This window comes from Delphinapterus leucas, chromosome 8 (genome assembly GCF_059928025.1).
Source record: "Delphinapterus leucas isolate spDelLeu-1000000601 "Yukka" chromosome 8, BTC_Dleu_Yukka2, whole genome shotgun sequence".
NCBI lineage: Eukaryota > Metazoa > Chordata > Mammalia > Artiodactyla > Monodontidae > Delphinapterus > Delphinapterus leucas.
The window spans coordinates 35,751,115-35,895,293 of NC_143136.1; the positions used below are offsets into that span (position 1 = coordinate 35,751,115).

Sequence of the window (144,179 nt, forward strand, 5' to 3'; positions counted from 1 at the left end):
CCCAAAGCTGCATTATCCAACTAAGATATTGATACCTTACTTAAAGTTAGAATCAAAGTCCCACCTTCCTTTAAGGAACTATAAGAAATAGTTCTAGTATGTCTCACATCTCTGTTTATCTGTTTACCTCTATTTGGGCCAACTTTCTCCCAAATGTCCATCCTCATAGTGCTCTAATTACTACCTCCAGGGCCCTCAGGTTGTAAAACTCAGAGTACTCTTCACATTGCATTGTATGCAAATAGTACACAGTGTATGAGGTGAATGATGTCCTGCTTACCCCTTCCTTAACTCCTAAATCCTTTCGCTGTGATCTCCAAAAATGCCCCCAGAATGTCTTACTCTGTGATCAACAAACTGCCCTACAGCCTCATCTGAATGGTTCCTTAAATTAACTGAAAGCTGCCTCAGCTCTGATGTCCTTGCCACTCTTGCAGTCCTCCCTTGTGGAAGCTGTTTTCTCTTACACCCAAAGTACCTCAGGGATAGGAGGTAGAATAGATGGCTTTGCATCCCATAACTTCTTTCAAACCATTTCACTCCCTTCTTCTCTTTCTTCAGAACTCATTCCCCTTCTATCTCTATCATCACCAATATTTAACGTTCTTCCCATCTCATCTATTTGTGTGTGTGTGTGTGTGGTACGCGGGCCTCTCACTGTTGTGGCCTCTCCCGTTGCGGAGCACAGGCTCCGGACGCGCAGGCTCAGCGGCCATGGCTCACGGGCCCAGCCGCTCCGCGGCATGTGGGATCTTCCCGGACTGGGGCACGAACCCGTGTCCCCTGCATCGGCAGGCGGACTCTCAACCACTGCGCCACCAGGGAAGCCCCCCCATCTCATCTGTTGAAGACTTTAGCTTTTGGTTCACAGATTTTCTCTTCCCCTCATTCTCCTATGTCATCTTTAGAACTTTTTCATGTGGGTAACTCTGCATGTAATTCTACATCCACTTTCTCAGACCCTTGATCTTCTCACCTCCAACCCCTTTTCCTCCATTCCATCATAGCCACACTCCCATACCCATTTCCTGAGTTTGTCAGAACCAAAGTTTCAAAGTCCTCTGAAATCTTGGCTGCAGATATCTGACTTTTTGACAATTATCCTTTTATTCTTTCAGTTCTTTTTCTGTAGAACATCCACAGGCACAATTTGTTGATTTAATTGAGACACCCAGTTCTCTGACATCCATTTTCATCATCAATCAACCCCCTTTCCCCTCTACCTTCCTTTTTGTCTAAGTCTATGGGTGATTATTATGATGACTCCTTTGGTAATAACCTGTTTTTGCCTTTTTGTTCATTCTGCCTGGAGAGGTAGAGAAACTTGTCTGATTGGAAATTGGGGAAGAATATATTGGGCATGCTCAGCTCAACAACTCCCTTTTTCCCCTTCTTGTTATTTTTCTTAGTAAGCCTGCCTATGAAGAGTACACATCCCCCTGTATTCTGCCTTGTACAAAGATGGGAAGAGGTCTGCCCTGGCCTGGTGCTGCACTGTGCTGGGTGAACAGGCTAACCCTGAGGTTCAGTGTTAGGAAACTCACTTCTATGCCCCTTTTGCCCATGGTATTCCAGCCATACTGGTCTTTGATTTCCTAGATTAACCCAACTCTTCGCACCTTCAGGACTTTTGCCATTTTCTGCTGATTCATTCTTTCTTCTGCCCTTTTTCCTTTTTTGGGGGCTAGTTTTTAATTTTTTCAGATCTCAATTTACGCATCTCCAAACAAGTCTTCCCTGACTTTTCTATTAGGGTAGATTGTTATCCTCCCATTATTCTTATCCCAGCCTCTTGTGGAGTTTGAGTTGAACGTATTGATCTGGAACTCAAAATAGAAACAAGTTAGGATCCTAATTAGGATTTAAACATGCAGAAGCATATAAGATGGCCCAAGGAAACAGTGTTGAATAAGTAGGGAGCCAAGATCAGAACTCTGAAGAACCTATAAGAATTGTTCACAGGAAGAGAATTCAGTGATGGAACTTGAGGATGAATGATCAGATAGATAGGAGTACCTTAAGACATGGGAGGAAGGGGGTATCCTTCAGGAGGGTTTAGTTTACAGTGTAGAAAGTTGCTGAGCGATAAATTAAGACCAGTGCTGAAAACTGTCAAAAGGAATCAAAGCTGGGGCCTGGGCCTTTGTTACCTTTGCGAGAGAAATTTTAGTGTAAGTAGTGGGGATCAAAGCCAGGTTACAGTAGGTTGAAGAGTGAATTAGAGCTGTAGAATAGTTTAGAATAAGTTTTTTCTAAACTTGCCTATGAAAGAGAGGTGGGACTTCCCTGGTGGCACAGTGGTTAAGAATCCGCCTGCCAGTGTAGGGGACACGGGTTCAAGCCCTGGTCTGGGAAGATCCCACATGCTGTGGAGCAACTAAGCCCGTGCGCCACATTACTGAGCCTGTGCTCTAGAGCCCACGAGCCACAACTACTGAAGTCCATACGCCTAGAGCCCGTGCTCCTCAACAAGAGAAGCCACCGCCATGAGAAGCCCGCGCACTGCAACAAAGAGTAGACCCCGCTCGCCTCAACTAGAGAAAGCCTGCACACAGCAATGAAGACCCAATGCAGCCAAAAATAAATAAATAGAAAGAGAGGTGAAGCAGTGGCTAGAGGGGAACTTAGGACCAAAGACATTTTTTTAAAGACTGGAAACATTTCATTAACTTACAGGTGGAACTAAAGTGTCAAATAGAAATTGATGGTACAGGTAAGAGAGTCCAGTTGCTAGAGAAGGCAGGAGGCAGAAGAGTAATTAGCCTTGAAAAGGGGTGGCTAACTCTCCCTGCATATGAACACTTCTTCCTCTGACACTGGAGGGAAGAATCCGTATGGACAGACATACATAAATTGGAGACAGATGGACAGGAAATTGAGAGTTTTCTGTGAAGAATCAACAGGGCCATCAGTTGAGAATGTGAGAGTAGAGGCCTTGAGGAGAATGGTAGAAATGTATTATAGCTACTCAGGTTGGTAGATGGGGTGAGAGAAGGAGTTTTTACCAAAGGATAGTAAGATTGGCAGATAGTATTTAAGTCCCAACTAAGACCAGTGTGAACATTTGTCCACAAACTCAGATCTGCAGAAAATACCACACTATTTTTTAAGCCAATTTAAATTTAAGCCTCAAGTTAATAAAGCTAGAGAGTAATTCATTCTCAATAACTATTGGGGTGCCCTAACCTCCTCCCAGAATTGTACAAAACCCACTACTGCAGAGGCCCCTCCAGACAAGTGGATTTAAGTTATTAGCTCATTCTGTTTACTAGTGAAATAATCACTACTCCTCAGCCCATGACCAGTCCTTTATATTCAGTAACTCTGCTGCCTGCTTAGGGAATAGGAATTTTTTGCTACTTAGTAGCTTCTGTGTCTCCAGTTCAGTCTCCCTGCATGCCCTCTGATGTCTTATCTTGTACCCAGTGCTGATACTCTGGGATCTGGCAACCTCTGACCTTTCTTAATAAAGGATGTAATATAATAGTTATAAAACTGTGACTGGAGAGGCAGATAAAAAGGAAAATTGAGGTAAAGTGTTACAAGCCAGATTGGGGTAGTGGTAGAGTATAAAATTAAATTAACTCATCATTTACTAAGAGATTAGCTGCAACCTGGGTGGGAAGTTCAGAATCCTATTTTCCAAAATGAGGTGATTAAATTTTGAAAATGTTTACAGTAAAAGTTTGGAAAATGTGAATTTTGAAAGATGCCTAGAACATATGGTTTTTTTGGAAACTAAATTCTGGAGTATCAGCATGAGTACAGATAGGACTGTTAGCAAGCAGAATTCAGTTGTGATGGATTAAAGATGGCAGCAAATTCTTTGACACTCCTCTTATTGAGAGATGGGGTCTTAATCCTCACTTCTTGAATCTAGACTGGACTTAGTGACTTGTTTGATCAATGGAATACAGTGGAAGTGACATTCTGGAACTTCTGAGGCTAAGTCATAAAAAGCCTAGAGGCTTCTGTCTGGGTCTCTTGGAACACTCCCTTTTGGAGCCCTGAGCAGCCGTTTAAGAAGTTTGATTACTCTGCAGGAGAGTATATGTGGAGAGGGGCCCACCTAAGCCCAGGATTCTATACCTCCACGTTGAGACACAGATGAGTGGGTTACACTGTCTTTGACCCTCTAGCCCAGGACAGCTATCAGCTGAATAATACCAAATGGCTGCCTAGTCAAAGCCGTATGGAGCAGAAGAATCTCCTAGGCAATCCTTGAACTTATGACTTATAAAACTCATCAGATATAGTAAAATTATAAGTTGATTTAAGCCACTAAATTTGGGGGGAATTTTTATGCCGCAATAAATAACTTGAACGTCAATAGGGCGAGCAGAAGCCCAAATAAGGACTTCATGAATTAACTTAAAACTTTGGTAGAATGATCCTGGAAGTGATTCTGATCTTGACTGTGGTCTCAAATTTCTAACTGTGGGTTCATATAGAGTATGGAATCTCTGATCTAGCCTGCCTGTGTTTGTAAATATACACTATATAGTTAGGTAAGTCAATTGTAATGATAAAGTAAATCAAACTCATAGTAATAATAAGTTAGGAGTCAACTTTGTAATTATTGCTGTTGTATTTTAAGTATTTGAAAAAGTAAAGAGAATTTAAAATATTAGCTTGTGATTTAAATCAGAAAAGTTAAGAAAATTTGATGTTACACCTAAGGTTTTAATTTGAAATGTATAAAAGAACAAGAATAGTGCTTGAATGTTTGAGAGCCCTTATTTAACACATGTATGAGTTTAATTCATTAGATTTTTTATAGTAAATTATTTTATTTATTTTTATTAAAGTATAATTGATTTACAATATTGTATTAGTTTCAGGTATACAGCAAATTGATTCAGATATATATATATATATTCTTTTACAGATTCTTTTCCCATATAGGTTATCACAAAATATTGAGTATAGTTCCCTATGCTATACAGTAAGTCCTTGTTAATTCATTAGATTTTTAACAGTTATAAATCTTAGATTTTGCTTATTGAATTGTTAGTCTGCCTGGTCAGCTGGGTAAAGTGGCTCAGATAATCAGGTATCTTAAATATGTCAGTATAGTTTAAAAGACTTAATTTTTTTGTAAATGAGGAGTTAACTTTTTAAGGAATTTTAATCTGTTGAACTTATGAATTAATTGAACATTCATCAAAGAGTGAATGAAAGTCATTTATAAAGGATTTTTATATCCCAGAGCATTGATAATGATGAAAAAGTCTGACCATAACAAGTGTTGGGGAAGATGAAGACCACTTTGCTTGAGGGAATACAAAGTGATGGAATCCTTTGGAACACAGTTTGCCAGACCTCACAACTCAGTGATTCTATTCCTAGGTATTTATCTTTGGAAGATTCTTACATGTATACACTAAGAGATATGTTTTGAGAATGTTCATAGCAGCCTTATTCATAATAGCAAAACAAAACAAAACAAAAACTGAAAACAACCCAATGTCCATTGACAGAAAATGGATATGTAAATTGTTGTTTATTCAAATTATGGGATATTATACAGCAGTGAAAAATGAGTGGGAGTAACTTAGGTAAATCTCAGAAATATAGTGTTGAGTAAAAAAGCAAATCATGAAGTATGTGCTATCATCTAAGTTCAAAAACATGTAAAACTAAACAATATGATTTTGGAGTATATATACTCATTTGTAGATAAAACTACTATGGAAAGTGAAGGGATTATAAACATAAAAATAAAATAGGTAGTTGTTTCTGGACGAGGTGGTAGGGAAAGAGGATGTGATCAGGAAGAGGTTCAAAGGACTTCAAAGGTGATGTTATTTTTCTTAAGCTGGGTGTTGGCTACATGGATGTTTATTATTCTTTGAACCATGTATATCATTTTATATGTATCATTTTATGTGTGTATACATTCTTTTATAAGTATGACATTTTATAATTTTAAAAGTCCACAATAAAATAAAGTGAATTTATTAGATTTCTAAGTTGTGTTTCAAGGCTTAAGAAAAACTAGTGTTATACTTACAATAAATTGGATGCTATTAAAAGCACAACAATTGTTAAGTGCTGTACTCCTTTTCAACCATAAAAGTCCTTTAGAACATTTCAAAACTCAACTGTCACAGTTGATAACCTCTCTTTCTGGCTGCCCTTTCTCCCCTCTCCAGTGGGGTTCCTGACATAATATCTTTGATGAATCTTGGCTTTTACAAAAGATGGAAAGAGTTTGAGTATATGCAACTTTTGCTTTTAAACTAAACCAGCTACAAAAGTCCCCTGACAAAGGGAATCTAAAGCATAGCTGTCTGCTTGAAATGGAGGGAAAGAAAAATAGAGAGAAATATGTAGAGGACAAGCACAAACTAACAACTCGAATTACCTTGCTCTAGATGTTTTATTACGCTTTTATAATTTTTTTTCCACATTCAATTTTTTCAGAATTTTTTTTACCACTTATGTGATCCCTTCCTATCAGTTTGCTATAAGTAATGTTCATTTAAAAACTCCATATCCTAGTTTAACAGCATTAATAGCCAGAAGATTTCCTTCCCTTGCAAATACGTTTTAAAGTTTGTTTTAAATTGGTCTATTCCTGAAAGTCAGTCTTTCATCCTGGCATCCGAGTCAATGAAAAATCCTTAAATCATCCCTAGTGACTTCATAATCAAATTTCCTTCAATGAAATCCTTGTGTGGGTATTTGCTGGCTTAAAAGAAAAATCTCTCAACTACAAATTGGCCTTTAGGTTTTGGGTTCTGTGCTCTTCCCTTCAGAAATTCTGCTTAGTTCTTTTCCTTCAGCAGAATTCTCTTTTCTCATGGATCTTAAGGGAACAATTAGGCAAGGTACAAATTCCAGAACCACTCTGCCTTCCTCTTCTTGCATTTGACCTTCAGTTTTCCTCTCCTGTGTATTCATTCCTTTTCTCCCTGTACCTTTTGCCACTTTTCCTTTTAACTCATTCCATTTTCTGAGAGTGTAACTATTCATTCCCCAATTCCCAAAATAAACATACGAGACTTAGTATTTAGTTGCTGATCTGCCCCTTATTTCTGTTGCTTGTCTCCAGTCCCTCTTCAGTTTATTTGTTCATCTCCTGCCTCATTCCAAACATAATTTTATGCCTTTTACCAAACACGTTTTCTCTTGATTTTATTCCTTTTTAAATTTAATTCTCCTTTTTCTTGGTCACTATTTACAAAAGTTTCACCTGGGACAAAACCATTAGATTTGATCTCTAAATTCTCATTTAGTATTTTATAAGGAAGTAGTTATTATCCACATTTTACAGATGGCTAAAGGAAGGAGAAAAAGGAAAATATCTTGCCTTAAACCATATTTTAAAACTGTTAGAGGGTCTTCCCTGGTGGCTCACTGGTTAAGAATCCACCTGCCAATGCATGGGACACGGGTTCGGGCTCTGGTCCAGAAAGATCCCACATGTCGCGGAGCAACGAAGTCCGTGCACCACAACTACTGGGCCTGTGCTCTAGAGCCTGCGAGCCACAACTACTGAAGCCCACGTGCCTAGAGCCCGTGCTCTGCAACAAGAGAAGTCACCACAATGAGAAGCCTGCGCACCGCAACCAAGAGTAGCCCCCGCTCTCTGCGACTAGAGAAAAGCCCCCACAGCAACGAAGACCCAACACAGCCAAAAATTTAAAAAATAAATTTAAAAAAATCTGTTAGAAAGGCAAACTGGATCAGAGAACAGCTCTCCCCACATCTACCACCACCTGGTGCCCTTATTGCCTGAACTTTTTTTTTTTCAAAAGAGGATCCAAGGACCCTCTGCATCTTTGGTGATTTTCTGCTCCAAACTGAGGATTCACAGATTCATGAGAATGGGGCCCAGGAATCTCCATTTGACAATTCCCAAGTTCCTTCTTAGGCAAGGTAAAGTTAAACAACAAAAACAAAAACAAAAAACACTACTCTAGCTCTGCTCCCTAAGATAGTGAGGGAACTAAACCTTTTTGTGTACGTACTGTGTGCCTGGTATTGTGCTATAATTTTACATACTATTAGTTGATTTACTCCTATAAAAACCCTTTAAGATAGGTTTTCTTATATCCACTTTATAGCAGAGAAACTGAGATTTGAGTTTGGAAACTTCCCAAGGCTACTTAGCTGGTAACTGGAAGAGGCAGTCTAGAAGAGTCCACATCTGACTTCATTACCCTGGATTTTAGGAACTATGACATGACACATGTTTTAAATTTAGCATAAATAGCTATTAGATATAATAAATGTTACTATATATATGGGATTATATTAATCTCACAGTATACTGCAAACTATAAAATACACAAATTGATTAAACTCTTTCAAATGTGTCTTTTTTATTGAGACATAATTGACATATAACATTACTTTCAGGTATTCAACGTAATGATTTGATATTTGTATATATTGCAAAATGGTCACCACAATAAGATTAGTTAATGTCCATCACCACACAGTTACAAATGTTTTTTCTTGTGATGAAAACTTATAAGATCTACTCTTTTAGCAGCTTTCAAATATACATTACAGTATTCTTAACTGTAGTCACCATGCTATATATTACATCCCCAGGACTTATTTATTTTATAACTGGAAGTTTGTATCTTTTGACCACTTTCACCCATTTCATCTGCAACCCCCCACCTCTGGCAACCACCAATCTGTTCTCTGTATCTATGAGTTTGACTTTTTGTTTTACATTCCACATATAAGTGAAATATTTGTCTTTCTCTGTCTGACTTATTTCACTTAGCATAATGCCCTCAAGGTTCATCCATGTTGCTGCAAATGGCAGACTTTCTTTTTTATGGTTGAATAATATTCATATATATATATATAGAATAGAATATTACATATATCACATTTTTTATGCATTTATCTATCGATGAGCACTTAGGTTGCTTCCATATATCTTGGCTGTTGTAAATAATGCTGCAATGAATATGAGATGCATATATCTTTTTGAGATAGTATTTTCATTTGCTTCAGATAAATACCCAGAAGTGAAATTACTGGATCATATGATAGTTCTAATTTTAGTTTTTTGAGACACCTCTATACTGTTTTCCATAATGGTTGCACTAATTTACATTCCCACCAACAGGGCACAAGGGTTCCCTTTTCTCCTCATCCTTGCCAACACTTGCTATTTCTTGTCTTTTTGATAATAGTCACTTAAACAAGTATATGGTGATATCTCATTGTGGTTTTCATTTACATTTCCCTGATGATTAGTGATGTTAAGCACCTTTTCATGTTCCAGTTGGCCATCTGTAAATCTTCTTTGGAAAAATATCTATTCAGATACACTTTTTAAATGGGTTTGTTTATTTGCTATTAAGTTGTGTGAGTTCTTGATATATTTTGGATATTGACCCCTTATCAGATATATGGTTTGTAAATATTTTCTCCTACTCAGTAGGTTGCCTTTTCATTTTGTTGATGGTTTCCTTTGCTGTGCAGAAGCTTTTTAGTTTGATGTACTCCCACTTATTTATTTTTGCTTTTGCTGCCTTTGTTTTTGGTGTCAAATTCAAAAAAAATATCATCAAGATTGATGTCAACGAACCTACTGCCTATGTTTTCTTCTAGGAGCTTTATGGTTCAGGTCTTATGTTTGAGTCTTTAATCCGCTTTGAGTTGGTTTTGTGTATGGTGTAAGATAGTGGTCCAGTTTCATTATTTTACATGTGACTGTCCAGTTTTCCCAACACTGTTTATTGAAGAGACCATTATTTCCCCTTTTATATATTCTTGGCTCCTTCATCATAAATTAATTGACCATATATGCATGGGTTTATTTGTGGGCTTGTTATTCTATTCCATTGATCAAGGTGTCCGTTTTTATGACAATACCATACTGTTTTGATTACTATAGCTTTGCAATATAGTTTGAAATCAGGACACATGATGCCTCCAGCTTTGTTCTTCTTTCTCGAGAGTGCTTTGGTGTGAGAGTCATTATTTTACCTTCTCCTGAAAATTATCTATTAACATAGAAAATGTATAATCAAACATAATGATGAAAGAATTGAAAATTATGAATATGTTAACCACATTATAGAATCATGATCACATACTAGTCATAAAAATTACAATGAAATGTTCTGGGTGGAGCATGCCCCCTTTTGGTTTCCTGCTACCTGGACTCTAAAGGCAATAACTGGAGGTAGAGCAATCACCTTGAATCATTTGGAAAGTGAATATTGAGGATGGTAAGAAGAGCCTAAGTCTGAATGTGCATCCATAATACCAGCCCTGAAACTGCTTTCTGGATTTTATATGAGACAGAATTTTCTCTTATTTAAACCTGGTAATTTTGGGTTTCTGTCTCTCACAGTTGAACCTAATCCTAAATGGTAATTACTTGTGTTATAAAATTCTATCATAAAAAATGTTAATGATTTTATCATGATAAATAATAATGATTGTGAAAGTTAATAAAGCTGTATTTGGTATCATTTCAAAAGCCTAAGCCAACAATAAGAATGTAGTATTTTTTTTTTTTTTTTTTTTGTGGCACGCGGGCCTCTCACTGTTGTGGCCTCTTCCGTTGCGGAGCACAGGCTCCGGACGCGCAGGCTCAGCGGCCATGGCTCACGGGCCCAGCCGCTCCACGGCATGTGGGATCTTCCCAGACCAGGTCACGAACCCGTGTCCCCTGCATCAGCAGGCGGACTCTCAACCACTGCGCCACCAGGGAGGCCCAGAATGTAGTATTTTAAGGGTAGTTAATACATGTTGCCATTTTTATAGGTTCTCAGTTACAATTATTAAAAGTGTTTTGTAATTAGCAATCCAGCATAAGAATTGTTTGTAGCACACTTCAATTTAAAATAAATTCAAGATGAAAATGACATAAATCTATTGTTAAAATAATTATTTCTGATTCCCTGGTAACCTTTTAGAGACAGCTTTGCTATGTCAAAAATAAAACTTGAGTTTTATAGGATGAGTTATACATTGGGACAGCAGAGGGACTCTCTCTTTTTCCAAAGTTTCCAACCAGATTTCTGGCTCTATTGCACCAAGCCAAATGTTCTATATCCGTATAAAATACTCTAGCAGATTTAGGATTGGAATGCAAAAATTACGTTGTAATACTGGATAAAATGGGCTAATGAGAGGAAATATGAACTCTTGGAGAAAAGTTCAGGTGTCAACTAAATTAGTCAAGGAATTACAGTTTATAATTATAATTGATACTTAGAAAAATGTCTTCTGAAGAATGAAGGTCAAAGTCATGCATTCACTATTCTAGAAATTGACCCATTATATCTAATTCTGTTATAGTAGAATTTTACCCCATGGTTTAAATTTTGTTTTTTTCCCTTCTCAGAGGGACAGCATCACATGTGTAGGAAATGTTGTTGTTTTTAATTTATTTCCACTGTATCTTTAGGGGATGGGGAGATAAAGTGGGGTTGATTTGGGAACCCATAGAGAACATGAAGACTCTGAGTTTGATTTAAAAAGGGAAAATTTAATGTTTTATAACTAAGATAACAAATTTCAAGGAATTCTTCTCTTTCTTGCTATTGTTTCTGAATGTAAGATGCATTGAACAACCAAAGCAGGAAATTGAGAATAGTGGACTTAATACAGGACTAAATGTCTGTATTTTGAGTAGATACTACTAATATAATATTTTCCTAAATGTTCAGGTTTTTTAAAAAATATATATGTAACTTTAATTTCGTGAACTTAAGAAGTTGGATTTCCCTCTTTTTTATTTAATATAAATTCAATTGGGAAACTACAGGCACTCCCTGAAGCTATTAGAGCTACTGCAAACCACCACACAACGATTCCATTCTGAGATCTCCCCTAGAGGACAAATTTAAGGAAAGCTCAATTCTAAGTTTCCTCGCATATAATACTAGGAGACCAAACTGACCCTGTTGGGATTTGATCCTTTAACTCCATGATTTCTCACTTGAAATTCGGACCATTTAATTGTGCTTTAAGTACTTTAATAAGGCATTCTTACACTGCATTTCTAATCAGAGAAACATAAAACAAGATCTGTCCTTAAGCTGTTTTACTTTGCCGTATAATGGTCTCCATTTCCTTTCACGAGGCATTATCTTGATAAATTGCTGTTTTTAAAGATCATTTTGCCTGGAAATTGTGCAATAGATCAGGCACTGAAGATTCTTGTTGGGGTTGAGATTTTGGCCATGTTTTGTAATCTCCCTTCCTGCTGTATTAACATTCCACAATATTCCTGATTTGGCTCTTTGTTTCTAATTTGTATACTGGCTATTAGCAAATTAGACTGGGTGGATTTTCCCAACGATTAAGCATAATCTTTAACTAAACTAAGGACTAAAAAGCGTACAAGAATATTATTATACTCAAAAAAAAAAAAATCCACAGAGTACTCAAACTCTGTTTAAAAAAAGAAAGAAATAGAACGGTCCTGTAAGTCAGGTCACATTCCTTGAATTCAAATGTTAATAATTATTCCCAATGAAAATTACTATGGTAATTGGTTTATAGAGGTGTGTTAGAATTTGCATCACTTACCTACATTTATCCCTAGAAATCTAGCAGTAGTTTAAAGAAAACTTACACAGTAATTTGTCTGTACTTATTACACTTGGAGGAACACTTAAAAAACACTGCACATAAACAAAATACAAAGCAGGCTCATCACTATGGAGTACAAGTTCTTAGAGTGACAATAATTAGTATAAAAGGAGCAGTGTTGGCTCTACTGAGGTCTACCATTTCCTCAAAAGCAAAGGAGCAATTTGGAGGAAAGCTATCAAAATTAGTCCCCATTATCAGTGAGTTGATTGTTAAATAATGCCCTGAACTAACTTTGAAATAGCACATGGGTATGTATTTCTTGAAGTCAAGAAAACACCTGTCTGTTAATTTTTCTGTAGTATTAGATTTATACCTCTAACAGAGGATTAAAAGTCTACTTTGTAATTATCAAGCACAAATCTCAAATTCGTATTTAAAAATAAAGTTAATGTCATGCCCAAAGTCATGGAGAAATTTAGAAGTGGTGTTTAAAATAGAAATTTAGACTACTGACTTGAAATCCCATGCTCTGACCACCAGACCACATGCCTGCCCAAGGATACTTACATTTTTTACTGAGTTATTCTTCTTTGTAATTAGATGCAGTGATTAGAGTGTCTTTTGCATTACTCTGCATTTTTCTTTTAAGTCAGGGTTGTAAGCCACACAGGGCACTGTCCCTTATAAAATTAAACAAGGGATTTTCAATCTTGCAATACAATCTCTTGATATTTGTTTATAGGTTTCACACATCAAAAAAACAATGAAATCTGTAATTTTTCAAATTACAATCCTCTCATTCTCTAAGTTATGTGCCTATGAGAATCTGCAAATCTTTTGAAGAGAATGTAATCTTTATGCTTACAAAATGTAGGCTTTCATATTTGGGTACAATTACAAATCAAGGCTTTTTACCCCATAATAATCAGTTTCTCAAAGTTGTGGGTTTTCCTCATTTGAAAATAAATTAATGGGAATTTAAGAATATAATCCATCCAGTTATTAAATCTTTTCATTCTTTAAAATTAGAAACCATTTCTATTCTCAATCTCCAAAGAAGCAACATCAGAAAGTACCTTATACTATAGCATATTACAATTTAATTTTTTTGATTGAGGAAATAAAAATAAACAGCTAAAACCAGCTTAATTTAAATTAAAAAAGGGAGAAAACTTTTATGTGACTGTTTATTATTTTATTTTTTTTCATGACAGACATATTGTGTGCTTAAATATTGAGTTTTTCTCTATCAAGTACCTGTCAAGAGAGAAAGTCAATTTTGGAACAGCCAAAACTCAAAATACTGCAGATGGCTTTCTAAAGGGATTCAAATTAGATAGTATTCAATGTTGCAAAAAGCAATGATAACTTTTATAGCTTTAAACACCAGTTTTAAATTAGAGATTGATATATAAGGGAACTAATTTTGCATAATCACTCATTTTAAAATAATACATTATAGTTACTAAATTATACACTACTTTTATGTAGAGACATACATATTTTCTGAATGCTGTCATGTAATTATTTAGAAATTTTATTCTCAAAACCATGAGTTTTGGACACAGGTTACTTTTTTTCTATTAATACTTTATTTTGAGAGGAAAATATGGCCATTCACATTTTTTTCCAGACCTTCCTGGAGCAATCTGCAGGGCAACGAGTGGGAATTGGGGGGGTGGTGACATTTGACACATGTAAAACTTTTTAACCATTATGTAAGAAGCGTGGATCCTTTGTGAGGGTGTAAAGAGTTTCTCAGAGGGAAAATAAAGTGGAACCAGGAGATCAATGCCCAAAGAGGTAGCTTTCTGACTAGTGTTTGCCTCTTTGTCAAAACTCTAGAAAATAATTTCAGAGAGCAGGTTCTTTGTCTAATTTGCTCAACACTGTACCTCTGGTGTCTAGAACAACAAATATTTGTTGAATGAACAAAGGAGTATACGAATGGATGAATAAGTAGTGATTCCTTTGCACACCTTTTAAATCAAGTTGCCAAATTAACGTTAATAGTCATGGGTAAACTGAAGATAATCCCACTGATCAGTGAGGTGAGTGGTATAGGAAGTAGACATACTGAAGATATTTGAGAGAACAGAACCATGACTGGGAGCAGGGAGTCTTGAGGGAAAATGGCCACTTGGGTAAACTGACTTTTCCAAAGCAGATGTAAGTCATGGGAAGACCAGTGATCTATTGATATCAAAAACCTCCTCTTAAAATTATGGATGAGGGAATTCCCTGACAGTCTAGTGGTTAAGACTCCACGCTTCCATTACAGGGGGCACAGGTTTCATCCCTGGTCAGGGAGCTAAGATCCTGCAAGCCTCACGGCACAGCTGATTAAGTAAAAAATTATGGATGAAATATGATAGCTGGGCTTTCCTTTAAAATCATACTTTGAGGGGTAGGGTGGAGGGAACAGGAAAAATAGATGTGGTATAGATGAAATAAAATTGGCTACATGTTGATAATTGTTGAAGCTAGGTGCATGGGATCCATTATACCCTTCTCTACTTTAGTGTTTGAATTTTTCTATAAAAATAAACAACCACACATCCTTCCACTTAAGAGTTTGACATAATAAACATTTATACTGCCTGATAGGTAGATATAGTCTCATCTTAGAAACGCTTCTTATAACATGTAGATTAAGAAAAATTTTTAAAAGATTTGACTTCATGACAAAAAATTACTTTTAGCACTAGATGCAACAATTATGATGGAAATTGTTACCATATCACTAATATCAGGTTTTTAATAATCTTGGGGAAAAGCTAAGGAGCTATGCATAGACTTATTTTACACAAAGCCCAAGTCATCCTCAGCACATCTTTGCACTTACTTGGACAAGGGCTGAGGAAGTCAAGGAGATTATTGGAAAGGTAACCAAATAACCAAGGTAACCTTGATAACCCACCTGCTGTTGGCCATCTGCAGAAAAGACTTCGGTGGGGCCTATCATCAGGTGCTGGACTCAGACTTAGGCCACTGAGGCTGCTGTAACAAAATACCATAGAGTGGGTAGCTTATAAAGAACAGAAATGTATTTCTCACAGTTCTGGAAGCTGGAAGTCTGACATCAGAGTGCCTTTTGGGTTCTAGTGAAGGTTCCTCTTCCAGGTTGCAGACTGAAGATTTCTCTCTGTATCCTTTTATAAAGGCACGAATCCTATGCGTGAGGCCTCCACCCTCATGACCTGATCACATCTGAAAGGCCCCACCTCCTAATACCATTAGCTTGGGCATTATGTTTTCAACATATGAATTTTGAGGGGACACAAACATTCAGACCATAGCAAACCCTTTAGTGATTTTCCATTTATCTTAAAATCTAATTCCTTAACAAGTGACACATGTATATCCCTGCCTCTTCAGGGGGGTTTTTCAGGTCTTTTCAGGTCAGTGATTTGTGACTTCATAAATAAGCAGTCTAATATATATTAAGTAATTAAGTTGAATGAGTTTGAATTCTCAATTTATCTTTAGGCACCATCGTAAGTGATGTGATGCATTCAGATAAGAGACGATGAGAGGAAAATGAGGTGATTTTTTTCCTACTCAAAGGATATTTTCACTAAGATTGATTTGAAAATGTTTGGCATAAAAGTTAAAAAAAAACCCAGCTATATGTTACAGAGTCCTTGGGGCAGGAATTATCTCTCCACAAGTACCTTTTCATTTTCTCATAGCACTTAATAAATAATTCTGTTACACAGTAGGCCCCAACACCTTTCTTTGCAACTGTTACCAACGCTATCACCATCCAGTGTGATATGAAAAGAAATGACTCCAATCTTTAATAGTATTAATCTGAAATTTTAAAAGCCAGTCTTGTTATTGAATTACGAAAATATACAATGGCATCAGTACTAAAACTGAAAAATCATTACTGTAACAGAACAAGGTTGAAATTAAGTGAGCTGTTCCCTTCAAACTGTACCTTAACTCTAGTATTCATTTTCCAGCTGATCCCTCAAATCTACTTACAAGAAGATAGGTTTATAATTCAAATATTATAGGAAGAGGAAATCTAATTTTGACCTTGAGTCAAATTGATGCCAAAGGGAGTTTATGGTTTTCTTTACTTTATAAGCTGTAATTGCAAATACAGTTTTCTTCATCTGAAAAACTATTCCACCCTGAAATTTTCAAACAAAAATAGTTTGCAGAAACGTTGGCAAAAGACATCTTCAAAGGAAACTAACTAGTTTGAATTAGAGAAAGAGGAGAGGGATGGTGGATATTTTTAAAGGGATTATGTTTTCAATATTTTGGGCACTCTAATTCCTGTTGCTTTTTTAAAAAACATTTCTCATTTAAAATTATAAGTAGATTAGTAATTTAAATGTGCTTAATTTTTAAATAAGATAAAAATAACATGAATGTGTATAAGATAACTGTAAGAGAAAAACATGAAAATCTTTTCTTTAAATATTAAATAGAAACAACGTTGTCATCAGTAAATGCCATAAAATACTAAAATATATGGGTCCGTATTATGGCATTAATAAAGATATAGAAATGGTATGAAATTCATTTACCAAAAATATTTTGACTGATTATTTTAATTAGAATATTTGATAATATGTCATGTACAATGCCAATAAATAATGTTGGTTGCCTCAACACTACTTATTATCATGTATCTATAGGTTAAATTTAAAACTATGCCTAAGTTTGAGATTAACTGACTCATCACCTTTGCTACAACTGTTGCCTAACATTCAACATAAGACAGGTCAGAATTCTGGTTTTATGAAGTTAGTATATATTTCAGTAGGTGAGGCTTTAGTGTAAAGTAAGAGATTAGCATTAAGTAGAAATGTTATCCCTTCCTTATCTTATTGCAGCAGGTTCCAAATCCTTAACTGATCTTCTCATTTCTTGTAAATATATAACTCTTTTCTCTGTGTGTGTGTATATATTTTTTAAAAATTCTCACACTCAAGTACTTTTTATTCCGGTGAATATTGAACATGGACTTTCATTACCAAAGCCATGTTTGAACAAGGTATCACAAAGGAGCCCACCCAATTTGTCTCAAGTGTTCTTAGTTTACCTTTGAATTACCTACAATGATAGTTTCAGTATGAAAACAGGAGATACCTGAATCTTTGAGAGTACCTAAATATTGGAATAAGGTAGTACATGTATCCGCTAAATGGTCATCCTCATGTTAAAGAGAAAGTTCAGAGGTTCTTATTTGTTTCTAGGAAGAAATAATTATATACCATAAAAACAAAGGAGCTGGAAAACCTATCCAGAAGCATCACATCTCCAGGAATGGCTTCTGTGTCAGATCAGGCTGAAATAGGTTTAGAAAGATAAAGCCATTTCCCAAAATGATAGCTCCCCACCACCCCCGAAAAGTTCTGCCAGATTAACCAAACCGAAATAAACTAAACCAAAACAAAAACAGTCAAAAAATAACGATAAAAGTGGATTTCATAATCATTAAAATTATAATGGCCATTGTTAATATCCAGAAAACAATATACCATGTGGTGAGATCCAAACTTATTTTGTTTGTGGAAAACTTAGCATCTCAAGGAATATATATTCTGCAGGCCCTCTTCAGGAAAAGATTGTTTAAAGATATATGATTTATAGAAAGGTTCAGAAAATTGAAACCTAGATTTTTGAATAGTTAGAAGTAGGCGCTATCCTCTGAAATTTGAAGAAAATATTTATAAGTAAAATGAACTCTTTCTGCAGAGATGTGTTATATATGGAAAATAAATGGTATTAAGTTTAAAAACAACATCTTCTACCTTTGATAACTAGGAAGAGAAGTTAGAGATGGTCTTATTAGATCCCTAAACTATGCAGGGCAACACTATTCAAATCATCCCTTGGTACCACTCCCAAAAAGAGAATATGGAGGTGGGGCTATGCTCCTACCCAATAGTTCAATTCATAGAATCTTAACCTATTAAGCTGGAAATGACATTATAGAATACCTCGTCCAGCTCCCTCATTTTACAGATATGGAAACTGAGGTGCAGAGAGCCTGAGTCATTTTTCCAATGTTACACACTTGGTGACAGGCTGGAATAAAAATACGGCTTCTTGGGGCTTCCCTGGTGGCGCAGTGGTTGAGAATCCGCCTGCCGATGCAGGGGACACGGGTTCGTGCCCCTGTCCGGGAAGATCCCACATGCCGTGGAGCGGCTGGGCCTGTGAGCCATGGCCGCTGAGCCTGCGCGTCCGGAGCCTGTGCTCCGCAACGGGAGAGGCCACAACAGTGAGAGGCCCGCGTACCACAAAAAAAAAAAAAAAAAAAAAAAAAACGGCTTCTTGATCTATGGTATGCAGTTTGTTCCACTACGCAATATTGACTAATCTCGGTATCTACTCAAAGCCAGAAATGTGTTATTCATAGCATTAACTGCCTTCTTACAGAGATAATGTGGGTTAAAGAGAGCTAAATGCCATTGCAATTATTGTCATTGTGGTTGTTAGATTTCACTTCCTGATCCACCTGCTGGGGCTCTATTTTAAGCCACACAGGCAGGCAAAGTAGTCCACTGTCCTGTACCATAAATAGTTACTTTGGGGTCAAAACAATTATGTGAAGTTTCCTGCAGGAAGATTTCTTCTCTTTTTAACACCCTTGCCTTCTCCCATTTCCCAAAGTAGTAGTAACTTATCTTAGGAAGAAAGGAGCTTGGATATCCAATTGCCCTGGACTGAACCCCACTGTCAATTCTTCCATTTGAAGAGATGAACAAAGGATATGATCAAGGAACAAAATCTTTTAGTGTATGGCTATGCTAAGTTTATCTCATGGAGAAGAGAAGGAGATTGTATATTGGGATGGGAAAAACAAATAAGAATTATAACCAATTAAACATTTTGTCTATAAAATTAGATTTTAATTACATCTGCTAGTAGAAGTGCCTTTTCCATATCAGTAATCCCATGTAGGTTCCCAGCACTGCCCTGAGAATTTGATGATCCTGACAGTTTATGCTTGAATATTTTCTTTCAAATCAGAAAGGAAAAATTCAGATGTTTGAAAAAGAGGAAGAAACTTCAAGTCTATTGTGTTTTGCATCATCATCTTTCAATTTTACTCTCCTTTTAGATTTAGAATAGAGGCATATAAATACATATTTAGGCCAAATAGCTTAGTATTATCTCAACAATTTTCAGAGGCTGAAGCTAGATATCATCATAGAATAAACTTCTTTGATATAAGTAGAAATGTGAAATGTAATTGCAATTACCCTTTTACAATAAAAAAATCTCGGTAAACAAATTTAAAAGTTTGATATCATGGTACAGAAACAAATATCTGTATTATTATCAATCTATTTCCCTATTTCTCAATTTAAAAACTTAAAAGTTCTTTTTCTTCTATATAAGATCATCAGCTTTCACAATCTTCCTTAATTTTGCAACACTTTGCTCTTCCAATACTTCCAGCACACAAGGAGCTTTTAATTCCAAGTTATAGCTGTGCATTCAAAGTGAATATTCAAATATTAACCAGTGCATTAGAATATCCTTCATTGTTGGCATTATGCCCTCCTTTGCTGACTGTACAGATGCAGATATGATGATGACGACGTAGGTATGTAGCTATTTGACTTTCCAAAAGCCAAAGGGGAGGCTGTAGTTGAAGCCAAATAGAAATTTTGGCCAAATACCAAAGTCAAAGTCAAACTTACACTAAGTCTCTAATTCAGAGTTTGGTAGAACATTTCAATAAGCAAAGAATGTCCTAATTTTTTAATAGTTTCTCTATTCTCTTTTTGTCCTTTTTTGGAGAAATAGCTAGACATTTTAAACTGAAATCAGTGAATTCCTCTAAAATCCACAAGATGGTGCTATAAAGTGGCATTTAGAAAAATTTTAAAAACCATATGCCTTCTAGGTGCAATTTTTAGGCAGGACCAAATAAGTAGCATTTAATAGCATACAGTATAGATAAATGCTATTTTTAAAAAAGCAATGTAAACCAGATTTGTTGATATAAGGAAGGCATACCTTTACTCCTAATGTTGCTTTCTAATAATTTATCCCATAAATTATACTTCTGTTAACTCTGTTATTGATCTCAAGTTTTAAGAATATATTGTGAGAAGACTGAGAATTGAACTTGGATCTCACTAAGTGTTAATATGAAAACTACCGGACTGAAACAGAGACCAGAGTTCTAATCTCTGCCCTCCACCTGAATTGCTGCCTCCAGCCATCATTCCGTCTATTCCTGCTGTTCCTAACCAAGGGCAGTTTTACCCCTGGGGACATTTGGCAATGGCTGGAGGCATTTTTGATGGTCACAATTTGGGCGGGGGGAGGTTGCTGCTACTGGCATCTAGTGGTGAGAGGCCAGATATGCTGCTAAATATCCTACAGTGCACATGACAGCCTCCACAACAAAGAATTATCCTCCGGTAAATATCAATAGTGCTAAGATCAAAAAACTTGACCTATCTGTTCACTCCTTTGTTGGTTTGTCTGTTCATTCATTAATTAGTTCATGCATTTATTCACTTATGTGTATACTTATCTACCCATCAGTCCATTAGTTCATCTCTTCTACAAATTTTTATAAAGTGTCTATGATTCAAGACTGGACTAAACTCTAGGGATTAAAAAGACAAGAACTACTTTATTCCTGTTCAGTCTAACAGTGAAAAGAGACACTTATGAAATAACAATAATATGTGATCAGTGTTTCAGTGGTAAGATGTTCTGAGAACACAGAAGAGTATGATGAATTTTGGAGAAGAGGACAGAATTCAGGAAGGGGTCATAGAGGTGGAGATTGTTTATTAGGTGGGTGGAGGGTGGTCATAGAATAAAATTTTGAGCAAAGCATAAGCAAAGCCAGAGACATATAGTAGTTTAAATTGTGTTGGGTGAGCAGTATACTGTTGCAGTATGAGATTAGACTGAGGAGGAGGGTTAGGAAAAGGAAAGGAGAAAAAGCAGATGGGGCCCCACTGAGAAGGGCCTTGGATTCCACCTTCCAGGCATTGATTTTTTAAAACAGAAGAGTGATATTAGACATGTGGCAATCACTTAAACTTTTTAGTTTCACACCCTTAGAGTGTTTGATGAGATATATTTCAGGTTTCCTTTTAGCTTTAAAACTATGTTTTATAATTATAAAGCCAATCCATTAGAAATATTAAATACTGTATATTCTTTAATTTATATTATAACCATCAATAAAAATCACAGTATCTATGAAGAAAATATCTTTTTTCATACACAAAATTTGTATTATCACAGATATTTACTTTCATTATAATGAACAAAATATAATATATTCCTATTAATATATTTGGTGTTTATTTTAAGGCTGGACATACTTGAGAAGATCAAGCTATCTTACAGAATATACAGTCTTCTGATTGGTTTATTCCTATATCAGTAACTACTTTAGGTTGACCCAGGATAAATTTTTAAAATATCTTTTCCACACACAACCTTCTCTATTATTTGTGCTTTTATCAATAAGTTTTAGATAATCTAATTAGATTGGAGTAGTTTAACATAGTTTTATAATTTGAATAATTACTTCAAAAATGTATTGCGGTCTTTTAAAAATTTTATTTATTTATTTATTTTTTGTGTGGTACGCGGGCCTCTCACTGTTGTGGCCTCTCCCGTTGCGGAGCACCGGCTCCGGACGCGCAGGCTCAGAGGCCATGGCTCACGGGGCCCAGCCACTCCGCGGCATGTGGGATCTTCCCGGACCGGGGCACGAACCCGCGTCCCCTGCATCGGCAGGCGGACTCTCAACCACTGCACCACCAGGGAAGCCCCCTAAATTTATTTTTTTCATTGAAGTATAGTTGATTTACAATGTTTTGTTAGTTTCAGGTGTACAGCAAAGTGATTCAGTTTTTTTATACATGTTTAAAATATATACAAAAGAATATATATGTATATTCTTTTTCAGATTCTTTTCCCATATAGGTTATTACAAACTATTGAGTATAGTTCCCTGTGCTATACAGTAGGTCCTTGTTGTTTATCTATTTTATATGTAGTAGTGTGTATATGTTCCTCCCAAATTCCTAATTTATCCCTCCCCCCACCTTTTCCCTTTGGTAGCCATAAGTTTGTTTTCTATGTCTGTGAGTCTGTTTCTGTTCTATAAATAAGTTCATTTGTACCATTTTTTTTAGATTCCACATATAATGATATCATATGATATTTGTCTTTCTCTGTCTGACTTACTTCAATTAGTATGATAATCTCTAGGTCCATCCATGTTGCCGTAAAAAACGTTGGGGTCTTTTATGTCTTACACTGATAAATGAAGAAAACTCAAAGATTAAGAATTGTTTGAATTTTACTTGAGTAAATTAGTAGCAATCAAGTGGATATTTGATTTACAAAATGTATTTTCATTACATATTTTTCATTTAATATTTTAACACTTGTAATATAAATTCAGCTTTAAAATATGGGTAGCTGAGACTGCTGCTACAGACCAGTTCTGTTGTCATTCAGAATTTAAGCCCATTGATCAAATGGCATAACATGAAATAAAAGAAAAAAAATTGGATGGGGGGGTGCAACAAAGAAAAATGGGCCCCATATCTAAATAAAATACAAAAATCTCCTATGAGGAACACTGCCATCCTTTTGCCCCAAATACAGAAATGAAAACACTGATGTCAAAAGTGACAGAGGCACTGAGAAGGGCAGGGCTGTATTACAGTCTTCTGAACTGGTTAATGATACAGTAACCAAGCCGCTTTTATCCTTGCCTGTTGTCTGACTATAATTGTCTACTCTATTTGATTGCATCTTCTTGAATCCTTTTTTTCTCCTTCCCCCAAATCTTTATCCTTCTGGTTTCTGTACCACATTTCCACAAGTATTAATTAAAACCCTTGATGGATCATTTCAGATTTGAATACCCATTCGTATTTATTTTCCTCCACAGAAATTACTATTAAAACCAATCCAATAATTTAAAAAGCAGGGTGGGACTTCCCTGGTGGTGCAGTGGTTAAGAATCCGCCTGCCAATGCAGGGGACACAGGTTCGAGCCCTGGTCCGGGAAGATCCCACATGCCGTGGAGCAATTAAGCCCGTGCACCACAACTACTGAGCCTGCGCTCTAGAGCCCGGGAGCCACAACTACTGAGCCCACGTGCCTAGAGCCCGTGCTCCGCAACAAGAGAAGCCACCGCAGTGAGAAGCCCGCGCACCGCAACGAAGAGTAGCGGCCGCTCGCCTCAACTAGAGAAAGCCTGCGCACAGCAATGAAGACCCAACGCAGTCTAAAATAAATAAAATACATAAATTAAAAAAAGGCAGTGTGGATTTTCCACAGTGCTTGTGTTTTGAGAGTGTCATGGACTCGATTCAAGATAGAAGGTTAATCTTCAAAAGATGAGAGCTTTGTATAATGTTACAAAAAGTGTTTCAAGCCCCACAAAAGTAGTTGAAATAGTCAGTGGTTCTCAAAGGCACCTTAGCATTCAGAGAGGAGCCTTGGAAGAAGCAGTAATGGGGGCAAAGTGTAGGACTGCAGCGACACCCACAGTGCCCACCCCTAACCCCACTTCATCATAAACTCTGCTTCCACCTCTACTGCCTATTTGTTCCAGATCCAATATTGTTTGAACAAACATTACAAGGAGGTGCCAGATGATTTCTAAGGTCCCTTCTGACCTGAGGTTCTATGAATTTTTATTTTCAAATCTTTTTCAAAAACATAGAACTTCAAGTAAAAGCTGTCAGTAATAACTGAGAGGCACAAGGTAGGATAAAGAAAACATTAAAAACAACAGAACCAAAAAATTTAACTTTTCTACTTCTTCCTATGAAATTAGACATTTTCTATTTAAATGTGGTGAAAAGACACAATTTTTAAAAGTTAAATCCCTTCAAACACTGAGATATACAGTAAAAGACAAACAGATCAGCAGGAAAACCTTAATTCGAACCTTCAGTTTGAATGTCCTACAGAGACAGACCTTGGAGATCTGCCCAAGAGCAGGAGAACTGGTTCTCTCCAGAAGGGGTCCTTTTCAAAGCAAGGGATGACACGTGGGAATTAGGGCATGCAGCCATCACAGGATGCTTCTGTTCAGGGTCTCTGATTCCTGTGCATACGGGAGATTACCCTCTTGGTGTCAGTAAGAGTTGATATTCACTTAGATATACATACATAGGACATTAAACAACAGTAGCACAGAAGTGCCTACAAATGCACAGAGTGTGACTGGACACTACTGGACTGTCACAAGATGTGTCATTTTTCTTAATAAAAGTTGGCAGTCATCACCCCTGGTTGGATTTTTTTTTTTTTTTTTTTGCTGCATTGGGTCTTCGTTGTTGTGCACGGGCTTTTCTCTAGCTGCGGCGAGCGGGGGCTACTCTTCGTTGCGGTGCGCGGGCTTCTCTTGTTGCGGAGCACGGGCTCTAGGCACGCAGGCTTCAGTAGTTGTGGCACGTGGGCTCAGTAGTTGTGGCTCGCAGGCTCTAGAGCGCAGGCTCAGTAGTTGTGGCTCACGGGCTTAGTTGCTCCGTGGCATGTGGGATCTTCCTGGCCCAGGGCTCAAACCCGTGTCCCCTGCATAGTAGGCAGATTCTTAACCACTGCGCCACCAGGGAAGCCCTGGTTGGAATTCTTAAGTAAATATTTATTGATTAAGCCTCATAATGCAAAAAAAATTCATGTTACTTACGGGACAGCGTTTCTAAACATTCTCAGCATTTTTCTGGAAATAATAAATACATTTTGTGAATTATAATAGTTTTAGAAATAATCTTAATGTAGTCCCATAAATTAAGACACATTTTCAGCAAAAACTCAGTCTATTTTAGGGATTGCCCTTCATCTGCAATATAACTAATAGGTATAAAAAAAACAAAAAACAGCTTTGGAGAGAGGCTCTGGGAGATACTTCATTCCATTCAACACCTAGCCTCCATAATAAAGGAATGCACAATGGAATGACCACAGGGAAGGCGGTAAAGGAAAGGAATGAATTAAGGGGTGAATGGATCATAGACTTACTTTTTTGCCCAGTTACATGAGATATTCCGGCTGTGAAGGAATAGAATGCATAACCAGTGATTCCAATTTTAAGCTAAGAACTATGCTTACATTGTACTCTACTGGTTTTTCATGATAAAGAAAAATAAAGAGATCAGCTAACTAGAGAGGAAGAATCCAGCCCATACTGTGTAAAGGGAAAGACATTTCCCAAATATTAAGAAGAAAACTTGTTAATTCTGGGAATTTTGCTGTTTTTTCCCCCTTCATTAAGACAAAAGTGGCTAGAGATCCATTTCCCATAATTAAAGATGTAAGGGCAATGGTGTTATTTCTGTTAGTTGCTGTAACTTCTTTGGATATCAAACTCCTTTTCTTCATTTAAAATAAATGAGTAGCATAGCTTCCTCCACTCCAAACTAAATAAGGCAGCAGTGAAACCCATTTTCTATTTTAGAAAATGACTAATAGAACACATATTTCATAATGTCACATGATTCAAATAATTTATTACTCAGAAGCAATTAAAACCACTTCTGCACTTAACACTTAACTTGTCCTAGAATGACAACTAAAGTCACTCTTTTTTAATTCTTCATTTATCAGACCACATTTATATGGAAGAAGAAACAAAATCTTCTCAGGTTCCATGAGGAGGGAAGAAGGCAGAATGAAATCTGACATAGTGTAAAAATATGGTGAAAGTGTAATCTTAGAAAAATTGCAGAAGGAATTAGACTTCTGTCTTTTTTTTTCTTTTTTTTTTTTTTGGCTGTGCTGCCCAGCTTGGGGTCTTAACCCCGCCCCCCCCCGCCCCCAACAGGAATAGAACCCGTGCCCCCTGCAGTGGAAGCTTGGTGTCCTAACCACTGGACCACCATGGAATTCCCTACACTTCTGTCTTTCTAAGGGAAATTCTCTACTCATATTTCCCTGAATACAGATAAATGCTAGAATATGAAAAAAGAAAAAAGATTCATTGTATTAATTAAAATGTTCTTTAAAACAGTATTTCAAAATTCCACAGCACAGTAGGAAGCTTTCTAATTACCGTATTCTGAAATGCATCAGGTAAGTAGGTAGTGAAATGGATTAAGTTAGTAAAGTTGATTCTTTTGCTTGTTCTAATAAGGGCTTGCCTTCTTTTGTGATAAGTTGGCCGGGTCTCCTATATATGAAACTCTTGAACAAACTGTAAATTATATGTATCCGCTGGCCTGGAAATTTCTACCCTTGATATTTTTGTTTTTGTTGCCCATTTGGGGGGCCAGAAGAGAGGATGCAGGCGAGGCAGAGTGGTGCAGTTTCCGCTCAACCCTACAAATCAGAAACAGGCTGGCATGAAGGGGAACACAACCCCCAGGGCAGGGATCAGGGTGAGGTGAGTGTGAGTCAGCAAGTGCAGGGTAGGATCCTGCTTCACTTAAAATTTTGATATTTTGTTTAGCACTGATTTCTTATTTTGTCTTAATTTTGACTTCTTACAATATTGCATTACCGAATTTTTTGGCAACCACTTATATTTTGTGCCCAAGCTGAATGCCTCCCTCGCTCACCCTAGTCCTGGCTTCTTCGAGCAGTACTGGGCTCTGCATTCAAGTACAGCCACACTATGGAGCCACACTAGAGCACAGTCTCTCCCTTTTACCCGCCTCGACTCTGATGGGCCAGTGAAGGCTTTTACAAGAGCTACGTTCTCCCTGCTTGCAAAACTGAAAATGAAGAGTACAGGAAAGTGTCCTCTTTGTCTCATAGGGAAGCTATGGGAGTGTTAGGAAGCAGTCGTCATTGATGGAACTGACACTGGGACTTTTAGCTGTTCTCTCTTCTCGTACTTATTTGTTTCTGGACAGGATCCATGATGAGTAAAATAACTAATGCCCTGAATGTGGATTTATTAGCAGGAGAAATGAGGAGTCAGAATAACACATTCACCCAAAAAGTATGAAAAAATCCCTCCAAAGCATGCTAAGTTAAAAAAAAATGAGAGGCTTGATATACATACATTGTAAATGTGACATCATCTCTTTTAAAGCATGAAATGGGCAAGATTACATGTGATAGAGCTAAACTAACACCAAGGGTACTTTTCCATTCTTGAAGAGATCAAAATAATACTTCCAGTCTCATTGCTAAACTTCTCATCAGCCTTGCTGGTATCTGTCTCCTTGTCTTTTAAAAAAAGATATGCTTACAGTCTTCAGGCAGGGGCACATGCTGCCCCCCTTCCAAAAGAACCCTGGGGACCTGTTTCCTCTCCATTTGTGTTTGACATGAGTAGAGTGGAGAAAGGGACTAAAGTTTACTGAGTAACTCCTCTGTGTTGATGCTTTCGGAAGCATTATCTTACTTGATGCCCTGGCAGCCCTGGAAGAGAGAGTGGTTCTCACAAAGAGGATTAGGAGATGCAGGGAGGAAGATTTAGTCCTGGCAGGTGCTCCAGCTAGAACCATGAAGCCCCTAGGTGTCATACTGTTTTCTCTGGAGGGATATGATAAGACTAGGTGTAATATTACTACTCTGTCTTTCGTTTTAGCAAGTCATCTCATCATAGGATTGTTGGAAGGGTGAAATACAGGGGCTTCAGTTCTATTGTCTTCCATGGAAAGAAACTTTGAATACTGCAGAACTTTTTGGAAATTGAAAGTTAAAGCTATAGGCAATAAAATTTCTTGAAAGAAGAGAAAGTTGGGGATGTTGATCTGGTTAAACAGCTCTCAAAATTATCTGCTGACATTAGATGGGTATTGGTTTTTAGGCATTAACATGAGTATAAATCTATTTTATGCATTTCTATGCAAAGTCAATAGAAAAAAACCCTAAATATATATTTAATTCCTTAGGGTCCCAAAGCATTTTGAGGATTTAAACTGATAAACCAACCTCAAAGGGACTGATTCTTGCAACTAAAACACAGACACCTCTGGGGTGAAATGTGGCAACAGTTTGACAGGCATAGCAGTAGCTTAGGCCAGAAAGGATTTATCCAATTAAAATTATGGGATGAATTCTGGCTGGCAGAATGTAATTACCAGCCTTGGAATGGATCCAGGATCCTGAGGTTAACACCCCTCCTCTTGCCAACAACCCTCCTACCTGCCAACACTCCGAGATGGAGAAGGCTGGATCTGACACAATCGCACATAATACTGTTGTGACATCTAAGTACAATGATGATGATGTGAGAAGCATCATGAACCTGATTTTTTTTAACACTCATTATGTTACTTATTTTTATGCCACATTAGGCTAGAAACCAAATGTCCACATAAATGTTAATTTCCTCAAATCTGTGTTTAAAAAGTATAATTAGAAAATAAAAAATAGATTTAAAAATTAATTTATTCTGCCAAAGTAGTTATTTAGTGATTATTTCACTTCAGGAACGAAATTGGATCAAAATGGTGACATTTAATCCTTGTTACATTAAAAAAAAAAAAAGCAGGTCCTGATTTTTTGGAAGAGAAATGTATTCTCAAGGTTCACTGGCCTAAAAAAAAGGGAAATGCTTAATGCCTGGTTCCTACTAGCTGTAACTTAGAGTAAATGGGTATATGCTTTTGTCTTGGGGTGGGTCCAGATCATATTCGAAATCGCTCGCGGGCAGTATTTCTCAGAAGGGAATTTATTAAAGATGCGTTTGTGCGTAAACCGGAGAAAAGAGCCCCCTGCTGGTGTAGGATCAGTGGGTAATGACCTCATCATTAGATTCTAATGCCCTTTTAAAAAGTCACTCATTTACGAGAGAGTTGTGGAGAGTTACAGGTTAAAGCAGGTGGGGCGGGAAAGCACTTCTAGAGAGAACGTTAAGCCCTCCGGGCCGCCGGCACGCGGTCGGGGCCTGTGGGGTCGGGTGGGGTCAGGGAAATAGCTGCAGAGCCGAGCCGGCGGGCGGCGGGGCTGGAGCGCGCCCGGGCGCCCGGGAGGCGGGGCCAGCGACGGAAGCTGTGCGCCGGTCACGCGCGGCGACTCCGGTTTGGCGCCGTCCTACCCCGCCGCCCTCCGCGCCAGCAGGTGGGTCCCCCAAACCAAGGAGCAGCCAGCGTGGTCGCAGGTTCGAGGCGGGCCTGGGGCAGCGCCGCCGCCGGCCGCCCTTCGCTCCGGGGCCCGCCGCCCGCGGACGCTGATACCTCTGCTAGAGTCTTCCGGGGCCCTCAGCGAGTCCCTCGGGTTACCCTTCGGCCCACGCGGCTCTGGGCCACCCCACACCAGAACCTGGGCGGGACCGCGCAGGGGGTCCCAGCGACGGTGTCTGCCCCAGACCTCGCACTACAGCCTCCTCGGCGAGCCTCTGCCGCCCTAAAAGTGCCGGCGGTGGTGCGTGCGCAGGACACAGGTGATGTGGCAGAGCCGTCGCGAACTGCTCAGCTCCTCAGGGGCCCAGCCGGTTCCTCCGGGGGAGGCAGGTTTTAGGTCTCTCGCCGGAAGTAATCCCAAAGGTGATCGAAGTGGTGGGAGGCCTAGGATCACACTCCCTCAAACCATAAAGTGTTTGGGGTCTTGCTCGGGGTCACATTCTTAGAGGCGGAGGGAGAGAAAGACTTCCCTTTTTTACTAACAAGCCTGACTGCTTGCCAAAAGCTTGATATTGCCCCTAGTTTCAGCTTTTGCAGTGAAGGTGGATTTTTCTAACACCATCTTTGTGTGATTTAGCTGTCCACAGGGAATAAAAATGTGGAATGAGAGGATGAAACTAATCTTTTCTTTTGCACTGTTAGGGGTTGCCATAAACACCATTTGTTAAAAAGCATAATTATGTTGGGAAAGTGCCTGATGAGACAATTAAGCTACATAAACACACTGAAAACAAATGAAAGCCAGAAGACGCCCACACCCCTTGTGTAAAGCAATTTTTTGTTTACATAAAAACGAGAGATGTCTGAGCTGCTTTATTACAACAGTGTTATTAATGTCTACAAAATCCTAATGACCGTATTTTTTATGAATTTTCAATCATGAGATGATGGTCACGATATGAAAACCTGAACTAACCATGAAGCCCTGTATCCCCTCTTAGGTTAAAGTGATCAGGCCAACGAACAATCCTAGTGAACAGAAGCCAGTGGATTTATGCATGGAGAGCACTGTTAATGGCACCACAGCATGTTAGCTTAAACTTACGAGCTTAACGTGTGTCTCAGAGTTGGACATCATTCCCTGCAGTATCCCCACACGGAGAACATTATGTGGCACAAAATGACCCTCATCAAACATTTGCTGATCGAGTTCATGAGGGCCACATTCACTTTTAGCTATATTTAAAAGAGGCCGAAATATGATGACCTGATCTTAAAAAGGGGAATTATTTTCTTTTTGTTTTGAGATATTGAAATTTCTTTAGTTCATAGTATCATTCGGGGTATAGAAAGATAACTAGTTGAAAATGCCATTCTAGAGTACTAAGGAGAATCAAAGCAACCACCAAAGCTTGTGTGGAATCATTCCATTTTCAACAAAATCAGTCACATTTTTGGCTGATTATTGAGTAACATATCAGAGTAGTCCATGTCAGCTTTCAGTTCAAGGTACAGAGTCCTGTGAAACAAGATTTTAAGCTGTTATAGGGACTATGGAGATCAAAGTACAAGAGAAATTTAGTCATATAGTTGTCATTTAAAGCCCCCAAATGAGCCCCTTTTGTTAGTTCATATACTGCCCATGGCATGGCCTGTAGAGATACCCTTTCTCTCTGTCAGAATAGTTTTTGTAAGAATCAGCATATTAAGTAATCTGCCTCATTTCTCTTTTCTGCATTTCCCCAGTAATCTCATTTAATGAAAGTATCATGCCTCTTTGAAAATAGGATTAAACTGTGGAAGACAATTCTTAAAAGGAGTAACATACTTTAATGAAGAAGTTTCACAGGACAGAATTCAGACTGAGTAACTTGATGGATATTTTCTAGTGTTGTTGCTATCTTCATATGTTCATATGTGCATGACCACATATACATGGTTTCCTGGTTGAGTCAATCTGAGGATTTTATCCTTTAGGTGTTACTGAGGAATGAAATAGTGAAGTATTCATATTATGACTGCCTGGTTTCCAAAAAGCTATGATTTTTTTAAAAAGTTTAATGAACATGAAAATATGAATGAACTGTAGAAACCAAAATGAAGGCTTATTTTTCTCCTATTCTAGAAGAAAATTACCATGTCTTCTTCCAGACTGGGGCTCCGTTTGGCTGTCTGTTTATTAAACATTTCAGAAGCCAGAAGAAAATACATTGTTGAGAATGTAGCGAAAGCGGCTCTTCTTAAAAAAAATGGTAGGAACAACAGGCAATTGAAGTGAATATGTAGTGTTTTGATAATACAGTAATTTTTGTACTCTGCTAACAATGTCTATAGAACGCTCTTCTTCTTTCTTCCTGAATTTCCCCCCTTGTTCTTGGGCTGTTATAGCTTCTGCAGGACTCCAGGATACTGAGATAGACGACTTACTCAGATGTGCACATATGCTCTTCTCCAAACGCCTGCATACAATCCCCAGCATATTTCTTCACATTGGAGAGAGTGTCTGAAATGCACATTATTCAGGATATTGGCAGGCTCCTGAGGAGGATATATTTACATAAAGGTTTAATGTTTCCCTTATGGGCCATTTATATGATCATTAATAGAATGAGCATAATTGTATATTATGCTTTTTATTCAGCAGGTTAAATAAAAAATAAACTTACCAAATACCAAGTCCTCTTCAAAAGCACTCCTGCCATCAAAGCCCATGCTGTCATTGCAGCATTAATATTTCTACTGCATTTTCTACGCATAAAGACTCTTAAGCAGTTGCATTTAAGTGATGTGTGTATGATTACTCTGCGATTCAATTCAGAAGACTGAAACTCAAGCCTCCTTACTCCCTGGGCCAGTATTTACTATAAGACATACTACTCTCTTTTTTTTTAACCCTTGTTAAAATGTTCATGTGATGACATACAGTTCTAGACATTTGTTTTTACTTTCACACATACACAGAATATAGTGTATTTACAGACTTACAATCACTTAACTTTGTTATTTGAAATCAACAGCTTTTTGGCAACAGGTGAACGCTAGGGTCACGGCCCTAAAGCATTTGAGACAGTTGATTTTAATTTCTGATTGTCATTTTTTCTTTGGTTATTGCTTTTCATGAGAGAGAAGTGTTTTCCCCCAGCCCGTTGCTAACGCTGAGCACATCTAAGTTACTGTCTTGCAACTTTGAGGGAGCTGGAAATGTCTGTGAAAATTCCTGATAATTTCTAATAAGAAAGCTCCTCTGGAGTCAGTGTGCAGCTGTGCTTTTGCATTCTCTTTGCAGTAAGAGCCAGCTTGGGCCCCTCATTGTCAGATAGTACATCTAGTGGGATTGGGTGAATGTGCAGACATATTCCGTGATTAAGTGACTGGGCAGAGACATTTGTGGAAGCCACACACTGATGGACGCCTGGGTCTCAACTCACAGTTTTTATCAGCTTATTAGTGACAGCAGCTCAGACGGAATTATAGCTATTACACTGCATTACAAATACCAAACAATTTACTTCTGCTGAGGTTCATACTGACAGCTCCTCCTGCCAGCAGTAATTTTTTTTCTATATGCATGCTTAAGAAATTTCAGGAGTGTTTCATTCTTTCAGCATTTGATTCAATTGAATCATATGAAACTGAGAATAAAAGCTTTTCAGAAGAAGATTTAGAATGAAAAAATCAAATCAAATCTTTTCTTCTAAAAGCTTAGGTATGTTGAAAAAAATACATAAAAAGAGGTTGTATGATCGTGTTGCTACCCATCTTTCATAGTTTTAAAAATGCAGGGAAGGTAGCACTAGTTAAGAAAATGACCTGCTATTTTACAAATACTTTAAAGGCATTTATTTTTAAGTGAGTGGAATAAAACTATATCACCTATATTTTTTCCAATTAAGCAATGTGAAAACATTTAAATGACCTAAAAGGTCTTATGGAAAGAAAGCTGAATTATAAATTTTAGACCTATACCAGGGCAGGTCTCTGTAGATGCTCATTTGGCTATGAGTGAGTGACATAAGTTTATCTTTTCATGTTATTAAAATTAATAGTGCGGGGCTGCTGTAAGCTCTGTAGTTGCTGCGTGTAACTTATTTTTCCTCTCCTCTGAAAAGATTAATTGTTAAGCTGCCAGGGGACAGGGCGACAAAGATATAATGGCATAGTGAAAGGTTTAATTACCGTCTGAAAACTTTTGTCCTTCACTCTGAATTTGCTTTTGTAGGCATACGAAGAACTTTCAAGGAGCCTGAACCAGGCTTGTAAACTTCAAAAATAACTAGAGGGTTATGTGTGGTTGCCATACAAGGGTATGGCAGCTTTCTCCTTCAGGTTACACATTCAAGTGAGTCACAAGCTGCTGAAGGCTGGAAGTCATTAACATCTGAAGGCTGTTGGTGTCCTTTGAAAAGGAGATGGTGGAGTCAGAACAGTTTCTAATAGGCAGGTGCATGTATCCCAGAAACCTCTGCTCCAGGCACTAATTGGCCTATCCTAGTTTTTCCAGATGTTAGATTTTGATTTCTGGGTTTGGAAGGAAAAATTGACAGGGCCTAGAAGATGAGATTGATAAGGAACAGAATTTAGAGTGATATGATTGGGCGATTGAAAGAAGAGCTACTGTCTTAGACTGAGTTAAGAGAACTTTGGCAAGTTCAGAAGCAAGTGCCAGAAAAGTTCTCTCATAGACACCAAAGCCTCGTATCTGAGCTGAGCCATCTGCTTGTATAGGAAGCACTGTAAGAAGTGGATGTTACTGTCTACAAATTTCATGATTAGTCAGTGTCACTTCAGAGGTCACCCCCCAGAATTTTTCTCTTAAACTATTTCTATTTAATTATATCAGAAGAAATAAAGTATTAAGATTTCATCACAGAAAAAAATTCTTGCATTGATGTGTTGCTTTCTTTATAGGACAGAAACATCCTGAGGTATCAGTGCTCAACGTATTTTCTGATCAAGGGTACAACAGATCAGTCATTACAATAGCAGCTTCTGTTGCTGAGTTAGGTAAGATTTCAGTTTCTATTTTTTTACATATGTCTTTTGGCGAAGGGTCAGCTTCAGGTACACCTGAATGCTCTTTAATCACTGATTACCTGTGTTAATCTGGATACTCCCCTCCATTACATAGGGAGTCTACCTCAAAACTGCATTTCATCATTTTTGTGAACATGTACCGCTTAAACATTTCCCATTTCCTCTTCATTAAAATGAACCTTGGGGGTCCAATATTTAATAACATTCTTTCCTTGAAGATGATCACATATCCTTTGTGGTTAAGAAAAATATCTTCATGTTTTAACCTGTGAAGTAATAGTGTTGAAGTCAGCCTTGATTTCACTGATAAGTTGACATGGAATGAAACATGCTAAGCAGTTGTGTTTTAGGTTGGGAGCCTGACATCTTGAGTTGGTCCACTGGGTGAAATGAAATGGGTTTCAAGTCTTCTGTTGTAAGGTTTAGTGGGACAACTTGAATTTGAAGTTTCATAATTGTTTAAACAAAAACCTGTATTATTTTAGTATTGCTTGGTAAAGGGTTTAAAATATTTTCTTTTTTAAAAAAAATTAATTAATTTATTTATTTTTGGTTGCGTTGGGTCCTGGTTGCTGTGCGTGCATTTTCTTTAGTTGCTGAGAGCGGGGGCTACTCTTTGTTGTGGTGTGCGGGCTTCTCATTGTGGTGGCTTCTCTTGTTGGGGAGCACTGGCTCTAGGTGTGCGGGCTTCAGTAGTTGTGGCTCGTGGGCTCTAGAGCACAGGCTCAGTAGCTGTGGCTCACGGGCTTAGTTGCTCCACGGCATGTAGGATCTTCCCGGACCAGGCCTCAAACCTGTGTCCGCTGCATTGGCAGGCGGATTCTTTACCACTGCGCCACCAGGGAAGTCCTAAAATACTTTCAAATAAACTTGACTTCAACTTAGCAGATTGTCTTTTTTCAAAAGGTATATTTGTTTGGAAAACAAAGAGCTGATGGATAGTTCCCAGCAGATGTAGGACTGATTATCTTCCTTATTGTTTAGCTCTCTTGCCAAATGGTCGTACTGCACTGCAAATAAAAACTCAGAGTAATAACATAACACTCTGATGTGTCTGTAATATGTATTTAGATAGAATAATTTAATGAAAAATCTAATTATAAGAGCAGAAGTAAAATACTTATGCTTTTAAAAATTTATGTTTGTGTGTATATTTTATTATAAATTCATAAAATATTCTGAAAATAACAAGGAATTTTATCAGATTAATCTGATAAAATTGAAAAAATTTGAAGTAACCAATTGTAAAAAAAATACAATACAGTGTTTCTTAAGACTGATAAACTTTGTATACTTCCTCCACTTTGGGGAGTAAGGAGTTAGAAGAAATGTGAAACTTTGTGACACTTGGGAGGTGGGGAGAGGGGAAATGTTGGGTCTTTCATTTTTCTTTATTTTGGATGGATAAACAATCTTCTATACATATTACAGAAAAACAACTGGTGGGACAATAATAAATATAGCTACTTCTTTAGATGCGATTGAAAGTTTAATTTTTTTATTTTTTATTTTTTTTAAGGCAATTCCGTTCTGGCTGCCTGCCTGGAGGCCTTCCAGTCAATTGATATGGAGGTTCAAGAGGGGATCCATCCTTGCCTGGGAGCAGTGGACCTGATTCCCATTTACCCTCTCTCTGGTGTTGGAGTGGAAGAGTGTGGAGCTGTGGCCAGAAGTAAGAGAAAGTTTGGGGTAGTGTGTTATTCCTTAATGGAAACCATTTTTACAAGTCAGAACAGCTTGTGACAATATAATCACTCCTCAGTTCCCTGGGAAAAGTCAACCTTGAAGAATTGTATCAACAGTAAGCTTCCATGGGTTGCAGTGGCACACAGTGTCGCTGTGACTCATCCTTCCACTTTCTACCCCATGATGCTGTGGAACACTAAATGCTGTAGGATGCAGCAAATCAACCATTGTGACCCTTGCAAATTCACGATAGACGATGAGGAGACAGCAGTAGTCTCTAATGAGTTCTTTAGACTCTTCGGGGCAGGACGATGGTGTGTTTCACCCATCTTTGTCCTATTTTCTTGAGCAGGAGTAATGATGAGGTTGAAAACCCACTTAAATGTTAACTCCTACCCCTTTTTCCTCTGATTTTTTTTTTTCTTTTTTCCTTGTGCACAACGCTCTTTAAGGTTTTCTTTAGAACTGAACTGTCACATGCTTGATTTCAGCCCCATGGGCAAGTTTAATTTGGAAAATTTGAGCTATGTCACTTGAGGTGTTTTTGAATTAAGCAAATTGGGAGAAAAGAAAGACCTTTTGCCTGGACTGTCTAGCTGGTTAATTATGAGATGCAGAGACTCATAACCTTTGGGGAAAAGTCCGCCTTAGGATGACTGCAAACTTCTCTGTATGACCTCAGAAATCCTCTGTGGTGGTGCCTCACTTTTAGGTAATAGGGAAATGTCTAACATTTGGGATGTAGATTTGGACTCTAGCTGAGCTCCATCAAGCGCTAGAAATATGAAATGAGACTTGTTTCCAAAGGTGTATCTCATTCCATGTGTTGCATTTTAACATGACCTGACAATCGATGGATTATTTCCCAGAGAAATCATGGCCCAAAATTTGCTTTACTTTTCATCTAAGAAAGAGTTAAAATTCAGCATGGGGGAAAATGCATTTCACACAAAAATGAAGAGTTCAGAATTGTCCAGACCAGAATAATGATTTTAATGTCTTCAAAAAAATTATGTTCAATTACATTAAATCTCAAATTAGCTAGTACATGAAGTTCTTCATTACATCAGGACTAGTCCACCCCAGATGTTTGGCCAGAGTAAGAGACAGTTGACAACAGGAGGGTCTGGACACAGTATTTCTCCCTTCCTTTGCCCTTTTGCTTCATTGGCAGCTACTGTACCTCATGATTTAAACATGGACATTTCTAATTAAATGAGAGCTCAGCTGCATTCTTGAACTAATTTATAACATTCGATTTGAAACGTAATAGCTTCAATCTTCATCTGATTAAAACCAGTCATATACTGTACATGGTTACTATTTTGATGCTCCAACATGCAGTTTTTATTTTTACATTCTCCTTTCTACACAGCTGTTCGTCTAATATCACCCAATTTTTTTTGGTTTGTTTTTTTTGTTTGTTTTTTTGGTAACAGCATGCTCAGGCATTCGTATGAGGCAGAAGTATTCATGTTCTAGGATCTCACTGTTTTCAGAACAGTGACAGGATGTTTTTCACTAGAGTAACCCCTTGTCAGGGAAACCATGTTAAAATAGTAATTTAACTAACTTTCTTTGGGAGGAAGGGCAATGGAGAACATTCCAGTGACATAGAAGATAGTTGATATTGACATGTGTAATTCATGTATGTTTTATATGCAAAAATTCTGGATAATATATATTTTAGAGCTTTTTAAAAAAATATTTATTTATTTATTTTTGGCTGTGTTGGGTCTTCGTTTCTGTGTGAGGGCTTTCTCTAGTCGCGGCGAACGGGGGCCATTCCTCATCGCGGTGTGCGGGCCTCTCACTGTCTCAGCCTCTCTTGTTGCGGAGCACAAGCTCCAGACGCGCAGGCTCAGTAGTTGTGGCTCACGGGCCCAGTTGCTCCGCGTCATGTGGAATCTTCCCAGACCAGGGCTCGAACCTGTGTCCCCTGCATTGGCAGGCAGATTCTTAACCACTGCGCCACCAGGGAAACCCTATTTTAGAGCTTTTTGATAGCAGCTGGAAGCTTGCTTATTCCTTAAGCAAGGGATTCTTAAAGTGAGGTCCAAAGTTGATGTTCAGGGGACTTATAAATAATGTCAAAATCACTTGTAAGTTTTTATGATGTGCACTTGTGTATACATACATAGATACACTCATAATTTTGCATATAATTTTAGTTTAAGAACTTCTAGAATAAAGGGCACAGCAATGCAGAGTCCTAGAGGTGGAAGCAGCCTGGGCTTGAGGACCTGAAAGGACTGCAGTGTTGCTGGCTGAAACTTACAGATGGGGGTGGGGTGGGAATGTTAAGAAATGAAGCTCCAGAGGTAATCAGAGGCGAGGTCATGAAGTCTTATATGCCAGGTTAAGGTTCACACTTTATCCTAAACGCAGTGGAAACTGTTGGAAGAGTTTTAAGAAAGAAAGTCTATGATTGGCTTTGAACATTAGAAAGATAACTTTGTTTGTATGATAGAGAATGGACAAGGAGTAGGTAGATCAGTCTGGAAAGGTGATGGTGGCCTAAGATAATAGAGAATGGAGAGAATGGGGAGACTCCATAGGAGGTTGGGGTATGAGCAGTGGTATGAAAGTGTCTTCACTTACAGATGCTGCCATGTAAAAAAAGGTGACACATAGATCTAGTCTATATTTATTTAAAGCTTATAATTTAAAAAAATGTTTTGGACTTTGGTTTTCATATTCTATAAAACCACATTTGATCTATTAGGCTCCATTTCATTTTTATCTGTATTATGTCTCTAAAATTTTTCTCCTCCTCCCTTTTTCCCTTCTCCATTCCATCCTTTTCTCTCTCCCTTCTTTCCTCCTTCCGTTCCTCTCTTTGCTTCTTTTTGTTGTTATCAAAATGATACATGAACATGGTTAAAAGTCAGATCTACAGGGTTTGTTCCCCAAACTCTAGACCTACATAACTTGCCTTTCCTCCTCACTCTGTACACACTTCAGTTTCCTTCTCCCCTGAGCCAAGTACTTTCAACTCTTTTATTATTTAGGATTCAAATCCAGATATCTGAATATCATACCTGTATTGGTACTTCTTGTTTTTTTAAGTTTTAGGCATTATCTGTTGACTTCTCACTGCAAAAGATGAGAATTTAGCTTCCTTTCACCCACCTCTCACCCCCAGCACACACACACACACACACACACACACCACACACACACACACACACACACACACATGTTTCCCACTTACTTCCGAATTCTCCCTCCTCACCATATAGTTATATCTTGGAACAGTATTTAGTGGTCACATTATTATAACTGTGTAAACATTATTTATAATGAAGCATTTAGAATGTTATTATTTTACCCTTTCTCTACAACTTTTTCTTTTTGCTGCAGTTGATCATTATCTTTTTGATTGTTTGCTTACTTTTTTATATACTTACCACTGGTTTAACCCCACACTCTGTCACTAATGACATCTCTCCATGCATTCAGATAGAACACACCATGTATTGACTGTTCTATAAATTTCATCTTCTTAAAAAAAAAAAAAACTATCTTTTAGGGGAATTCCCTGGTGGTCCAGTGGTTAGGACTCTGCGATCTCACTGCTGAGGGCCTGGGTTCGATCCCTAGTTGGGGAACTAAGATCCCACAAGCCGCACAGTGTGGCCAAAAAAACCCCCAACTTTCTTCTAGAACTCTCTGATCTGGTTCAGTTAGGACGATTTACTCTCAATTTGTTGAGGATGACTGTCATCATGGCATCTCCCATTACTTTTATCCTGGGTGTTCCCTTCATCTTTCTCTATTTTGGATCCCCTGGTTCCTGAATCCCATATCTTCTCTTTTTTTCCCCCTTCTTCTATGTCCTTGTTTTGGTGGAACATATCCTCTACTAGCTTTCCAAAAAAAAGTGGGGTGGGGGCAGGGAGAGTACATTTTTGAGAACTTGCATGTCTGAAAATGCCATTATTCTACCTTCACACTTAATTTTTAGTTTAGCTAGGTATAGAATAATAGGTTAGAAATAATTTTCCTTTATTTTGATGATGTTGTATCAATTCTCATTTCCATGTTGCTGTTGAGACTTTTGAAGCATTATGATTCCTGATCTTTGTATGTGACCTGTCACTTCTCACTGGAAGCTTGTAAGATCTTCACTTTGTTCCTAGTGTTCTGGAATTTCTGTGATGTGCCTTTGTATACGTCTGTTTTCATTCATTATGCTGGATAACTGGTAGGCCCTTTGAATTCTTGAAACTTGTCCCCCAGTGCTGGAAGTTCTCTTGAGTTATTCCATTGATATTTCTTTTTTTTATCATCTTTATTAGAGTATAATTGCTTTAAAATGGTGTGTTAGTTTCTGCTTTATAACAAAGTGAAGCAGCTATACATATACATATATCCCCATTTCTCCTCCCTCTTGCATCTCCCTCCCACCCTCCCTATCCCACCCTTCTAGGTGGTCACAAAGCACCAAGCTGATCTCCCTGTGCTATGCGGCTGCTTCCCACTAGCTAGCTATTTTACATTTGGTAGTGTATATATAAGTCCATGCCACTTTCTCACTTTGTCCCAGCTTACCCTTCCCCCTCCTTGTGTCCTCAAGTCCATTCTCTACGTCTGCCTCTTTATTCCTGTCCTGCCCCTAGGTTCTTCAGAACATTTTTTTTTTTTTTAGATTCCATATATATGTGTTAGCATACGGTATTTATTTTTCTCTTTCTGACTTACTTCACTCTGCATGACAGTCTCTAGGTCCATCCACTTCACTACAAATAACTCAATTTTGTTTCTTTCTATGGCTGAGTAATATTCCATTGTATATATGTGCCACATCTTCTTTATCCATTCATCTGATGATGGACACTTGGGTTGCTTCCATGTCCTGGCTGTTGTAAATAGAGCTGCAATGAACATTGTGGTACATGACTCTTTTTGAATTATGGTTTTCTCAGGGTATATGCCCAGTAGTGGGATTGCTGGGTCGTATGGTAGTCCTATTTTTAGTTTTTTGAGGAACCTCCATACTGTTCTCCATAGTGGCTCTATCAGTTTACATTCCCACCAACAGTGCAAGAGGGTTCCCTTTTCTCCACACCCTCTCCAGCATTTGTTGTTTGTAGATTTTCTGATGATGCCCATTCTAACTGGTGTGAGGTGATACCTAATTGTAATTTTGGTTTGCATTTCTCTAATGATTAGTGATGTTGAGCATCCTTTCATGTGTTTGTTGTCAATCTGTATATCTTCTTTGGAGAAATGTCTGTTTAGGTCTTCTGCCCATTTTTGGATTGGGTTGTTTGTTTTTAGGATATTGAGCTGCATGAGCTGCTCGTAAATTTTGGAGATGAATCCTTTGTCAGTTGCTTCATTTGCAAAAATTTTCTCCCATTCTGAGGGTTGTCTTTTCATCTTGTTTATGGTTTCTTTTGCTGTGCAAAAGCTTTGAAGTTTCATTAGGTCCCATTTGTTTATTTTTGTTTTTATTTCCATTTCTCTAGGAGGTGGGTCAAAATGGATCTTGCTGTGATTTATGTCATAGAGTGTTCTGCCTATGTTTTCCTCTAAGAGTTTGATAGTGTCTGGCCTTACATTTAGGTCTTCAATCCATTTTGAGTTTCTATTTATGTATGGTGTTAGGGAGTGTTCTAATTTCATACTTTTATATGTAGGTGTCCAGTTTTCCTGGCACAACTTATTGAAGAGGCTGTCTTTTCTCCATTGTATACTCTTGCCTCCTTTATCAAAAATAAGGCGATCATATGTGCGTGGGTTAATCTCTGGGCTTTCTATCCTGTTCCATTGATGTATATTTCTGTTTTTGTGCCAGTACCATCCTGTTTTGATTACTGTAGCTTTGCAGTATAGTATGAAGTCCGGGAGCCTGATTCCTCCAGCTCCGTTTTTCTTTCTCAAGATTGCTTTGGCTATTCGAGGTCTTTTGTGTTTCCATACAAACTGAAATTTTTGTTCTAGTTCTGTGAAAAATGCCATTCGTAGTTTGGTAGGGATTGCATTGAATCTGTAGATTGCTTTGGGTAGTTTAGTCATTTTCACAATGTTGATTCTTCCAATCCAAGAACATGGTATAACTCTCCATCTGTTTATATTGTCTTTAATTTCTTTCATCAGTGTCTTATAGTTTTCTGCATACAGGTCTTTTGTCTCCTTAGGTAGGTTTATTCCTAGGTATTTTATTCTTTTTGTTGCAGTGGTAAATGTGAGTGTTTCCTTAATTTCTCTTTCAGATTTTTCATCATTAGTGTATAGGAATGCAAGAGATTTCTGCACATTAATTTTGTATCCTGCTACTTTATGAAATTCATTGTTTAGCTCTAGTAGTTTTCTGGTAGCATCTTTAGGATTCTCTATATATAGTATCACGTCATCTGCAAACAGTGACAGTTTTACTTCTTTTCCAATTTGGATTCCTTTTCTTTCTTTTACTTCTCTGATTGCCGTGGCTAAAACTTCCAAAACTATGTTGAATAATAGTGGTGAGAGTGGACAGCGTTGTCTTGCTCCTGATCTTAGAGGAAATGGTTTCAGTTTTTCACCATTGAGAACAATGTTGGCTGTGGGTTTCGTCATATATGGCCTTTATTATGTTGAGGTAAGTTCCCTCTATGCCTACTTTCTGGAGGGTTTTTATCATAAGTTGGTGTTGAATTTTGTCAAAAGCGTTTTCTGCATCTGTTGATATGAACATATCATTTTTCTCCTTCAGTTTGTTAATATGGTGTATCACATTGATTGATTTGCATATATTGAAGAATCCTTGCATTCCTGGGATAAACCCCACTTGATCATGGTGTATGATCCTTTTAATGTGCCGTTGGATTCTGTTTGCTAGTATTTTGTTGAGGATTTTTGCATCTATGTTCATCAGTGATATTGGCCTGTAGTTTTCTTTCTTTGCAATATCTGTTCTGGTTTTGGTATCAGGGTGATGGTGGCCTCATAGGATGAGTTTGGGAGTGCTCCTCCCTCTGCTATATTTTGGAAGAGTTTGAGAAGGATAGGTGCTAGCTCTTCTCTAAATGTTTGATAGAATTTGCCTGTGAAGCCATCTGGTCCTGGACTTTTGTTTGTTGGAAGACTTTTAATTACAGTCTCAATTTCAGTGCTTGTGATTGGTCTGTTTATATTTTCTATTTCTTCCTGGTTCAGTCTCGGAAGGTTGTGCTTTTCTAAGAATTTGTCCATTTCTTCCAGCTTGTCCATTTTATTGACATATAGTTGCTTGTAGTAATCTCTCATGATCCTTTGTATTTCTGCAGTGTCAGTTGTTACTTCTCTTTTTTCATTTCTAATTTTATTGATTTGAGTCTTTTCCCTCTTTTTCTTGATGAGTCTGGCTAATGGTTTATCAGTCTTGTATATCTTCTCAAAGAACCAGCTTTTAATTTTATTGATCTTTGCTACTGTTTCCTTCATTTCTTTTTCATTTATTTCTGATCTGAATTTTATGATTTCTTTCCTTCTGCTAACTTTGGGGTTTTTTTGTTCTTCTTTCTCTAATTGCTTTAGGTGCAAAGTTAGGTTGCCATTGATATTTCTTCCATTTTCTCAATTCTTTCTGGAAGCTCCATATTTGGATATTGGAAGTCTTGTATTGGTTCTCTACACTTACCTTCTCTTTTTTAAAATCACTTTATATTTTTATAATAATTTCTTACAAATTTCCTCTACTTTATATCCCAAGCCTTCAATACGTTTTTCATTTCCTCTATATTAGTTTCCAAGTGCTTTTACTCTCTGAATGTTCATTTTATTTTTTTATTCTAAATAATGTCCTGGTCATGTCTCATGAATACAGTGTCAGTGAATAATTTTTGACAGTTTCTTCTTTCTGCATGGTGTCTGTTCCCCAACATGCTCCCCCTCCTGCATCCACACCACCAAGGTTGCTTTCTCCTGTTTGTTATAAAGGCTTTCCTCAGATGTCAGATCATCACTGGTTGGCTGCTTACTCTAAGAGTGGACACTAAAGGACTGAATGGATAATTTGAGTATTTAGGTGGGGTTTGTCAACTGTAGGCTGACCTGGCTGCGTAGTTTCTATAGGGAGCGTCCATTTCAGTATCTTTGGGGTCTTTCCTCTTGGGCTGTTCAAGTTTCTTAGAGAAGGATTCTCCAGTCTTCAGCGTGGAGTATACACACAGCTGTCCATGATTTAGGAGTTGAGTTGCAGAAGAGGGCTAGAAGAGTCACCGCATTTAGTGTGTAAATGTTCCCTTAATTCCTCTCTTTTCATGAATCCCCTGCCCTCAGCTGTATCCCGCAGCCCAGATGCCTTGTGGTTTTACCTCTTGTGTCTTCTGCCAGTTGCCTGTCTGTGTGGAGGGGTTGGGATCTAACTACTGCTTAAACAGGATTTCCACCATTCTCCCTGTTTTGAGCTATGCCTTTACCTTCCTTCCCAGAGTGAGGTCACCAGTTCTGACCATTTCCAGGTACCAGTGCTCTAAGTCAGGCTGCTTCTCTGCTGTCTGGGGTCTGCTGAATCTCCTGCTCTTCTTATATCTGCTCTCCAAGTTCCAACGCCATTGCTTCTTCTTCCATTTCTATTTGTTTGAGTGAATCAATGCTTTAAAAAATAGACCTCTTTACCATCTGTTTCCTGGGGTATTTGGAAGAAGTGAAAGTAAACATAGGAATCTATGCTCCCATCTCTACTTGGAAGTCCCTACTTCTCTAATTCCTCTTGGTGATTTTGATTATCTTAGATCCTTCAAGAGCAGTGAATTCACCTAATTTGGAACCAAAGGTAAATTTACAGTAACATTATTCTTTTTTCTGACTTCTAACTCAATATTGAAGGTATTTAGTCTCAATTTCTGGGCTTCAATAAATTTTGTATAGACAATTTCTCCAAAGGATTACTGTGGGCTATCGTGCTGCCTGTATGTTTTCCACATCTTCCTTACTCGATGGTTCACCTGCAGGAGCCAGCGTCTCTGAAACATGAGCTTGTTTCTCATGTACACACAAAACTTCCTGAGAAGGACTGAGTGAAGGTGGAGGGGAGGGGTCAGGGCAGAAGGTGCTCAGGCAAATCCCCCCAATGATTTGCGGGTGAAAATGGGCTTAACTAACATGTAGGTTCATAATATTCAGCTTTTTTTTTTTTTTTTTTTTTTTTTTGTGTTACGTGGGCCTCTCACTGTTGTGGCCTCTCCCGTTGCGGAGCATAGGCTCTGGACATGCAGGATCAGTGGCCATGGCTCACAGACCCAGCCACTCCGCGGCATGTGGGATCTTCCCAGACCGGGGCACGAACCCGTGTCCCCTGCATTGGCAGGCGGACTCTCAACCACTGCGCCACCAGGGAAGCCCCATAATATTCAGCTTTAAAAGTCTGGACCATAGCTATAAAATTTGTAAATCATATGGAAACTTGCTTTTTGTTTTATGTCATTAATCAAATGAAATAAGGTTTATGTAATGCTTTATAAATTGACATTATTTAGAATATTGGAAAGATAAAATGCTAGTTAAGTAAGTTACATAAGTAAAGATTTAGCTCTTACATGATTGAGTTTTTTTGGATTTATCTTAAAATAGATACAACATTAATGAATTTGATTAGAATTATCAGCCTTGTTAGATGATTTTTTGAGTATTTTCATGGCTTGGAGGACATGTGCCATGACAGATTCACACAACATCAACACTTGTGTGATAGTCTTAAGACCCTTCGATTACCTTATTACAGATTGTCAAAACATGGGCTGATCTGGCAAATCAGGAACAACTTTTCACTTCAAGAATTTTCTACTCTGATTCTGCAGTTGCTATGGAGATTGTCTCATAAAACAGCCTTGGATTTTGTTGAGATTAGTCAGTTTAGATGTTGGGTTCTGATACAGTTCTCTCCACCACTAGTACTACCTTCATTGCCATAGCATAAAAGCAATGGTTGAATTTACAAGCATATGTTAACATAGTTTAGGACATAGCATTTACTTTGACAATTATAGGATACTGCCACCATATAAAAAGCTGGAAAAAAAAAGGGATTGCGCATTGGGAAAGTACATAAAATATCAAAATTGATTTCCAGCAACTTGAGTGCATTCTATCTATGAAGGAGAGTTACCAGGTGTTCATAAATGCATATTGCTATAAGCTTAATAAATGCAACAGGATTATATCAACCACTGTAAAACAGAGCTACTAATGAGAAAGGAAACGACCAAATGAGAGAACTAGGGTAAACTAACCTATTCTTCCATGACCAGCAATTACTGATGCACACATCCACACTTGAGAAAGCTGCTCTCTTTCTCTCACTTTGGCTCTGCAGCAACCTGAAGTCCAAGTAAATTAATACCCCACAGGCACCCCTTGGCCAGTGGGGGACCTGAGCTGGTAGACAGACAATTCTAAGGCCCATTCCAGCAAGACCAAGCCCCAGTTGCTCGTAGCGATGACTAGCTTGATAACACACCCTCGTATTGGCTTTCCCTTCTTCCCTGTTTTACTCTTGGTATATACTGAATAGACTTTATTGAACATTTTGACAGGAATAAATGTACCATAAGAATTTTCTAATTGGGATGAGTAGGTGGAGTGCATGAAACCTTTGCTGTCTGACTGTACACTTCTTGTAATTCTTCCCCAGTCTATAAGTCTATAGTTTAAAACTGGGAGACCCCCCCCACCACCACTTCACCTAGGGAAGGGGTCTCCTAGAATACTCAGGATCAAGCTATGGGTCACTGTGGGAGATGTTAAAAGTTTAGGGGTTCTAAGTTTTCTGATTTTCAGTATATATATATATATATATATATATATATATATATATATATATATGTATGTATATATATGGCGCCCAGAGATTAAATTTATGTTATTGCTGATGGTGTTTTAGAGAATGGGGATTTATAGCATATGATTGATATGATGCTAACTTTTTCAGCCCAGACTCCTAACCTTGGCTACGCTTTTCCTGAATTCCTTTTCCTTTCCATCTCTCCTTCCTAGCATATACAGTGACTTCCAGTGTCAAGACCACTAGGATCAGAAAATTCTAAGGAAATAATATAGTCATGCTAGTGGCTTTGATGGACCTATAAGATTAAGTGCATCAACCCAAGTCTCTGCACACCCTCATGCGCCCACCACCTGGTCTCCAGCGGGCAAGTAAGGGTGTGCTTCTCAGGAGACCCAGAGCATGTGATAATAGTAATAACGACAACACATGGTTATCATGATGTGCTATTATAATGATTATAGCATTATTATTAATTAGGTTCTCATTTATTGTGTGACTAAAAATTGCATATATTAAATAACTCACTCTCCAATTTTAATTAACCAAGAAATATATAGTAGGATAATATCTCAAGATGATAATTGTTGTGCCTCTCTTTCCCCCATAGCTTATGCGTGACTGTTTCCTGGACAGTTTTGAGTTATTTGCTACCTTGAGGGGTATAGAATTGTTATAGTGAGAATGAAGAAGTAACAGTCAGTGTTCATGTTTGAATTTTTGACAACCAAAAGGAGAGGGCTTGGAAAAGCAGGTTACAAAGTTTATTCCATCGCAATAGAATAGAGAAAGAAAGAAGGCCACCTCACTCCCTGCTCCCAGGAAGATGAGGACTCAGGGTGGGGTTTGGGAGGAGAGCATTACAAATAGTACACTTCTTCCTTTCCCAAATCTTGAACCAATTCGACAGTAGAGAAAGGCAGATGAGAAGTGGAAATACTAACTTTACTACTGTTAAAACTAAAATGACAGCTAGGCTTCCCGACCTGGAGAATTAGACAGACTCATGCAGCCAGTAACAGGCAGCACTAGACAGCACAGGCCTGACCCTGGCAAGCTAGTGGCAAGGAGGGGGTGGAGCGGAATGTATGTTTTCTGCTGACAGCTAGCTCCTAAGAAGGAAGGGGGGGAGGGGAGTAGGCCTATGCAAACCCAGCTTCTCTCCCAAACTCCCCATCAGGGAATGGATGTTGGAAGGAAGCAAGGCCAATGTTTTAATTTTCTAAGGCTGCAGTAACAGAAGTGCCACAGACTGGGTGGTTTAAACAACAGAAATTTATTGTCTCACAGTTCTGGAGGCTAGAAGTCCGAGATCAGGGTGTCGGCAGGGTTCGTTTTTTCTGAGTCCTGTGAGGGCAGGATCTGTTCCATTTTGGCTTGTGGATGGCCCTCTTCATGTTCACATGGCATTCTCCCTGTATATTGTCTGTGTCCAGATTTCCCCTTTTTATGAGGACATCAGTCATATTGGATTAGGGCCCCACTCCATTCCAGTATATGACCTCATGTTAACTAATTATATCTGCAATGACCCTATTCCCAAATAAGGTCACATTCTCATGTCCTGGCGGCTATGAAATTCAGCAGATGAATTTTTTCAGGGGGCACAGTTTAACTCATAACAGCCAGCAAGACCAGCAGGACTCTCTCCATGTGGAAGTAAACATCAGTAGTGGACAGGAAGCATTTTCCTTCAAAAGGAGATTTAATGTGGTGGGCATGGGTACGTGAAAATGAGCATCCCCTGAGAGGTGGTAAAAAGGAGAGGGATTGTGGGCAGGGGGGTGGGAGGATTTCATCTGTTTTGGGGGCATGGGGATCAGAGCACTTGACCTGTTTTGGGGGCAAGCGGCAAGAATTAGGGCTAGGCTTGAGACTACTAAGAGGTGGTTGAGTGGTGTCAGTGGCCAGTGGCCAGGAAGATGGAGGATGTAGGGGAGCCGAACACATACAAGGAGACCAGGCTACCTCATGTGAACTATTTGTTTGGCATTTGGAGAGCTGTAGTTGGATGGAAGCGCCACCTTAACTCTTCCTTGCTGTGGGGAATGGGCTTTATACTGAAGGCTGTTTACACATCCCTGATACATTGGCCAGCAGAAGGATTCCTGACCATCCCCAAAGCTTAGTCATGTCCCATCTGAACTACTCTTTGGGGTAGTCCCAGCTTCTTGATATCCCCCCTGAAGGAGAATGAGAAGTCCTTACAAAGAGGGTGCACTATATGGAAGCGACAGGCCAATTCCAATGCCCCCACCCTTTACACATGTGTATGTATGTGTGTGTATATATATATATATATATATATATATATGCACATGCCCATAGTTTTTTTGTTTGTTTGTTTTGCGGTACGCGGGCCTCTCACTGTTGTGGCCTCTCCCGTTGCGGAGCAAGGCTCCGGACGCGCAGGCTCAGTGGCCATGGCTCACGGACCCAGCTGCTCCGCGGCATGTGGGATCTTCCCGGACCGGGGCACGAACCCGTGTCCCCTGCATCGGCAGGTGGACTCTCAACCACTGTGCCACCAGGGAAGCCCTGCCCATAAGTTTTTGATCAGTGTGATCTAAACAGTTACATTACATTGAATGGCTAGACAGGGGAGCCAAATGGTAAGTGGACAGAACAAGAATTTTGCAGCTGAACAAACCTGAGTTCAAACCCCAGGTCTCCTACTTATTTGCTAGCTGACTTTAGGAAAATTGTTTAGTCTCTTTTATAGTCTTTTTGGTTTTGTATCTATACAATGGGGAATAATATCATCCTGTCAGGATGGTTATAGAAAATAATGCCCACATGTAAAGCCCCTGGTCCCCTACCTCCCACCAGTAAAGAGCTGTCACTATTTTTAGTGATTCTCTGTGGCCTTATGGAGAGGGTTGCTGAGCAGTGGGGACCCAGGCTATCCCCCTCCCCATAAAGAGAGTGGATCTCTCTTCTCTGTTTTATGTTATAAAGATCCCAAATAAAGTCACCTTTTGAGGAAAGGGATTGCGCGACAAGATGTTTGAAAACCACTTGGGCAGGAGATCTCTGAAGTGCTTTCAGCTCTAAAATTCTAAGTCCTAGAGCAGACAGCTTCTTGCATATCAGTTCTTCATTTGCAAAATGGTATTCAGCACATATTTCAGAGAACTGTTATGAAGATAAATGGAGAGGTATTTGTGAACATCCAAACAGTGTTGGAGTGCCTGTTATGTTTCCGTTTACCATAGTAAATGCTATGGTGACTATAGGAGAAGTATAATAGAGTTCCTTCCCCCAAGAAAGCTGGACCATAAAATCTGTACCTGAAACAGGAGAGAGCACCATAGGACAGAATAAAATAAGTGACTGGATACAGTGTAAGTTACATATGTGAGGTCACTCAAGAAAGTGTAATTCTTTAAACAAACAATATCGTGTCCTCACAGAGTGGTAATTATATCAGCATACTCCCTGCAAAGGAATAACAAGCTCTTTGTATACACATCTCCATGAAAGTATATGTTATATACAAGGAAATAGTAAGATTCTTGGATTCTTGGATATAAAGACATATGTGTGGGGCAGTTCCCTGGTGGCCTGATGGTTGGGATTCTGGGCTTTCACTGCCGTGGCCCGGGTTCAGTCCCTGGTCGGGGAACTGAGATCCCACAAGCCATGCAGCGCAGCCAAAAAAAAAATAGAAAGAAAGGAAGGGAGGGAGGGAGGGAGGGAGGGAGAGAGGAAGGAAGGAAGGAAGACATATGTGTAAAATATGTCCCAGACTACTAATATACCATATTTTTATGGATACCTATATCTCCATGAAATTGTGTGGTTTACTAAGGGTTTGGGGGCACATAATTCTTATGTTTTTGATAAGGATAGAGGATAGGTCCAATTTTTTCATTCTACAGCTAGAAAACAGACCTAGAAATATTAAGAAACTTACTCATAGTTTTCCATCTAGACAGCAGCAGAACAAAGGATCCTCACAACTGTTTATTTGCCAGACCTTGCCTGGAACTTTTTATTAATTCTCTTTTTCAGAATTTCAAACATTACAGGTAAGGTTAAAGTTCACCTCTGGCCACCAACTATATTCCTGGTTCCCTGAACCACCCCTTCTGAGTTATGGTATCGTATGCTCACACTCAATCCAGAATTTTCCCCATGCTTTTATTTATACCTATGTATGTACTCATAAATCCAATATAGTATTTCTTGTACGTTTTTGTAGTATAAATGCTATTGTACTATACTTTTTATATTTTTTAATTTAATTTAATTTTTTTATTGAAGTATAGCTGATTTACAGTGTTGTGTTAGTTTCAGGTGTACAGCAAAGTGCTTCAGTTTTTTATATATATATATATATATGTACATTCTCTTTTCAGATTCTTATACTATAACTTTTATTCGGCAAGATATCTTGGAAATCTATCCATGGTGTTACATATAGCTCATTCCTTTTAACTGCTGTATAGTTATCATAGTATGCATATATCACATTTTTTCTGTTCCCCTATTTATAGACACTTAGATTGTTTCTCATTTTTTCCAATACAAATAGTGTAGCAGTGAACACTCTTGAATATACTTTCTTGTATACAAATGTAAGGATTTCTCTAGAGCAAATAAAAAGGAATGGATCATTAGGTACAAACATTTCAAAATATTTTTACAGATTAATTTTTATATGAAAATTAATCAAATGCCTATCCTGACCTCATTTCCATTAATACATAACAAGTTTCTTCTTTGCATTTTATTTTTTACTGCCATGCCAATGGTAAATTGACAGCTCAGAAACACAGTAAAATTACTTTCTCTTAGCAAGTACTGTTCGTTTCGAATTATAGACGCTGTTATCAGCATTGCATTATTTGTAAGTTTATTTGTCCTTTAGAAATGAAACGTGATAGAGTAAACAGTAGCATCCAGTGATACACAGTAGAGTTTTGTTTTACCCCCTAAATTGTCTTCTGCTCCCTCAAGAAAGAACAGGCAACAGAATGTGTCAGTAGAAATGCAATTTAGGAATTGCACTTGATCTTGTTTTTCAGTCTAATGTTTCTGTTCTTTCATCATAAAGATCAGCTGCATTTTATTTTTTTCCAGTCCCTTAGAATAACATCCAGTTCTAGTCAGCATGTTTAATATACTTCTCAATGATGTTCTAGCACAATAAATTTTCGTATCTCGTGCATGTGTACATATGGTAAAAATTTCTTCAAGTTCTAGCCATGTGGGGGAGGAATATTGCGGTTACTTTGTTAATGCAGTGTGTGTGTTGGAGTGGTTAAGGCCCCGTGCTTTAACTCTCAGCGCTGGGCGTAATGAGATGGCTTTGATGGTGGCGTAAGAGTCTGGTAGGATGGTCACAGCTTCACACTTCAAAGCCGAGCATATGGGGTGAATACTGGGTAGCTTTGTGCTCTTTGGGGATGGTTGGGAGACAATTCTTAACAGCTCTGTTTAATGAAGACATTGGAAAAGAAACACTCCATCTTTAAAATAATTTTGAATTGCAAAGAGAAATTTCCACCACCTCCCTTCCATAGACTAAACTAAGAATAATTTTTCCTAGTCTGCACTTAATTAGAGGCAGTGCAGCATCACAACTACACTGTATTTTCAAATGTCTTTTTTTTCAGAGTACTGTAGCAAGATTAATCAGCCAGTTTTATTTTAGGTATGTGTATGAATTTAGGCAAAAACTTTTAGGGCTATCTGTGTTACCATCTGAGAGATTTTTATGGCTCTGGTAGAGGATCTTATTTTTCCTTTTCATTAAAAAATACATAAATAAAAAAATCAACTAAACAAAAAACTTGGCTATATTAAGAGAGCTATACTAAAACTAGAGGATGCTTCTAAGATTTCAAGTCTAGCACCCAGTTTAATTTTTAGATTCTGTGCTTTTTTCCCTTTGCTTTTTGTTGAGTATGAGGTGATGGGGTTGAAAAATACCCTTTTTGATTGGTATGTATGTACTTATGAGAATGTGTCAGTAGACTTCTTTGAGTATCATTAGAGTTCTGGTTTAAAAAAAAATTAATAAGCTACACTGTCATACCATGGGCCAGGGGAAATAGAGTTTATTCCTAGAGGAAAGGGAATGACAGGCTTGAGGTTTTTCCTAACTGTGCATTTTGACTGCTATCAAAAATGTAACAAAACCAAGCATATCAGTTATGTTCCTTGAACTGCTGAAATGCAATTCTGTTTAACAGTTAAATCTCAACTCCATTTATACCAGTAGTCCTAAAATGCTTCTGAAAGAAACAAAAGCAGAAGGGGAAAGAATGATATCAAATACCTCTGTAGACATGAGGTGCGTGTTAGCGTAAGGCAGACAAATACATTTAATGAAGGAGATTCTTAAATACTGTCTTAAATATTGTACATTCTCAATATAATACTACATTTCGGCCATAGTTAGGTCTGTTACAGGCTCAGAAACAAACATTTGTGTTGAGGATATGAAGCTTGAACTTTCCTGTCTCATTGTGCTGATCCTCCTTTTGCAAAGAGGAATAAGCAAACTCATAGAAGTCTCTAAAGTTAAGGCTGAAAGTGATAGATATACATGTATAGAAATGACTAAAAATCATTTTCGAGTACATGTAATCAGCCAACCATAAAAGTTAAATTATATTAAAAAAATATTGTCATTAAATTAGCCTTTTTAGAATATGACTTGTGAAAATGGAAAGATCAGAAGTGCTAATAATAGTGGTGGGGAAAACTTGTCAAGAATGGAAGAAAAACTAGAAAATATTTGTCTTTTAATAGCAATTTAGGAAGCTGCTTTACCTGTTTCAAGCCGGCATGATGACATCATACTCTGTCAGAACAAGGTGATTCGCATATTTTTCCTGTCTGACATTACTTACTGTCTCAGGTAGACCACAGCTGCAGGTGACTCTGACAGCTGGGGGCTGGAGAAGAGCTCATAAAACATGATGCCGGTAATGGGAAATTGATTGCATGGTTTCTCACTAGGGGTACATCGTACACCTGCTGGTCTTAAACCCTGTTCTCATTTTGTTAGCATAGCGACCCCTTACTCTCCTGTGTAGGTTTGGAATGGATGCTGCTATTTCAGGTTTGCAGCGTCCAGCATCTGCAAAGTGCTTAGGAACCAAATTCAATTCATTCACCTTAACAAATGTTGATGGTTTTAGGAGTTTGAAACCTAGATGGAGAAACAAAAGTCCATGATTAACTATATAATACAAGTAGATTAGATTTGATGTTCTATCCATAAAAGCTGTAAAATACTACATGAACATGAGAGGGAGAAATGAATTTCAGTGGAGGGGGAGCACAATGACAAAGCAGGGATAAGCTCAGAAATTCTGGTTTCTTGGGACTCATTGAAAATGTGAAAAGTTCCTGCTCTGGAAATGCTTGACTTCACTGTCGGGGGAACAATCACTTTATGGGAAATGCACACAGAACTGTTGCTTTAAATAATAATGTCACTTATCTGAAAACTGTGAGACTTGACCTTGAAGATTCAAAATTTTTATCTCCTTTAACAGGCCTGTTTGTTTGCATGATGTGAGCATTTGAAATTACAGTACAGGGGATAATTTTTACATAGATTAATTGTGAAAATAAAATGATACAATTAAAACCAGTTTTTTTGAATGCAATTTATATAACAAATAAAATAGCTTGCTAGTAACTATTCTTCTAAATTTGAGACATTTCTTTGAAATGCAGGCAATCTGAATTTTACTCTTCAGTTACATTACAAATACCTACCTTGGGCCCTTGGCTTGCAATCATTAGAAACAAAAGATATTTCCTTGAGTATGAAGAGTATAATGTGCTGTCTCTATTGCTAAATATCATTTTGGCTTTGGTGGTCTTTTCATTGTATGAGAATAATGAAATATCTTTTTTTCTTCATTGGAGAGTAAAAATTAAATTTGATTCCTTCTACCATGAATTGGTATAGAAGAGATAATGGAAGAGAAGTGTTGTTAAAATATATGGGGATTTCTAGTAAGTAGGGACACACCAGTCCAGGAAGGTATTCAGAATTTTCAGAATTTAGAACAGTGGTGTAGGATTACAGAAGGGAAAGGAAGCAACATACCCTGGCTACTGTGCACCAGGCATTGTGCTAGATGCTTTTCTTAGTTTATCTAATCTTAATCTCTGTATCCATTCTATGAGGTGGTTTCTTTTCTTTCTTTTTTCTTTTATTATTTATTTATTATTTTATTTTATTTTATTTTACATCTTCATTGGAGTATAATTGCTTTATAATGGTGTGTTAGTTTCTGCTTTATAACAAAGTGAATCAGTTATACATATACATATGTGCCCATATCTCTTCCCTCTTGTGTCTCCCTCCCTCCCACCCTCCCTATCCCACCCATCTAGGTGGTCACAAAGCACCGGGCTGATCTCCCTGTGCTATGCGGTTGCTTCCCACTAGCTATCTGTTTTACGTTTGGTAGTGTATATATGTCCATGCCACTCTCTCACTTTGTCACAGCTTACCCTTCCCCCTCCCCACATCCTCAAGTCCATTCTCTAGTAGGTCTGTGTCTTTATTCCTGTCTTATCCCTAGGTTCTTCATGACATTTTCTTTTCTTAGATTCCATATATATGTGTTAGCGTACGGTATTTGTCTTTCTCTTTCTGACTTACTTCACTCTGTATGACAGACTCTAGGTCCATCCACCTCACTACAAATAACTCAATTTCATTTCTTTTTATGGCTGAGTAATATTCCACTGTATATATGTGCCACATCTTCTTTATCCATTCATCTGATGATGGACACTTAGGTTGTTTCCATCTCCTGGCTATTGTAAATAGAGCTGCAATGAACATTGTGGTACATGACTCTTTCTGAATTATGGTTTTCTCAGGGTATATGCCCAGTAGTGGTATTGCTGGGTCATATGGTAGTTCTATTTGTAGTTTTTTAAGGAACCTCCAGACTGTTCTCCATAGTGGCTGTACCAATTCACATTCCCACCAGCAGTGCAAGAGGGTTCCCTTTTCTCCACACCCTCTCCAGCATCTATTGTTTCTAGATTTTTTGATGATGGCCATTCTGACTGGTGTGAGGTGATATCTCATTGAAGTTTTGATTTGCATTTCTCTAATGATTAATGATGTTGAGCATTCTTTCATGTGTTTGTTGGCAGTCTGTATATCTTCTTTGGAGAAATGTCTATTTAGGTCTTCTGCCCATTTTTGGATTGGGTTTTTTGTTTTTTTGTTATTGAGCTGCATGAGCTGCTTATAAATTTTGGAGATTAATCCTTTGTCAGTTGCTTCATTTGCAAATATTTTCTCCCATTCTGAGGGTTGTCTTTTGGTCTTGTTTATGGTTTCCTTTGCTGTGCAAAAGCTTTGAAGTTTCATTAGGTCCCATTTGTTTATTTTTGTTTTTATTTCCATTTCCCTAGGAGGTGGGTCCAAAAGGATCTTGCTGTGATTTATGTCATAGAGTGTTCTGCCTATGTTTTCCTCTAAGAGTTTGATAGTTTCTGGCCTTACATTTAGGTCTTTAATCCATTTTGAGCTTATTTTTGTGTATGGTGTTAGGGAGTGTTCTAATTTCATACTTTTACATGTACCTGTCTAGTTTTCCCAGCACCACTTATTGAAGAGGCTGTCCTTTCTCCACTATACATTCCTGCCTCTTTTATCAAAGATAAGGCGATCATATGTGTGTGGGTTTATCTCTGGGCTTTCTATCCTGTTCCATTGATATATATTTCTGTTTTTGTGCCAGTACCATACTATCTTGATTACTGTAGCTTTGTAGTATAGTCTGAAGTCAGGTAGCCTGATTCCTCCAGCTCCGTTTTTCGTTCTCAAGATTGCTCTGGCTATTCGGGGTCTTTTGTGTTTCCATACAAACTGTGAAATTTTTTGTTCTAGTTCTGTGAAAAATGCCATTGGTAGTTTGATAAGGATTGCAGTGAATCTATAGATTGCTTTGGGTAGTAGAGTCATTTTCACAATGTTGATTCTTCCAATCCAAGAACATGGTATATCTCTCCATCTATTTGTATCATCTTTAATTTCTTTCATCAGTGTCTTATAATTTTCTGCATACAGGTCTTTTGTCTCCTTAGGTAGGTTTATTCCTAGATATTTTATTCTTTTTGTTGCAGTGGTAAATGGGAGTGTTTTCTTGATTTCACTTTCAGATTTTTCATCACTAGTGTATAGGAACGCCAGAGATTTCTGTGCATTAATTTTGTATTCTGCTACTTTACCAAATTCATTGATTAGCTCTTGTAGTTTTCTGGTAGCATCTTTAGGATTCTCTGTGTATAGTATCATGTCATCTGCAAACAGTGACAGCTTTACTTCTTCTTTTCCGATTTGGATTCCTTTTATTTCCTTTTCTTCTCTGATTGCTATGGCTAAAACTTCCAAAACTATGTTGAATAAGAGTGGTGAGAGTGGGCAATCTTGTCTTGTTCCTGATCCTAGTGGAAATGCTTTCAGTTTTTCACCATTGAGGACATGTTGGCTGTGGGTTTGTCATATATGGCCTTTTTTATGTTGAGGAAAGTTCCCTCTGTGCCTACTTTCTGCAGGGTTTTTATCATAAGTGGGTGTTGAATTTTGTGGAAAGCTTTCTCTGCATCTATTGAGATGACCATATGGTTTTTCTCCTTCAGCTTGTTAATATGGTGTAGCACATTGATTGATTTGCGTATATTGAAGAATCCTTGCATTCCTGGAATAAACCCCACTTGATCATGGTGTATGATGCTTTTAATGTGCTGTTGGATTCTGTTTGCTAGTATTCTGTTGAGGATTTTTGCATCTATGTTCATCAGTGATATTGGCCTGTAGTTTTCTTTCTTTGTGACATCCTTGTCTGGTTTTGGTATCAGGGTGATGGTGGCCTCATAGAATGAGTTTGGGAGTGTTCCTCTCTCTGCTATATTTTGGAAGAGTTTGAGAAGGATAGGTGTTAGCTCTTCTCTACATGTTTGATAGAATTCACCTGTGAAGCCATCTGTTCCTGGGCTTTTGTTTGTTGGAAGATTTTTAATCACAGTTTCAATTTCAGTGCTTGTGATTGGTCTATTCATATTTTCTAATTCTTCCTGATTCAGTCTTGGCAGGTTGTGCATTTCTTCCAGGTTGTCCATTTTATTGGCATAGAGTTGCTTGTAGTAATCTCTTACAATCTTTTGTATTTCTGAAGTGTCAGTTGTTACTTCTCCTTTTTCATTTCTAATTCTATTGATTTGAGTCTTCTCCCTTTTTTTCTCGATGAGTCTGGCTAATGGTTTATCAATTTTGTTTATCTTCTCAAAGAACCAGCTTTAGTTTTATTGATCTTTGCTACTGTTTCCTTCATTTCTTTTTCATTTATTTCTGATCTGATCTTTATGATTTCTTTCCTTCTCCTAACTTTGGGGTTTTTTTGTTCTTCTTTCTCTAATTGCTTTAGGTGCAAGGTTAGGTTGTTTATTCGAGATGTTTCCTGTTTCTTAAGGTAGGATTGCATTGCTATAAACTTCCCTCTTAGAACTGCTTTTGCTGCATCCCATAGGTTTTGGGTCATCGTGTCTCCATTGTCATTTGTTTCTAGGTATTTTTTGATTTCCTCTTTGATTTCTTCAGTGATCAGTTCGTTATTAAGTAGTGTATTGTTTAGCCTCCATGTGTTTGTATATTTTACAGATCTTTTCCTGTAATTGATATCTAGTCTCATAGCAATGTCGTCAGTAAAGATATTGATGTGATTTCCGTTTCCTCTAAATTTACCAAGGCTTGATTTGTGACCCAAGATATGATTTACCCTGGAGAATGTTCCATGAGCACTTGAGAAAAATGTGTATTCTGTTGTTTTTGGATGAAATGTCCTATATCAATTAAGTCCATCTTGTTTAATGTATCATTGAAAGCTTGTGTTTCCTTATTTATTTTCATTTTGGCTGATCTGTCCATTGGTGAAAGTGGGGTGTTAAAGTCCCCTCCTATGATTGTGTTACTGTCGATTTCCCCTTTTATGGCTGTTAGTATTTGCCTTATGTATTGAGGTGCTCCTATGTTGGGTGCGTAAATATTTACAATTGTTATATCTTCTTCTTGGATTGATCCCTTGATCATTATGTAGTGTCCTTCTTTGTCTCTTCTAATAGTCTTTATTTTAAAGTCTATTTTGTCTGATATGAGAATTGCTACTCCAGCTTTCTTTTGGTTTCCATTTGCATGAAATATCTTTTTCCATCCCCTTACTTTCAGTGTGTATGTGTCTCTAGGTCTGAAGTGGGTCTCTTATAGACAGCATATATATGGGTCTTGTTTTTGTATCCATTCAGCCAGTCTGTGGCTTTTGGTGGGAGCATTTAATCCATTTACATTCGAGGTAATTATCGATATGTATGTTCCTATTCCCATTTTGTCAATTGTTTTGGGTTTGTTATTGTAGGTCTTTTCCTTCTCTTGTGTTTCTTGCCTAGAGAAGATCCTTTAGCATTTGTTGTAAAGCTGGTTTGGTGGTGCTGAACTGTCTCAGCTTTTGCTTGTCTGTAAAGGTTTTAATTTCTCCATTAAATCTGAGTGAGATCCTTGCTGGGTAGAGTAATCTTGGTTGTAGATTTTTCTCCTTCATCACTTTAAATATGTCCTGCCAGTCCCTTCTGGCTTGCAGAGTTTCTGCTGAAAGATCAGCTGTTAACCTTATTGGAATTCCCTTGTGCGCTAATTGTTGTTTTGCCCTTGCTGCTTTTAATATGTTTTCTTTGTATTTAATTTTTGACAGTTTGATTAATATGTGTCTTGGCGTGTTTCTCCTTGGATTTATCCTGTATGGGACTCTCTGTGCTTCCTGGACTTGATTAACTATTTCCTTTCCCATATTAGGGAAGTTTTCAACTATAATCTCTTCAAATATTTTCTCAGTCCCTTTCTTTTTCTCTTCTTCTTCTGGAACCCCTATGATTCGAATATTGGTGTGTTTAAAGTTGTCCCAGAGGTCTCTGAGACTGTCCTCAGTTCTTTTCATTCTTTTTTCTTTATTCTGCTCTGCAGTAGTTATTTCCACTATTTTATCTTCCAGGTCACTTATCCGTTCTTCTGTCTCAGTTATTCTGCTATGGATCCCATCTAGAGTATTTTTAATTTCATTTATTGTGTTGTTCATCATTGCTTGTTTCATCTTTAGTTCTTCTAGGTCCTTGTTAAATGTTTCTTGCATTTTCTCTATTCTATTTCCAGGATTTTGGATCATCTTTACCATCATTATTCTGAATTCTTTTTCAGGTAGACTGCCTATTTCCTCTTCATTTGTTAGGTCTGGTGGGTTTTTATCTTGCTCCTTCATCTGCTGTGTGTTTTTCTGTCTTCTCATTTTGCTTATCTTACTGTGTTTGGGGTCTCCTTTTTGCAGGCTGCAGGTTCGTAGTTCCCGTTGTTTTTGGTGTCTGTCTCCAGTGGCTAAAGTTGGTTCAGTGGGTTGTGTAGGCTTCCTGGTGGAGGGGGCTAGTGCCTATGTTCTGGTGGATGAGGCTGGATCTTGCCTTTCTGGTGGGCAAGTCCACGTCTGGTGGTGTGTTTTGGGGTGTCTGTGGACTTATTATGATTTTAGGCAGCCTCTCTGCTAATGGGTGGGGTTGTGTTCTTGTCTTGCTAGTTGTTTGGCATAGGGTGTCCAGCACTGTAGCTTGCTGGTCTTTGAATGAAGCTGGGTGTTGGTGTTGAGATGGAGATCTCTGGGAGACTTTTGCCATTTGATATTGCATGGAGCTGGGAGGTCTCTTGTGGACCAGTGTCCTGAAGTTGGCTCTCCCACCTCAGAGGCACAGCACTGACTCCTGGCTGCAGTACCAAGAGCCTTTCATCCACACGGCTCAGAATAAAAGGGAGCAAAAGTAGAAAGAAAGGAGGATAAAAGAAAAGAAAATAAAGTAAGATAAAATAAAATAAATTATTAAAATAAAAAATAATCATTAAGAAAAAAAAATTTTTTTAAGTAAAAAAACCCAACAAAAAGAAACGGATGGATAGAACCGTAGGACGAATGGTGAAAGCAAAGCTATACAGACAAAATCTCACAAAGAAGCATACACATACACACTCACAAAAAGAGGAAAAGGGGAAAAAATAATAAATCTTGCTCTCAAAGTCCACCTCCTCAATTTGGGATGATTCGTTGTCTTTTCATGTATTCCACAAATGCAGGGTACATCAAGTTGATTGTGGAGATTTAATCCGCTGCTTCTGAGGCTGCTGGGAGAGATTTCCCTTTCTCTTCTTTGTTCTCACAGCTCCCGGGGCTCAGCTTTAGATTTGGCTCCGCCTCTGCGTGTAGGTCGCCTGAGGGAGTTTGTTCTTCGCTCAGACAGGACGGGGTTAAAGGAGCAACTGATTCAGGGGCTCTGGCTCACTCAGGCCGGGGGGAGGGAGGGGCACGGAGTGCGGGGCGAGCCTGCAGCACAGAGGCTGGGGTGACGTTGCACCAACCTGAGGCGCGCCGTGCGTTCTCCCGGGGAAGTTGTCCCTGGATCCCGGGATCCTGGCGGTGGCGGGCTGCACAGGGTCCCCGGAAGTGGGGTGTGGAGGGTGACCTTTGTTTGTACACAGGCATCTTGGTGGTGGCAGCAGCAGCCTTAGCGTCTCATGCCCAGCTCTGGGGTCCGCGCTGTTAGCCGCGGCTCGCACCCGTCTCTGGAGCTCCTTTAAGCAGCGCTCTTAATCCCCTCTCATCGCGCACTAGGAAACAAAGAGGGAAGAAAAAGTCTCTTGCCTCTTCGGCAGGTCCCGACTTTTCCCCGGACTCCCTCCCGGCCACCCGTGGTGCACTAACCCCCTGCAGGCTGTGTTCACACCGCCAACCCCAGTCCTCTCCCGCCGCTCCGACCGAAGCCCGAGCCTCAACTCCCAGACCCGCCCGCCCCGGCGGGTGAGCAGGCAAGCCTCTCGGGCTGGTGAGTGGCTGGTGAGTGCGGGTCGGCACCAATCCTCTGTGCGGGAATCTCTCTGCTTTGCCTTCCGCACCCCTGTTGCTGTTCTGTGCTCTCCTTCGTGGCTCCGAAGCTTCCCCCCTCCAACACCCACTGTCTCCGCCCGCGAAGGGGCTTCCTAGTGTGTGGAAACCTTTCCTCCTTCACAGCTCCCTCCCACTGGTGCAGGTCCCGTCCCTATTCTTTTGTCTCTGTTTATTCTTTTTTCTTTTGCCCTACCCAGGTACGTGGGCAGTTTCTTGCCTTTTGGGAGGTCTGAAGTCTTCTGCCAGCGTTCAGTAGGTGTTCTGTAGGAGTTGTTCCACATGTAGATGTATTTCTGATGTATCTGTGGGGAGGAAGGTGATCTCCGCGTCTTACTCTTCCGCCATCTTCCCCCTCTCTCCTCTTTTTCTTTACTTCCTTTATTTTTTCTCCTTTCCTCTCTTTTTATCTCCCTCTTTTTTCCTTTAGTTTTATTAAAGGTTTTTTAAAGCAAGTTCCAAAAATCATATTATTTCACCCCTGCATATTTAAAATATCTGTAAGCAATATGGACATTTTCTTATATCGCCACAATGCCATTATCACACCCAACAAAATGATCGTTTTTTGGTACCATCTAATATCCAGTGTATAACCCAAGCAAACGTCTTTCTATGATGGGCTTGTCTGAATCTGGATCTACACATGGTTCACATATTGAGGTGATTGTTGTATCTCTGTCTCTTTTGATCTAGCCCAGTTCCCTGCCCCCCTTTTTTCCTCCAATTCACTGGTTGCAGAAACTAGGTCAGTTGTCCTATGGAATTTCCACATTCTGGATCATCTGTTTGCTCCCTTGTGGTGTCATTTAATTTGTTTCTTTATCCCTCTCATTTCATACAAACTTTAAGTTAGCCCCTTGATCGGGTTGAAGTTCTTTTTTTTTTTTTTTTTTTTGGCAAAACTTCTTCAAAGGTGGGTTGTGAGCTTCATATATGTCCTATCAGGAAGCCACAATGTCTGATTATCTCACATCTGGTGATGCAAAGATGAATTGCCCTTGTTCCTAATTGACTTTTCATGAGGGTTTTATCCATTGATGATCTTTGCCTGAAACAGTTATTTTCTTAGGGTCTCCAAAATGGTGATTTTCTAATCATATCATTTCTTCCACATTTATTAGTTAGATTTTTTTCTATTAAAAAATCTTTACCTCATCAGTTCAGGCTATTTGGCTACCCTGAAATACAGTTTATACAGGAAAGGCAGGATAAATGCTTATTTTTATTCCTTTTAATTGCCAGATTTCTAGATAAGGAGTTGGTGCTTTAGAGGAAGCTTTTCTTTTATTTTATTTTCACTTTACAGACAAAGAACTTGAGGCTCAGAGATGTCAAAAAAAATCGCTCAAGATCCCAAACAGGTATTAAGGAGCAGAAATGGTGTTCAAACCGATATCTTCTGGCCTCAAAAGCATATGCTAATTCTACTAAACCAAAATGTACCCCTGCCCTCAACCCCCCAGCTGCTGACAGCTGGGAGTTGCTACTGCAAATATCTCCCCCTGCTTTGCCCTTTAAGAACCAGGCTCCAAGAATCCTCCTTTACAGCATTCTGGGCTTTATAAACTTATGCAATACTCCAGAACTGTAGTTCCAAATGGAGGTGCTGGCCTGGCTAGGCCAAGAACTGAGCAGAGCCAGGAAATAGGTCACACTATTTCTATTTAGAAGGAGGGGCTTTAGCATCACAGTTTGTGTCTTAGGCTCCTGTGACAACCAAAGTGTGAGTCACTCTAAGTTATGGCTGGAGCAGATAACGGTGATCCAAACAATTTGGAGAGTTGTCAGATGTTAAGATGTCTTAACTAAGTCTCCTAAACCATTTTCCCTTTCTTCTGCCACCCCTGCTCTCTGCCATTCCAGATTTGAGGGGAGTACTTAGGTAACTGCCTAAACATTATTTTACAATTCCTAAACCTCTGTTAACTGTGTCACTGGCATCTGCCTGCTCCCCCGCCCTGAAGCCCATGGTCCTTTAGTATCTTAAAGTAGTGTTAAAGAAGTAGAGTTCACTTAGTAAATTTGGGAGATTTTCTTGGCTTTGTGGTGTCTACATATCACGGGCTTCTAGTGCTAGAGTCTCTACCTGACTCAGAGAAAGAATGTTTCTCCGGGACTTCCCTGGTGGTCCAGTGCGTAAGACTGCACTCCCAACGCAGGGGGCCTGGTTCGATCCCTGGTCAGGGAACTAGATCCCGCATGCGTGCCGCAACTAAGAGTGCGCATGCCGCAACTAAAGATCCCACATGCCTCAACGAAGATCCCGTGGGCCGCAACTAAGACCTGGTGCAGCCAAACTAAATAAATAATAAATACATAAATATTTTTTAAAAAGAACATTTCCCTAGACTTGATACAACCCAGAGGTACAAAATTTTTTTAATGCCCTCCACATTTCACCCCTCCCATCAGCATAGCAGTCTACATTAGAAACAAACAAATAACCAACCTTCAGAATTGTAGTTGGAGAGGTTTCCTGTGCTTATGGGGCTAAAGGCCCCATCTCAGCCTCTGATGTTCCATGATGGGCCTCCAAATAGGGGAGGCCCACAGTCCTGCTGTCCCAGGCCAGTACCCAAATTCCCAAATACCTGCATCTATACATCAGAAAAAAATTTATGCTATCTATATCCTTGCTTACAGGGGACTGTGATTAGTGCCATGAAAACATGCTGTCAGCTGCAACCAGCAGTCCCCTAAAGCAGTTCTCTGGAAAAAACAGGAAGGTAATTCTGTAATCTGCCTTGAAAAGATAAGGTCAGAGACAGAATCTAGATATAAAAATGGCAGAAGAGAATGAAAAAACGTCATTCAGAGAGTAGCCTCCATAAAATTATATTTAAATACTAGGCTTCCTTACAGAATGTCTGACCCAATACTATCCAGTAGAACTTTCTGTGATGATGGAAATGTTCTGTATCTGCAGTGTCCAATAGGAAGACCACTGGCCACATGTGGTTATTGAGCACTTGAAATGTGGCTCATGCAACTGAAAAAACTTTTATTGCATTTCATTTAATTAATTAAAATTAAAATTTAATGGAATGTGTAGCTAAGGGTTACCATATTGGACAATGCAGATCTGGCCCCTGTATTCTTAACTTTTTCTTTCTCCTAACAGTATATATAATTTGGGGCTGTTATAAAATAGTTAAAAAATTGAAGGTACCAATTTTATTAATCTTAGTGATGAATTTTCCTTATGGAATTAGATTCATAATGGCTTAGAAATTCTAGCCTCCTTGTACATAGACAAACTTTTTATTATGAGACTAACTTCAAGGGAAAATTAATTATGCTCAAACTTTGATTTTTAAAATTTGTGTGAATTATATGCTTTAGTGGTGATGGTTATAACAGTGATGGGAACGCACTTAATGCTACTGAACTGTACACTTAGAAATGGTTAAAATGGTAAATTTTGTGTTAAATATATTTTACCACAATAAGAAAATTATGTGCTTTATTTTCTTTCATTAGGCCTGATTTTAATTTAATTTTGTTAAAATTTCCCACTGTCCATAGACCTTGCTGAGAATCTGGTCCAGCGTGTTCCTGGCTGCAGTGTGTTTCTCTTTGGTGAGGCCGACCTGCCTGAGAAGCGCACTCTTGTCCAGAGAAGGAAACAACTGGGCTGGTTCACAAGGAGGGATTTCAGTGCTCTTAAACCTGACCTGGGAGTTGCACCTGCCCGAAGATGTGGTTTAACAGGTTCACAGTATGGTTTTGTTCTGCTTTTGTTGTTGTTGTTGTTTTTTAATTTATTTATTTAATTTATTTATTTTTGGCTGCATTGGGTCTTTGTTGCTACACACAGGCTTTCTCTAGTTGCAGCGAGCAGGGGCTACTCTTTGTTGTGGTACGCGGGCTTCTCATTGCGGTGGCTTCTTTTGTTGTGGAGCACGGGCTCTAGACGCGCGGGCTTCAGTAGTTGTGGCTTGTGGGCTCAGTAGTTGTGGCTTGTGGGCTCTAGAGCGCAGGCTCGGTAGCTGTGGCACACGGGCTTAGTTGCTGCACGGCATGTGAGATCTTCCCCGACCAGGGCTTGAACCCATGTCCCCTGCATTGGAAGGCAGATTCTTAACCACTGCGCCACCAGGGAAGCCCCTCTGCTTTTGTTTTTAAACTTGAGTATCCCGAGGTCACCTTCATTTGGTCCCTCCCACATAATACAGGAGGGCTTTAGCTGGGGCTCCTTCTTGACTTGGTTGAAGGTCTCCTCATGCCTCTTTCTTACCCATACCTTCATGAGCTGACCAGAGAGGCTGGAAGCCCTCATCATATATTCCATGAGAGCCCCCAAGAGTGATGTTCAAGATAAATAACGAGCCCTGCAGCGTGGCCACTGATGGTGAGAATGGTTGACACCAGGACAGGTCCTGGAGGCCCGCTGCTGTGCTGGGCATGAATGTGTATCCTGGGGACACTTGGTGGCTCAGGACTTGGGTAGAGCTTACTTTTAGCTGGTAGGAAAGTCTTTCAGCACTTAAACATCCAGTGTGTCCAAGTTGATGCTTACAGCTGGAAGTCAGTTCTAGAGGCACCCTGGAGACAAGCTTTTCTACACAGCAGGCTCTAGGCCAGAGAGAACAAACATGGGGAATGGTATTCTTCCTTCCCCTGGATCTCACCAACTCTTACCTCTCTCTGCTACTCCAGTCCCACTCCTTGCTTAGAGCTTACCTTCGGAAAAGGCAGTAGCACCCCATCCAAAATGCCATCCCCATTCACTGCACTTCACCATCCTAGTGCCATTTATTTGAGTCTTAATTCTTTCACCCTCAAGTATCTTCTGTAGGGATCACAAATTAAACCATGCTAGGTAACATTTTCATAGTTAATATTTTAGCCATTACTAAGATACTAGGTCCCCAAGGAGCAAGAGGTGGGCAACCATATGAAACACATTTCCCCATGGTGCAGTTACCCATAGGCTTTTGGTTACTAATCCCTGGTGCAGAATTCTGCTCTCAAACCAATGATATCTATAATCAAGCAGAGCAGTACAATGAAAACAGTGCAGGCTTTGAGGCTATGCTCAAATCCTCGCCTTGCTGTTCATTGGCCGTGTGACTTCAGAGTGTTCCTTAACTCATTGAGCCTCAGTTCCCATATCTATAAAATCGACATAATAATTATATCTCCCTCATGAGACTGTGAGGTTGAAATAATGTCTATTAAGTGCCGAACACAGTACTAAGGGGCCATTTTTTCCTTCCATTTAGAGAAAAGATTTATAAAAAAGTGTGTGTTAGTCTTTACTTATGGAAAAAGGAAGAAGCTGATTGCTCGCTGCCAATTTGAACCTCACATATTTTCCCACGATTTGTCTCACAAATGTAGAAGTGTAAGTTTGTGACTAAATTTTCAGACAGCTATTTCCTGGCTTCTAATTTGGGCCTCACTAAAGACTGAAAGGATTATTTCACAAACCTTGTCAGCGCAGTGCCCAGTGACTGGGATTACAGTCAGTGGACAGGAATTAGAAGCAGGGATCCTAGTACTAGAGAACAGAACTGGCTTTAGTGTTGGATTAGGCAGTCCCTGGAAAAACTTCATTCTCATTTCTGCATTGCTATGAGACTGAATGGGTCGGTATTTAGGGAGAACTTTAGAGAACTCTAAAAAGCATATCTGAGTTAAAGACTAAATGTTCATGTTATCACTAATCGTATTCAATCTTCTAAGAACAAACTTGGTTTGTAACTGTCTAAACCAAAGTGAACACTGCTCCCCCATCTCACCTAATGGTTGTCTGGTGTTGGGATAATCTCACCCATTTTACATTGTTTGATTGGAATGGACAAGCCATTGGGATTTCTAATTTCTTCTCTATTTTTACTCCTTGTGGAGATCTGTGATTTACATGGAGAATTTCATCAACATCTGAAAATCCTAAGTTTACTTTAAAATGCCAAGATTGGCACAAAAATGTTTAAAGATGGTATTTTAAAGGTAAAATTTGATACTGATAAACATTTAGTTAGAGGCACTCATGCTACTAATGGTAGCATCAATTGGTATAAACTTTTTGGAAGTGAGTTGGTGATGTGTATTAAGAGCTCCAAGAATATATGTAACTGCTTTGCAGAAATTCTAGTTCTAGTGATAGATTTATCTTAAGGAAATAGATTTATTCTTGAGGAAATAATAAAAGATACATGTACTTATGCACAAGTGTGTTTATCAAAGAACTATTTATAATAGTAAATACGGGAAACAATGTAAATGTTCAGTATTTGAGAGTGATTATTAAATAAGCTATACCTAGGTGAAAGACTATTATGCAAGCAATTAAGTGTGAAGGTTTGGAAGAATTTTTAGAGACTTGAAAAATACAATACAATATAGAGAGAATTTGCAGTTTATTAATTAATGCAACAAATATTTATCAAGTACCTAGTATGTGCTAGGCACTATCGTCAGTGGGGAAAATAGAATTTATTTGCCCTCAAAGAATTTACATTCCAGGGACTTTCCTGGTGGCGCAGTGGTTAAGAATCTGCCTGCCAATGCAGGGGACACAGGTTCAAGCCCTGGTCCAGGAAGATCTCACATGCCGCGGAGCAGCTAAGCCCGTGTGCCACAACTATTGAGCCTGCGCTCTAGAGCCCGTGAGCCACAACTACTGAGCCCACGTACCACAACTACTGAAGCCCGTGCACCTAGAGCCCGTGCTCCGCAACAAGAGGAGCCACCGCAGTGAGAAGCCCGCACACCGCAACGAAGAGTAGCCCCCGCTCGCCACAACTAGAGAGAACCTGCGAGCAGCAATGAAGACTCAACGCAGCCAAAAAAAAAAGAGTTTACATTCCAGTGGGGAAGGGGTGAAGAGAGCGACAGTAAATAACAAGCTTAATAAATAGAGAATTATATAGTATGTTAGAAAATAAGTGCTACAGCCAAAAAGCAAATAAAACTGTAGTTCACTCCCATCCCAGACACATGATTCCCATTGTCCTGTTCAGTTTTTTTTTTTTTTGTGGTACGCGGGCCTCTCACTGCTGTGGCCTCTCCTGTTGCGGAGCACAGGCTCCGGACGCGCAGGCTCAGCGGCCATGGCTCATGGGCCCAGCCGCTACGCGGCACGTGGGATCTTCCCAGACCGGGGCACGAACCCGTGTCTCCTGAATCGGCAGGCGGACTCTCAACCACTGCGCCACCAGGGAGGTCCTGAACTACAGTTTTTAAATGGGATAAACCAAAGTAGGCCTCATAGTGAAGGCAGTGTTGGAGCAAAGACTGGGAGAGAGGCAGTTAGCCACGTGGAGATGTGGACAGTAGTCTCAGGCAGAGAGAAAGCCAGTGTCAAGGCCAAAGGATATAAAGTAGTATAAACAGTATGATCTCAATATTGTAAAATATATGTATGCATCTATTTATTTTATTTATGTTATATATTTGTAAGAAAAGTGTTTTTAAATTCTTAAAGCTTTCAACTTATTTTCATTATTTATCTAAATTGATTTGATCTTGTGATTACTTTCCATCATCTTTCATAAAGGGTAATTATTGAGGTTTATCAATGATCAGTTTTATAAAAGCTGGGTGTCATTGCATTTATTCAGATTGCTGATGAAAGATTTAAGATAAGAAGGGAAAAGTAGCACAGCTTTCCCCTCCGTATGTCTTTTTTGCTAATATCTCCTAAGTGGCAGAATCCTCAGTTTGTGCAAAAAACATGAAAATTATAAGTTGCCAAGGCTAGGTAGACTGTTATTCATTGAGAGACACCTCATTTAATAGGCTCAAAGCAGATTCTAATAGAAAAGTAAAATGTTTCAGAGAGGGACAGTGAATAAAGGATATGCATAAACAGTTTCTAATATTTCATGAACAAGATTATAATTCGAGTTTAAGACACATAATCAACCGAAATCTTAGGTTACCTTACTTGCACGAATTATCTCTTAAGAAACACTTACGTAAGAAGGAGTAAAATGTTTTCATTTTTAAAAGTAATATCTACTGAAGGAGAATTTCTAGCACCTCTGTCATTAGGGTAGAAATGTTATTCATCTAATTTTTCAGTGAATTTAGTTCCTAACTATGGCGATTTCCCTCCTTATTTTTAAATTTAATGGCTTTATATATTTTTCTAACATTTTTTATTTACATCAATGTTTCTCAACATAGTTTTCCACTCCTCCCATCAAAACAGAAAAGCTTCAACACATTGCTGTATTTATTTCTTTTCCTAAAAAAATTAAATAGAAATGATTGGTGCTATCAACTGAACACTTACAGTTAACTTTCCAGTGACAAAGTAATCTACACAGTACCCAAGAGGAAGCAGAATCTATAAGGGAACAGGTTTCTGTTTTGAAGTTCCCTGAGAATATTATAAACAGAAGAGAAAAAAGTGAGCTCAGAAATGATTAACACCCATAGTCAGTGCCAAACACACAAAATCTTTTAAACCAAATTCCTTTTAAAAGTTTGTAGTTGGCCAGCTCATGAGGAACATAAATAAGGACAAAGCAGTAATAGTTGATACTTTCAGATCTATAAATAAATACTTTATACATATATATTTTAAAACCCTAAACATTTATAGGATAATTTAAACACCACTGGCTGATATATGACTGGCCTGCATATATGCATCATTGTTTAAAAATAGAGGGACAATTCTTTGAACTATAGTTTCATATGATGCCTTCGGAATCATAGATGGAGGTAATTGGCACATCTTGGAATCAAGGACTTCTGTTTAGTTATTTCAGTGGGTTAGCGAGAGCTGTCCCTGCATACTTCTGTCTCAGTAAATGAGAAGTTGCAGCATCAGGCACTTTTCTTGACATTGAATAATGCCGTTTACTTCACACCCAAAACTTTACCTAGTGTTTGAAAAATAATTTCTAGTTTTAGAATGAGTCCTGTTTTGAGGAACCTATTTTCATAATTTTCTACATTTGCTTGTAAATCTAGTTGGAGTGATGGAAGATGAAAGGCTCAATGTATAATTAAGTGTGTAACCTGTAGTAGAAGCATGAAGGACTTTGCTTTTGTCTCTGCATGAGCTGGTGAAAGGCACTGTTCTATAGAAAACCTGGGAGCAGGCAGGTCACCTGAGGTTCCTTTCAACTGGACTGGCTTCATTCCATTATGATATTAACATGTATCTACCTCTGTGATTTCCTCTCTGAAGTACTGTTACTCTGAAAGATTCAGAGTTGAGAAATTGAGGCTCACAATTCCTTGCAGAGTGGGAAAACGTCATAGCCATTTTGCTGAAAGACAGCTGAGCAGAGGCAGTGTCCCTGAAGAGGTAGAACTTGAATTCAGGCTCATGGGGAGCCACTGCCAGCCCTAGGCCACACAGTGTCACTCAGCTTTCTTTTCTGTGGATTTGGCCACATGCATAAGAGTCCTGCATTCTTCCCGCCATGGGAGTATTGGACTTAGCAATTATGTTTGAGTTTTATGGCTTTAGTCATCAAATGTCCTGTTTCAGCTGTGGTTTCTCTTTAGTACATGTTCTAAAAAATTTAAAATACCAATACGTAATGATGACTAATTGCTTTTGGTGTAATAACAGCTGTTTATATTTTTGAACCTGAGTTCCAAGTCTGTTTTCTTGCTCTGTTTGTTAGTCTGAAGCAAGGACCACATTTAGGCTAGGTTTTATGTTATTTTAACTTTCATGTTTTTACACCCAGTAACCTGCATGGTTCCTGGAACTCAGCAGGTTTTCAGTAAAAACATATTTAATGAGGGAGTCGCACATTAGTTCATGAGAATCTCTTTATTTATTCAAACTGTAATGTAATCCACAAATTTGCAGTTCTCTCTTCAGATATAAAAATGCCAAATATCCCAAAGCACCACCTCGGCTCTCTCCTCATGCATCTTTTAAAACTAAGCCACCAAAGAGGAACTTAATATGATAAATAGAACTTCTAAATACATCCCTTAGCAACTTCTGACTCCCTAAAATGAAATCCTTTCTGTGGAGGAAAATATATAGAATCTTTTCACCATTAATTGATTGAAGATGATGGCACCTGGAACTATTTTTGAGAATAATTTTGATCTAAAGGGGGAAAAAAATACATGTGTTTCTTTTGAGTGCTGCTTTTTCATTTTTCTAATGGCCTCTTCACTATTGTTTTGTCTGAATGCAGTTTTTTATTTGTGTTATTCCAGACATGGTCCTACCGCAAGCATCTTTAAACCAGACATTAATAGCATAGTTCACAGTCATTACTGCCAGTGCTCAAACACAAATATTGCATTTGTGTTTGCAAAAGCTACACATCAGATGTTAATTAAGTGCATTTGTTTTTTTTATGCTTAAACAATCTGGCATAAAGAGTTTACATCTATATCAGTTCACCATAAGGTCTCTACAATATCTGAATCACCAGCCGTACAGTATATGATAAATACAGTGTTTCCACACAAGAAAATAACAGAATTGTCAGGAAAACATCAGGCCTGTTATATTTCCCTGTGAAATAATAGCAACTGAATCTCAGTTTCTTTTTCTTTTTGATAAAAAAAGTATATAACTAGGAGTAAACACCAATATTTAGAATGATAAATTTTTCATTAAAGAACACATGGAAAGTGAAATCATACCAAAGATTTTTTTCCTTGTTTTTAGCTTGCTTCAGGGCGTTGTGACAGTTGCGTTGGAATAAAATTGGAATTTCAGCTTTGCAGTGAGGAGATTCATGCTGCCGCCAGAGCAGCCGAGTGCCAATCTGCGGGAGGCAGGAGCGGGGCGAGACCGCAAACTGAGAAACAAACTTTCACATCAGGTTTCTAATTTTAGAGCAAAAAATGGAATTACTTTAATTATATGACATTTAACTAGAAATACGATTTTCTGGGATTAATTACCTCCCTTATTTAAAGAATCTTTACTAAGTTTAAACTAGCATAAAAAAATCAAATTCAGCATTTCATGTAAGGTCAGTGGGACTGCTGTATTTAAATGCAGAATTTGATTCATTAGAATTGGATCACCATATTGGTGTTGGACGTGGGAAGGATTAAATGGAGGAATTAGAAATGCGTGCATTTGGGCAGAAAGCAGTTTCTCTTCTTCTTTTCTTTTTTTTTTTGCAGTACTTGGGCCTCTCACTGTTGTGGCCTCTCCTGTTGCAGAGCACAGGCTCCGGAAGCGCAGGCTCAGCAGCTATGGCTCACGGGCCTAGCCGCTCCGCGGCATGTGGGATCTTCCGGGACTGGGGCACGAACCTGTGTCCCCTGCATCGGCAGGTGGACTCTCAACCACTGCACCACCAGGGAAGCCCTCTTCTTCTTTTCTTTTTCCCTTTCTTTCTCCCTTTCTTCCTTTCTTTCTTCCTTTCTTTCCTTCTAAGAAATGGGTCATGACCTCACAACCCCTCAGGAAGGGTACTACTACCTGATTAGGTCAGAAACTTCTCAGCTTCATTGACTGTAAAGTTTAATAGAAGTATTTAAGGGACTTCCCTGGAGGCGCAGTGGTTAAGAATCCACCTGCCAATGCAGGGGACACGGGTTTGATCCCTGGTCCGGGAAGATCCCACATGCCATGGAGCAACTAAGACCGTGCGCCACAACTACTGAGCCTGTGCTCTACAGCCCGCGAGCCACAACTATTGAGCCCGCGTGCCACAACTACTGAAGCCCGCGCACCGCAACGAAGAGTAGCCCCTGCTCAACACAACTAGAGACAGCCCATGCACAGCAACAAAGACCCAATGCAGCCAAATATAAATAAATAAATTTTAAAAAAGAATTTAAAATACACATAACAAGAGCATACACAAAAGAAATGATTATTCTGTGTTGTGATTACTCTTATTTTATTTAGAAGAGAATATAAAAGTTACTTCTAATGTTCAATTTTATTTTTCTAAGAAATAATTAGCTTTTGAAGGAATTTTTTAAGTAGAGATTTATTTTAATTAAGTAAATCAGTGTTGGGACAAGTGAATTCTTTATGGCACTCTTGTGCTCTGGACTTAACATCTAAGCTTATTCTACATCTAATAACTTATCTTAGGTAATGAGTTCATTTATTAGCAAGAACGATCAATTTTAGAAATTCTGTGACAAAAGGTACAGTTATTGGGCACATGGTGGTAACAGGTGCCTTGGAATCTGCTGGATGGGGGATTCAGAAAAAGTCCCATGTCTTTAGGGATGGAATGGTCCATGCCACCATACTGTGGGGAGGAAGAGCCCTGGGTCCATATGAACGAACTTGCCTTGGAAGTGACTAGCTCCCCCAAGCTGATAACTTACATATGAATATCTGAATGTTGACTGGGCATATCAAAGTTCTGGTATAGCAAAGCACAATAGGCCCAATAAGTATTTTGAATAGTATCAATACTTAGTATAACCCAATATATGTATACATACTTTTCAGCAAAATCTGAGTGTGATCTAGCTATTTGTTTGAATAATGATAAAGATGAGGCCACTTCTTGAGTCAGAATAGGGTATGTATATCAGATACGAGAAAAATGGGACTGTTTGTAACTTACCTTTTGAGGGGTAGAGGAGAGAGAAACCATGCTTGGATGCTTTCCATTAATGAATGACATTAGCATTGACAAGAAAAATTTCCAACTGTACTCTGTGAAATGTTAAAACTGATATAATTCTCAAAGATATTTAGAGTAAGTGATTGGTGTATGAGGTTGAGAGAGATATGTATTGACTGATAGGAAATTTAATTTTTATGAAATAAGCATTATGGAGAAATACTGTAATCTGATTCATTCCTGCAGAATTCCCAGTAGGAAGAGGCCCAGCCTCGGGAGTTGAAATGTTTCATTATGTACATGTATGGGAAAAAGATGAAATGTGGTTTCCGTGTGCTGATATTCTGTAAAGCGTCTATTAGTATGAGAGTACCCAGGCTAGGCAGCAAAGCCCCCAAACCACGACTGTCTAGGGGAAAGTGAATTCAGCAGGATCTCTCACTGGATACTGACACCATGAGCAATAAGTTTGAAAGTAGCAAGAAAAAGCATTGACAGTAAAATAAGGTTGGAATAGTAACTAAAGAATTGTCTTATGCTGAAGGTGAGGTCAGCCTTTTATCCCTCATCAATCCCTAGTCACTTTGCGTTTAGAAATGTAAAGTTCCCCCAAAATGAAGAAACTGCAAACCTAAGCTTTTTATACCAATGCTAATTTAACCAAGTTGTCCATCTTATAATGTAAACTATAATTAGAGCAGGGCTATTTATGTAACATGAGCTGCATCTTCCCCAAGGCAGGGAAAAGCAGGACAGTTGCCCCTGGGCTCTAGAGTAACCAGGCTCTGGAGTAGCAATGGCAGTCCCAGTCCCTTGGGAAGCTGGGGATGGAAGAAAGAGATGCCTCCAACTGGTTATACCAAGAAGGTATACATAGTGCCCCAAACCCTGCCCTGCCAAACCCACATGGTCATGAGACACAAGAGTCCCTTTGTCCTTCCCAATTCCAAGACTGTTTGTCACTTTTTAGTGACCTCCTTTCCTAGCCAAGACTGTTGCTGAGGTTCATTGGAATCCGATCTTAACCTAGCTCAGTGATGATGGGTCTGTGTTTGGGGTGGAAGGGATGGGTACAGAGTGTGATTTATTCCTGTCTCCCAGACCCGTAGTCCTGGCACTGAATTCCAGCCCCTGTGGAGATGGCCTTCGAAATGAATGGAAGGCCAAAGACATTTTGCTGCTGTTGATATTTAATTTTCAAATGTGCCTTTTGAAATATCTGTTGATACTTTAGAAAGTCTGGGCTTTTCTTAACCATTCTAGAAAAAACATCCAGATACATTTAGAGTAGATAAAAGTATCTGCTTATAGCTCAACTAACTCTGTTATTAAAAATATGTACGACCTTTAGACAATTCTGGAGTTGATAATGAGGAATATTTGTGTATTGTTTTAAAAGTAAAACCAAGTAAAGGAAACTCCTTGGATTAAAATTGGGTAAAGAATAGAATCTTCAAAATGAGGCTTTCACTTTGCTTGATTAACATGCTTTTCTAATGATTTAGGCATCGGCGCTAGCCCATATGTGATGAACTGCAATGTTACCATAGATTCTCAAGACTTGGCTCTGGGAAAAGAGATCGCTAGTGCCATTCGGGGCTCAAATGTGAATGGATTGAAGGGCGTCCAAACGATGGCTTTTCCTCACGAAGGGAAAATTGAGATAGCTTGCAATGTAGAGAGTTTTGAAGATCAAGAAGTTACAGAAACCTCAGAAGGCTCTCAATACATGGCTTACAGTGTCCTTGGGGACCATTTTTATTATGTATCTCCTCATTACATAGAAGCTCAAGTTAAAAAATTGGCAAGTGATCAGGGAATTGGCATTAAAGGAAGAGCATTAATTGGATTTACACCCCAAGAGTGCAAGAACTGTGCTGAATATGCTATTAAGGAAGGTATTGGGGAGTTCTGGAAGATACGCAGAGGCATTTTCATGTGATCCAATCTAAGCCTTCATTGAAATTGTAAAGAAAAAATATCAGCCATTACAAAGTTTTCTTTTGGCCAGTGAAGACGAGTGGAAGATCCAAGAGCTTGGTTCCAGCTGTGAATTGGAAAACTGGAAGCATTTTCTGTCCAGTGACAACAACAGGTGTTGATAGATTGTCCATAATCGCCTTATGATATTTCTAGTCATCATTAAAACTTCGTGAAATCCTCCTCTGTATCAAGTTCATGCACTTGCATGTACTAGAAGCCCTCCTGAATCAGCTGGGTAAAATGGCCATCGTTGCCAAATCGTCTTTAATTATCATGAACAAAACTAAAAGCGGACTCAATTTATTTGGTTTTCCTGACCTCTTTATTCCAGAGTCCTGTATTCAACTCTCATTTTTTAAGTAATCATTTTTTTAATGTGCACTTTTAAAAATCAAGTACTAAGTAACTAAAAAATGGGGAGAATTATAAAATAAAATTACTCTGTCGAAGCATGATTGTTCTTTCCTGCCTTGTTTGGGATGACCCACTGTTCATTCTGGAGCCAGATTTGTCTAATTTTTTTATGTTTATGTGGAGAAGTGGAATGATGGTGTTGGGCATGACTTCAAGGGATTGTATTTATCCTTTTTGGAATTTAAATGGGAAGTCTGCAGGTTTAGGGAATTTATTGCTCTTGAGCAAAGAGAAGGGTTTTGGTGGAAAAATGTTATTTGAAAGAAATCAAAATAGGTTGCCTCTCTGTGAACTAAAAGAAGCCACCACTTGCTGATTCTGGCAATTTTATGTAAATCCTTAGTGCTTATCATTCTTTGGTACAAGATGCTTTCTGTTCGTAAAGCACAAAGAAATGAATTTTTCCATAGGTTTTGTTTAGCAAGAAAGATTATGGTCTTGTCTAATAAGAGCACATAATGTGAGTTTATTTTAAGTAATTAAAAATAAAAAAGAGGTTGAACTCAGTCGTTTTATAGGATCCAGTAATCTATCCTAGTATATTTTTTTGACTTACATTTGACTCTTGACTGTGATTGCATTAATTGTGTTACAGAATTGTGCTTTTTTGGGGGTGTTTTCCTTTTGCTGTTTAATATAAATACAACAAAGATGGAGAAATGATGAACCAGGTGTGGTTTTCAGGCGTAAGGAAGTTTAGTTGCTGTGATGAAGAGAGCAAATGCTCTCCAGTTAGACCCAGTGAGTCTGGGAGAGCTGAGAAGTAGCCATGCCTCTGTTTTCTCTTGCTTTGGCAGAGGCCATGTGGCCTAGTAGGATAAGCGATGGACAGTGGATTCTGGCTTGGGTTCTGGTCCTTGCTCTTACCTTCCCCGTAGGCATAGTTTCATTGCCTATAAAACAGGGAAAAGAGTTCCCACTCAGATTGTGTTCTAGGGGATAAATGGAAGTACTTTGTAAGCTGTAATGTAAAAATGAAATATATTAACACTTTTTCCAGATCTCTTCTAGAACTTTGCTTCAGTTTTGGTCATCAATATTAAACACATGAGAGAGGGTAAAAGCCCAGGTTGTCACTGAGTCATTTGGGGTTGTAGTAGGAGTTGATTCATTTGCCACTTGCCTGGATTAACCTCTCCAGATTCGTATCACTGCATTCTAGACTGCCAGTTTTGAGCAAGGCCTATTTATAACCAAACATCTATTTAATGGGTGTACGGAGTTTCAGTTTTTGAAGATGAAAAAATAATTCTGGAGATGGATAGTGGTGATGGTTGTACAATAATATGAATACTTAATGCCACTGAACTACACACTTAAAAATGGTTAAAATGGTAAATTTTATGTATATTTTACCACAATTATTAAAAATTATATATTAATTTCATAAAAATTTAAAAAACACAAAAAACAAACATGTGAATAAGAAAATTTCACTAAGCCCACACTTTCTAAATAAAATTTTGTCAAATTTCTAATATCCGTTAAAGTGTACAAACATATAAAATCTGTTTTTCCCTTTTTAATCTATTATGATGGACTTGGGCACTACATGTGAGGCTTAGTTAATGGTTTAAAATGGAGTTGATTAAATTTGGCATTTGATCCAGCTGTCTTTTTTTTTGTTTTGTTTTGCTTTGTTTTGCGGTACGCGGGCCTCTCACTGTTGTGGCCTCTCCCGTTGCGGAGCACAGGCTCCGGACGCGCAGGCTCAGCGGCCATGGCTCCACGGGCCCAGCCGCTCCGCGGCATGTGGGATCTTCCCAGACCGGGGCACGAACCCGTGTCCCCTGCATCGGCAGGTGGACTCTCAACCACTGCGCCACCAGGGAAGCCCAGCTGTCTATTTAAGACAATAATTTACTATTTTTGTTATAAACAATTTTCAAAACCAGCGCAACCTCACTTCTTACCACTTGTTCATATTCTAATTTCGCTGTTTTTTTCTATTGTCTTTCTCTCTTCCCCTTCTCCCTTGCTCCACCATCGTTCTTTAGAAAATCTGAAACAGCTGTAAGTTGCTGAAGGTTTATCCTTTGGACGGATGTGGCATCATCAGCTCTATGTATGAGCTTGCAGAAGTAGCCAGGATGGATCTATAACAATAAGAAGGATTATCAAATTGGGTTGAGAAAAATCTGACCAAACTAACAAATACCCTGATTCATATTAACCTTTTCTCATATTACTCTCTTAGAAACAGACCAACACTTTGTGCAAATGTTTCTGCAGTATTTTTTCCATTGGACCTCAAAGTGGACATTGTATGGAATGTGGCCTCATAGCTTGTTTAACCTCCATCTCCTGCCAGATGACTTTGCCCATGACTTGTGCCAATTGTAAATGGGACAAAATCGATGTGGACAAATAGAGTTTACATTTTATTAACTCTTTAGTGTTTTTTACTCTACCCCACTTTAAATTCAAGTTTTAGTTTCTTAGAAGGGGGACAAGGAAAGCAAAAAGCTAGGCTGTGAGGTGATAAGGGCTTTTGTTGTTGGTGGGGAGGGGCTGTCATTTGCTTCCAACCTGAACTTGGGCTTGACTCCACAAGTTAAAATATCTTTAACATAAGGGGGAGGGCTAAGTAAAATATAACTGTAAAATAAAACAAAATGGGGGGTGATATTTTCATTCCTCAACATAATGAAAAGCCTTGCTCTGTAATTGGTTTGTACCGTCTTGGAAGTGGCGTCCATGGACCACAAAGGACCACTCTATGAGAGATCTGCAAGGAATTTATCATTCCCTCTGGCTGAGCCAAAGCAGGCTTGATATACAGTTTTGTTTAGTATAAATATTCTCATGTTACTGTTTACTCTGTGGGGATATGAGGATCTCACTGACAGGGTACGTGCTCCACTGCCTTGCTTTTAAAAGGCATTTTATTTGACTCTTTTGTTTGTACTTGCCCAGAAACTTCAGAGAATGGCCCAGGAACTTGTTTGATAAGCATCCAGACCACGCTCCCGGAGTATGTCGCACTTGGGGGTTCGAAAAGCTTATTGTTTTAAGCAGGCCCGCACATGGCTTCGAAGGAGCCCATTTTTCATAGGTAAGAACAGTTAGGCCGCTAACAGCAATCCCTTAGAGTGCTCCTCTAAGGTACAAGGAAAGGTGCTGGTGAAGCATGGCTCTGGTTGAACTCAGCCTGACGTTGGATTACTCTGTCACTTCTTTTGCCCAATATGCAGTATTTTGCGGCTAATTAGTTTGTTGTGAGTTAAGATGAGCGACAGAGACCTAAACATGGGATGAATTGCTCTTTCTAAATGTGTAGTGCGTGCATGGTCCAGCTTTTGTCTTTCAGCCCCACACCAACCCTCACCTATGCTGCTTTATGCCACCAGGACTCTGCTGTTAGGCTTTGCCTCTCTGGGGAGCTGGACAGGGAGGCTGCAGGGCTGAAGGAGGAGAGGGGCTTGCTGTTTCAAGTTCCTTCCCGTTTCGGGCAGCCCCACCGCAGCAGTGGCTCTTGACCTGACAGTGGCTCTTGGTTCCAGGCTCCAGCTTTTTTCTCCTGTCACTTTGAGAACCGGCCTCAATGTGCGCTCAGAAGCACTGGCAGTGGTTGAACTCCAGCTCTGTGAGGCCTCTCTAGGCTTCTAGACTCTGAGAACCCTGCCCCCTCCCTTTGATCCTCCAGCCTTGGGGCATAGTGCTTCCTGCAGTTATTTTTATCTCTGGGCACCACATTCTCTCCTAGCTCTTTTGGTTCTCCAACAACTGTTCACCAAATTTTCAACGTTATTTCTTTTGAAATACTTAGTGTGGTTTCTGTCTTCCTGACTAGATCCTGTCAGAAGTAAACCTATCAACAGACCAAATGGAAGGAAAGGAGAAAAAGGCAGAAAATATTCAGTGTGGATCTATAGTACCTAATGAAAACAGCTTGTTGATGATTACTTGCCTTTTCTTCTCGTTCGCATTGTATTCTCTGAATTTCATTGTTTTCTTATCATCACGTTCTGTGTTCCCTTTGACAATCTTGCTGTTCTTTCATCTAATAGGGAGTCTGAGTGTTGAATTGGGGTAAGGATTGGAAATATCATGGTAAATCATTGGATGGAGTTTTCCAGTGAATGTCTTTCACGTAGTAGCTTAGTCCACCATTAAAAATATAGACTAATATAATTTTAAAAATTAAAGTCGGGATTTCCCTCATGGTCAGTGGTTAAGAATCCACCTGCCAATGAAGGGGACATGGGTTCGAGCCCTGGTCCGGGGAGATCCAACATGCCACGGAGCAACTAAGCCTGTGCACCACATCTTCTGAGCCTGCACTCTAGAGCCCGTGAGCCACAACTACTGAGCCTGAGTGCCACAACTACTGAAGCCCACGCACCTAGAGCTGGTGCTCTGCAACAGACAAGCCACCACAATGAGAAGCCTGCGCACAGCAATGAAGAGTAGTCCCCACTTGCTGCAGCTAGAAAAAGCCTGCACGCAGCGACAGAGACCCAGCACAGCCAAAGATAAACAAATAAATTAATTCATTTAAAAAAAAAGAAAAGAAAATTAAAGTCTTTTCAATCTTTTTTTTTTTTTTTTTTTTTTTTTTGCGGTACGCAGGCTTCTCACTGTTGTGGCCTCTCCCGTTGCGGAGCACAGGCTCCGGACGCGCAGGCTCAGTGGCCATGGCTCATGGGCCCAGTCGCTCCGCAGCATGTGGGATCTTCCCGAACCAGGGCACGAACCCGTGTCCCCTGCATCGGCAGGCGGACTCTCAACCACTGCACCACCAGGGAAGCCCAGTCTTTTCAATCTTTTAATAGTTGTATGTCTTTCCTTTCATGCCACCTTCACCTGCCAGGTAGATGATGCTTTTTAGCTGGTGGTAGGCTCCTAGCTAAACATCTTTCCCAAGGCTTTTATGTACCATCCTATTAACTTTTTCTTAGGAAACCCCATCTGCAACCAGTTACTGTTTCCTAACTTCTTAGGTACCTCTGTCTTCATGAAGACCAACTGCTTTGGGAAAAGTAATCATTATGATTGATGTAGTCTAGCAATGACCAAGTGTTATAAAATTATATTGTTTCTAGTAAGTATAAAGAATTTTTGGTAATTGATAAGTATTATTCTGTCTACCCTACAATTGTGTTTAGTAGCTCACCTTCCTTTATGATATCCACTCCACTATTTCACAAGGATAAAAGCAAGATGAAAGAGCGAGATACAGAAGGATGTCTTCAGTGAACCCTTTTAGCATCATTAATCGTGGCTACCTTTCATTGAATTCCAACTAAGTGTCAAGTACTATTATGTGATTTTCACAACAACCCTTTGGAGTAGATGACTGTAAAGAAATAAAATTCCCCAAGTTCTTTTTAGCCCACTGGGTCAGTCAGGAGTTTCCTCCCACCATATCCCATATTCTGTAGATTTATACTGCTCTAACCCTAAACAGTGCCCTTGAACCCACATCCTCAGGACTTCAGGCCTCTCCTCCTAGGCCTGGTCAGCATTTGCCTCTAGTTTCTTGTGGTCTAGTGAGAAATTGTACATCCAGTTGGTTGAACATCCCCTTCCATGGCAGTTCCATAGGATGGCCCACCTCAGAATCCTGAAACTTCTTCCAGACCGTACTTCTGTACTCTTTTCTCATTTAAAATCTCTTCGAGATCTGTCTTTTACACAATTATCATATCCTGAGTTCTTGCCCATTTATTCCTTCCTGTACCTGGAAGATCCATCAGCGTCCAGTTTCATAGCTTCCTCCCCTGGACTGTCAGTGTCTCCTCTGCAGGACTGATTCAGTACTGCTAAGCACAGCCATGCCTCACCAAGTGAGGAAGTGGAGGATGAATCCCCACATCCCCAGATTTCCCCCAGATGAATTTCTGCAGATTGAGTCACAAAACTTGCCACAATTAATTGGTAGATTCCTGGAATCACTCTCACAGTCCTGAAAGAGCCACGATGTCTGTAGGACCCAGAATGGTCCCCATCACTGTTTAAGTCAGGGAAGGATGTTGCCACCAGATGGTGCCAAAACTGCAGCTAGCACCAGGGCACATCTGGATTGTGCAGTCAATACCCCAGAACTCCGGGCTGGCAGACCGCCTAGAGTCACTTGGGTTATTTGTTCTACTCTGAATTCACATCCCCACATTTCATGCAGTTATATTTTTTGGACTTGATTTGTTGAGTTGTGGCAGGGCTTTAATTGATCTCTTGTTTGGCTTGCTGGCTAGACTGTAAAGCCTCTGAGGATAAGGCTTCATTCACTAGTGTTTATTGAGCACCTACTGTATTTTAGCAGGGCAGATTTACCACAATGCTGAGGAAGCTTAAGCTGCGAGTGCCCTCACTTGTGTGAAGCCTGGGACGGGCCCTGGTAAGAAGCTCGTAGTGTTGTACGATTTTGCAAAACTTGCAAACATAAGATATTTTAGCCACAACTTGTTGAAACTGATGTATATTCCCAATTATACTTTATTAAACTTCTCCTCATGACAGGTGGTATTGGAGTGGCCAGGGTCGGCCTCGTGGACTTACAGCCTGTGCAGTAGCACGGGGTCCTGTGCTTGTTCAATGCTCTGCTGTCACTGAAATTCTGAATAATTTTCCATTTCCACTGAGCCCCACAAATTATGTAGCTGGTTCTGGGAGTGGCCATGGGCATTTTTGGACCCAGATAAAGGGAGGTTGAGTTGGGGATAATTAGGATTTAGTGCGATATATTTATGTGGTTCATAGTCACTTCCACGCGTAGTTAAGTTACTGCCAACTCTCCCAGTGGGGGAATGGCTTCCAGGAATACTCCTCTCTCCCACTGCGATGGCTTACCCAGTGTTGTGACACACAAAGCAGGACCAAAAGGTTGTCACAAATGAATATGTCTTCTGGTACCCAGTGCCAGAAATGCATAAGTTGTGGAGGAAAAACAAAAAACTGAGACTCAGAGAGGTTAAGTAACTTCCTTAAGGTCATACAGCTGCTAAGTTGCAAGACCAGGTTTCCATTTAGTCTGTCCTTTCTAAAGTTTGTGCTTTTTACCCATTGCTTTCTAATTTCTGGAGCAATGAGTCATTTCCTCAGAAACATCTTCTAAGACCACTGGGTTAGGTTATAGACTTCATAATGCCTGTCCTTTCTTTCAAAGCCCACATCACAACAATTTAATTACTAAAGTAAATGTCATCATTATGCTTCACCCTTCATGGAGGAAGCCGTCTGTTTCGTTTACAGCTTAGGGGCTCAGCATGTTATAGTCAGTGAATTAGATTCTTTAGGTCTACTAATTTTCAGAGGTACCTTTGAGCGGCTTCTTGCTTCAAACGCTTTCTTTCTCACCTTTCCTCCTCTCCCCACCCCGGGTGGAGGTGTTTGAGGGGGTCCTGGGAACCACAAAACGTTAGGCTCAGAGTTAACACTGGAGAGTGTTGGGATGGTGCAGTTGGTAATGGAGAGGCGTTATCATTTATTCATTCTCACCTTCATGTGGCTGCCTGATACCCATTCTAGGTACCAGGTACCCATTTCTAAGGGGGCGGGGGTGCTGGTCACATGTCATAAATGTATCTGTTTCATCGTTTTATATTTTCGTAAACTGAGGCATCTTAAAATGGGGGAACACCTGTATCCAATTTTCCCCAGAATATACAACTGAGTTCTCTTATACTCCTCATTTCAGATGAGGTTTTCTGATGACACCATCTGGGAAATGTCACTTTGATTAAAGTAAATATGCAGCATAGTTAACACTGGGAGCCTATGTGAATTTCCCTAAGTAGCCACATCTTACAGAAGCAGAAGGCAGCTGGCCCTTTGGGTTGGGAGAACTTAAGAGTGTTGCATTCCACGCTTTGGTGTCAGCCGAATGGCAGTGTGTGGCCAACTGAGCTCTGAAGGGTCTTGTATATTTTTCTTTTCTTACCATTGGGCATTTTTTTTTCTTTTTCAGTTTATTTTGTCACTAAGAAAAAAATATATAAAAATAAAAAACTGAGCTTTATGATTGCCAAGTTTTTCTTCCAAACTAAGAAAAGAAACCAGTTGTTGAAAAATATGATGAATGGCATCCTTTGTTTTATTTTCAGTTCAGCACATGAGGGCACTGCTGTTGGAATGAGGCCAGATTCCCCAGGCAGTAGGGAGCCTTGGGCTGAAAGGAGACCTAGTTATTTTGTGGGGAGGGGGTCAGGTTGGTGTGTCAGGATTTCCTCTCAGCTCTCGCAAACATCTCTTTGCTTTCTCACATGCCCACCCCTCCTATCTTTCAGTCATTCTTTGTGTTTTCAGCACTTTCTACTGACGAGGATATTGTCTGTTTTTAAGGAAACACCACTGGTACAATGTGGGTCTTTCAGCCTTTAAGATGTGGTTTTAGCAACTTCCACAGCTACTGACTTATTTGACTGTGGGGTCATGTATGGTTGAGGGCAGTAGTCAGTTTTTAATGTGTAAGCAAACCCTGCGATTGTTAGCATTATTCCTCCTTTATTGTTGTCTTGTTACCAAGTGGTTTGGGAGAGCCAAGGAGCAGAGTCTAAGTTCTTTGTCTGCAAGTCAACCCCAGAGTAGTCCCCTTCGGAACTTCCTCTGCCACCTGCCCACATGCTGGAATTAAGGGGAAGGGCTGGGTAGGAAGGACCACACTTTACTCTCAAGGCGGCAAGGGAAATGTCTCAGATGACTTCAAAGCATCCACATGTTCCTAAGAAATTAAATCTAAAATTGCTCTGTGGATTTGGGTAAACCATAACTCAGCAGAACCTGTAGCATTTCCCCAATTCAGAAGTCCCCTCTGGAAACTGTGTGTACCTTGGCTGGCATATTTAACTCATCTGTTATAAATTTTGTTTGCAAGGGTGTTTTCCTCCCTAGACTGTGAGCTCTTTGAGACTGTTTTATTCACGTTGGTAATACCGTGCCTGGCGTGAGAAAAACTTTGTTGAATGAATTAATGGACAAATAACTGAATTCAGAACACTGGAGGTGGGTCAGAACTAGTCAACTCTTTAGGCATAGATGGCTTAATCGTTCATCATCAGACTCGAGGTTTTGTTGCATGAAGTTGAGTTACACTGAGACATTGCATTTAAGGGAAGGAACCGTTTGGAACTTCCGGAGAACAAAGTTTGGCTCAGCTTATGTGTGAGGCTGGGGAAACAGGGTGGAGACACCAGAATTCTTCACGAAGACAGGCAATAAAGTGACTCCAGAATGCAAACACCTGACTCTAACTTCCCATGGAAAGATCAGCAGAGGGCAAAGTATTAGTCTGAGTGCCTCCCATCTCTTCGTATTGTCATTATTCTTAGATTCAGACCGTCTCTTAAATGCCCTGTAATCCACTTGTACACTCTTTAAGCAAAAATGATGCCAGGTTCTGTTCTGTGATTACCAGATTGGAGCTTTTCTCTCCCTGCTTCATTCAGTTAATTGAGCTGTGCTGGAAGGTTCAGTAATTTATTCGATGGAGTCTTTCTGTGCAAACAACCGCAGGCTGAGGGAAGGAGACTTAGCTAAATCTCTCAAACACTTGAAGTGCAGAATTCATGTTTTGGAAAACACCAGGGAGTCAGTGTCCTCAAATGTCATCAATAAAAGACAGTCTCCGTCATCAGCGCTTCATTCTCAACTGAGCTCAGAGCTGCCTTCTCTTATTGCTTTTTACATGTTTGCAGTATCTCATTCTTTCCTTAATTCTGGATTTTCACACCATATGGCCACATCTTTAAGTCATTTTTCAGCTGTTCTATTAAATAGTAAAATGAGATACAGAACAGATTTCTTTGATTTTAAAATAGCATTTTGAGTTTGTGACTTTTTTGTAAATAAAAAAAGAAGTAAAGCCCTCAAAAGCATGAAATTTCAGGTATTCCTACCCAGACAGTGGAAGATGTAGCTTTTTACTTACTTAGACTAAATATATGTTTATCTTGTGGAATTTCAACTGCAGTATAAATTGATTCATTCATCCTGCATATTGAAATTCATTTCTACTTAAATAAGATTTAGCCTCCACTGTTGCTAATGAACATAGATTGAAAATGAAATTGAAAGTATATCTTTTATAACTATTCAATATCATATTTCTCATTAGAAATGATTACTATAGCTTATGAGCAAACATACTACCTATCAATAATGCTCTATTGCTATAATTGTAATTGTGATTCTAATATTTAATAAAATAAAATGTAGGATTTGTTTATATTTTACTTTTTTTTCTGGAATATTTAGTGTCAGTTTCATGAGAAGCTGCAAAGGAGAGAGTATTACTGCTCACATTTGGATCTCACCAGTGTAGAGTTGATCCAGGTGGCTTAAAGCATTGAGTCCTACAATTTAATACAGTTTACTTTTTAGAAGATTAGACATTTAAAAGGCTATTAAATATTTACTGCTTGTTTTCTGAGCCAGAAGGGGCATTTTGGGGTAAATGGTTTGGTTTTCTTTTGTTTTTTTAAAGAATAGCACTTAAAAAAAGAAAATCACTACATGAACAAATTTTGTAATATGAGTAAATTTGCCATCGATCCAGACTTTAGCAGCAGGGACTGTGTCAATCACAATTAATCAGCATATGAGTATGTGATCTGAAATCTTCAATTACCCATTAAAATCTGGACATCGACTTGAAGAAGTGACTGACCTAGAGCTGATTGCTTAAAGTTAAAACCAAGTGCACTCAACATCCAGAAGGTCAGTAGTCTCTTAATTGTAATCCAGTGAAGTCAGTTTTAGGTAGTATACAATTTGTGACTTTTATAAATACAGTTCACATATTTTTACTCCGATGATGACATTATTTGCTGGGGAAAGATACTTCAGTTAGGGATAAGTCCACTGAATGAGAATATTTTGTTTACTATTGATATTTTTTTAGTCATTATTTAATATGATACATAGGAAAGTAGCAATTTGGAGCAGCCATTCTAAATAATTCAGGTAAAATTATGCTTTTTCTGAATTATTTGGTGTATTCATTGTTTTTATTGTCACCATGATGAACTTACACCAAATTTTAAATGACAGTAACAAAAAGGTAAAAAATTATTTTTAATCCTGTTTAAAATGTTAAAAATCACAGTCACTTCATGTGTTCTATAGTGTCTTTTTTATAGCATAAATCTCTGGAAGACATAGACGATATCGCCCAACATGTAGTGTACCATTTCTAGAATGTAAAGATTGTCTTTAATAAGCTACAATTCAGAAGGCTGCATGTTTTCCACAAAGCAAAAATCACCTCTCAACATTTACTAAGCACCTAAAAGTTATTGGTGGTAGAAAATAATATAGACACGGTGCTTTTTCCTAAAAGCTTGAAATTAAGAGAGACAGAGGGCTTCCCTGGTGGCGCAGTGGTTGAGAGTCCGCCTGCCGATGCAGGGGACAGGGGTTCGTGCCCCCGTCCGGGAAGATCCCACACACCGCGGAGCGGCTGGGCCCGTGAGCCATGGCCGCTGAGCCTGCGCGTCCGGAGCCTGTGCTCCGCAACGCGAGAGGCCACAACAGTGAGAGGCCCGCGTACCGCAAAAAAAAAAAAAGAAAAAAAAAAGAGAGGCAGAACCCAAGCAAGTAAAAAGAGGATGAATGACAGTGTGCTATAGACAAGTCAGAGGGGCAAGCATTCCCCAAACTCTGCATTGTCATTTTCAACCTGAAAGTGAGCACAGAGATCCCCTCCTTGAAGGAAATCCCGCAGTGGGTTTGGAAGAGGTGCCAGTCTATTGGTGCTTTCATTACCTGGCAGGTGGCAGCTTATTCTTCTCCGAAAAGAATTTTTTCAATAACTACTTATTGAGGATCTTCTGTGTGTCAGGCAGTGTTTGTTCTGGGACATGGAGCTGTGAATGAGACAAGGCCCCTGCCCTCAGGGAACTTGCTTTCTAGTGATAGTCTGCAAATAAGCAAGTAAATAGAAAAGCTGTCATATGATGCTAATTACTACATAGAAGTAAAAAGCAGAATAAGGAGGATGTGAGAGTCTAGGGTGTGTTTGCATTTTTGTAAGATGGTCAGAGAAGGCCTATTTGATAGGTGCCTTTTGAGCTGAGATAGGACAGAAAGAACACAGTGTACTTGTATGGAGGAAAGGCAAGGCAGTAGGACAGCTGGAATAAACCAGACAAAACCCTCCTCTCTAGTTACCTTGTATTGAGTGATCATGTTTGACATGGCATCACAAGTGGGAAAGAGACAACTTACAAGAGTATTCAGGTCAAAGGGTCCCTGATTCTCCAGTAAATATCATTCTAGAAAAATAATTTTGCCCTCTACTATTTATTGAATGCCTGTGTGGCAGGTGTTGGGTTGGGCATTTTGCAACAGTCCAAGTCGAAATTTTTCTTTAGGCACACTTGAAAATATAAAAAATTTATGAGAAAATAAAAATTTGCAAGCTCCCACCTTTTCTACCAGTCTGTACTCAAACAGATAATATTAATGAGATTAATATCCATTACTATTCATCTGGAATTATACATTTTTTAGGGCATCTGTATTTTCAGTGATGAAGTTTAGGGATTTCTGTCCATCTAAGACATGTCAGGTGGGGTACTGATTCATTTGAACATCAGTGTATGGAAAAGTGATCTTCAACTGGGATGATTAGCGATGCAGATTTTCCTCTTCATGTCTCTCCTTTCTGTAAGGTTTTGGTCCTACTCTTTGAACTAACCTTGCAGAGAAAAAACAATGATAGCAAAGTGAAGTGCACATATAATGAGTATCTGTTAAAATAATAGCTCTGGAAAGAAACTGAAGTTTAATGCAACACAGGAATTTTATCTTCTTCTTTAGCAGATTCACATTACAGCTGGTTTTAGGTCTTGGCCCAAGTGGTTGTGTGTTCTTGATGTCAGTGCCATATGTTTAGGGGGAAATATCACTCCAATAGCCATTTAGACCCTCTCTTCATTCATGTGTGCTATGCATTTATTTTAATACTGGATTCTGCTTTTCTAAAATGAAAAGGTCTAGATCAAAAATTGGCTTAGAGTTTTAACTGTCTGTGTAATCAAATCATGGTTAGCTTTGAAGAATGGATAAGATTTTGTGGTAAAGATTCACAAGGGCAAAATGACTGTATAAATGTACTTCACCAAACTTCAAAAATACTTTTATCCCTTCCTTTGTTCTCTAGTTTGTTTTTGGTAATTTTATTATTTTTTAAATGGACGATGAAAGTTCATATATGTTTTATGTTTCTGTCAGTTGCTTCTCAAGTAAATATCCCCCCCCTCAATCTATTCCCAGGCAACTTGCATTAACCCCCAGAGGGTTTATATGGAAAACCAGACAAGAACTATGCCTTGGGTTATATGTCCTTTATTCCTGTCTCACCTAATTTATTATTATTTTTCAACCTCATGTGTTATTTACATTTCCAACAGTCTTGTTATGTTTCTGAGGGAACTTTGGACAGAGAGATACTTGCAGGCAGTTTGAAATGTTAATTTCACATGTACAAGTGTGGCGATTAGGATCAAGGCCTGTCTCCCATAAGAGAAAGGAACTTGAGTCCTCTTTCAGGGAGATGAAGAAAGCCTCATTTCATCATTTTCCCAGGGTCTCCTCTGACCATTGTGTGATTCCAGAAGCATTTTGAGGTCACTCTGTTTGTGTGTGTGCCCCTGAATCCATCCATTAAATACAAATCAAAGAATTCTAAACTTAATAACATATTTGAGAGTACAATGAGAATCTAGAGAGAGAAAAAAAGATGTCTTCCTTAATTGAACCAGAATTGATGATTAAATTACTTGTGCTTGGTACTAAGATATTTGAAAATTTAAAAAACAGTCCCCATGGTTTTTGTCTAGGATCTAGCTTTGGATACAAAGTATGCACATATGGAGTAATTAGAGAGCAATTTGAAGCAGTGCATGGACACAAGAAGGAGATAAATCTCTATGCTGGGCATAAATGGCCTGTAGAAATAAGCAATCATCAGAGGAAATTCAATCAGTTTTTCAGGAAACACAAATTATTGAGAAGGGTGAGAATATTGAAGAATGAGATAACATAAGCAAGAGCACAGAAATAGGAAATAAATGGTACCTAAATGGGCTGTTGGTAGGCATGTATGCAGTCAACACTGAAGGTCTAGAAAGTCCCAGGCCTTGGTTTTTGCCCTCAAGGAGCTAGCTCATAGTCAGCAGGGAGAAGAGTATGCAAGCCACCTAATATAGCAACAGTAAGTGAGAATAGATGGTAAGAGTAAAAAATCCTGTGCTGCTGGAGGGAGTCTGGGCAGGCTTCTTGAAGAAGGAAGTAAAGTTTGAAGAACGGGACAGGCACTTTCAACAAAAGGAATACCAGATTTGGTTGGATAGAAGTGAGATCTCTAGTGAGAAACAATCTTCCATGCACTTTAAAATCTAGTATCAATTATTTCTAAATTTAACGAAAGACCTACTACTTTGTGAGACCTTCTTGCACAATTGCTTTGGGACTTCATATTTGTGAAAATTGTTAATTCATCAAGTATAATGGAAAAATTATAATTTTCCCCAAATTGCATCTTCCATCATTTTTTAGGTTTTTTTCTTTTTAACAAAATTCACAGTGAATTGTTTTTTATACATAAAATCGTAAGGAGAGAAAAGACAAAATTCATAATGGAAAACCCTCCACATTATTTATCTATGTGTCTTTATCTTCTAAAGGGGGTAATATAGTTAATTCTTCTAGTACCACTATGAAAATGAACTCACATAAGTGATGTGAATTTTCAAATCTGATAGCATATACAAATACAGTGTAGCATATAGTATATATGAATAGGTATATAGGTATACCTGCGTGCATATATATGTTTGAAAAGGACACCTTATATTTGCATGTAGCCTCTCTCATCACCTGTACTGTAGCATCAAAATTTTTTCTTTATACTCTTAGTCCTTTGGAAACCACAGTCATCAGAGTAAACAAAATAGATGGCCTTTACTGTATAATATTATACGGATTTAACATAAATTTCACATTATGTACAATGACACTATTAAATGTGTTAATACAACACATAAAATGACCAATTCTTTTTAAATTTTAATGTTTAGCATATTTGTTTTGATTGTACGCGTGGGAACTATGAGAACAGCTCTGCAAAAATACTTTGCAGGTTACCATAATGACTAAATTGTAGTGCTTTATGGTGTTGTCCTTCCCCTGGGTCTTACTTCAGTTTCATGTTTTTTCAATCACAATCCAATAGGTGACGTTTAGATTTTCCTATTCAAAAAAAATATTTTTTGTATACTCACATATAGGTTTATAACTTTACATAAACGTATAATTTGATCATGTTCACACACTTAAAGTAAAATCTCCTTTTTCTCTTCCTTTTTTTGCTGGGTCCCCACATCTCACTTCTCTTCTTCCTTCCCCCAGTAGGCAGTGTTAACAAATGATAAGTATCCTTTCATTTTTCCCCTCTGTTTCCATACAACTATATACAGACCTATATATGCATTTACAAAAATAAAGCAGTATTTCATGGAAATCCTTCCAAATTAATTGATATACAATAGTTCCTATTTATTCCTTTTAATGGCTACTTAATATTCCATGTGGTAAATAGGCCATAATTTATTTAACCACTTCATTTCTATTTTTTCTACTATAAATAATGCTTCAATAAACATCATTGTAATTTGTCCTCACTGGTGGTGTTTTTATTTCTATGGGCTAGAGTCCAAGAAGTTGGGATTGCAGGGTCAAGGAATTTATTATGTATTTTAAATTTTCATAGAAGTTGCCATTTTACTTTCCCAAAGGACAGTAATACGTTATATTCATACCTAGCAATACCTGGGAGCATGTTTTCTCTTTGTCCCTACCGCAATAAGTGTTATAATTCTCTTTAGTTTTTGCTACTCTGATAGGTGTAAAGTAAAATTATATTGTTGCTTTAATTTGCCTCTTCCTGAGTGTTAGTGAATTTGTTGGCAGACAATTTGGATGAGTTTAAAGAATATGTTTATTGAGAAATTGTATTTATATAAGAATTGCCTATTCATATCCTCACCCATTTATTAGATTCTACCTTTAAAAAAAAATCAAATTGTGAGATCTCTTTGTATATTACAAACATACCCCTTTGTATATCATCTCTGATGCAAATATGTTTTTTCTATATCTATTGTTTCTTTCTTGCAGATGTTTTATGCAATACATAAGTTAAAAAAATTTTTTTTTCTTTTGCCCATACCACGCTGCATGCAGGATCTTAGTTCCCCAACCAGGGATCGAACCCATGCCCCCTGCAGTAGAAGCACAGTCTTAACCACTGGACTGCCAGGGAAGTCCCTAAAATTTGTTTTTTACATAGCCCTTCAAAAAGTATTTTAAGATAAAATTATCTAATTCTTTTCCTACCTCCTCAAAACAAAATCCTGTTGAAATTCTAATTGGAATGGCATTACATTTAATAATTGACATTTTTATGAAATTACATCTTCTCAGTCAAGAACCTGGTATGTCCTTCCACTAGCCAGACGTTATTTGACATTTTTCAATAGTGTTATGGTCCTTTTCAAAAAGGTCCTGTATCTTTCTTGGAAAATTTATTCTAAGTATTTTATTGTTGCTACTATAAATATATTTATCATTTATAGGTACCTAAATGGAGAAAAGATGTTGATATTTAGATGTTTATCTTATATCCAGCTATCTTGCCAATTTTGTTAATTCTAAAGTTTTTTTTTTTGTTTGTTTGTTTGTGGTACGCAGGCCTCTCACTGTTGTGGCCTCTCCCGTTGCGGAGCACAGGCTCCGGATGCGCAGGCTCAGCGGCCATGGCTCACGGGCCCAGCCGCTCCGCGGCATGTGGGATCTTCCTGGACCGGGGCACGGACCTGTGTCCCCTGCATTGGCAGGCGGACTCTCAACCACTGTGCCACCAGGGAAGCCCGGTTTTTTTTTTTTAAAACTTGCATGTCTCGTAGGCTTCCTGGTCATGCATTCATATTACTGACAGAAAATACGTAGTTTTATATCTTCTTTTCTAATTTTTATACTAGATGTTTTATTTTCTTCAAAAATCCTCAAGACAGGATTAAATAATAATGAAGATACTGAGCATATCTGCTAAGTTCCTAATTATAATTAAGGTACTTGCCATGTTTTTCCATTTAGGATAATATATACTCTTGATTTTTAGTAAATATTCTATTGTAGGTTGTTTTCTTCTGTTGCTATTATTCTTAGAGTTTTTATAATTGGAGATGCCTGCTGAATCATATCAAATATCATTTTGGCATTTATTAATATTTTCAATGATTTTTTTTCTTACATGTGTGGTTGTAAGTAATTATGTGATAGATTTTCTGACATTAAACCACTTTACATTCCTTAAATAAACTGCCGTTAGTTGTATTAACTACTCCTTTGGCACATTGGTTCTATTTTTGCTAATATTATGTTTAGAATTTTACCTATATTTATAGTGAAATTGATCTATGTTTTTTTTCTTTTTTGTGTTACCATGTTTAGTAGATTTTGATATTAAAGTTATGCTTGAAATAAATTCAAGAGCTTTCCATCTTTTGCTATAGTCTGGAATAATTTAAGTGTGTTTGCAACTCTAATTGTTGAAAGATGGGATAAAACCATATTGCCCTGTTGATTTTTTCAAAATGATAGCTCTCTCTGTGGTAATTATCATATTTTTTTACTTTTTAGATCAATATTGGTGATTTGTGTTCACTTAGGAAATCATCCATTTCCTCTAGATTTTCAAATTGTTTGCTATGAAGTTACATATAGTATTTTCATAATTTTTAATCTCTTTTATATCTGTGGTTAAAATGCATCCTGTTTCACTTTTATCACTATCAGGCTTTTGAGTATTTTTTAAAAATAACTTTATAGGTCTTTTCAAAGGATTAACTGTTTATGATATATTTATCCTTTCCATTTTTTTGTGTGTTCTATTTTATTACTTTTATCTCTTGTTATTATTAATTCTTGCTTCCTAGTTTCTTTAGGTTTATTTTGTGGTTATTTCCCCAGTTTTTTGAGAGACAGCACTTAATTCTTTAATTTTTAGCCTTTTTTCTATAAAAACAAATAATTTAAGGCCATAAATTTTCCTCTGCAAAGATCTTGCTGTATCTTTTTTAAGTTTTATAATCTAAACATTTCTGTAATCTAATAATTTCTCTTTTTACTTCATCTTCGGGGTTTATTTAAAAGAGTGTTTTTAGATTTCCAAGTTGCTGTGATGATTTTGGTCATCCTTTTATTATTTATTTTTAATATTATTACATTGTGATCATAGAGTATGCCCTGTTAAAATTTCTACTTAAAAACAGTCCTTTTCCATAGAATTCCTTTCTTTCCCTTCCCTTCAGCACTCCTGTTCTCATTACCTATTCATAACGTTTTGGCTGTTATTCTCTAATGCAGAAGTCAAATTCCTTGCATGGAATAAAAACATGCAATACTTACAATTCCAATTTTGCATTTAGTGGTAATGGCACTGTCACCACAGGGATACAAAACAAAGTTATGTCCTTGGAAAACATATGTATTCATATGTATTTGTATAATTTATACTTTTATTTAGATATGAAAATATTAAAATTGGCTATCTGTGAATATGTACTGTGTTTTATTAAATCTAAGATCCATTGACTCTAGGTCATATCGTTTTTTTGTTTTTTTTTTTACCATTGAGAAAGAAGAATTTCTGCTGCTTGGATAACTCAATGACTCCATGCTTCTTAGCACTTAGAATCTTGTACTTAAAGATTGCTTTTAGACTTCTTTAGACATAGAATTTTTTAATTGAAGTATAGTTGCTCTACAGTGTTGTGTTAGTTTCAGGTGTACAGCAAAGTGATTCAGTTACACATATATGTATTCTTTTCCAGGTTCTTTTCCATTATAGGTTATTAAAAGATATTGAATATAGTTCCCTGTGCTATATATACACTAGGTCCTTGTTGTTTATCTATGTTATATATAGTGGTGTGTATCTGTTAATCCAAAACTCCTGATTTATCTCTCCCCCCCACCCCCCTACTATCCCCTTTGGTAACCACTAGTTTCTTTTCTGTCTGTGAATCTGTTTCTGTTTTGTAAATAAGTTCATTTGTATCATTTTTTAGATTCCACATATAAGTGATATCATATGATATTTGTCTTTCTCTGACTTATTTCACTTAGTATGACAGACTGATTTTTAAGCATGTATTACTCTTGCATAGATAAAATTGAATGTATAAGTGGAATAAATTAGGTGAAGTATTCCCCAAACTTCTTTCACATTCAGAGTCTGGCTTTTCTGAGTCACTTTGAAATCATAGTCATTGATAGTCATATATGTTTTTATCACAAAATATCCTCTATGACATTAAGATGCAAAATATTTTAAAAGAATGCTTCACTATTATCTCTGAGATTTCCTCCCAAACCTCTGACACCAGTTCTACAAGTTTTGATAAACACGCATGTGGTAAATAATGAATCATCATGTTGTACACCTGAAGCCAATTTGTTATGTCAACTATATATCAATTTTAAAAAATGCATGTGGTAGGCAGAATAATGGCCCCCAAAGATATCTGTATCCTAATCCCTGGAAGCTGTGACTAGATTACATGGCAAAAGGGAATTAAGGTTGCAGTTGGAATTAGGTTGCCAATTTGCCAACCTTAAAAATATTGAGATTATCCTTGATTATCTGTGTGCGTCCGACCTAATCACAAAGATCCTTAAATGCGGAAGAGGGAGGCAGAATAGGAGGTGAGAGTGGTGCAGTGTGAGAAGAACTTGACCCACCATCACTGGCCTTGAAGGTGGAGGAAGAAGGCTGTGTGTGAGCCACGGAAAGAGGGCGGCGTCTCAGGACTGGGAACGGCACGGAACTCCCCCAGAGCCTCCCTAAAGGAACGCAGCCCTGCCGACACCTTGATTGTAGCCCAGTGAGACCCATTTCAAACTTCTGGACCCCAGAATGGTAAGATAATAAATTTGTATTGTTCTAAGGCACTATTTTTGTGGATTTGTTGAGCAGCAATAGAAGACTGAAACAGTGTGCAAGCAATGATAATATTTCAACACTGACCCCTGGCTGACGGCAATTTGAAAACATACCCTGAGACATTAAAATGTGAAAAATATGTACCTTGAAATTGATGAAATATGGTAAATGTATATTAAACAGGTGTCATAGGAAGGGTCATCTTAGCAATTGTGACTGTGGACTTAAGATGGTCTTGTGATACTCAGAATCCAGTTAGACATCATTTTAATATCTGAGGTAATTGTGTCACTGCCAAATCAGAAAAATATGGAAAGAAGTGGGACTCCATCAAGTTAAAGGTCTTTAGGGCTAGGTGGGGATATATGTAGATACTATAAGAGCCAAGAAAATAAGAGTAAATTAATCAAGTGATGTGGTAACTGGGATATGGGCTAAGTGTAACCCTCTTTTAAAGTTCTGGAGCCCCCCCATTATACACTGTAAACAATTCTGGAGGCAGCCTATTGTCCCAGACAAGAATTGGGACAATGTTCACGCCTGTGGTCATTGCACAACCTCACAATCAAGGGTGTGACACAAAATTGTTTAGGACAACATTATTGTTCTGTTGGTGACTGAGCAGCATGAAATCCAATCGTGAATTACTGCCAGTCATAGCTAAAACTTTATAAAGATGTAATTTGAAATAACATCTACAGGTTATGAGTAAAAAGCACTACAGTTTAAGAATCTGTAAGGTTTCAGAGACCCTTATAGAAAGAACAGTATCTGATGTTATATAATAATTCAGGTCACTCACATTTGAGATCTGTGAAAATACTTAAGAATATGCTCTAACCAAACAGTGAGTGAAGCAGGATAGATAAGTCAAGTTAGGGAAGATGAAAGAGCAAATAGTGGTGAGAGCAAATTTTTCCACTTCATCATATGGTTGGGAAATCCTAATTTTTAGCTTCAGATGAGTAGCATCAGGTATTCTTCCTCTTCTTATTTTTGTTCAAATGAATATCAAACTTGTCCAGCATTTCTAATTAGCTGGACATGTGTTCTAACTATTCTTTGGCTACAAATCACTCTTCAGTGGTGGTGTAGATGCTGTTTTGAACAACTCAGATCCCTCTTTCCAAAAACCCTCAGTTCCCAGCTTCTGAGACAGTTGGTTGCTGACAGCTCACAGATGAGTTTCTCCCAGGAATTGCCCCCAGACAAAGGGAGAGGCCTTGCCCAAGTCAACGCTTCCTCCCTGGAAAGAGCCTACATCATAACTGGTTGATGTGTGCTACAGAGCCCCAGCCTCCTTGCCTCAATCTCAGCAACTCTGAGGGAGTTTCCCAGGTCCGATGGCCCCCAGTGGATTGGCTGAGGCCTCTATTGCAACTGCATTGCCTTTAGACTTCCTCGGCCTAATGTTGCTCCCTTTACCCCTGACAGGTACCCTCAATCAACTTCTAGCATGCAAATCCCAGAGTCTCAGAGTCTGTTTCCCAAGCAACACAATCTACAATGGGGATTTTGGAGCTGAATCACATGCCACTGATTGGCAGCGAGGACTCCCATCCCTGGTGTTAGATGGAGTGCCAATAGCCCCTGGCATACAGTTTGGGTGGAAATCATAAACTTTACCTAGTGGTGAGCAGGGAATTGATACGTGTAGACTGGAATGCACTGATGGAGGAATACTGCAGGCATTTGAGGGTAGGAATTATAAGAATTTTGGAATCAGACTGCTGTTGCTGACAACCATTGATAGATCAGGGCAAGGCAAGTTGGAGGGTAGTTACTCACCAAGTGGGCCTACTTGGTAGCATATAATGACATTCTCATTTCCAGTCATTGGAAGGCAGAAAAGGCTAAACAAGGGCAATGGAGCATCAACACCGATTTAATTCTCAACCCTGAGAGTTTGGCTACATTGAATTTAAGGCCGCATTTGGGATGGAGTGGGACCCTGAGACTTGCAATGGGGACACGTGGGATGATGCCCTTGAAAATCTTGAATCTGCAGATTTATCTGAACTCTTTAGGTCTGCAGAAGTGGCCCACTCCTCCCTGTCAAAGGCTGGCATTCCCTTCCTTGTTTGCAAAGTCTTCTTTTTTTCAGCACAATATGCCCCTCAATCAGAATATACCCAACCTGCCTGCAGGGTACCAGACCAATAAGTCGGTGATTTACAGTATAACTTGGCTAGAGAATGGCTAGACCTGCTAAGGAAGGAGAGGAATTGTATCCAGAAGGTGCTGCAGGACCCAGTTCATGTGTTTGGGCAGTTGTTCCACTAATGTGTAGCAGAGCCCGAGGGCTCCAGCCTCTGTTTGGTCCAACAGAGACACACAGATTGGAATTATGAGTGTGCATGTGGGCAATGGATGGATTTTCTCTATGAAATGATTACACCAGGCCTAGATAATTGGCAAGAACACTAATATTTTCCAGTAAATTTGAGAAGTTTAGATTCCTTGGCATACCAACTAACCCTTCTAGAATATGTTTCGCTTCAGCTTTCTAGTTCTAGTCTTGAAATTTTACTTGAACGGACATTAATAAAGTCTTTTGCTCAGATGATGTAGCCAACTTAACAAAAAAATTCACTCTCTGTGTAACTGTGATTTGAAAATAGCAGGAGATATTTCAGTTGGCTTTCTCTTTACTTAAATTAAGGAAAGCAGTGCTGTGTGAAATCTTTGTTCTGCAGTCAATCTTTGTCCTCATGAACTTGGAGAGGTGCCTTTTAAGAATGAGTGAAGGTTTCAGTTGTAATCTGATGGAAAAGTACTTGAGCAAGTGCTCCTTCTTGGTAAAAAAAAAAGGCCTCGTGATGATCACTTGATACGTATGTCCAGTGATAGAGGCTTCCTTAGCCATTAGAAATGCACTCATAGATCACTGGAGTTGGTAGAAATTGTTTGCCTCTCACAGGAATTTGCAATTACACTAGAATGTCATCATTTCAGGAAACTATAAAGCAATGAACATGTTTACTTTCAGCCACAAAGGAAAAAAAATATCCTGAGAACCAGATTTTCTTGGCAGTTTGAGGCATTTATTAGAAAATCTGTAATTTCTTTTTTGTACTCCCACACTCAGTGGGCATCCCCTTTAATGGAGATATGTCAAGCCTGTAGAATTATATGGTACATTCTGAACTTGCTTTGCTGGGAAAATAAGACTCAGGACTTAATTTATAAGCTTGTTGAGTTCACCACCCTACTGGCTCCCTGGAAGGAGGAATTAAAGTCTCATGATGGCTTAAAGGGGCCTAAAGTGCTCTCAGATGCCCTTAGACACTCAGAATGGAGGGCACTGAATTTTGACACTGGGATTTTACTGTTAGTAATGTGCAGTGCAGAAAGGTTCTCTGCAAAGTCAGACTCTATGGGAACTTTCTGGGTCATCCCACTTGATGGAGAGTGTCTCTATTTTTATGCATTTCTACTGTGTTCCCAATTTTCTATTCCTCCCCACCTAGAAACATACTGGCTTCCAGGTGGTAATTTCTTCAAATGTGCTCTCAATATGGAGAGAAAAAGAATTATTCGTGTGTTAGGAGATAAGGCCTAGCTCCTCTCTAGACCTAGAAATGCACCCGCTGGCCACATTCCAGTTGCTGGCTGTGCTGTCCTGGGTCAGTGTCCACTGTGAATGGTGGTGACTTCAAATGGATTTTCTATTTAAGTGCAGGTGTCAGCAATTTTAATCCAATAGGATTTATACCTACTTTGGTTAATATTTCTTCTTGCTTCACTGGTTCTATCATTATATTTTTTTATATCCACTAAACTGACTAAAGTCTGCATACCCTTTTGCAACAGAGTCTGACTCCAATTTTTGATCTGTGGTTGCTGACAACTTTTAAGCCTCAATCCTCCTTCACCCACTTGCACCCCACATCTACACATCCATGATAAGAAAGTCTGGATGCTTCGCTGCTGGAGGGAGGTTCAAAACATGCAAACCCCTGCCTGTGTGGGAACCCTCACCCTGGCCTCACCCACTCACCACCATAAAAACCCCAAGCCAGTCCCTTTTCCAAATTCTCTTGAGCCATTTTCAGATCTGCTTTGGAGTTGCCCTACTCTCCCCAGACAGCCTGTGAGTATGATGGCCATTTTATTTTATTTTTTGCATCAACATAGCTAGGCCACAGTACCCAAATATTTTGGCAAACATTATTACAGATGTTTCTGTGAAGGTATTTTTAAAAATGAGATTAATATTTAAATCAGTAGACTTCGAATAAAGCAGATTACCCTCTGTAATGTAGGTGGGCCTCATCCAATCAGTTGAAGGTCTTAACAGAAAAAGACTGACTTCTCTTGAAGAAGAGGGAATTCTGCCAGGACCCACCTTCAGACTTGAACTGTAGCATCAGCTCTTCCCTGGGTTTCCAAGCTGCCAGCCTACCTTGCAGATTTTGGACTTTCCAGTCTCCATAATTGTCTGATCCTTAAAATAAATCTCTCTCTCTGTCTCTCTCTCTCTCTCTAAACACACACACACACACACACACACACACACACACACATCCTATTGGTTCTATTTCTCTGGAGAACCCTAATACAGTGAGTAATCTTTTTCATTTACTTTTGGTGTGTGTGTGGCATTATAATATCTTAATATCTGAACCAAATAGTGGGTGGGGTTCACCCTGTATCTACAAGAGTGTCCACAACATCTTTAGTGGTAGATTATTTTGTTTTTATTTCCCAAACTTACATTGCCCAGTTGACTCTTGGGTTGCGTGCAGTTTTGGTAACGTGAGACACAGAGAGGGACACAGAGGGAGACCCAAGTGACGTTTATGAGGCCAGGATGTTTAATTAAATCCCATACTTGCATGGGAAACTTTCAGTACTCAGGATTATATGTCATTGGCTAACAGGTAGTGTCCCTGCCATCTGTCACAGGACTTAGGCTGTTAGGATGACGGGGCTGGCAATGCGAGTAAGGTAGAGGAGCATGGTTAAAACTGAGAAGGATGTTGTGAGACGTTTTGTGACAAATATAAGCTTTGGTTAGTAGATGCTCATTAGAGCTGGGTGACAGACAGCTCTCATTACATGACAGATATAGCCCTAAAAATTTTTAGGGCTAGATATAGCCCTAAAAATCTAAGATTCTTTGGGCAAGATCAGTTTCTGGATTTCCTACATTATATCATGATTCCAAGGAGTCATGGCCACTTAAAAAGGGATACTGCTACTGTAATAATCTACTCTGAGCCTTGGTTTCGTTATAAACTGGAAGCTATCCTTGTTTCATTGGATTGTTGTGAGGGGCAAATCGGGAAACAAACTAAAGAAATTAGTACCGAGCCTGGTACATATTAGGTTCTCAAGGCATATTAGTTTCATTTGCTTTCTCTTCCTTCTTTCCTGCCCACCTTTCCTTTTTCAGTTCCTTTCTTTATTTTCTAAAGTAGATTGTGGGAAGAGGGGGAGAAATGGAGGATGGGGAGATTTTACTCAGTGCTATCATTATTGGCAGCAACCAGACACATGAGTGCAGCTGTCTGGAGCAGAAAAGCAAGACGTGCCCAGTAGCGTCTGCTGTTTGGATACCACCTCCACTCTTTCCCCCAACCAGGAACTTTGATAACTCTTTGGGAAGAATGTGAGCAAAGCTGAAGTTACCCCAAAATTGGTGGGAGAACAATCAGAGACATAACTGTACTGTTTATGGCTTAGTGGAAGTTATGGTTTAGTTATGGTTTAGGATTTAGACCTGTATACACCTGCATTCAAATATTTGGACTTAAACTTGCCCTAGGGCTGTGTGTCTATGGGAAAATTAATTTTACTCTCTGTCTCCGTTTTCTGATCTTCAAAATGGGGAAATAAAGGACTCTGTGGTTGGTTCAAAATCAAGTCATTCAGTTCCCATGGTGCCGAGAAGTGTTGGTTACTGAGAGCTTGCAACCAAGTCCCTACTGGAATTGCTCTTGGCCGTAATGGAATTACCTCACTCAAGTTTACATCCATTACCAGGGAAATGACTGGTCAATGCAAGGAAACAAAGACCAGTTCTGGGCCAACTCTGAAGGGGCACTTCGTCTCAAGAACTCCCTGGGGGATCAGCTCAGTTCTTTGTTGCAGCACCATTGCCTTCAACCCTTCCTTCTGCTTAATTTTACTTTCTTTACTCTCTTCTGGGTGTCATTCCTGAGAGCATGCTCCAAAACACTTTGTCCACGACAGGAAACACAACTTAGAATCTATTTCTTGGAGAATTGGACCTAAGGCAGTTGGTGTCAGGAGTGGTTTAAGAAAGCAGACGATGAAATGTGATTTTGGAGCTGCCTTACTCTCTGGCCAGCTGGCAGTGAGAAACTATTGCTGGTGCAAAGTGGAGCATTGCAATTGTTTCAGCTTTATCCATTGTGAATAGGGATAGAATAATGGTAGGAGGGAAGGCACTCAAATATCTCAAGAGTTTGTGAGATTCTGAGGGAGGTAGTAAGGATGATGGAATGGAACGGCTGTTGTTGAGAGCTATCGCATGCATTGGATAAAGACAGTGGAAGGGTTTGAGTGATTAATCACCAATGTAAGAGGTATTGTGAATGTCAGAGGAACTCTTTGGGAACATATAAAGAAACTCTTATCTCCTATGATCAAGGACAGAAGAACCTGAGGGTCATTTCTAAGCCATAATTCTAAGGCCAGCAGAGCCCCAGAGAAGGTTGGATTTTCAACTCCAGAAAGTGTGTTATATTAAGACTAGGGCCCTGGTTGGGAAAGAATTGAGCCCTGAGTCTAAAAAAGGGGATATATGAATTGATGCCCTAAAAAAATCTTAACACCCTGCCCCCATTCCCTTGAAATCTCTCAATTGGCAAATGCGGTCTACTTCTCCCTATTAAAGGCTAGCATTGCCCCTTCCTGGATGGAAAACTGCAGAGACCTGTGCTTTGCTAGACAATATGTACCCTTCAGGATCTACCCCCACCAGTCCTCTGGCCTCTAGGCAAACAGAGAGTCGAGTCCAACGTAACCTATCCAGGGAATTGCTGGGCCTGCAGAGGGAGGAAAGGGACAAAACAACAAAAAAGCTGGAAGAGTTGGCCACACAATCTGGGAGAAAATATATGGGACTGGATCCTGAAGATGCTGGATTTATAAGGGCAGAACGTGAAGTTGGGTAAGGGAGAGTATATTGATAATGAAGCACTGTCCTAGTCTATAAAATGTAACACTCTGAAATGGGCACTGGTTATATTTACACAAGATAACACAATGATAAGCTGGCTCCTGGATGACTGGAAAAGGTTATGACCCACACTAAGTGATGTAGAAAAGCCCGAACTGGTGGGACAGATGGTGGAAGGACCAAAAGACTCAGGCATGAGGACATGCAAGAATGGATATATTGTATAAGACTGGAAAAGCCACCAGCTGACTACATTCCAAGGACAACCCAGAGGCCATTCCACCAACCAAAGTAATAAGGAATTCACTGGTCATAGAGGGACCAGCAACACTAAGAAGTGCAATGGTGTCCTCTGTAAGCCAGGGACATGGTATTAGAGAACTGGGCTCCCTCACTGCCACGAGGATGATGGGATCCCAAAATAGTAGAGGCCAGGTGGTGGTTTTAAACATCAGAAGCAAGGTGTGATGCATTTATCATAGCAGCAAGGTCATGGTAGTAGTCAGAGTGATGTGACACACATAGGGCCACGGAGATGGTTAATAAAACACAGCAAGGGAATCTCAGCAAGGGAATCTCTCAGTCTGTACAATGGGAAAGAGATCAAGTAGGCTAAAAGCAGGCCTCTCCTCCCCTGCAAAAAAAAAAAAAAGTCACAATCCCAAACCGGTGTCTGGACTTTAGCCAGTTCTCAGATCTAGAAGGAAAGGCCAGGTCTCTAGGGGGAACGGCCCACATCACTGTGACAGGTATACATGGCAGTATATACAATACAATGGCTTATCCGTATTTTTCCCAAAGGGACCTATGACCATTTACTCAGGTAACTGTACACTGGGGACTGGGTAGTACTCAGACATTTGTGGGTGCTGCTGGATGCAGGGCCCACAGAAGCACTGATTCTTGGGGAGTGAAATTGTTATCTGGGCCCCTGGTTAGACTGGGGGGCCCTTGAGGACTGGTAATAAAATGGTATCTTGGCTTAGGCCCAGTTCATGATGGTTCTACTGGGTCTGTGAACTCACCACCCAATGGTCATTTTCTGGTGCTCAAGTTCATAATTGGAATATTCATACTTGGTAGTTAGCGAAACCCCTACGTTGAGTAGTGGGCTTGAGTGTTAAGAGCTATCGTAGTGGGGAAGTTTCAAACGCTTTCAAGTGGAAGCGTTTGAAACTCCCCCTGCCCCCATCACAACCAAATAATAAATAAAAAACAACATTGTATCTAAGGAAAATGGCGGGAATTAGTGCCATCCTTAAGACCTAAAGGACTCAGGGGTAGTGAATCACGTCCCCATTAAATGAATCCGTTTCTGTCCCCTTCAAAAACCAAACAGATCTTAGAGGATGACAGTGGACTTCTCCAAACTCAGCCAGGTCGTAGCCCCGATTGCAGTCACTGAGCCAGGTTAGTCTTTTACCTCGCAGATTGACACGGCGATTATTACTACGTGGTGTGCAGCCACAGGTCTGGCACATGTGTTCTGTCCCATCTTTGTCAGGAAGCGGGAGCAGAAGCAGTTTACACTCAGGTGGAACAGACCACAGTGTACATTTAAGGTCTTACCTCAGGGCTGTGTTAACTGTCCCACACTCTGTCACAATCCCACCCTCTGTCACAATATAGTCTGAAGGGACCTGGGTCATCTGGATGTCCTGAAGAACATCTTATTGGCCCACCATATTAATGAAGACATGCTAATCAGATTGGATGACCAGAAGTGGCAGGTGTACTGGAAGCCTTGGGAAGACACATGTGCTGCAGAGAATGGAAGATTAAACCCTACCGTGATTCGGATCATGGGGTCGTGGGGAAGATTTGGGTACACTGGTATAAATATAGAGCATCCTGCCCAGCACAGAGTCAGTCCGGTTGATATCTACTAAGCCCTTACTATGTGCCACACCTTGAGGATGTGACCCCTGCTCTTTAGTCCTCTGCAGGGAAAACAAGAGTTAAGTGCTCTAAAAGAGGGTTTCCACGGTGTTACAAGATGATTTCATTATCCTAATTCTGCTGTTTTCATTGTTGGTGATATTCTTTTAAGACCTAAATGATAAAAAAAAATTTGTTCCCTGCAAAAAAAATTTGTAACATTGCTTCCATCATTGGGTAACACAGAAGTGTTCTATGGCCCAGAGTTTACAAAGAATCTTTTCATTTAATGAGCTAAATGACCATGCATAACACATTTAAATTATGACTTATACTTTTCTCATTTACCGGTTGTTTTTGTTCTTTTATACCATAAGAAATTAATGAGGCTGAGAAGCTTAAATCGTGTTTTATGTATTTAAAATAATTATGATTAAAGGCCTTTTACACATGTGTATTTATCATGAATTCTTGTTCAAAGAATGATTTTCCATGGTTCGAGAAGCAAAATCAATTTAAATCGGCAGCTAACGCACAGTTCTCAATTCCATGAGTCAACTGGACGCTGCTGACATTTTTATGTGGAACCTCCTTTAACGTGATAAAAGTGTTGCACTAAATGATACGTCTAACACGGGAAAAGTGGCACACCCATTGTCTGAGACCCACGCTGGGATGTTCCGGGTCACGCCGTGGGCCACCGCCCATTGTTCTCATCTTCTCTGTTGTGCTGAAGTTGACTTGGGTGACTAAACGGAATGGTGTAATAAAGTGCTAGTCTTGACATTCGAGTCCAGTTAAACGTCAGGTGGCTGATGCACATGCCTCCCATTCTCCATCCGAGCGGGGAGTAAATTCGCCCCCCGCATGTCCAGGATCCCCAGCACATGGCAATCAGAGGATTGAGAGGAAGCGCTGCTAGCTTGCACTTGGTCTGAATATTCAGAACCGCAGCGTTCCGCCTCTAAAGGGGCTGGATTCCGCGGCAGAGTGAGAGCTCCCGGCCCTGTGCAGTTCTCCGTGTGTGTGCGTCCGCCGGCAGGCGGATGCCCCTTGGAGGACAGAGTGTGTAATTATGAATATTTTAAATGTGGGTAGTTGATCCCTTTCCTATTCAGCATGTAGCTATGAGTGAAGCTGCAGACAATGGCCAGAATCCTCTTTGTGCCAGCCTGAATTTATCTGAGAATATTGAAGTAAAGTGCCAAAGGGCTCTTTATTCTCCCCTTCCCAGATATGCAGGGAAGAAAAGAATCCAGCCTTTGTCTGGGTGGTGAATTTTTAAAGTGGTAGGTACAGGGATAATGCATGAATAGATAACAGCTCTGGGGGACTCAGGAAATGGTATTTCACTAGGAGAAACAAATGTATGCTGTCTTTGAAAGGGAAGGAATATACTAAGGATCCAGGTATGAAGAGGTGACTTTTTTGGTAATAAGACACAGAGACACTAAAACTAGTATCTGTGTGGCAAAGAATGATAGAAAAATTCTTGCTTTGGGCTCCCCTCCAGCTTGCCACCTCCCGATTCTGAGATGTTGGACTGTTAGGTCACCTCTCCGAGACTCAGTTTTCTCATCACCACAATGGGGAGATTGGGCCAAATTATCTCCCTAGTTCCTTCTTACTCCATCTATGATCCTGTGACATGCTCTGAAGATTTCGGATGAACATGCAGTCCTTTAAAGGAGGGAATGACCTCTACAGCCCAAGAAAGACTTTTATTGAGTACTTAATACTCAGCCAACACAGTACTGAGTTGTAAGGATATAAGCCAAGAACGTTATCAGCTGTACTGGCGATGCTGAGGAGATAAAAAAGAGACTGAAACGGGACACATTGCGTGCTGTGGATGATAAGTCTAAAGCACCTCAGATGAAAGATATCAATGTAGAATGCACAAGTAAGGAGGTGAGATTTGAACTAAAATGGGAGCTGGGCTTTAAAGGATGGGAAGGATTGGGGTAGGTGGAGAAGGGCTAATAGGTCATTCCTGGTTTGAGGGTGAAATCATGCTCCTGGCAGGAAATAGATGACTCAATCAAACTGGGTAATTGAGAAGAGTTTAATAAAGAGGACATTTACACAGGTGTAGCCAAGGCTTAGGTAAACGACTGGAGATGATGCAATGTCCCGGGCTGGCAAAAGAAAGGAGCCATTACCACTCTAGACCTGAAGAAGCAAGAGTTTGGAGTGGTCGTCATAACAGGACATGCGTGTCTGAGAGGAAGGAAAGCCTTCAGTAGAGGGGCTGATGGAAGCCAACCCATTGCAACTCTGCCAGCAGGAGCTGGGGGTGGGGGAAGATACCCAAACCTCATTCTCCTCCTGCCTTCAGTTTCCTTCTGGAGGCTGTGCCTGGCTAAATTCAACTGGAAGATTGATGAAGTTCAGCTTCCTGGGGCACAGGTGGGAAAGGATGAAAAGTCGATCTATAGAAGCAAATAGAAGATATCAGCAGAGCAGGAGACCATGAACACTCCCAGATGGACAAGTAGAAAGCAAAAGGCATGGTGGAGAACTCTCCATCCATCAAAAGTCTTGGAAGGCAGGAAGGGAATTGCACACATATGGCCACTGAGCAGTGTCCGTCCCTTGAGTGCAGGACCACTGTAGACTTGCTCGAAGAGTTTGGGGGTGTGTGAAAGAGCTGGGAGAACACTTCTGAGCATTTCCTGGCTGCTGTGAGAGTGCTCACCATGCCCAGCCATTCCGACCTTCTCTTTTTGGAGGGACAAGCTCTTAACATCACTCATCCCTTCTATTTTACATTGAGGTTTTGGATCATTAAAATTTTTCAATAGTTATATCAAAACTGTTTTGATCTGGAAACTTAGTAGCAACCTGTAATATTGCTTTGTCTTTTCTCCCCTCCCCCTACTCCAATAACTACAAATATTAAATATTTTAAGGCCTTTTCTTATGTTGCTCCCCACACATTTCAGTAAATCATTATTGTCTAGACACCAAAAGAAAGTCAGAAACCATTGCTGGAAGTGAAAATTCTTTAGGGATTTTTATTCAATAATAGAGCAATTAAGTAGGGCATATTATTGAACAATAGAAAGTACTTTCTTTACAGTCTGCACACTTAGTAGATGCATCATTAACCATCAAGTCAGTGCTTCAGTTCAGGGCCACATATGCTGAAAAAGCACTGTTTTATATATGAATACATTATCTTTCTTTGGAAAATGCTTAACGCTTTATGCAGAAAATGAAATATTGAATTCCCTATTAAACCTACAGTTTAGTACATTGTCATTATCTACATATTTACCTAAATTATATAGCAGAAACAAAATTATTAAAGTATAATGACACTCCTTCTCATTTAATCAAAAGATACACCCTGAAGTCCTTATGGAGTTCTAATCTGCCTGAGTTCAAGGCCATAGTTTGTGACAAGCGAACTATGGTGAGGGTTTCTGTTCACAGGCTAATGTGGTAAGGCCACGGTAACGGCTAAATTCAGTTTACAGTTTATTCAGCTTGTCAGCTTTAAGTTGCGTCGTCTGTACAAATGTTTATTTGTGGGAGATACACATTTCAAAATTCGTGCATAAAGCTCTTAATATTGTTAAAATTGTGCTGTTTCAAAATCACATAATTTTGTATTGCATGCAATTTAAAATTTTAAGTTTGTACTTATAATACTACCTTATTGCGTGAACAGCATTTCCAGGTACTGGACAATGTATGGAGGGTTCCATGTAGGCCCTGGCAGGTGAGTGATGGGGCTAAGGGCAGGAGGAGAATGGCAGCGAGGGAAGCTAACTTAACTTACATGAGAAAAGTTCGGCTGCTGTGTGTGTGTGCGTGTGTGTGTGTGTGCATGTGTGTGGTGTATGTGTGCTTATGTGTGTGGACCTGTAAGTAGAAAGAGAAGTAAATGGGGAGGGATAGAGAATGAGGAAGAGACCCAAGGGCGAGGCGGGATAACCGCAGCAGCTGAAGTCTCAGGGAAGACAGAAGAGAGGTGCCATAGGGGTGCAGTTCCAGGGTGGGATTTCCTTTTTGTCTCCATTTCAAGAGACTGAGGTAAAAACTCATGTTATTATAGATTTTATTTTTTAAGAAAAGTTTTAGGTTCACGGCCAAATTGAGTGGAAAGCACAGAGTTCCCATATACCCCCTGCCCCAGCAGACGCACAGCCTCCCTGACTCTGAACATCCTATCACCCAGCGTCCATGCTGTACATTAGGGTTTACTCTTGGTCCTATATATCCTATGGGTTTGGACAAGTATGTGATGTCATGTATCCAGCTTTATAGTATTATACATATTATTCAGAGTCATTTCACGGCCCTAAAAATCCTCTGTGCTCTGCCTATTCATCACTCATGTTACTACTCACTGCTTTTTGCTGTTGAGTATTGCGGGACTGAATCTTGCTGATCTGGGTGTCGAGACAGGAGAAAGAAGACCTAGATGTATTCAGGTTCTCGGTGTGGGCTGTTTAACCATGAAGAACACAGAGGCGTATTGTTGGGCCTCAGACCACCCACTTAGATGGTCTGAGATGACTCAAGATACTTAGATGACATGAGAGAGCGTCACAGGGTCAGTGTATCCAGGTCAGAGCTGTTATGACAGAAGGCACATCTAGATTCCAGGTTTCACATGCCTGGGTCCACTGAGGACACTTTCTTTACGGCATCCATAGTAAGTTCTACTCCAGTAAAATAAAGGGCAGGCTGGCTTCTCTGGGCCCTAGAAAGAAGTAGCTTTCAATACCTCTGAATACCGAATGGCAGTAGAAATCCCTCACCATCTTATAAGATGGCTTATAAGATAGAAATTCTGGCCAAATAATCCATCTATCATATGAATATTAGACATGTTAGAATATGTTGGAAACTAGGCCCTGAGAGAATAGAATCACGAGCATTAGCACGGTACAAGACTTTGGTGAGAATCTAAGTGCCATCATGGCAACCATGGCTGAGAGATGGCCTCTAAGGCCAGGCTGCCCGGGATCAGAACCCGGGTCTGCTGCTTTGTCGTCTGCATGACTTTGGGCAGTTTACTTAACTTCTGCGTGCCTCAACTTTTTCATCTGTAGAATGGGGATAATAAGAGTGCTTGCCTCAAAGGGTTTTTGTGAGGGTTAAACAAAGTAATGTTTTAGTAATTTAGCAGTGTTTTAGTAGTGGCGATCCTATTGGACATTGTCTGGTATATAGTGTGTACTCTGGCAGTGTATGTTAAATAAATACTCCAACCTTGTCATTTCACACATGAGGAAATTCTCTTAGACATAATTTACTTCAAATTTTCGAAGAGATTTCTCCAGTCTGACCATAATACCTTGTATTCATGAAGTCACTGGTGTCAGGAATTTTGAGATTTTTCTAATTACTTCTCAGCATTGCATGAGGTTCTTTCCTATGGAGTGGTCTCTCTGTTCAAATCCACAGGTTGCCCCATCCCTGAATAAGATCAATGACAGCAGACAGGGAACAGAAGTGGACAAGTGGAGGGCTGGGGAAAGGCAAGGAGGGAGCTGGAATGAGGCTGAGGAAGGCACCATTATTTCTTCTATAAAGATCTCCAGTGAATCTTCAGTTGGAGGATGCTACCTAAAAATAGGTAAAGCAAGGAGCCTCCTGTCCCCCCACTGCCTTGTAATATTGTATCAGACTTATTTTGTAGCATAAAGTTGCAAATCAGCGACCTTGCAGGAGGCACTGCTAAACTCAGTACAAACTGTAAGTCATGCTGGGGGAGAGGAGAGTGAACATTCCAAACCCCAGCTGGAGCACCCAGCAATGAGCCTGGTTTTCCTGTAGGGTTGGTGGAATCCACCTAATTAGTGAGGGTGAAGCCCTGGAAATCACTGGAGTGTTGTCATCTCTGCATGAGGTCTCCGTAACTGTGCTGACATAGAACTGGATAGGCTCTTAGCAGTGCTTTTTGGTTGGAAGACGCTGATGTGTTATTACTTAGGACTAGATGTGTTGAAAAATGCCTCTCACTCCTGCACTTTCTAACAGCCCCTTTTTGAGTGGAACGAATTAAGCATGCATCGAACATGCATCTAGTGACTATTATGTGACCTCTCTAAATGATACTATGACAAAGCAGAAAATATTAAGATTGACCTCAAGTGTGTACTTTTATATTAAAACTGAGCCTTGCATTTTACAGGAATGATATTGTGCTTTACAGTTTTCAGGATATTGTGTTATTTTATTGTTATATATAACGTATAAGATGAAATTCATAATTATATGCAAATACAATTATAATATAATATAATACAATATAATACATATCTGCCACAAGGCAGATTATTTTCTTACTTTTATTATACAGACGAGGTACCTGAAATTCAATGAGTATATAATATCACACAATAAAGGGTAGCGTTGTAAAAACTCATTCATTCATTTGGTTATTCATTTATTCATCAAATATCCATTGTGCTACTTCACTGGGCAGGAACTATTCTAAGTTCTAGGGAGACAGAGACCAAGACCCCAAAGACTCCACTTCTCCTGGAGCTTACATTTTAGTGGGGGAAAGAAGCATTAAACAAACAACTGAGATAATATGAGAGTAAAAAATGTTAAGAAGAAAATAAAATGCGTGATGGGAGAGAGTGACTCTTGATTGGGATGGTGACGGAAGGCCTCTCTGAGGAGATGGCACACAGGGATCTGAGACTTGAGAACAGTTGGAATTGGCTATGTGAAGACCTTGGGACTGAGCATTCCACCCGAAGGGAAGAGAAAGCGCAGGATCCTAAGGACAGGACTCAGCTGTGTGCCTGGCGAAGGAAGAGGCCAGAGTGGCTAGAGTCAGAGGCCGAAGATGCCGGAGTCTGAGATTTTACCCCACTTACAAGCTCATAAATTAGCCTGTTCCTATGTCATGGATGAAGAAGACATGTGGGTTCCAGGTCAGACTCAGCACAACCAGCAGTAGGAACATCATGTTTGTGTCAGTTCCCTTTGTTCCTGGAGACCCACGAGGGCATTATAGATGGGCCGGGTGGCTGCTGCATGCTCAGCGGGTTTGTGTCCAGCCAAGGAGCACTGAGCTTGGGAACCTACTGCTTTATTTACAGCAAGTGGTAAGCAAGACTGCTCTTTGTCCTGGAAAGAGACATCATCTCATCCAACTACCTGGGTGGAGAGCAGCCTGGGCCTTGCACTCTCAGCACACGGAGTGAGAACTCACACGATGCTCAGGTCTACGGCAGGTGGCCTCTCCTAACAGGAGGGTGCAGCGTGCAGACTCCAGCTGTGCAGGACTGGATCTGGTCCTGGCCGGGATTTATTCAGGGATGGCTTGGGACTTCATTTACTGGTTGCTGGCTTTACACCAGTATTCACAGATACCTATAGGCTTTTGATTACTCTGTGTAGTAAGCAGTTAGGGTCCTGGCAGGAAATTGATGGTACACTTATGGGACTAACCAAAAAAGGGTTTCGTGAAGGGACTAGTTACAGAGGTGTGGAGCTAGGTCAAGGACACCAGTAAAAGGTGATGAGGGACTCAGGGACCACTGTGACCAGAGAGAGCTCAGAGGCTTGGGAGGGGGATTGCCAGCTAGCCACTGCCAGCAAGGCAGTGAGGAGACAGCACAGGAATGGGCACTGGGGTGCAGAGGGTTAATGCCCTAACCTCACTTTCTCTTCCAAATACTAATCTCTGCCTTATTTCCCACTGGACAAACTCAGCAGAAGGCTGGAGGCAAGGAGCCCAACGTGGAAGTCAGCTTCCAGGAGCCAGAGCAGGGCTAGGAAAGTTGGAGAATGGATCTGGGGTGGCACATAGAAAATAACCGACTCACTGTTAAAATTTCATTCTTTTTTAAAAAAGATTAGTAGAAATGACTCTATATCCAGAATTACTAAACTCTAATAAAAGGTATACTGTATTTACACTTATAAAAGGCTTCCCCCATAAATATTCTTTAAATTCACTTTAAAGATATATGATGGGGCTTCTCTGGTAGCGCAGTGGTTGAGAGTCCGCCTGCCGATGCAGGGGACGCGGGTTCGTGACCTGGTCCGGGAAGATCCCACATGCCGCGAAGTGGCTGGGCCCGTGAGCCATGGCCGCTGAGCCTGCGCGTCCGGAGCCTGTGCTCCGCAACGGGAGAGGCCACAGCAGTGAGAGGCCCGCGTACCGCCAAAAAAAGAAAAAAAAAAAATATATATATATATAAAATATATATATATAATATATATAATTTATATATATATAATGAAAAGCGTTTAACTCTATTTTCAAAACTAATTTCTTTATAAAATTGGGCTGACTCATCCACTCGTATTCAAGGTGCTAAAGGCATTTGCGTTTGTCCTATTAACACTCAGAAAGAAGCCCAGGTCTAAAAGACAGGAAGGCTGGATTCTAGTCTCAAATTTATCATTAATTGGTAATAAAATAATGGGGTGGTGGTTAATGGTCTGTAAGGCTCCTTCTGGTTCACTGCTGTGTTTAAATACTGCATTTGATCAGGAAAGCAGGACTTCCTCTTATGGGGCAGAGTTGAGTGAACTTTGTACTTAGCTTTTTTGCCTTACTCTTTGCTTTCTAGTATAAATATTATTTTCTTTTTAATTCTTATTTAATCAAGGTTCTTATATCTGTCCCCAAGGGAATTCTGGTTTATTCAGATTTCTTTATATCTTAGTCAAAACCGATCTAGATTCATACATGATACAAGCTGCTTCTCTTTCTTAATTTTTAAAAGATGATATATAGAATTAAAGAAATAGAAAACAAATCTCTAGTTTTTCTGTTAGAATGAAAACATGATACTATCACTGCAGCTCTTCACTCTAACACCATCTATGTGTTCTAAAGTAATTATATGCTCACCACATGCGTGATTATTGTCTGAGCAAATGTGTTCTGCTAGGACAGGCCAGTCATTATTTATTTTCACACATGATGCTATTGGAACCAGGGTCCTAAAGATTCACTTAAATTCAAGCCCTTGGAAAAAGTTTGAGGAGCAATTTGTTTTATCAGGTCTCTAAACTTTAAATATAAAAAGCTTCATATAGCCACAGTGATATTTAAACACAGGAAGTCTCATGTAAGTCATTTGTCTTAAGATGACATGTGGAAGTAATTATTAACGAGTTCCTCAAGGGGCATAGATAGATATGCATGTTTCTCTTTATTTCTTTGGTCAGATTTATTACACAACCTAATTTTCATAAACAACTCTGGCAAAAATTGTAGCAAGATAAAGCTGGGTAAAATGACTCTGGGCTTGACTGGTCTAATTCCTGGTTTGGCAGGTTAGGAAGCTGAAGTCTAGGGAAGCTGGCATGTGCTCAAGGTGACGCAGCTGGATGGAGCCCAGGTTGGGTCTAGAACCCAGATCTCCAGGTAAAAATACAGTTTTACAAATAGTACACATATAAGCTCTTGCCAAAATATGAAATGACAAACAAAAAGCCACAGTCTTTCTTTTTTTAAAAAGATTTTTATTGAAATATAGTTGATTTACAGTGTTGTGTTAGTTTCAGGTATACAGCAGAGTGATTCAGTGATACATACATACATGTATGTATATATATATATATATATATATTCTTTTTTAGATTCTTTTCCATTATAGGTTATTACAAGATATTGAGTGTAGTTCCCCAAAAGCTACAGTCTCTCTTGACTGCTGTTGTAATCCCAAATCCTTTCCAGAATAACCACTGTTATCAATTGATATGTATCCTCCAGACGTTTTGCTGAATGTTTACACGTATACATACAACGTACACATATATGTACAAATGTGTGTATAGAGATATATGATATTGTTCTGTAACTTTTAAAAAACATAGCTACTATTATACTTTACATTCGGTTCTACAATATTGTCTGTCTCGGATATTTTTCTAGATCAGCACATATCTACCTCTTCTTTTAAACTGCTGGCTAATTTTCTAAAATATTAATAAGTGTATGATGGGCACTTAGATTGTTTCCATTTTTCCTCCATTACAAACAATGTTATGACACAGTGCTGCTGAAAGTTTAGTTAGCGTCAGAATCACCAGAGGGGCTTGTTAAAATACACTCCTGGCCTTACCCACACATACTCTGATTCAGTAGTTCTGGGATGGAATAATGGTCCCATTTCTAAAAACGATTAGAAATGCTAACGTAAACATTCTCAGGGAATTCTGATGCTGGTGGTCCAAGGACCATCCTTTGAGTTACACTGCTGTAATGAATATCAATGCATAGACTTCCTGTGCACACTTGTGAATGTTCTTGCATGAGGGTGGGAGAAGGAGATAGATGTGAGGAAGGATTTGCTGGGACATAGGACGTTTGCATTTACATTTTATAGATACTGAGAAGTTATCCTCCAAAGTGGTCACACTGCTTTGTCTACTTGGCTGTACCCCCCAGCAGTGCATGAAGTACGAGGGCACTTGTTTCCCCACAAGCTCACGACGTTTCCTGTAAACAATCTTTAGTTTGTCCTCAATACGTTTGGTGAGAATGGCATCTTGCTTGTCCCTGATCACTAAACTAATGAGGCTGATCACCATTTCATAATGTGTTCAATACAAGCCATCATAATCTCCTCTTCTATGAGTTGCATACTGTACCGTAAGCACATTTTTAAAATAGGTTGTTGTTGGTTTTTCTCATAGATTTATAGTGATTTTAAAATATATATTTCAGATATTAATTCCTTGCCTGTTTTATGTGTCTGAAGATGTTTTGCCCAGTGCTCTTTTTTCTATACAACATGGTTATTACTTTACTCCTAATTTTATAACATTACCTGAATGGTACTGGTCCGTCTGAGGAACATAACAATTCCAGAATCAAACATTATTTTCCTTTTGGGTCCTCAGTTCAAATCCTGTGACCATACTGCTAAATGCTGGCTAATGATCAACAAATTGTGGAGAACCTGAGAAAGAGAATAGGTTGGAGATTCTCCAGGCCCTTTTAACTAAAGGAGATTCCATTGCGGAGGAGCGCCTCGACCTAATTTAAGGAAATAGACTCACATATGTAGTTGAAATAAAGCAACCTCCATCTTGTCAAAAAGGAATTTCTGTAAGCTCCTGAGTAAAAGTTCTTCTAAGCCACTTTGACATAGGATTATTCTCTTTTGACATATTATAAACATTAAAGAAAATTTAATGCCCATCTGGACAGTTACTTTTTGCCAACTGCTACCACCACCAGCTGCAAAACTGCACTGACTACAAGCCATCCAGCTGCCATGCTTACCCGGTGCCAAGAGAGAGCAAGCTGCCAGCGCTGCTTTAAGTGGCTGGGCTGGTTTGCAGCCAGGATTTGAGGGAGGATGTGCTGTGAAACACAGTAGTCACGACTCGGATTTTCAATGAGTTGTTATTTGTGTTTGCTTTTTTTTCTGGTCATCTACTGTGGGAGGCTGCTGGGGACACCATCCCTTTCCTGGAAATGGCAGCAAAACATGTTGATCCTTCTTCCTCTGCCTTTTATGTACTTGCTGGCACCCTTAGCATTCACATTCTGCTTGCACACAGTCATTAGCTGGAGCTGCCTGGAGCTGCAGAAAATGGTGTCATCTCTCCAAGGCTGGGTTTCCCCAGCTCCTCTTCTCTCTCCCCATCCCTAACAGCACCCCTTTCCTTGTTTCCCCCCCTTATTTGTTTGGCATTTATTTTCTCACAAAGTAGCAAAAAGAAACTGTTTCCTCTGCTAGTAGTTTTCCTAGAAGTGTTCTTACATTTATGATCTTGGGTTGCAAACACTCCTGTACGGATGTTTCCCCTTAACAAAGAGAGAGTTCTTCTTCCTTCCTTCCTTCCTTCTTCCTTCTCCATTGACATCTGTAGTAGATTGTACTAGTGTTCACCAAATATTCTATTTTCTTCCCCCATTGTGTTTTTTCCCATGAGTGGATTGATTATTCATCCCCTCTTTGCTGAGGTCAGGAGAAACCATGTGATTTGCTTTGGCCAATAAAATATAGGCAAAAGTGATGTGTATAACTTACATGCGGCAGTTTTAAGAGCCAACTGGTTGTCTGAAACGTCTCTTTCCCCTTTGCCAGAAGAACAGCAACACCCAGAGAGAGACTGCTCCTTCAGCCTAGGTCCTGGAATGAAGACGTAGAGCAGTGCAACAGCTGACCCTTGATGGACATGTAGCATTAGTAAAAACAAAACTGAGTTATTGAAAGCCATGCAGCATAACCTAACCTAACCTACTGTGACTGATAACAATACCATTTCATTTGTAGGTCTCTACAAAAGACAAAAACAAAACAAAAAAAACCGCTCTAATATGTTGAGATTACCTAGTAGAACACGGAATAAGACATCTAGGAAAGTTATCCCTAAAACCAGGCAGGGCTGCTTGCCTGCTAATGTGTATCTGACCAGGTCCACATGGGATCTTAGACTGTGAGAAACTGCAAGCATCTTAGAGCTCTTCTAATTAGGCCTCTCATTTTGCATAAGGAAATTGAGGCTCAGAGATGTTAAGTGACAACACTGTAAGTCAGCCAGCTGGTTGGTGGAAAGACCTGGCCCAGCCCGGAAGAAGCCAGGCTACTCCCATGCTCTGTCAACCGTGCTTTCTCCTGAGTTTCTCAGCTCAGCTAGTGCTGGGAATAAGATAAGAGAAGGGTCTCAAATGCAAATTTTCTGTCATTTTAAAAATATTTCTGAAAACTTTAAATGTATTAGACTTCCATCTGCATGCTTTAAACCCCAGATTGTTTCCTATTCCCTGTACTACTTACTGCTTCACGTTGAGAACACTTAATATTATCAAAATGAAAAGCATATCTAGAGAAGCAAATTTACTATAAAGGACAAATATAAGAGGTTTTTCTTTTTTTAAAAAAAATATTTTATTTATTTGGTAGCACCACGTCTTAGTTGTGGCTCACTGGCTCCTTAGTTGCAGCATGTGGGCTCCTTAGTTGTGGCAGGTGGGCTCCTTAGTTGCGGCATGCACGTGGGATCTAGTTCCCTGATCAGGGATCGAACCCGGGCCCCCTGCATTGGGAGCTCGGAGTCTTATCCACTGCGCCACCAGGGAAGTCCCCTAAGAGGTTTTTCTTTTAGGCACTGTTCCAAAATATCCCCATTGATGATCTTTTCATTTTACCATACAGTTAAGAGTTTTACTCCTTAATAATTACAGAAGCTGACATTTATATTCTATAATGCTTACAATTACTAAAGCTCTGTTCAAAGCGCTTTATATTCTTTTACACACTTAACCCTCACAGCAAACTTGTGATGTATTACTATCACTCCTCATTTACAGATGGGGAAATGGAGGCACAGAAAAATTAAGAACCTTACCCAAGGTCACACAGTTGGTGAGTGGCAAAGCTGGGACCGTTCCTAGAATGACTACAAGACTGATAATGATAAAAATAATAACAGCAAAACAACAACCACGTAATTATTAAGTAATTGCTATGTACAGGAATTATGTATCACTTTATATTTCACCATTTGTGGTCCCTAAAATATGTATTACAATAACTTAGGAAGCTGAAGCTTAAAGACATTAAGTGATTTGCCCCAGGTCACATAAATGGTGAACTAAGTTTAAGGCCAGATCCGTCTGACTTCAGAGCCGGTCCTCCCTGCTCTTTCCTTTTTGTGTCGTCTCTACAAAAAAGCAGTATAACAAAGTAAAAGTGGTGTTTTATTTTTTATTTTTATTTTTGGCCATGCTGCGCGGCTTGCGAGATCTTAGTTCCCTGACCAGGGATTGAACCTAGGCCCTGGCAGTGAAAGCACCGAGTCCTAACCACTGGACCACCAGGGAATTCCTGTAAGTGGTGTTTTTAGCAAATGTTCACTGCTTTATGATTCAACTATACAAAGTTGAATATTAGTGAGGTCTTTATCACCTGGAAACATAGACCGTGAGCAGAATGGATGGCAGTCTTCTTATCAAGGAAGTAATGACAGGGAAACAGGCATTGGATGGGTATTTCGACCAGGTGCCCAGGGATGTCCTCTTTCACCCTGAGTCTCTATGATGCTAATCCTCACAATATTTCTTCAGGAGAGCTGCTCTTTCTGAAATGTGAAATAGAGGTACAGAGCATTAAAGTGCTCAGGCAGCCTGCCTGTGATGTCACTTGTGGGGCTGATAGTAAAACTAGAGTCTTTTACTCAGATTTCATGTTCTATATGATGGATTTCACAGTTTCGACTATGTGGGAATGTCTTTTGCAGAGATTTCCAAAGCCTGACTGGAACTTTCTACCACTCTAAGTGTTGAAACTGTTTTTTTTAAAAGAAATACTGGGAAAAAATTTTTTTCAGTTGTGTGTTTAAATTTTTAATTAACCACAGCTAAGGAAGTGGTTACAGAACAGCATTGATTCAGTTTGTAAATCTCTGCTTATCTAAACTTCAGGGTACAGTCATGAGATTCCTGAGTCCCCGAGTCTGTGAATAGGGTAGTGGGAAGATTCTACCCTTGTTTTTTACCTCCACATCTCTAGTGGGAAAGAGAGGGAAATTTTGGAGAGCACTGGAGGCCCTCTAGGAAATAACTTGTATTAGTTAGGATATGGTTTAAAATAATGGCTTAAATAAGCTAGAGGTTATTTCTTCCTTACATATGAGTCCAGGCGTTAGCCATCCTGACCTGGTGGGGTGTGTGGGGACTGTAAGGTGTCAAAGCCCCAGGAGCCTTCCATCTTGAGCTCCACCATCCCCGGTATGCTGCCTTTACCCTGTCATCCAAGATGCCTTACCACACACCACAGTCCAGACCCTGGAAATGGAGAAAAGGGGCTGGGAGAGGGGACAACACTTTCTTCTGGGGGCATGTTCTGGAAATTGCACTCATCCCATTAGCCATAATGTGACCACAAGGTCACTCATATTCAACTCCAAAAGAGGCTGGGAATTAGAGTCTGTACTCTGGGTGTCTAAATGCTGAGATTAAATGTTTTTACTGTGGAAGAAGGGAAGAAGAGGAGAGAGATATTTGGGGACAGTATCATCTCTGCTGGCTCTTCTGTTTATGTCTCCACCACCTCAGGAAGGTCCCGAGGCCCTGCTCTATCACAGGCAAGTCCATTGCTCTTGTCTTTTGGGTGCTTGAGCATCCCATTTGTAAAGTGAAACCCTTTTGTAAAAACCTACATATTGGGACTTCCCTGGTGGCGCAGTGGTTGAGAGTCCGCCTGCTGATGCAGGGGATATGGGTTCGTGCCCCGGTCCGGGAAGATTCCACATGCCGCGGAGCGGCTGGGCCCGTGAGCCATGGCCGCTGGGCCTGCGCGTACAGAGCCTGTGCTCCGCAACGGGAGAGGCCACAACAGTGAGAGGCACGCGTACCACAAAAACAAACAAGCAAACAAAACCTACATACTCCAGTCGTGGAGCAGTGGAAGATCCAAGGAAGCACCATCTAACAACCAACAGTAATTAATAAAGGACTCCTATCCTTAACTTACTTTTCTTGATAGTTATAGAAAGATCTCATCATAATCCACAGTAACAGATTAAATTTCCCTTTCCCTTCCCACTGGTTTTCTATGCTTGAAAGTTTCTGCCAGAAAAAGAAGGACACCTCAAATAAGCTTCTTATTTACTACAACTCCTTCCCTCCAACCCCTCCCTCACCCACGTCAAAAATAAAAACCCCTCTGGATATTTAACCCCAGATGGGTTTTCTCTTTCTCTCTCTCTCATTGCTCCATTTTTCAATTATATATTTCAATCCCCATGTAAACAAGAATCTCTCCACTTGAAAGGTAACAAGCCAAGGGAGGAATAGTCAATACAGGTTTTTCCTTGTCCAGTTGGAGAGGAGAGTAAAAAGAGAATGCCCATCATGTTGGTCTTGTAATATGTATTCTCCAATCCATTTTCCACACAGAGGTAGCCAAACTAATTTTTACAAATATAAATTAGGATAATGTCACTCCTCTGCTTAAAATACTTCACTAGCTTCTCACTATACTTGGAGAAGACACAGCTTCTTCTGCAGGGCAGACAGGCTCCTGTGTACATGGCTGTGCCTACCCTTCCTCACTCCAGGCCCCCTACCCTTTGCTTTTCATCGAGATCTTTGCTGCCTAAAAGCTCCACATCTGCTACTGCCTCACTTGAAATGCTCTCCCCCAACTTGGGAAACTCCTATTTGTTTTTCAGTTTCTCTAAACTGTTGTCTCTTCAGAGATGCCTTTCCTAACATTTCAATCTATAACAGAACAGGTTTATTTCCTCTAATGGGATTCAGCAGGTACCATGACATGCATTTATATGTGACTTTATCTGTTTAATACCTGAATCCTTCACTAGATTATAAGTTCCAGGAAAACAAGGCACTGTTTCACCCCCACCATGTACCCAGGGCTTTGTAGTATTGGAGGATGAAATTCTCCCTATAAGCTTCTTATGAAATTGTGCCATCTGTCCATCAATGAGATAGATTTATTACTTTTTTTAAACTAATTTTTATTGGAGTATAGTTGCTTTACAATGTTGTGTTAGTTTCTGCTGTACAGCAAAATGAATCAGCTATACATATACATATATCCCCTCTTTTTTGGATTTCCTTCCCATTTAGGTCACCACAGAGCACTGAGTAGAGGTCCCTGTGCTATACAGTAGGTTCTCATTAGTTATCTATCTTATACATAGTAGTGTGTACAAGTCAATCCCAATCTCCCAATTCATCCCATCCTCCTTCCCCCCTTGGTATCCATATGTTTGTTCTCTGTGTCGGTGTCTCTATTTCTGCTTTGCAAATAAGTTCATTTGTATCAATTTTCTAGATTCCACATATAAGCGATATTATACAATATCTGTTTTTCTCTTTCTGGCTTACTTCACTCTGTGTGACAGTCTCTAGGCCCATCCATGTCTCTGCAAATGGCACAATTTTGTACCTTTTTATTGCTGAGTAATATTCCATTGTATATATGTACCACATCTTCTTTATCCTTTCCTCTGTTGATGGACATTTAGGTTGCTTCCATGTCCTGGCTATGATTTATTACTTTTTAAACAGAGGATGCAAAGCCTGCCCTCAAATCTGGGCTGGTTAGGAACACTCATCTCACCTCTCTCTGCTTCTTTTCCATCAGCTTTCTGCTCTATTCTGAAGCCTAGGACGTGTTACCCAACAGCCCAGCTACAGATCAAGAGATGTTATTGTGTAAAATAAGAACACCAAAGCTTACCCTTTCTCAAGGTTTGTTAGGTCCCAGTCACTATCATATATCCTAACCTTTTGGAGTAGAGTGGTGTTTGTAGTCTATATTCTTAGTGGCGTATGTATTAGCATTCTCCAGAGAAACAGGACCAATAGGATATATCAATATCTATATCTATAGAGAAAGATTTTAAGGAATTGGTTTCTACAATTATGTAGGCTGCAAGGCCTGAACCTGTAGGGTGAGTCATCAGGCTGGAGACCCAGGGAAGAGTGGATGTTGCAATTCAAGTCCAAAGTTGTCTGCTGCAGAATCCCCTCTTGCTTAGGGGAGGTCAGTCTTTTGCTCTATTCCGGCCTTCTACTGATTAGATGAGGCCCACCGACATTATGAAGAACAATCTGCTTTACTCAAAGTCCACCAATTTAAATTTTAATCTCATCCAAAAACACAGAAACATCCAGAAAAACATTTGCCCACATATCTGGGCACTGGGGCCCAGTCAAGGTGATACATAAAATGCAAGCGTATAATCTTTCTCCTCTGAGGGAAGAAAAAACTCTAGTGTTCTTTTGAGAGCAAGGAGGTCCCCCAACAAAGAGCCCAAAGAGTATGGCTGGGAATGCTGATGGCTGTGGAGGGAGGAGCAGAGCATCCTCAGCCCCAGGGAGGGTTTGCTGTGCCCAGAGACCCAAGGTATCATTAGCCAAGGCAGAGATGAGACAGGTGAGAAGGAATCACAGGGGAGGAAGATGGGCTGAAGGGGGAACACGAGGGAAAGACAAAAGCCCTCAACATGGGGAACAGTGGGCTTCCACCCACCTTTCAGGCCCAGGGGTTGCTCCCTTTGTGTTCTGCCTGTTTGTAGACAGACTCCCCCCACCCCTCCCTACTTTGTGGTCTGCCTGTGGCTCCCTGCCACTAAGCTTATTTGGAACCAATAGATAAATGTCAGCACTTAGAAGATATGAAACATCCTAACTGGCCCCCCTAGACTAATAAACATAAAAAAAAATCCTGATTCAGGCAGCCTGATGGGCTCATTGGTGAGAGGGAGATAAAATTTCCCTTCAGGACATTTATAATTTACATAATAAAAAGCTTTTCACCTTCCAGTCAAGGAGCAAAATTAATTACCGTGGCCCTGTTACCTCTTGGAACATTTTTTGCTTAAACTGGCAGGAGCAGTTTGCGAACTCTTAAATAAGGGGTGGGGGCCAGGGGTGGGGTGGTAGTGCAGGCAGGGTAGTGGGGAGGGGAGAAAGGCACCCCACGGCTCACTTTACACAGGCCTGGAGTGGGGTGGAGGCCAGGAGGAGGGTGGTTGCTCTGCATTTAACAAAGACATTTGTGGCCCGACCTGTCCTTTCAATGCGTTCAGCACCAAATAATGTGCTAATGATAATGGACTTGGCAATCTGAGGCCCGTAATCACCTCCCCTCGGACAGATGTTGAATGGACGGTCACCAGAAGGGTTGTCTCAGTCATATCCTTCAGTCATGTCTTGTCCTCTTCTCTTTTGGGTACCATTTCAAATAACAAATAGAAAAGCTGGTGTTCCAGTGCCCCTGGTTCTAAAGATATATGGACAGCCCAAAGTCCTTTGATTAGGGAATCATATCTGATATCCATACAGGGTCTCTCATTCCAAATTCCCTGAGCCCTTCAGGAAGCTGACAGCATTAACCTAATATCATTAATTCTCGTCACTCTCCTGTGAAGAAAGCAGGTGGCCTGCATTTTTTCAGACCTTTTACAGATGGAGAGATAGAGGCGAAGGGAGGTTAAATGGTCTGCTTTCCACTGAGGAGCTGGGCACAGAATTCAGTGTCAGGTACACAAGGTTACAGGGACTCCTGGTAGACCGGAAGTCTCAACTGTGGTTCTCTGGGAAGTGGGAAGGGGCTGTGGAGGTGAGGATGGGAAGTCAGAGCCTCCTTTTATGAAAGAGGAACCATTATTGATTTAATTTTTATTGTTATTTTATAGTAATTATAGCACAGGATTACAAAAGGATATAGTGAAAGATGACATGGCTACAAGTATGTTTTTCACCTTCTTTAATTAAGCCTCGTTTCCTGTCTTGGATAAACAAAGTACTGACAGGCAAGTACTGTGGTTGCTTTTATTTAAAAGCTCAGAATCTTGAGAGGAGAGCAGGCCATGTGGACAGTCAGCCACGTGGAACGGCATCCACTTCAGAGACCTTGAGCCCCTCCCTGCCTCTCATGGTCACTCCGGCTTCTGTGTTACCTCCCCTGGTTTACATTTCTTTGGCCCTTTCTGGAATCCAGTGTCCTAGAAGCTGCAGGGCACCCATATTTTTTGCTCTCCAGGGAATGGTTAAGTTAAAGTCATCTCAGAACCAGTTTTATGGGGAAGGGGGCAAAAATCAGTTCAGTCAAGTCGGAAAAAACTTTGCCTCCCGACTTTTGGTGTGTTATGTGTCATGAATGAATTGACCAACAGAAGTGACAGGATCTAACTACAAGAACAACTGGGATTTGTGGTGCCTTTTTGATCTGAATATAAGATGGAAGCCGTATATAGTTTAATTATGGTTCTCCTTTGGAAAATATTGTTTGCTGTTTCTAGTAGAAACCACACATTGCCCATTTGTTTCCTGAGAGACAGGATAACCTACTGGGTGAGAACATGGGCTGTGCGTGTTCTGCTGGTGCCTGTGGGTATCCTTCTCATCTGTAAAGTGGGCACCATAAAGGCATGTTCCTTCTAGAGTTTCTGTGAGGACTAAATGAATCGATGCACATAAAACATGTAAGTCACTGCCTGGTACATAGTAAGTACTCAAGAAATAAATGTTAGCATTTTAAAATTCATAAGAGTTGCTATATACTTTTTTTAGGGGGAAAGTTTATTTCATATGTGAGTCGATCAGCAAATGGCTAAGTCTCATTTGCATGTTAAGATGACCAAAATAACTAGTTCACCTGTACCGTAGTCTGGTTATTGCTTGTAGCTTAGTGGCCAGATTGGATTAATTGTGTAATAATAAGATGTTACTACAAACTGTTTGCAAAACATATATGAGTCAGCTCATATAGACCTGACTACTGTGATTTCTTTCACCCATTTATTTATTTACACATGACTGCATCTAGTCATTCAAAAACCATTAAGCATCTTCTAGGGGGAACAAAGACTCATAAGATCTGGCTTCATCCCTCAGGAAGTCCTGCGCTGGGAAAGAGACAGACAGGTAACACATACCAGGTCCTTGTGTGAAGGGCCCAGTGTGCCCCAGGTGATTAGGAAGAAATGTTTGAGTTGAGGCTTGATGGAGAAGTGGAGTTAGCCAGGAAAGAAAGGGCATTTCAGACTGAGAAAAAAACAGGCACTACCAATATGGAAAGGGAGAGTCTGGATGGTCAAGTAGCGTATATGCAGGGCAGGGGGCAGGGAAGGGTTCCTGGTCCCTGCTTCTGCAAGGCCTCCTATGCCCTGGGGAGTTTAGACTTCATCTTCAAGGCCAGAAGGTTTTGAGGGGTGGAGGAGAAGGGGAGGTGAGCAGGAAGGGGAAGAGAGACTATCTCACAATGAACCAGACTCCTTTCCAGTTCCCCTTCAAACCCTCGCACATGTCCCAGTCAAGAGCGAGGAAGGACAGTTATTGTAGAAATGGTGCAGAGTATAAAAGCTCCCTGGGGAGATTTGAGTCAGTTCTCTTCCCTCCATCCCTTGACCCTTGAGAACCACATTCCCCAGGAATGGAAGACATAGAAGGATTTCAGCAGGGCAGGGTCACACTCAGGGGTGCATATTAGAAAATCACTAGGATTGTAGTGTGGGTGATGGACTGACACAGGGGCTCAGGTGTGAATGAAATCGGAAGCATTTAGAAAATAATCACTCTTTATGGCCTCTTGGATGTGGAGTGTGAGCAGAGGTAGCTTCATCCTTTATCCTTAACAAAGGTAGTGATACAGAAGGGGAAGCAGCTTACTTGTTATTTTGAGGTGCTGGTAAGACTTCCTCATGAATACATTTCAATATCACTTCCAAAAATTGGGTGTGTAGTTTAGGACAGAGCTCTGTCTTAAAATCAGTACTTTTGTTTTGTAGTCCCAGCAAACTAATCTGAATATCAGAGATGACTTCATTTAAAAAAAATCTTTCCTATAACTCTTTCATTAGCACTTATAAAATGCTAATATACAGGACAGGATGAATGGATCTTCTTTCCCTATATAGAGTATATTCTGTATATTTTAATGCCTTCTCAATTGAACTTTCCCCTCCAAATATTAGACTCCTCTTCTTGAGCCTACTGCTTCCTCTTTCAAGTTCATATTGTTCGTATTCCAAAAGTTGACTTTGTTCAGTTTTGCAAATTAAAGATTCATGGGTAAAAAAGTTTAAGAAAATAAAATAAGGACCTTGTGAAAGTGAATGACAAGATCAGAAAAGGTGGGGGAAGAGAAAAAGATAATAATTAGCAATCCAAAATTAAATTAAACATAAAATAGAGGTTCCCAGGCCAAGAAGGGTCTTGGGAAAGGGGAAGAGAAGAGAGACTAAGTGTACTCATGTTGACGTTCTTCGCTTGTATAAATTTTAGATCAAATTTGGCTTTGGATTTCTGGCAGCGCAGACTCTGTGCAGAATGAGCGGGAGAATGGAGGCTTCTTGCTTGCTACTTTTAGCTCTCACCATTCTGCTGGTTCAGACAACTTCTCGCTGGGTTCAGTGTACAGCAATGAAATGCAAATCATAAACGAGCAGAGCTGGCCTCCGGGGAAAAGGGGGGCCCTGGATGCGATCCAAGGTCTGTAACACAGAGAAAAGACATATTTCTTTGTCACACACAGTAGATTCTCCCCGAGGGTTTCTGCGATGGGAATAAAATGATGGGGAGGGGGTGGGTGAGTGGCAGTGGAAATCATTACAACGTTCTGCTCTCATATGAAAAACCAAACAAAAACAAACCCTGAGTAAGTGGGAGCACAGATGAGCCTGAGGCCTCAGCCTCGCAGCCCCTCTTCACGGCTCACTCCATATACCATAGTTATTAGTGGGGTGGCAGGGCTGCAAGCACCCCGTGACCCTGCGCCGTACCTACACACGCATATTTATCACTCGGGTTGACCCGGGGTGGGGAAACTGTCAAGTAAGTCTGAGCTTATTGTTCAAACATTCTGCGTTCAGAATACATTTTCCCGAGCGCTTTCCCTCTGAATACTTAAGCCCATGCGTATTCTGAGGGAAACTTGATCCACATGTTTCTGATTCATTTACACTTAATTTATCAAATTGTTGTTGTGTAAGAGTCATTTGATGTCCAAGGAGCTTTATGAGGGTTTTTTTTAAACCTTCTTATTTGAAACAGGATGTTGCTTATGCCAACACTGACGACAAAATGCAGAAGAACGTCAGTCTGAAGCTGACCTCGTGACCCGCAGGTTGGAGGTTAGTGGAGGTGAGGGAGGGAAGAGGAGTTAAGAAAGACCTCGGTTTGGCAGAACACAAGGAACACACTCTCGGGACTTCCCTGGTGGCGCAGTGGTTAAGAATCCACCTGCCAATGCAGGGGACACGGGTTTGAGCCCTGGTCCGGGAAGATCCCACATGCCGCGGAGCAACTAAGCCCGTGCGGCACAACTACTGAGCCTGCGCTCTAGAGCCCACGAGCCACAACTACTGAAGCCCGCACACCTAGAGCCCGTGCTCCGCAACAAGAGAAGCCACCGTAACGAGAAGCCCGCGGCTTGTGGGATCTCAGTTCCCTGACCAGGGATTGAACCCAGGCCCAGGCAGTGGGGTCTTTTTATTTAATTTCCCAAAGAAAAATAAATGCAGAGAGCACCTTGTCCAGGGGAGGTCGTAACCATCTGTTTGTGATTCTCGATGGAGGTTGTTTTCCCTTCTCTGTCATGAGGGTTCAGGGCTTCTGCTGGTCTTAAGAAGATCCGTGCCCTGAGTAGAAAGATTACAATTTATTTTCAAAACCAGCTTGATGTATGGTGGCCAAATACCAGTGATTTTAAGCAACGCCTATTTTTTTTAATGTCTCGCAGGCTGGGCTTCATCTGTACATTAGAGGCTGACTTCCTCATAGCGGTCCGAGGGCAAGGACTTGGATTTCCCTGGTGATCTGTGGCATGGTTATTAAGCTTTGCCTTGATGATCACATTGCCTTGACTCTATATAACCATTCCAAGAGCTGATTTCTAACTTGTTCCCCTATGGCAGAAGGTCAAGTCTAGGCAGCTTCCCTAAGATAAGTTTCTTGGAATGAAACCCCATTCTATTTTTTTTAACCAAACACATCCTCCCCCATACCCTACTCGCCAGTAGTACTGTGGTCACTGTCTTAATTTTGGAGAGGGTGAGCTTCCAGTGTGACAAAACTGTCAGAGGAATTAAGAAAAAAAACACAAGATACAAAGGGTGGTTAACCACAACCTAGAGAAATTCTCGTGCTTTAACATAAAACCTTGGGATGCTGATAATTGTTTACTGATTTTGGTAAAGGGGAAAAAGATTTAATCTTCAAACAGATTTATAAATACGATAAAGCTAATTTCTGGAGTGGCTGGCTTTAAAGAAGAGATTTTTATGCTGTGTAAAATCTGATCCATGTTGCTGAATCATTTATATTTAATGTGTACATTTTACACATAAGTATAAGTTGGCTTTTAGATATTTTCAAAAAACAGTGCTTTGAACCCAGGATAGCCATTTGATTGAGACTTGCTATAGTCAAAAATAAAATAATTACAGGGTAAATTCTGTATTCTGGCTTTGAGTTCATGCTTGTAACTCCTATCCAAATTCTCGGATCAGCGTGCAATATGAATTTCACTGTCACGACCTTGGTTGATTTTGTCTGAACCAGTGCAATGGAGTTACAAGAAATCAGCCAAGAAGGGTCCCCATGGAGAAGTTATGGGGAATTTTGTTTGTATTTTTACTGCCAGTACAGGGCTTTAGTGGAAACTAAGAATATGAAGCACTTGTGCTTTGCTTTCTGATGGTTAATCTGTACTCCAGACTTGAGAAATCCCAGTTTCCAACCCTTGCACTGATATGAGGTGTGTTAGTGCTTTAGGAAAAAGTAGTCTCAATTACCTTTTGCCCTTCAACGTCCCTATTGGTAAAATGGACTAAAGGTAATGTTATTCACTTTCTTAAGGACATGGGAAAGCAGATCAAGAAAATGGTTAAAGATGGAAACCTGTTGTAGTGTAGGATAAGGTAACTTGTGGAAAATAAAGAGCAGTGTTAAAATAAGATAAAAAAAAAAAACAAGAATTCTTGCTCCATTAGAAGTTATTTCATTAGAATATAAGTTCCATGAAGATGGGAATTTTTACTTATTTTTCTCACTGCAATATCCCAAGTCCCTGAAACAGTGCCTGGCATGTTGTAGGCATTCAATAAATATTTGTTGAATGACAGAATGGCTGGATGAATATTAGTAAAACTAGCACAGCAGGGGAGTGATGGCCTGCATTCTTTTTTTGTCCTCAGGCAAAGCAGTAGACTGCCAGGTGGGGAACATGGCAGATAGAATAGTACAAAATTCTGGAACTTGCTACCCTGGGTGGTCATGCTTCCATGCTGCTAGCTGAGAGGCAGGCATGAAGTCACCAGTTCTCTAAGGACAAAATAGAGAGGCCCATGTGTGGCATTTTCCCATCTCTTAGCCTGTGGCCTTTGGCTAAGTCTCAGAGGCTGCGATTTAGTCACTAAATAAAAATGGAAGTTAATTTAGGGGCTATCACAACGTTGGTTTTAGGGGGTGTATTATTTTGCTAGGGCTGTCATAACAAAGTACCACAGACCATGTGGCTTAAACAACAGAAATTTATTTTCTTACAGTTCTGGAGGCTGGAGGTCCAAGATCAAGGTGTTGGCAAGTTTGGTTTCTTCTGTGGCCTTCCTTCCTGGCTTTCAGATGGTCACCTTCTCACTGTGTCCTCACATGACCTTTTCTCTGTGTTGGTGGAGAGAGAGAGAGAGATCTCTGGTGCGTCTCTTCCTCTTCTCATGAGGACATTAGTTCTATTGAATGAGAGCCTCACGCTTATGACCTCATTTAACCTTAATTAACCCCCGCCCCCTGCCAAAGGCTCTGCCTCAAGTACAGTCACATTGGAAATTAGGGTTTCAATGTCTAAATTTGGGGGAACAAAATTCACTCCATAACAGAGTCCATTCTCAGGTTAAAGTGGAGGTGCCAGCAGCCAGGGGCACCTCTGATGTCCTCCCAACAGTCTTTGTAAAGCAGTCAGAGTCATTAAAAAGTAAGGATTTTCCCATGTGTTAATGTGGTGGCAATGTAAGGCATGTGCTATGATCTCTGGCTCCTATTTGAAGCACCGTTACTACTGAATTGTGGCATCGGCCATACCACAAAATATATGTAAAGCCTACGTCTTGCTTTATGGTTGGAAAGCCTAGGCAAGAGGATGTGAACTAGGAAAAGAGCCCGTCTATTTCTTTATTCATTTATTTTTTTATTTTTGCGGTACGCGGGCCTCTCATTGTTGTGGCCTCTCCTGTTGCGGAGCACAGGCTCCAGACACGCAGGCTCAGCGGCCATAGCTCACGGGCCCAGCCGCGCCGTGGCATGTGGGATCTTCCCGGACCGGGGCACAAACCCGTGTCCCCTGCATTGACAGGTGGACTCTCAACCACCGCGCCACCAGGGAAGCCCTATTCATTTATTTTTAAAGGCAAGCTATATACTGGAAACATAGTACTTAGGCTTTCAAATTTTTCTGCAAACCATGCAAATGCAAATTATTTACCAGTAATGTCAGCATTCTTGGGGGAATTTCCACTCTCTTCAATGTTGAAAATCTCACCCTAGAAATTTAGAGCTAGAAGGACCCTCAGAGAAATCTATATCCTCATTTTTATTAATGAGGCACTGCAGACACAGAGAAATCAAGAGACTTAATGAATGGTTTGCAGTTAGTGAGAGGCAGAGCGGCTGGGTTCCGCATGTAGTGATGTAAAAACGTCTGCCGCCTTCTGATGGGCTGACTTTGGCAGCTGCCTGAGAGTCATGGAAAATGTCCACCCATTTGACCTGCACATTTGGTCTTGGGCCTCATTTAATTAATCGGTGGACAAGTGTTCAATGAAGATGTACTTTGCACTCCACTGCAACAGACAAAAGCATAACAGTCTGTCTCAAGAGATATCCAATCTGGTTTTGGATGACCAGACTAAAATTCAAGAAGAAAATACAAGAGCAAATACAAATTTCACAGAAGCAACTAAAATGCTAATGGGCTTTTTTTTAACATCTTTATTGGAGTATAATTGCTTTATAATGGTGTGTTAGTTTCTGCTTTATAACAAAGTAAATCAGTTATATATATACATATGTTCCCATATCTCTTCCCTCTTGCGTCTCCCTCCCTCCCACCCTCCCTATCCCGCCCCTCTAGGTGGTCACAAAGCACCGAGCTGATCTCCCTGTGCTATGCGGCTGCTTCCCACTAGCTAGCTATTTTACGTTTGGTAGTGTATATATGTCCATGCCACTCTCTCACTTTGTCACAGCTTACCCTTCCCCCTCCCCATATCCTCAAGTCCATTCTCTAGTAGGTCGTGTCTTTATTCCCGTCTTACCCCTAGGTTCTTCATGACTTCTTTTTTTTCTTAGATTCCATATATATGTGTTAGCATATGGTATTTGTCTTTCTCTTTCTGACTTACTTCACTCTGTATGACAGACTCTAGGTCCATCCACCTCACTACAAATAACTCAATTTCATTTCTTTTTATGGCTGAGTAATATTCCATTATATATATGTGCCACATCTTCTTTATCCATTCATCTGTTGATGGACACTTAGGTTGCTTCCATGTCCTGGCTATTGTAAATAGAGCTGCAATGAACATTTTGGTACATGACTCTTTTTGAATTATGGTTTTCTCAGGGTATATGCCCAGCAGTGGGATTGCTGGGTCATATGGTAGTTTAAAGACGGCTTCCTTTCCGGGGAGTCTTTGGAGGGCCTCCGGGGTGAGATCTGGAGTTGAGCTCAACTTTGTTACTAACTGGGTAAGTTGGAGCAGTCACTGGTCTTACAGAGCCTCAGTTTCCCATCTGTAAAGGGGAAGCTGCAGGACAAATGCATTTCAGCTGTGGGAGTCGCTGTGGCTGTGGTGACCACGTGACTGCAGCTGGAACCACATCTGCCACTGATAGCCCACTGCCCCCAGTGACAGAACAGCCGAAGCTTTACTCAGAGGTTAGCCTCCATTGGGCCCTCCAGGTAACCTCAGAAGGCCGCTTCATTACTGAGGAGTAACGAACATTTCCAGCCTTCTTTATAATGCTCTTATTTTCCCCAAGAACTTGACAGGTGGATTTTTTTCGAGACCTGTTTGTGGTTCTTCTGTGATCCTCCTACACTGCACCATAAATATCTAATTCTTCCCCTTCCTTGGTGTATTGGAAGAAAGCTTATACCTTGTTTTTCTATTTCTATTGTAATGAACTTTTTTCATGTTTGAATAATATAATAAAGCTCCTATATTACAATGTTATGGGACAATATAGAGAATACATAGAGGATCTTTGGATACAAATCCTAGGTCTGCATTCACCTGTTCTGTGAACTTGAACAAATTACTTGACTTCCATGTGCCTTTATTTCCCTATCTGTAAAATGGAAACAATCATATATTTGTATCATTTGGTTATGATAAGTGAACAAGCTAGTCTGTGAAAAATAGTGCAGAGCCTGGCACATAGGAAGCACTCAAATATTAGCCATTATCATCATTATTAGTATTATCAAGATTTTTAGGAGGAGATGAAATTACTTTGTATAGGACTGCTTTGAATAAAGAAGGAAGTTAAGGAAAGAAATCTCAGAACAAATTCCCCAGTCATTGATCCATGAACGCTCCAGGCATCAATAAATCCTGGGGAATAGGGATACTTTGGGTTTCTGGAAGAGCTAATGCAGAAAGAGAAGGGAAAAAAATACACAATGATGTGTTAAGTGGAAAGATGTACCCAAATATAGACGGAGCAGTGGCTAAACCTTCCTGGAGGAAGTTAGGGAAGGAAGCGTTTTCACAGGGAAAGAGCTGACTTGAGGTTTGAAAGAATGGTTAGGAGGTGGCCAGGTGGATAAGGAGGTCCAAGGATGCTCCAGCAGAAGGACCAGTGTGTTTAAAGACATGCAGGCATGAAATAACAAGATAAAATCAGGAAACAGCAAATATTTGGTTCAATTTTAGGCTGCACGGAGGAGAATTGTTAGAAATGAAGCTGGAGGTGTTGGACAAGAATTGGTTTATGAAAGGCTTATTGCCAAGCTGAAGAGTCTAGATTTTACCATGTAAGCCAATATTCCCTAAACTCCATTCCCCAGATTCCTCGATCTGTTAATAGATATTCCATTAATATAATTCTTTGGCCCAATAAGTTGGAGAAATGTTTGGTCCAAAAAAATTAAACAGTTTTTCTTACAATAGGATTTTCTAGAGCTATTGGTATACCCACAGGAGGATATAAAATGAAACTTTCTCTAAACTGATTTGATTTTAGAATACTTTTCATACTGAGCAGCTATTAATATCCAGTTCCAGAGAACAATGAAGAATTTTGAGGAGGGGAGTGACATGTGGTCATATTTCATTTAGGGTTAGTATCTATGAGGGGGGAAGGTGTTTTGAGGGAATATATAATTTGTTCTTTAAGTATATAATTATTCTGATGTTGGGCACAAAAATATGTCACTTAATACTGAATTAATTCTTATTTACAAAGCATGGTGGTGCTTTGGAGGCCAGAATTACTTCCTGTAGGAAATTCATCGATGAAGTGGATGAATATTTAATAGAATTCTTTGATTACCCCGTGCAGCCTATTGCTATACATATTTATACAGGTTGATAGAGCAACTTTGGAAAGCAGAGCTGCATGTCAACTCTAAAGATGTATAAGGCAGGATGAGCACAGGGTCTGTTCCACCTACTAACTGCATGGCCATGAACGAGCTATTTTATCTTTTCTAATTCCAAATTTCCTAACTTGTAGAGGACTGGGGTAATTCCTTCCTCAGGAAGTTGTTGTGTTGATAGGACAGTGTTAAAAGGACAATCTATGTGAATAATTAGTAAACACTGTAGGAAGATGGTGCACAGTGGGCACCAGTAACTGAATCTGACCTGTGCTTCCAGGGGTTCCCTCAGCAACCTGCCCACAAATTCTCCTCATGAAAAGAGCCCTTGCTCTTGGAGTTCACCTTAACTGCAGTTCACCCTAGGAGGCAGGAAGGAAGTTGGGGTGAGGGCACAACTTGGAGTGTCTTTGTAGTGTTCTAACCCTTTCTTGAGGCTAGAAGAAGGGGTCTGGGTCCCCACCCCTGGTCTCCATGACCTTCTCTGGGCAGCTCTGTCGTGGTGATCAGTTTAGGGGGAAAAGGTATGGACAGAAAATCAGATGATTCAGATGCTTTTACAAGCTCCCCGAGCACTCTAAGCTCGAGCTCTCTCTCTAACGTTTGATGTTGTGACTGGCTATGGTCGAATTATAAACTATCAAAACCTTTTACAGAGTTTTCTCTTTTCCATGCCCTGTTCCATCTCAAAAGCCCCCCAGTCACCACAGTGGCTGCCTTTGTTTCTCTTATCTTTTCATTTAGATGGATTTCTGCCAGGGGCGGTAGGTCATAATAATGGGCTGAGAATAATAAAATAAACCAAGTTGTCTTGAAATGCAGTAGTGATGCTTGGCAGTTATAATATTTCTGAACTTAGCTGTCAAGCTAAGAAGTGAAAAAAAAAAGTGAAAGAATCAAAATGCATTTCCCTCTTATATAGCAGTGGTTTTTCCACCCTCAGACGTACCTTCGGGAGGTAATGTGGTCTCTCCCCAGCAGGGGGCAGTGTTCGTCTTTAAATGATGTGCTCATGGCCAGCCCAGCCCTCAGAGCCCTCAAACCCCCGTGTCCAAGAATCCCACGCCCTCCAGAGCAAACATTCGAGGTTCTTCCCAAACACAAATTTCCTAAATACAAATCTTATGGTTTGGTAGGTCTAGATTCATTCTGAGTTCTGAGATTAAAACAAAAGCACTTCCATAAAACGGAACGTCAGAGCCTTTATGACAACATGCAGCCTTATCCATTGTGAATAATATTTTCATCATTTGGAGTTGTTAGGATGGTCCCAGAGTAACTGAAAATCATTCTAGTATTACCGTGGTAGCTAAACTGGGTTTTCTGTTTGGGCTTGATTTTGTTTATTGTAGTCACCCCGAGGCTGTTCAAATAAGCAAGAGACAAACGAAACAACTTGCTACCGTTCAGCCAGTCCAAGCCCTCAGCTGAGGCCTCTTTATTCTTGCAAAGAAGCATATTCTAGTTTCTCAGAGCAGAAGTGAATTGATCACCTGTGGTAACTTGGATTTTGAATGAAAGGACTAGAATCAGGATAGTTGCAAGTCAACTTTCAACCAATTATATAACATATGACAAACCCAATAAAAGTCTTGCCCATAAAACCTCTTCTGAAAGTAAAAAATGGCAGCATGCATATGTCTGCCTCTCCCTGCTTTAGCCCCTGATAACTCTGCGACTCCAAAGTGGTAGGGGGTAGGTAAAGAGGGAAGCTTATCTGTTCTCTAGTGGCCTTGAGGAACTAGCGTTGAAGAAGGTGGGTGAAGTCAAAGGGTTAAAGTAGCCACACTGCTTCAAATCCCGATACCTTACTTAAAACACATAGTCTCTATTTTTATTTAAAGAAGAAACACACATTTTAAGGAAACATTAAGGATTATTTTTCCAAGGTCTTGAAGAATTTTGCTTTTTTCTACCTTCTAAGACATGGCTTCTAGTAATTTTCTCATACAATTTGTGCTTCCTGTGACTGATAGTTTATTGCAATGCCTGACACATTTTATGGTGCTATTACAAAATTTAACTGAAATATATGAGAATGGTGTGTTTTTGTTGTTGTTTCTTGAATTTTATTTTTTATACAGCAAAAGTTTTTATAAAATTTTGAATTTTATTTTTTTATATTAGTTATCCATTCTATACACATCAGTGTATACATGTCAATCCCAGTCTCCCAATTCATCCCACCACCACCACGCCCCCACGGCTTTCCCCGCTTGGTGTCCATATGTTTGTTCTCTACATCTGTGTCTCTATTTCTGCCATGCAAACCCGTTGAGAAGGGTGTCTTTACAAAGACTGTGCAATCCTCTAAATTAATAGAAACAAAGTTCCTTTGGAAGAGTTAAGTGGGTTTTAAGCTACAGTATCCAGAGAGAGAGAGAGACACAGACAGACAGAGAATTTAGCCCTTCAATTCTTCACTTTTGCTTTTCTCAGTTGCCATCATTTATAGTTGAACTCAATGTGTACACTAAGGCAGCTGTGTGTTGAAACCAATTTCCATAAGAGTTAAGGAATTTAAAGCTCTGAGATTTTTGGACTTTGAGAAACAGATTGAATCATTTGACCTTGAATTATATATGACAATCCCCTGTTTCAGCATAAAGGCTGCATATGTACATGTTTAATGAATAAGACCATTAAGGTTTACAAAAAAAGCAACACCCTAGATTTATATATTCCATTAAACACGATCTTCACAGGCTAATTAGTTAGTAATTTCACCCTTGCTTATAATATAAACCATTTTATGCTCAATAATAATAAAATCTATGTAAACCAGGCTCTTTATTAATAAACATTATGTGCTTCGGGCTTTCAAATAAAATAATGCTTCACGTGCTTTTCTCTCCATCATGCCTAGACTAATCACACAGTAAAAATCAAACAACTAAAATAGTGGTTTTTATCTCCTGCTGTAGAAAAACAATAGAGACCATGTCAAGGGCTTAAGAATGAGACGTGAACTAAAGAAGGCTGGGACGGAGAACAGAAGACTCCAAATCCTTATTTCAGTGTTTGGAATCAAGATACTTTTAGGCTCTTAAGATTATTCAAAATATGTTTTTGACTAATGAGCCGACATCAGTGGAATCACGGATGAGGGAAACAGCTCCGAATCTCCCTTGCTCATCATATCCCCCTGACCTATGAGATCGAGGGAGGTGCTAAGTGGAACCGGCCTGTGGCCCGTCCTGTGAGTCTGTATTCTGAGGCAACTCCTTCATGGACCATAAGCACAGGAAAACTTCTGTTTCAGTTACAAGTATCATGCCAGCTGAGCTAATCAACATTTTATTAAAATCTTCTAACAGAAAGGCTCCAGTCTGTGGAATGTGCCTTACCCTAGGATCTTAGCTACTGGTAATAGGTCACACCCAGGCTTTGCTTTACAGGGCTCATGGAAAAATGAAAACTCGGGGCCCTTTTTTCAAAAGTTATTAAGAATTTCAAGAAGACGACAACAGAGCATAAAACCATGTAAGTGTGAGGCCCGTGAAACTGCCCAGGTTGTACCTTCATGAAGCTGCCTCTGCACCGGGCAGACAACAGTCCCTTGTCCTCCACATAGAATTTATTTCTCTTACATTGTCCATCTCCGTAGGAGGTAATATGTTTTAGTCAGTGCAAGAAGTCTGGTCATTTTAGAGCCAATATGGAATTTTCGATAGGATAATTCCAGATAACCTTCCTTTTGATGTTATATCTAGTATAAACTGTGAGTATTTGGAGAGCTCTGGAAAAATAAAATATTCATTGACAAATAAAAATGTCTTTGCTGGGAGATATATTATTTCAAATTTAAAAGCATCTGGGGCACTGGGAACTTCTGGTCGTACCATGAAGGCTCCTATCTGAAGTGTCTTTCTGTTAAGTCGTAGTAACAAAATAATGATGGCAAATATTCTTTGAGTGATTACTAGGTGCTTTACATGTATTCGTCCATTACTCCACCAAACAAGCCACCCCTTAAGATGGGTAGTATTATGTCCAAATTTTGGATTGGTGACGGAGAGCAGTTAAGTAGCTCACTCTAGGTCACAAAGATGGTAAGTGACAGAGCTGCGATTTCATCCCAGGTAGTCTTGTTTCCAAAGTCCATACCCTTAACCACTATATCACAGCTCTTGGAGTGGGTGGAGGACATGGAGAGTGAAGTTACTGTTTTGGAAGTTTGTTCCATGACATTTCAGGCACTGTGCTTCTGCAATCCTGCAGCCAATTACCTTCTGCCAGACAGTCCTATTTCTCTGTGTCCACGGTGGTGAGCATTCGTTCCACTGTAGGGCTGTACAGGCAGACAACACAGGGCCCCTAGGACGACTGAACTGAAATAATCAATTTAATCAAACGATGATTCAACTTAGTCAAATAACCAATTTCACTGACTGTTTATTTGACTTGGTTGATTGGTTGTCTGAATTGAGTGAATGGGCAGCTGAGTCTTTTGGGGCAGTGTAGACACAGCCTTTGATTGAAGTGATGCCACTGCTGTGATGCTGAGTGACACTAGTCCAGTTCTTCCTGTAAAAATCAACATTACCGGGCTTGACTCTGTGGAAAGGGCATTTGCTTCTTTCCTAATCAAATCTAAGCAAGTAAAAATGTTGTTATTCCTCTGTGAAGGCAGCTAGATGGATTAAATAATGGACTGAATTAGTAAAACAGAGGTAAAGACAAAATAAAGAACAAAAGGCATACTGCTATTTATACCTTTATGGGAGAATGCTGCTGATAATACTAGAAAGATTTTCTTCTATTTAGAAAGTCAAGGTTAGTATCCACATTTGTAAATTCTAAAGCCAGTGAGCAAATCAGGTATCCCGCACGGTTCTGGAAGAACAAGTTGGAGGCCAGAGGGCAAGCTGGTATTTGTTTAAGGTTGACTAAGGCAGGTAAATGACCCAAGGAGGCTCATGGAAGCATGGCAGAACACTGAAAACCTGAGGAATGTTTTTAAGTGTTGGGTGGATAGTCTCCTTGCCCTGTAAAGATCTGCAGGATGATTTCACTTCCATGCATGTATCTCTTTATCACTGTTAAATATTTACAGATCAATGTTTGAGTGCCTGCGGGCTTGGGGAGCTTTACTTATCAAAAATCACTTTTTAAAAGGCAGTTAACACTGGAGCTGGTGGAAGGATGAAAATGCCATCTGTCCCATTTGCTTCCCAATAGTCTCAAAGCTCTTCCGGGTTGGCGCTGGCTATTCCAATGACTTTGCTGGGCAGGAAATCTTAGACCATTCATTCTGAATGAATTCAAAGCTCTGAAAGGAAAGGCAGTTAGAAGGTAGTGTGCATAGTCAAATAATAGATTTGTCCACTGTCACAGGTGAGTCTCTGTTTGAGAGAAAAATAGATGCCGAGGTTGCTTTATTCATTCATAAATATGAAACAGATATTTATTGAGTGCCTTCTTTCTGTCTAGAACTATGCTAGGAAGCACAATGAAGCTGTGAATGTGGCAGACAAGAATGGTGCCTACACAAAGCTTCAATTTTGGTAAGAGAAGAACACACAAATATGGTATCTGGATACATACATTTTCACTAACAAACAAGAACCCTTTCACTTGTAAATTTTCAATGTTCTTAGCCCATTTCTATGAAAGAAGCTTCTACCTGAGGGGCAGATGCAAATGCTTCCTGCGCATCACTAACGATGTGTCTAGGGAAAAACCAAGGAAGCATGGAATAGGCTCCTATAATTAAGCTGTAAACATTAATTTGTTGTACACACGTTTAAAAAAAAAAGCAGTCACATTCACTGTTGGATAAGTCAAACCAACCGTTTACTCTGTAAAAGACTTTTGTGTACAAAGGATCTCATAAAGCTGAACACTTAGTCTATTTCGTGAATGTTGGCGGGCTTGCACCAAAGCACAGCGTAATTGATGCGGCACGTGGGTTTCCTCCACACCTTTCCCAACGTTCGATGGATTGACAGGTCAAAGTTGGGATTATGTTTTTCATCCCTTGAGCCAATTGTCCTTTAAAAGTCAAGCTTTTCTTAGAGTTTCTGTGTTGCTAACCACTAGGATAATCTCATATGTAGGACTGATTTCCCTGAGAAGTAATGTTTTTCAAAAGTTAGTGGTTTTGTGTAATTGACTATTTAACTAAGTTTAAGAACATTCCAGTTGCTTGTTAGCCTTGATGGAAGTCTAAGACACCTTTGTACTTAGTACCTGGAGAGGATGAATGACCAGGCAGAGATTTTGTATTGGCCTCATTTCTCCAGCTGTCTATCAAACATTTGGGGTTTGGCAAATTCTTTTAGTACATTTTGCCAAGTACTTTCCCCATAATTTTTAAAAACCATGTGTGTTTCAAAAGAAATTTAATCTACATATCTCTGGTTCATTTACACTTAGGTCATCAGAATGTTATTTTACTGGAGATCTTTCATTATCTAGGAGGTTGGTGAATCCTCCAGCAAACTCTATCTCTTTTTCTGTCACAATTTCTGAGAATAAGCAAAATTTGAACTTTACAATTCTGTATTCTCAGGAACCAATCATTCTGGGTGCTGTTTGAAATACCAATGTGTTCACAGCCTTTGATGATGGTGTGTCATCCAACTTTGTTGGGCTCAGAGTAAAAATAAGAAAAATAATTTGATTTTAGGATAAGGTAACTTTTAAGATAAGTATCAACTCTAAAAGGAGATTTTCTGAAAAGGGATATTTGAGGAAGTGTGATACTCTCCAATATCCCACCTAATATATAATCATTAGTAATTGATTAAAAATATTGGTTGATGCCAGTCTAGCTGGAATCATTTGTGATTCATTTGAATCCTAGAGTTAAAGGAATTAAAAATTTGGAAGCTTTTTGCCTCTATCTAAGGGTACCTTAAATTTGCTTCTGAGAACCTCTGCAGTAAATGTTGCATGTTTTAAAGAAGCAAAATTGCTAATCTGAGTCCTAAAAAGCAATTTCAACATGCACCAGTAAGAGCTACTGGAGATTCTTTGGCTTTGAATAAGAAACCTGGCTTTCCACACATGCTTCTCCACCCCCGACCCCCAACATCTTTGTGTGATTTGGGGATAATTTGTAAAACCCCTCTAGAAGGGAAACGGTGTAGGGTGATGGATGTTACGTAGACTTATTGTGCTGATCATTTCACAGTATATACAAATATTGAATCATTACTTTGTACTCCTGAAACTAATATAATGTTATATGTCAAATATGCCTCCATAAAGTTTTTTTAAAATATATAAAACTCCTCTAGAATTGGGTTTCCCTGTGTAAAATTGCACATTTACACAAGCCTGGGAACCAGGCTTGCACTACTTATTTGAAGATATTTTTCAGGATAAAATGAAATAATAAATAAGAAGTACTTTAAAATCTTTAAATATGAAGCATACTCTACAATGGTACTTAAACTATTCTTGGTGAAAGACAGGTTTTTTCCTTCAGTCCATTGTGGGTTGAAACTTTTATAAAATACAATAAAAATGAATTGCTAGAAAAGTGAAATAAAAACCATGCAAAAATATAAGTGCAATTGTAAGAACTACTAGATCCAATAAACATATAATTACTCTATTAAACTGGTATAAAAGTAAATGAAATAAAAAAGACATAGAAAAATATAAGCACAATCGTAAGAAATATTTGCCCCAATAAACAGAAAATTACTCTTGTTAAATTGGTATAAAACTTTCTAAATTCTTTCTCTTGATTTCAATTCCTATCTCATCACATGGGGTAACAAACAGCTCATAGCCTAGCATTGGTCCATGGACCACACTTAGAGTATCTGTGCTTTGGCAAACAGAGCAGGGAGAATCTGCCTGTCATTATTGTTCTAGGGGCGTGCTTCTTTCAGCACCCGACAATGATGGTTCCTAACTTCATGTCATGTTGTGGTTTTGAATTACAACCTCTCTTCCTGCTTTCCTAGGTAAAGTTGCTCCATTTACCAGACATATTTCTGAGCAGTATTTCACACTAAAATTTTCAGTGATGATCTTTTGGCTTCATGCTTTGGCAACCTCTTTGATTCTGCCATTTCCCTTATCTAGTTCCCATGACTTTTACTTCTGAGACATCTCTTTTCTCTTCTCTCTTCCTATGGCTACCCTCCTGGGCAGGTCTCCTTCTCAGACCATTACCAGCCTCTGTCCAGTCTAAGGTCCCCTTCACACTCATTCCTCAGCTACATCCTTAATAAGATCAATCCCTTGCTCACAAACCTTCTAAGGCTCCCTGTTGTTTGTCAAATTAAACACTGCCTGTCTTACTCTTTCCTGCCTTTTAGCCTCTTCTCAAGCTGCCCTCTTAGCTTAAAATATCCCCCAGCTCCAAAATCCTGACACTTGCATCCTGCCCATCTTTCCAAGCTTACATCAAACACCATCTTCCCCGAGATGCCATTGCTGGTGGGTGTGCTCTGTCCTTCCCTGTGGACAGCCTATACCCCTCACCTGACACAGATACTGTTTTGCCCAGCACAGTTTTGTGGATTAGATTGAACAACTTCCCTTGCTCTCCCCAACCCTAACACAATTATGGACAATTTGAAGTGAGGGCCAGGCCTTCTTAATCTTCTAAATTAAAAAGTTATCTATTACTGAGTAACACATAAATTCCCTTTGCCACAAAAATAAAAGGTCAACCATCATGAAGACGGTTAATTTTCCCTTAATACCTACTCAGTTTCTTGGGTAACCATGATCATGTGTTTGGTCATTTGGAGTGCATTTTTTAAGACCTTTCAATTTTTTATGTATTTAGATATTATATGACAGTTGCAGTAGCTTTATTTTTTGTGTACATGCCAAGGCCTATGTTAAGTGTTAGCTGTTATTACTTTTGCTCTGTGGTTTGTCCTTTTCACTCAGTAATCTGTCTTGGAGGCCCGGTCATGTCAGTACCCAGAGATTTATCTCACTTGGTAACTGCCCCACAGCATAATAGGAATGGATGTTTACTTTTCTGTTATTACAAATACCTGTGTCTCTCTTTTCTAGAACCTAGCACAGTGCCTTGCACATGTGAGTACTTGATAAATATTTGTGGAATTGACCAAACCGAGGAGTTCCTAAATTCCTTTGACCTGTTAACATTTCATTTAAGAGATTAGGAATAATAACCACTTGAGGCAGGCTAAAGGAATTTCCTTGAGGACAACTCATATTTGGACTTCACAATTAGGGTGAAATGTGAAAAACATAAAGGAGGGTTTCAATAAAGCTAATGAAGATTAGAGAAGTAGAAAATAAGGGCGAGGAAGAAAGGCTAAAATGAGGCTGACAGTGAACTTGAGAATAGTCTTCCTACGTGAAGATCATTGTTCTCTCGCTAC

General features: G+C 39.6%; 1 protein-coding gene across 2 annotated transcripts; it reads left to right on the top strand.

The window, feature by feature from the left end:
• The first annotated feature begins 29,371 nt into the window (after positions 1 to 29,371).
• FTCDNL1 (formiminotransferase cyclodeaminase N-terminal like) lies at positions 29,372 to 105,096 on the top strand. Of its 2 annotated transcripts, none has more exons than XM_022567340.2 (6): positions 29,372 to 29,524; positions 31,652 to 31,778; positions 34,435 to 34,530; positions 36,080 to 36,232; positions 65,488 to 65,673; positions 75,956 to 105,096. In XM_022567340.2, exons 2-6 carry the CDS (start codon positions 31,664 to 31,666, stop codon positions 76,390 to 76,392), a joined length of 987 nt encoding a protein of 328 aa, XP_022423048.1. In that variant the 5' UTR covers positions 29,372 to 29,524; positions 31,652 to 31,663; the 3' UTR covers positions 76,393 to 105,096. The 2 variants fall into 2 exon arrangements, with proteins under 2 accessions (XP_022423048.1, XP_089772664.1); XM_089916538.1 differs by having other exon boundaries at positions 29,449 to 29,524; positions 72,572 to 76,071.
• Positions 105,097 to 144,179: the final 39,083 nt, after the last annotated feature.

Excerpts from the sequence above, each read along its gene's own strand:
- FTCDNL1 (XM_022567340.2), top strand. The coding sequence starts at position 31,664 with ATGTCTTCTTCCAGACTGGGGCTCCGTTTGGCTGTCTGTTTATTAAAC. Across the intron at positions 31,779-34,434 it reads GGCTCTTCTTAAAAAAAATG|GACAGAAACATCCTGAGGTA; the intron begins GTAGGAACAACA and ends CTTTCTTTATAG. Across the intron at positions 36,233-65,487 it reads GTGTGGAGCTGTGGCCAGAA|ACCTTGCTGAGAATCTGGTC; the intron begins GTAAGAGAAAGT and ends CACTGTCCATAG.